Genomic DNA, 114,098 nt, shown 5'->3' on the forward strand with positions numbered 1-114,098 from the left:
GCAAACAGCAGATCTTCTGAGCCAACAGGACAAGCCAGCAGATGGATGTTTCCATGCCTTGCAGGAGGGAGTCACCTACTACCACCATCTATTGCTTCTTCTTAGCAGTAGTGGCCTCTCCTGGCACTGGAGTGGACTCTCTCATCTGATGCCAGGGCACTACATCACTACTATGATGAGTAGTGGATGAGATAAGTAACAGAGAGAGACATTTTGTTGTGAAAAGCAATTCTGTAAAACGGTCCTTACTTAGTTGCTACTTTTGTGGACAGAATCGCATCTATTGACTCTCATTGCTAACAAGCTTTTACTTTATGAAGTCAACACAGCTCTGAGTTTTTAATAAACTAAGTACATCATGAAAGGTAAAATTCTGCATTTGATGACACTTATAAAACTCCAGGGAGGGAAAGGCCGGGAGAGCACAGCAGAATCTGTCCTGCGGGATCTTCCTGACAAGCTAAAAGGAACAAAGAACTTTGAGACGTTAGGCCGAGTTTCCAGCATGGGGCAACTAGAAATAACAATGTACTTACAAACTGAGTCCATTAAATCTATGCTCAGGAACTAAAAATGAATAAACATCGAATCTTATTATGCCATTGTCTTAAAGCAGCATTGTACTGTCAGACTTCATCTCTTGGTTCTCAGCCTGTGCCTTTAAGCTCTGTATGCAAACTTACTGCACACCTCCCACTTTCCCCAACAAAACCTTTCACTTGGCTAGGGTAACTCAGCAGTCAGTGAGTGAAGGGAGCTTATGGGGAGGCACCGAAGCTGGATGAAAGGGCTTTTCTAGGGAAAAACACCTCAGTGGAAAGAGGAAAAGCAACACAGGTGAGTTACCATGGCTTCTTAAAAGTCATTCTCCTTTCCTTGAGGGTTATTAACTTCTCTGGCTTGGATAGCAACAGCCAAGCTGGAGATTGCTGTATAAATTCTCACTAACTCTGCCAGTTTCTTGCTGCACTATTTTCTGACTTGCAGAGTGCATATACGATGCAAAGGTACAGTATAGCAAATTCAGACTCCTTTCCAAGTGGCCCCAAGCAAAAACTGCTCTGATAGTAGGATGGATGATTGCAAAGGGTTTGCTTAGCCATTTCCTCGCCTTCACAAAGCTAGCTAATCTTTTACTCTCTGAGCAAAGATATTTCTAGATAAAGAATGGTTCTTTTTCATCAACTGGGCAGCTACAACTGCGCTTCCCAGCTGAATGAACCCACATACATAGATAAAACCTATCTGTTATATATAAAAGACATACATATAGGCCTGTGAAACCAGCTGAACTGTGATAAGGGAATTGCTTTCTATTTTAGTTCTGTGGTCTTAAACAGAATTTTTAACTAAATGCAAATTACAGGTGAAAATTCGGAGTGGCACTGTGTAGCAGAAACGAGAATCTGAAAACTCGGGGTTTGAAACAGTTTGACTGATGTGAGAACCTTTGTTACTGGTGATATGAGAGCCCAGCATAACTCTCAGGTCCCAGGCTGGCAGGGAGGAATAAAATCTTCTCACTTGTAAACTGATCAAAGTTTAAAGTCAGAGAAGGACAATAAACAAGGACCACATATTTTGAGAGTCATATTTCAGGGCAGATCCACATTTTAATGTTTTTTAAAAGGGGAAAGAACTACATTTTGTCAGAATATACCTGGAACAGTAGTTAATCCAGTCTAGTTGTGGAGTACTACTGAAAACATTTACTCTAAAGAACTAGTAATTATTAACTCCACACAACACTCTTTCCTTCTTTAAGTGAATTGTTTTGCTATGTTGCTATGCCATTAATGTTTTAGGGGTTTTTATTTTAAGTCCATATAGAAGATGCATACCCTGGGGTTTGGCTTTTGTTGTGTAATCACCCTTCCCTCTGCCTAGCAGTGAGTTACTACAGTTAGAAGTGAACTTCTTTGAAGTGTTGCACAATCCCATTAGTGTTAGCCTATGAACCCACTAAGGGACAAGCAGAACTAAAATCCAGGGGCAGAATCTGGTAACAGCAGAAAGATTAATAAATGTGGAGTCAGATGAATCTGATTTGTGGGCAGCCCACTGTACAATGCTGTAAGGTACTTCTAGTTCAAGACTGCTTGACTGTCAGCCTACTATATATAGGCTTGTCTTTCTTCCTGGGTTATAGTTTATATTACTTCTTGTGACTTTTGTTCAGTCATGTTCCATGTTTTTACTATTATACAGACTGACAGGGACTTCTGTATTCACATTGTGTAAAGGATTTATAATCTGATGAGATTATAAAAAGAAAAGAAAGGTGCATACAGGAGAGCAAGAGGTGGTGAGCAATGTGCCTAGTCCTACCTAACCTGCAGTGTCTCCATGTGTTTCAGTTCTTGGGTTTTCTTCAGCCCAACTTCGCTGATGCACCTTGGCCCTGATGGGCTAATTCACTGTGTCACTAGGCCACCTCTTCTCAAGGACTGACACTTTTGGTTATAAAGTACAATCTGTCTGCAAAGTGCTACAGTCTGTGCCTGTTCCACCGGCAGCTCCTATTACAGGTCACTGATGCCTTTTTATGCACAATGTCTTGACAGAAATTCCTGGCTGAGAGAAAATGAAAATACAAGTTTGGACACTGTTCTTAATTAAGACAATTGGCCTCAGCCATTGCCTGGTACATCTAGTGGCTCTTTCACTATTACTAATCCTCTCCATTTCTATCTAGATCTGCCTCTTCGGGCTGCCTCCCCAAGTAATTTTATTCCCCATTACAGTAGAATGCCAATACAGGCATATTTTATCCTTCTGGCTTCTGCAGTTTTGCATATTGTAATATAAGTAATTTACACTTTCTGTTTTTAATTCTGTTCCCCACCCCACCGCCCTTTACAGAATGCTATATCTGACCTTCAGGCAGGAAACCTTTGGCTCATCCTGTAGCTCACTCCATTATGGAGTGAAATTTTGTTTCGGCTGAATCATAAAGTTTAGGCTGTCATCTAAGTGTTTTGATCTGAAGTTTATGCCATCCTTTGAGAGATGCTGATTTGTAGAACAATAGAAATAAGTAGTAGGAATAATTTGGAAAGAGGGACTGTGCTGAATATGGGCTTTCATTAACGTCTGGCCCATGATTTTTGAAGTGATTGTGTCCTTCCACTTTATTCCTTCTTTCAGTCACAAAAACTCTCCTTCCAGGTCTGCAGAACTGGCAGAAGGCCCCACTCACTTCCCAGGGACCCCTGAGCCTGGAAGAGACTTCTTTTATCCAGTCACTGACTTCAATATTAACTCTATTACTTTTATTGGCCAACTGAACTTGATGCTTGCTAATACTTCCCTCAAATGAGGTACAAGTACTTTGATACCCATGATGAGATTCCACAAGGCCTTATCTAGATTAGGATTTACATGTATGGTTTTAAAATGCACATTCAAATGTATGTTTGAAAAGGTTAGTACAATACTACTGAAATGGTCAAATTGAAAACTAGGCTGGCCTCTAGACATTAGCTATGCCAGTTTAACAGAAATATGCATACTTTGTTATCTGTGCTATATCCTCCAAACAGTTACAACACGTTGGCTAACACATTTTTAATCCAAGTTTACTTGATGTCTGAATTTCATAAGTGGGTAATTCTAGTTGTTTTAAACACTCACCTCAACAGTATTGGGAGGGTGAATTTATTAATGGCTGTATGCTGCTCTGAGCATGTAAATAATCATATAAATACTGAGTATTTTTATTCCCATATAAGAAGTGTGGTGAAAGGGAGTTAAGGTTGAGATCATGAAGAAGTTAAAAAACAAAGGAAGCAAGATGGAATCTGAAGCAAAACAAATGAGTGTCTGGGGAATTTGGATACAAGGAGGGAAGGTTAAGGATTTTGTGGGATTGTGGGGTTTGAGGAGATTAAAGAGCATATGGAAATAAAGAAAATAGGAGGGAGGCTAAGGGGTACAGGGAAAAAGAGGACAGAAGAGGGAATATGTGATGGGAAACGACACTGGAAGAGATGGCAGAGAAACACCGGAAGAGATGGGAGGAGGCAGTGGGGAAGCCTAGAGTGGGATGGGAATGGTGGAATGTGGGCAACTGGATAGGAATGGAAATGAAACGACATGCAATGAAGAAAGATGACACAGCAGTTCTCCTACCTCTGAAGTTAGCTGAAGTTAAAGGGAGTCCCCTCAGCACCCACTTGCAAGTGTTCTACTATTAGGCTGCCTATAGACATGCTCATTGGCATTCGAATTAGAGCATGAGAGAGCAGACTTGATTAATCAAGACTGCTCCATGTTCTAAGTAGAATGCTCCAGCACTGATGCAGCATCATCTCACGTGACTCATGTATTTTAAGCCCCTGCATATTTTTAAATGACCATGGGATCCTTTATCTAAATCTTGTTGAATGAGGTCACTTTTAAACACACAAGGGCTTATTACACATAACAATGAGGCACTTTAATTAGAGTAGCTGTCTAGGAGTCACTCATATTAACACACACCCTCCCACCCCACCACTTCCTCCAAGCATGTGTATAGGCAGCCTTTTTAATGTGCACCTAAGTTTAAATTCAGAACCTGAATTTCTTTCACACACTTTGGAAGCAGCCAGTTTTCCCCTGAAGGCTGGAAAAACCCAAGCAAGTAAGAGAACCCTACAATTTTTCTGACACCATAAAAATTGTGGGGTGAGGGCTGTGTGAAATTTTGGCAGCCATTTCATTTTGGAGGTGTTGCCCTGTTTTGTCACCCAAAACACTGAATCCAAAATGAAATAGAAGGCTCTGAAGCATCTCTAAAACTAAACGAAACTATCTGAAAAGTTTTGGAAATGTTTCAGATGTTTTGGAGGCGCCCCGGCACAGCCCTACAGCCCTCCTTTTAGAGTGGTGGGAGGCTGGGGCCGGATGGGGGATGGGGCCAGGCAGGGCAGTGGCTCCCCCACCTACGGAGAGGCAGGCACAGCCAGAGGAGCTGCAGGAAAAGCCCCCATGGCTGCCCTGCCCAGCCCCATCCCCCACCCATCCCCAGCCTCCTAGCACTTGGGGGGGGGGGGGGGGGGGAAAAAGCCCCGCATTCACTAGCTGCAACATCAGTGATCAGGGCCTCTGAGGGCTCATTGCAGAGCCCCGCCATGCAGTGCAGGGCAGGTGGGCAGCAGGGATCACCCCTCCCCCCGCTTGGCATCTGTGCGGCAGCTCTCATATTGTGCAGGTGCAGCGCCGTTTGGCAGGGTCTCGCATGCTGTCTAGGAGCTGGGGCAGCTCCAGTAGTCAGCCGGAGCCTAGAACCACTCAGTCCCAGTGACCCCAGCTCCCAGACCATGTGAGGTGCAACAGCTGCTATACGGGTGCCAAGCAGGGGGGCAGGGGCGTGATTCCCACTGCCCTGCACTTCACGGGGGGGGGGGGGGGGGGGGTTCTGCCATGAGTGCCCAGAAATCCCAATTGCTGCTGCTTCAGCTGATGAATGCGGAGCTTTAAAAAAAAAAAAAAAAAAAAAGCCTCACACTCACTGGCTGCAGTAGCGGTGATTGGGGCCTCTGGGTACTCATGGCAGAGCCCTCCTGTGCAGAATGGGGCAGTGGGGGGCAGCAGGGATTGCCCCCTGCCTGGCACCCGCACAGCAGCTGCCCCATGGCGTGGGTGTAGCGCAGCTCGGCAGGGCAGTGTGGGGCTGAGCAGTGCTGGGCTCCAGCTGACTGCTGGAGCCACCTCAGCTCCCAGACAGCGTGTGGAGCCCTGCCAAGCTGCACTGCACCCACGCAACGTGACAGCTGCCATGTGGGTGCCAGGCAGGGGGGCGATCTCCGCTGCCCCACCACTGCTGCATCTGGTGATTCATTTTTTTTAAGTGCCAGGAGAGTGGGACTGGATGGGGGATGGGACCAGGCAGCACAGCCATAGCATCTTCTCCCATGGCTCAACCCGCCAGGGCAGAGGTAGGCACAGCCAGAGGAGCCACGGGAGAACCTGCAGCTGCCCAGCAGTGTCTGCCTCTCCCTGGCCAATCTGAATCTCTGAATCAGCACTGAAACAGCATCGAAACTCTGAAACAGATTCAGCTGAATTGAAATGGAACAGTGATCCGAAACACCAAAACAAATCACTGTCCTCCGAAATGGCTGAATCCAAAACTGAAATGAAATGAAACATAGTCATAGATTCATAGATGTTAGGGTTGGAAGGGAGTCCGACCCCCTGCATAGGCAGGAAAGAGTGCTGGGTCTAGATGACCCCAGCTAGATGCATATCTAACCTCCTCTTGAAGACCCCCAGGGTAGGCGAGAGCACCACCTCCCTTGGGAGCCCGTTCCAGACCTTGGCCACTCGAACTGTGAAGAAGTTCTTCCTAATGTCCAGTGTAAATCTGCTCTCTGCTAGCTTGTGGCCATTATTTCTTGTAACCCCCAGGGATGCCTTGGTGAGTAAAGCCTCACCAATTCCCTTCTTTGCCCCCGTGATGAACTTATAGGCAGCCACAAGGTCACCTCTCAACCTTCTCTTGCGGAGGCTGAAGAGGTCCAGGTGCCCCAGTCTCTCCTCATAGGGCTTGGTCTGCAGGCCCTTAACCATACGAGTGGCCCTTCTCTGGACCCTCTCCAGGTTATCCGCAACCCTCCTGAATTGCGGCGCCCAGAATTGCACGCAGTACTCCAACTGCGGTCTGACCAGCGCCCGATAGAGGGGAAGTATCACCTCTTTGGATCTATTCGTCATGCATCTGCTGATGCACGATAAGGTGCCATTGGCTTTTCTGATGGCTTCGTCACACTGCCGACTCATGTTCATTTTGGAGTCCACTAGGAATCCAAGATCCCTTTCCACTTCCATGCCACCCAGCAGGTCATTTCCTAGGCAGTAGGTGTGCTGGACATTTTTCCTCCCTAGGTGCAGCACTTTGCATTTCTCCTTGTTGAATTGCATTCTGTTGTTTTCTGCCCACTTGTCCAACCTGTCCAGGTCTGCTTGCAGCTGTTCCCTGCCCTCCGGTGTGTCCACATCTCCCCACAGTTTTGTGTCATCCGCAAACTTGGACAGAGTACACTTCACTCCCTCGTCCAAGTCGCTGATGAAGACATTAAAGAGTATCGGTCCAAGGACCGAGCCCTGAGGGACCCCACTGCCCACGCCCTTCCAGGTCGATACAGACCCATCCATCACAACTCTCTGGGTGCGACCCTCTAGCCAATTCGCCACCTACCGGACTGTGTAGTCATCCAAGTCACAGCCTCTTAACTTGTTCACCAATATGGGCTGGGATGATACCATATCGAAGGCCTTCCTGAAGTCTAAGTAAATGACATCCACCCCTACTCCTGCGTCCAGGTGTTTTGTAACCTGGTCGTAAAAAGAGACTAGATTAGTCGGGCACGATCTGCCTGCTACGAACCCGTGCTGGTTTCCCCTCAGCATAATTTGTCCTGCCGGGCTCTCGCATATGTGAGCCTTATAATTTTTTCAAAGACTGCCAAGGATGGAGGTGAGACTGACAGGTCTATAGTTGCCCGGGTCCTCCTTCCTCCCCTTCTTGAAAATGGGGACCACGTTGGCCCTTTTCCAGTCCTCTGGGACTTGGCCCGTGCGCCACGAGCATTCAAATATTCCCGCCAGTGGCTCTGCAATGATGTCAGCCAGTGCCTTCAGTACCCTCGGATGGAGCTCATCCGGGCCTGCCAACTTAAAGGCATCCAGTTCTTCCAAGAGACTCTGCACCATCTCAGGGTCTATGCATGGTAGTCTGGCGCCTTGCTACTGCCTCTCTACAACCCCAGTGAGAGCCTTGTCATGCCCCTCGCTTAGGAACACTGAGGCAAAGAACTCGTTGAGGAGTTCAGCCTTGTCCCCCCTGTCCATCACCAATTGCTTCTGCCCATTTAGTAGGGGTCCTATTCCTCCCTGGGCCTTCCTTTTACTCCCTATATATCTAAAGAACAATTTTTGTTGTCCTTCACTTGGGATGCCATCCTCAGCTCCATGGTAGCTTTGGCCCGTCTAACTGCCTCCCTACAAGCGCGAGCAGAGGAGGTATATTTGTCTTTGGTGATCTCTCCCTGTTTCCACTTTTTATGTGCTCCCCTTTTGGCCCTTAGGCTGCCCTGGATTTCTCTGGTCAGCCAAGGAAGCCTCCTGGCCCCTTTCCCTCTTTTTCCTTGCATCGGGATCGTCTCCCTCTGTGCCCGAAGGATCATTTCCTTAAGGCACAGCCACCCTTCTTGGGCTCCCATCACTTCAAAACTCCTGCTCTGCAGTGCGTCCTTGACTAATCACCTGAGTTCATTGAAATCAGCTTTTCTAAAGTCTAGCACTTTCACCCTACTAGTTACCTTACCCACTTGACATCTTATGAAGAATTCTAGTCATTGCGCACAGCCCTAGTAGCCGTTTTGAAAGGAAGTTCTTAAGTTTCTTTGTAGCATATTTATGTGTAGCTTCTGCTGGAGGAGAAGCTTAGCCTTAGAACAACAAGAAAAATCAGTAATATAGGACATAGGATCACTTGGGTCACTAGATCCAGGCTCCTGCTATCATAGGCAATGACATCCTCCTGTAATTTATTTAATAAATTTAAAGCACCATTTTAAAACCAGTTTGTTTTCTTGTTTCTACTGAAAGGTTGTTCCAGAACTTCATTCCTCTGGTGGTTAGAACCTTTCTCTTAATTTCCAGCCTAAATTTACTTGTGACACTATTAAATAGTTCTTTCCCTCCTTGCTGTTTATCCCTTCATATCCTGCAAAGTTGCAATTATAGCTCCTCTCAGCTAAGCTAAATCACTGAGGTACATCCTCCTCCCCCCCCTCACTCATGATCCATGCATGGGCAATGGAGCTGCTTTAGAATGACCCTGAGCACAGACCAAGATAGAAGATCTATGAGATTTTCTATGCTCAAGATAGAAAATCTGAGAATGTGTTTAGTGCTGTTCTGAAAGGGTTACAGTGTCTCATTTCCAGATATGGGTGCATGCTGAAGTGGGAGAAAGTGAGTGGAGGCCAAGCTTCTCACCAGCCTTCTATTATAATAAAGGGCTTCGTCCATCTGTCTATGTGCCTGTCTGTCCATAATGCTTTTGGCCAACTACGCATGCACTGCCAAGAGGGCGGGCAGTGATTGGCTGCACAAGCCCAGGCTGCATGGGTCCAACTTTGCACCACTGCCAAGGACGTTTTTGGTGGTGGCAGACAGGCCCTGGCCACCTGAGCAGCAGGGCTTCCCCCCACCTCCCTGCCTGAGAGAGAATGGAGGGGGGGGGTCATGGTGGTTGGTGTTGTTGGGGGAAGGAATGGAGGGAAGCACAGAGTGGAGGGGAGAGGGGGTTACTTTGGCAGTGTCCCCCTGCCGCCTGGCCCCAACAACAGCTGGCAGGGAGAGGGAGGTGGAGAGAGAGGGAGGGAAAGGAGCTGGGAGGGTAGTAGAGATGGGGGGAATCCTTGCTGCTCTGGGGGAGGAGGTGGAAGCAGGTAGGGGGGAGGGAGCCACCGTACCGGAGGCTGGAGGAGGAGGTGGTGGCAGTGGAGGGACTGTTTACATGGCCAGCCCCAAAGGGTGCGTGGGGGTGTGGAGGAGAGGGCACGTAAACACTCCCTGAAACCTTCTGTCATTCATGACAGGCAGTAAGCTAGTTCCAGGTATAATAAGCCTGCCCAGACCCCAGCCATAGGCCTACATGTCTGCAGTGGTAGAGCAGGCAGAAGAAGATGTCAAAATCTCAATAGCTGTGAAGGTGGATGAAGGCTGCAGTGGAACAAGATCCCAGTTGTCTTGGTTTCCTCGCCATTGGATCAGGTCCCGTTCTGTCAAGAGCCATGTGGACACCGATATGCAACAACTTCTCCACAATAGAAGAAGTCACACACGGGCATCTTCCATGACAACAGTTTTTCCAGCACATTCATTCCTCAAACCCTTTGGTAACCAGCTAATGGTGACAGGAGCAGGAGTGTAAGGTCTGGAAGCTCCTAGTCATGAACTGGCACGAAGGCAGCAATTACAAGAAAGTCATTTAGCACTTGAACAAGACAGGAGTCCAATTGAGCAGCTGTAATGGTGACTGAGCAGCCCTCTTCAGGATCCACTCTGCTCATCACACATGGGGAGGGGGCTAGAAAAGGTGCCTTAAACATGATATGTCTAATACAATATTCTATAGTTCTTCCTGACTGGATAACTGCGTCCAATGGGATCACCTTTACTGCACTTGAAAATACCAGTGATGATACATAATTTTCAGGATGTAGAACATCAGTATCCTCATGGACAACCCTAATAGTGAATGCCCAGAGCACCACACTGCAATCACGGCCCAAGAACTGAGGCACCACAACATCAGTGTAGCTGCACTAAGTGAGACCCAGCAAGCGGGAGATGGGTAGCTCAAAAAACATGGAGGTGGCTATATCTTCTTCTGGAAGAGTAAACAGGAAGGAGAATACTGACTTTATGGAGTTGGTTTTGCCATTAAGAATGAACTTATAAACCAACTCATTGATTTCCCTATTGGAATTAAAGAGTGCCTCGTGGCTCTTCGTCTTAAACTGGTGGAGAGCCAATATGCTACTGTCATCAGCATGTATGCCCTGACTCCTGATGTCGCCAATGAAACTAAGGAGGAATTCTATGCCAACCTGACCAAGTCCTTTCTGACATTCCAAAGGAAGACAGACATCGTTTTATCAGTGAGTTCAATGCCAGTTGGAAGGGAGTCTAACCTCTGGAACAGGGCCGTCAGCAAGGAAGGAGCAGGAAAGGTCAACTCCAATGGCATCCTACTTTTGACTAAATGTGCAGAACATGGACTCGCCATCATCAACACCCTGTTTCACCAGAAAAACAGCCACGTGACATTATGGCAACACCCACAATCTAAGCATTGGCACCTGGTTGATTATGTCATTATCCATGCCTGGGATCACAAAGATGTCCATAATCGCATCTGGACTTCATGGAAAATGTGGACGCCTACTCCATAAATGGAAAATCAAAGAGAGTTTGGGTTGTAATTATGGTGCAATTTTTCAGACGGTGCAACACATTGTGAATGATTGCCCAATTAGATCATTTAATGGTGATCTAAAATCAATCCATGCAGCTACCCCTGAAGCAGTTGAATGGTTATCAAATGTAGCTATTAATCTATGAATGTTGCAATCCTAAAATGTCATACAAAAGAGAGATCACCTGAGCTATGCAAGGAGCTGATGATTGCTGGACTGATCACTGACTCATCTTCTCAGTTATGTCACTCAAACTGGCTCCCAAATGACAACTGCAGCAGAAGCAATGCCAACAGAAGATCAATATTGCAGGACTCAAGGACCCAAGTAAACAAGACCTCTTCCACCAGTGCCTCAACAAAAAAATGGTGAATTCCAATCAACAAGAATGGGTGAATGTCAGCAGCATGTGAGGTTCCCTCAAGGCCACTATCATCTGCACCTGTGAAGAGACACTTGGATTCTCTACCAGGAAGCATCAAGACTGGTTTAATGAGAATAACCAGGAGATCCAAATGTTATTGATTGCAAGCGCAAGGCCTTTTATGTTTGGCAAAATGACACCAACTCCAAGCAGAAGAAATTGCATCTCCAACAAGCCAAGGCAGAGATCCAAAGGAGGATCCATGATATGAAGAACAAACGGTGAGAAGACAAGGCGAAGGAGATTCAACATCTCACTGATATCCACAATATGTGTGATGTCTTCAGTGCCACCAAAGTCATCTACAGTCTGAGTACTTAGGGACCAACCCCCATTTGAGACCTAAGGATGGAGAAGACCTGATCAAGGAAAGGAAAGCCATCAATGCCCATTGGAAGGTGCATTTTGAAGACCTTAGTGAAGACTCTGTTGCTGATGAGTGTGTTCTCAACTCCTTCTGTAAAACATTCAGTTATAAATTATCTCAGAATCCCTCCAACTCCTGATGAGGTGAAACTTGCTTTGGGAAGAATCAATGATGTAGATGAATCAATCAAGCAGATGAAGAATGACAAGGCATCTGGAGCAAATGGAATCCCCATGGAAATCTTCAAGCAGGGGTACAGGAACTCGCATCACATCTCCATGCCCTCATCTTAATGATTTGGAATGATGAGGAAATCCCAGATGGTCTCACGGACACCATGATTGTGCCAATCTTCAAGAAAGGAGACAAATTTAGCTCTGGAAACTACAGAGGGATTGCATTGCTGTCCACCACAAGAAAGATCACTGTGAGAACCCTCCTGAACTGTCGTCTTCTACTTGCTGCAGAGCTCCTTCCAGAATCTCACGATGGGTTTGCAGGATCTTTCTGAAGTATGGATACCCACTAAAATTTGTCACCATCCTCTGCCTGCTCAATGATGGTATGTAAGCAGTAGTTCTCAGTAATGGATCTATCACAGATCCCTTTGAGGCTAAGACAGGAGTTAAGCAAGTCTGCATCACCACACCAACATTCTTCTCAATATTCCTTGCGATGCTACATATGACCACCAACAAGGTTGCAGTCTGAGTGGTGGTAAACTGTATAATCTCAGCTGACTCCAAGCCAAAACCAAGATCACCCTGACCTCGGCTGTTGAGCTCCAATATGCTGATGATGCTGTAGTGTGTGCTCACTCAGAAGCAGATCTTCAGGCAATTGTCAATGTCTTTACTGAGGCATTCAAGAAAATAGGACTGACACTTAACATTCAGAAGACTAAGATCCTCGACCACCAAGCTCCTAATGAATAGTCCCCAGCTCCTGTAATCTAGATCCATGGTTAGACTCTGGAGAACACTGTATTTCATATACCTCAGAAGCCATCTCTCGCAGAAGACTGACATCGATGAAGAAATCCAACATTACCTCAAATGTGCAAGTGCAGCATTTGTACACCTAAAGAAAAGGGTTTTCAAAGATCAAGATATCAGATCTGAAACCAAGCTCATGGTTTATCAGTCATTATCCCTACCTTGCTGTATGGAGCTGACATGGACAACATACAGGAGACATCTAAAGTTATTTGAGAAGTACCATCAATGTTGCCTGAAGAATCCAGTGGGAAGACAGACACGCCCAATATTAGTGTCCTCCTACAAGTAAACACGGTGAGTATTGAGGCAATGATCATCTAACATAAACTTTGGGCTGGCTATGTTATCTGGATGTCTGACTCCAGACTCCCAAAGCAAGTTTTATTCTCCCAGCTCAGCAAAGACGTATGCTCAAGAGGAGGGCAGAGAAAGCACTTATGAGACAATCTCAAGGCCAAATTAAAAGAATGCAACATCCATGTCAACTCATGGGAGACTATTGCCCAGAATCACCACAAATGGAGGAAGAGTCTGCTGCAGTGATCTCAGTACTTTGAAATCTCCTGACCACAAGAGGAGTTGGAAAAGCTGGAGTGCATCTTGCAGACCAAATCAAGAATCCAGCACCACCCACCCCACATGGAAACACATGTCTAAGCTGAAGTAGAGTCTGTTGATCCCAGATAGGCCTCATCAGTTATCTTTCCACACACAGATAAAACAATCATGGAAGACAATCATCCTCAGCTGTAAGGGATTGCTGAAGAAGGAGTATTCTCAGTGCTAAGTGTAGACAAGCCCATTATCTCCTTTCATATAGATTCTCCATTTCCCTGTATATCCAGGTTGACCATTAAAAAATGCTCTTCCCTTAACACAGATGACCAGAGTAGTGTGCAGTATTCCAAATGAGAGCTCACCATGGTCTTGTTCAATCACATTAATAGTGCACATTTCTGATTATAAATCCATTTTTTACTCCAAACCCACCCCCCCAAAAAAATTGCACTTATACATGTAGTTAACCTATAATCGGGCCTCCTGCAATCTTGACTTTTGTATTTGTGGTATTTTTGTGCAAAATCAAAACCTTTTTTTTTCCTCCGCAGCTTTTATTTTATTATTTCTAGAGTGTTTTGCCTTTTCTTGGTGACTGAATTCTCCCCAAGGATTTTGTAAAGGCAGTAGCAATTCAGGGACTTCATCAAGCTATTGACTTATATGCATGGAAAGAGCAATTTTTTCCTAAAATTGAACAAGAAAATATGGGGTCTATTTATATCCAGGGTCGACTTATAATTGGAATAATATGGTACTTCCCCATCTCTGCTAGAAATACCATACCTAGCACATCCTCAGATCTCATTTGCCTTTGTCACAGACCCATCTCATTGGTGGCTCACATGCATCGTCTCATCAAATAATCACCACTCTTTCAATACTTTCTATTTAAAATCTATCTGATCTGTTCTGCCTTGCAAAAATTCATGAGTCAGAACCCAGACATTTGTAAGGTTCCCCAACTCCTAAGCTTTTATAAAAATAGTACTTTCTTGTGCAGAGGCAGCTGTCCTTACTTTCTGTGGTCCACTGGAATATGGGGACTTGTCATTCTATCTCTGTGTCCTGTGCATTGCCCTATATTTTTGGCAAAAAGAACCCTAAACATGGTTACCATTGCTTTTTTTTTTAAATGCTCTTCTCAAAGAAACTGTTGAGGTGGTGCAGGCCTGACCAGCATCATGAAGATCCTCATGTAAGAATGTAAAGGCACTGTGGCACCTTGCTATTATAAAAGGAAGGGGAAATAATGATGGGATGCCTTCTTTCCTTACAGCTGGTTGGCATGGTCAAAGCTCCTGGAGGAATAAATAGCTAGTTTGTTTTCATTGACATGTTTTGGTTTTCCAAGTACCATGCTAGCCCCACTTTCAGACAGGCGCACTACTGGACTACATGATAAATCTCCTAAAATCTTCTAAGAGGCATCCATACTTTATGCCAGAGAATGAATGTCGCTGCCATGTTATTCTTCACTTACTGACCATATCACACAAGAAGCTGCATATGAAAATAGTTATTAGCATTATTCACAATCAACAGTTAGTCATTTAAAACTGGAAAGCCCCCCAAACTCACAAAATAGAAATTCTAACATTCTACGGTCTGAAGTTTTTAATGTAAGGGGATACAATATTGAAAATATTAACTTTTTAAGGAAAAAGTGTAGATGTCTGGAAAATCCTCAATGAATTCAAGTTCTATTAAAAATTATTATCAGAAAATTTGGGGCAGATACACTTACCTGTTCCTACAAAAAACCCAAAAGTTTAATTTCCACTTTAAGTATACAACAGAATTTAAAACAGAACTGTTACATTGTTGCTATTTCTGTGCAATTACAATAAAGACCCAGCACATGGTAGGTAAGCTTCCCAGTACGTGGTACATAAGCAACAACAACAGTCTAAAAGTCAAGGATAATTCCTAAGAGTGGCCTAACTGGGACACCAAGGAAGATACCTTTTTTCTCCTACATATCTGTACTCTGACCCTTCTCTAAACAGGAGACGTTAAACAGACCTCTCCCTCATGCATTGGCTTCTTCAAACATTTGGTATGTGGCCAGTATTTTCCCGAGGAGACACAAATGAAAAGGATAAGCAATGTAGGTTATATAATGGCTAGGATATCTTCACTCCTGAAAATCCCACTGTTTCATCTCACAATCTATTTAGAAATTTTCAAGAACAGGTTGGATAGGCACTTGTCTGGGATGGTTTAGTCAGCGACAATCCTGCCTTGAGCAGGGACTGCACTATACGACCTTGTGAAGTCCCTTCCAGCCCTACTTTCCTGTGATCCTATGATCCTAAATTATTGAAGGGTGATATAAAGAGGATGGGGCTGGGCTTTTCTCTGTGGCCATAGGGGATAGGACTAGGAGCAATGCCCTCAAGCTGAAGCAGAGGCAATTTAGGTTGAAGATTAAAAGGAACTTTCTGGCTATGAGAGTGCTCAAGCACTGAAACAGGCTACCTAGAGAAACTGTGAAATCTTGATCACTGGAAATTTTAAGAGCAGGTTGGACAGACCTTTGGCTGGCATGGTTTACTTGGGGAAGGTCCTGCCTTGATTAGGGGTTGGACTAGGCCATGTGAGGTCCCTTCCAGCCCTACTTCCCTATGATCCTGTTCCTTTTTGCACCTCATAACAAGGAAACAGACACCATACAGCTCAGTGAAGCTTTTGTCCAGTCTCAACAAAGGTCAAAGAATTATTTTGTATTTAAGGAACAACAGCGGCCAGACATAAGATATACAGCAGGCTTACTAAGGATGGGAGCATTATAGGCTGCTTATACACATGTTCATTCGCGTTCTAATTAGAATGCTCCACTGTTGCCAGGGGCATTTTATCTAAACCTTGTCAAATGAGCTATAGATAAAGCAATCTGCAGCCATTTTAAAATACATGGGGCTTAATACTCATGGCGGTGAGCTATTTTAATTAGAACAGCCGTCCAGAAACAGCTCTAATTAAAACACATCCCTTCCACCCCCAAGCATGTGTACAGGCAGCTATAGAGACCATGGATGAAGTAGATCATATCCTGCAGGCAGGCAGTGATCAGTGATCACAACAGTGAACAGTGGAACGACAAGCTGGGTGTTTACTGTGAGCATGGAGTGGTACAATTGTGTGTGATGCAAACCTGGGATGACTAGCAGTGACTCCAGGACTTTTATGGTATTTATACATGTGCTCTGGGAGGGTGGAAACACTTTAATTAGTGCAGCTCTGAGAGCCATGCTAATTAAAGAACCCAGAGTGTCATGTGTATCAGCATCCCCACAGTGAAAAATGGTGGCAGGGGAGCTTTAACTAAAACTTGTCGAATGAGCTTTATTTAAAGTGCTCCTGCCGCCATTTTTCAGTGTAGGGATGCTGATACATGTGATGCTGGAACGCAGTAATTACCACACTCCAACAGACTCAATCAAGTTTGCTCTTATGTCCTGTAATTACAGCAGGTTGGAGCAGCCTTGCTGCATGTGTACAGGCGCCCTTAGTTACAAACCACACGTTGTGGCACATAAACACTGAAATGAAAGCTGCTTTGACAGTAGAAAACTAGCGAAGACTAGAAAACACTCCAGCTTACTGGGTTATGCACAGTTAGTGGACAATTATTCTAATGATAGAATATCTACAGATGTGCACAGTTGTCAGAGGAAAAGGATGTAAAGCACCTCATGAGGTCATCTACTCCAGCTCCATCATCAAGGCAGGATCATCCCTCACTCAGCCAACCCAGTCAAGTCTAAACTGCTCTTGAAAATTTCCAGGGATGGAGATTCTACCGTTTCTAGATAACTTGTTCCAACTTTTGATCACTCTCATAGTCATAATCTCTAACCTAAATTTTCTCTGCTGCTGTTTGAGATCATTGTTCCTAGTCCTGTCCCCTATAACCACAGCTATCTCCATTCTCTTTATAGTCTTCCTTCAGGTATTTGAAAACTATTATCAACATCTCCCCTCACTCCAGATTAATCCTAGTTTTTTCAGGCTTTCTTCATAAGTCATGCTCTCCAGGCCACTAGTGATTGCTGTTGCTCCCTGCTGGACTCTTCAATCCGTTCATATCTTTCTTGAAGTGAGAGGCCCAAAATTGGACTTAGTACACTACAAGTGAGACCTCATCAGTGTTCAAGAGAGTGGAAGCATAATTTCCCCTGATTTTCAAGTCATACTCCTGTTAATGAAATCCCATATGGTGTTGAGATTTTTGGGGGAAGGAGGAGGTCAAGTTGGGTTTGTTTGTTTTTTGTAAACAAAAGAATACTGCTGTCTCATATTCATCTTATGGTCCACTGTAACCCCCAGGTCCTTCTCTATAGTACTGGAAGCATATTTAATTTTATCTGATTGATTTCAGGTGATTTTTCCAGGTTATCCAGGTCATCCTGAATCCTATCCATTCTCCCCAGAGCATCTGCAAATTCACCCAACATAGTATCATCATCATATTTGCTAAGCGGGCATTCAACCTCATCATCCAATTCATTAATGAAGACGTTGAACAATACCCAACCCAGGACAGACCTCTGGGGAACCCCACTTCATATTTTCTCCCAGCTGGTCATCAAGCCATTGATGACTTCTCACTGACTATGATGATCCAACCAGTTATGTATCCATCTCACAGTACTTTAATCTCATCTGTATTTCCATAGCTTACTGTTGAGAATGCTGTGGGAGATGGTTGCAAAGGTCTTGCCAAAATCAAGGTATATCACATACCCTGCTCTTCCTCCATCCACAGTGACTGTCACCTTACCTTAAAAGGAAATCAAGTTGTTTAGGCATGATTTGCTCTTGGTGAATACGTGTTAGCTGTTCCTTATAACCTTGTTCTCCTCCAAGTTCTTTGAAATAGATTCTTTGACCTGCTCCTTGATTTTTTCCAGGTATCAAGGCCAGAATGACAGGTCTGTAATTCCCCAGATCCTCCTTCTGTCCCTTAATGACAGGCACAACTATATCTGCCCTTTCCAAACATCCAGGACCTCACCAGACCTTCATGAGCTCTCAGTAAAAGTTAATGGTCTGAAGTTGCCTCAGCCAATTCCTAAACTTTCTTTGGCCTTCCTCTTCTGAAATACTTGTAAAGTCCCCTTTTATTGCCTTTTATGTCACTTTCCAGTTGCATCTAAAATCATGCCTTGGCCTTTCTCATTTTCTCCTAGCATGCCCAAGTAATACCCTTACACTCTTCCTTCATAAATAACCAAGTTTCCACTTTTTGTAGGATTCCATTTTGAGTTTCACCTTATTGGAGAGACTGCTCTGCAGACAGACTGGTCTCCTGTTGTACTTCCCATTCTTCTTTCCTGTTGGAATAGCTTGCTCCTCTGCCCTTCAAAGGGCCTCCTTAAAATACAGTCAGCTCTCCTGGACTCCTTTTCCACTCAGACTGCCTCTCAGGGCATCCTGCCCACCAGTTCTCTAAGTATGCTTTTTGGAAGTCCAATATCCTTATTCTTCTGCTCTCCTTCCTTCTGTCAGAACCTTGAACTCTATCATTTCATGGTCACTCTCATCAAGAAGGATGCGGATAACCTCAAGAAGGATGCAGATAACCTCAAGAAGGATGCGGATAACCTGGAGAGGGTACAGCGAAGGGCAACTCGTATGGTCAAGGGCCTGCAGACCAAGCCCTACGAGGAGAGACTAGAGAAACTGGACCTTTTCAGCCTCCGCAAGAGAAGGTTGAGAGGCGACCTTGTGGCTGCCTATAAGTTCATCACGGGGGCACAGAAGGGAATTGGTGAGGATTTATTCACGAAGGCGCCCCCGGGGGTTACAAGAAACAATGGCCACAAGCTAGCAGAGAGCAGATTCAGACTGGACATTAGGAAGAACTTCTTCACAGTTCGAGTGGCCAAGGTCTGGAACGGGCTCCCAAGGGAGGTGGTGCTCTCCCCTACCCTGGGGGTCTTCAAGAGGAGGTTAGACGAGTATCTAGCTGGGGTCATTTAGACCCAGCACTCCTTCCTGCTTATGCAGGGGGTCGGACTTGATGATCTATTGAGGTCCCTTCCGACCCTAACATCTATGAATTTATGAAGTTACCTTCTACCTTCACATGCTCAACCAATTACTCCCTGTTTGTAAGCAGTAAGCCAAGAAGAGCTTTCCCCCCACTTGGACTCTCCACCATGTGTATCAAAAAGTTTTCTCCAATATGTTCCAAGAATTTTCTGGATTGCTTATGCACTTCTGTATTTCCCTCCAGGCAGATGTCCCAAAAATTAAAGTCCCCCTATGGCAACCAGGTCCTGTGATTTAGCTTGTGTCAATTGTTTATAGAAGGCCTTGCCTACCACAAGAACATAAGAATTGCCATTTACTGGATCAGACTATATGTCTGTTTTGCCCAGTAGCCTGCGTGTCTCTGGCAGAAAATGGAGGCTGAAAGGGAGAGTGAACACAGTATGACCGGGGTTTTTGTTTTCCACTGTTCCTCTCTCACTTGAAGCCTCCGGCATTTAAGGTCTAGGGCAGAAGTTCCAATTCAAAGGCTGTGCCCCAAACTCTCATGTTAAATAGTTACTGATGTCCCCTTCCTCCAAGGGTATGTCCAATCCCTTTTTGAATCTGGCTAAACTGTCATCTTCCACAATATCAGGTGGCAATAAGTTTGACACTTTCCTTACATACTGGGTGCATCTATGCATGCATTTGATCTGCGATCAGTATACTTGGGTGTACATGCACGGGGATTAGGGAGCAGATTTGCTGCTCTCAGGCCCAAACTTCCTGCAGCCCTGCAGTGGGGCCCTACCACCACCAGGGGGAACTCCAGATTGTGGCTGCAGCTGCCCGCACCTGCCAGCCATCTTTAAAAGCCAGTCCCAATCTGCTCCCCGGCCAGCCACTTCCCTGCCCAGGAGCAGCATGCCCCGTGCAAGGACAGCACTTGGCAGCTCTCTCCTTGCTTGCTCTGCCTCCCTGCTATGGCTGCTCCAGCCGCTGTCCCTGTCAGTGATGACCAGTGCCCTGGGCTCCTGCTGGCTGCTGCACTGGCCCTGCTGGCCCACCATGCTGACCGCCACCTGGCCCACAGCCATCTCACTCTACCCAGATCCCTCACATCCAGCAACTGCCTGCCCGCTCACCGCATGCTGTCCCAGGGCTGTTGCCACCACCATGCAGCTGCCACTGACAGGGACACTGATGAGGGGCTTCTGCACACCAACACTAGGGCTGCCGTTACCCCAAGCATGCCCCTGCTGCGTGTTGTAGCTGGTGCATGAGGCACTGTTTGCGTGGACCGAGGGGTGCCTGACCCACTACACCTTGCTGATGGTGATCCACATGGTGCCCCAGGCACACCTGCCCACCTCATATTGGACCATGAGCTATAACAGCAGGGGGAGGCAAGCTTAGGCTGCCCCACAACTTCCACTGCCACCTGGAGGGCTACCTGTATCTGTGTTACATGACCCTGCCCTTGCTGCTGAGGAGGACATCACTACACTCGAAGGGAGAGGGAGGCTGCAATTAGATTTAGACAGACCACAGAAGTGGGTGGATGGTAATAGGATGGGGTTCAATGTAGATAAGTGCAGGGTGCTACACTTTGGGAGAAGGAATTCACAGCACACATACAAGCTGGGGAGCTCCTCCCTTGTGAGCACAGAGGCAGAAAGGGATCTTGGAGTCATTATTGACTCCAAGATGAACATGACCCACCAATGCCAGACCACAGCCAGCAAGGCCAGCCATACCTTTTTGTGCATCCAAAGATGCATCTCAAGCCTGTCCAGAGAGGTGATACTCCCCCTCTATGCGACATTGGTCAGGTCACAATTGGAGTACTGCGTCCAGTACTGGGCACCACACTTTAAGAAGGATGTGGCCTGCCTTGAGAGGCTTCAGAGGAGGGCCACCTGCTTGGTTGGAGGGCAACAGGGCAGGCCCTATAAGGAGAGGCTGAGGGACCTGAACCTCTTCAGCCTCAGCAAGTGGAGGCTGAGAGGGGATTTGGTGGCTGCCTACAAACTCATTAGGGGAGATCAGCAGCAAATAGGAAGGGCCCTATTCCCCCCAGCACCACCTGGGGTGACAAGGAACAATGGCCAGAAGCTGCTGGAGAATAGACTCAGGTTAGAGATTAGGAGGCAATACTTCACTGTTAGGGTGGCTAGGATCTGGAACCAACTTCCTAGGGAAGTGGTCCTCGCTCCTACCTTGGGTAGATTCAAAAAGAAGTTGGACGACCACCTGCCTGGGGTCGTGTGATACCAGCGTGTGCTCCGGCCAGTGTGGGGGGAGGGGGGTCAGACTAGATGATCTGTTCAGGTCCCTTCTGACCCCAAACTACTATGAAACTACTGGCATCAACACATTCATGTGTTGAAAGGCCCATGCTCGCCTAGCTGCAGGGGCACAGACTACTCAATAAAGTTCTGCACTGTGTCCCACTTCTCTGCAAGCTGTGCTAGGGAACCCAGGGCTAGGGGAGTGCAGGCAGGGAGTGGGGGCAGAGCCAGGAGCTGGGGGCAGGGGCAGGGGCAAGGTGGAGAGGGCCCTCCTCCCAGCACAGTGTGTGGTCTGGGCTGACATGGCTGGCCGCTCCACACGATCCTGCCTGTTGGCGATGGCACGTGGCTCCAGCCAGTGTCCTCAGACGGTGGGGTGCAGCATGCAGGTACCAGGCCAGGGGAGGAGCTGGCACTGCTGAAGGCTGGTGGTGTCATGGCTGGCTGCACCTTGTGGCTGGCCCTGGGGTTGTGGAGCTGGTGAGGCAGGTGCTGGCCAGGGCTCCCTGAGCTGCTGGTAGAAATTACAGCCAGGGAGCTTGGGGGGACAAGACTACTGAATGTCTGAGGTGCCCTCTCCCAGCAACGTGTCACGAGAGGTGCCAGGCCAGGGCAGAGGCTCAGGCTGGCCACCTGGGCTGCTGTATACAGTACAGCTGCTACCTGGGTCTCTGGGTGCAAGGATAGCCGTCAGTTGCTGCATAAAGGGCATGGATTTCTGGGCACTGCCAGACCAACAATTGTGGTCAGTGATGGTGACCCACTGTGCATGCAAGACTTTGGCTTTCTGCAGCAGTGCTGTATTGACCAGTTGTGCCCACATTCCCGCATCCAGCCTGACAGGCCTTATACACGTACACATTGGAGTGGCCACCCCACTCCAACCGGTGCTGCACTTCTGCCTCACTACATAGTACCATGAGATCACCAGTCTTCTCCTTGGTCCAGCTGAGGTCCTGGGTGGTAGGCACGGCCATAGGCATGTCCACAGATGGGGAGGAGGCCCTCATGGATCCCTCGCCAGCTCTATGGGCCCTTGCATGGCTGTCCCTGAGCTCCTGGGCCTGGACAGCTGCCTGCTGTGCCCAGTGCAGGGGCACAGCAGGGACAGGCAGCCACGCAGCACAGGCAATGCTCTGCAGCACCCACAGGCTTTGGGTAGGTTGCTGGGGGTACTCTGTGGGCAGAAGCTGCCTGTAGCTGGCCCTGGGGGAATAACAGGCCTGGCTGGAGCAGCCTGCTGCACCCTGCAGCACCCTGAGGCCCTGGACAGAGAGGTCCTGCCAGCTGCACGGCACTGCAGAGGCAGACAGCAGTGCTGGGGGTAAAGGCAGGCTGACACACGTAAGCTGTGGCCTGCCCAGGGGGACACAGGGCTTGGAGTGCACTCAGGCTCCTTGTATGTGCGCCCCAGGGCTCAAAATGTCTGCAGGCTTTTTAAAGCCTAAGACAGGGGGTGCCATAGAGGCAGCCAACCCTGGGGCAGGAAAGGCTCCCAGCCTGGAGCCCTGGGGCTAGCCTCAGGCTGGTCCCGTAGTGGTTGGGGTGACCCAGGAGCAAACTTGCTCCCCGGTTACGTCTATATGTTCATTCCTGCGCAGTAACTAATCACGCTTAAATTTGCTACCTGCATTTGTAGGTAGCAAGTTTCAGCACGATTAAGGTTTTTTACTGCATAGTAAGCCCGTGTATGTGTAGACGCGCGCGCTTACTGCGCAGTAAACTAGGCTACTGCACGTTTAGGCACCTTGTGTAACAAAAACTTTTTTGTTGGGTTTTAACTTTGTACCTACTCATTTCATTTTGTGACCCCCCTTAGTTCTTGTATTGTGAGGGGAAAAAATAATAAATCCTTCTTTACTTCCTCTTTGTCATTCAGTATTTTGTAAACCCTTATCATGTCCCCCTCAACTGTCTCTTTTCTAAACCAGATAGGCCTAGCCTTTTTATTTTCTCCTCACATGGAAGCCGCTCCATACCACTAATCATCCTTGTTGCCCTTCTCTGAACCTTCTCTAGCTCTTGCATATCCTTTTTGAGGTGTGGAAATCAGAACAAGGCACAGTGTTCAGTGTGGACACGCCATGGATTCATAAAGGGTACAATGATACTTTCCATTTTGTTTACAGGTCCACTCACCATGACCTCCACCTGCGGTTCCCCCATCTGACCTTTACACTCAGGCTTTCCTTAAGCCACCTCCCATTTCATACTGTGCCTCAGAAAATGTGGACATCTCCTTAATATAGATAGAGCAACACTTCCGCCTTTGTTCCATTGCTTGTGCTTCCTAAGTTGTACCCATCTATGACTACTTTAGTCACATGAATGAGCCCTCCGTGTCTCAGTAAACCTAACTTCATCATAATTCTGTTATTGTACCAATTCTGTCCTCCTTTTCCCTATGTTTCTCACATTAGTGTATAAATATTTCAGGCTGTATCAAGGGCATTTATACACGTACCTTTGTCTCCTCTGACAAGCTGGAAATCCAGTGCGTTGAAGCAGCGTCGATTAATTAAGTCTGCGGAGTACATGAGCTGACGCACCTGGCACTGCATTGCACACATTTGTATAAATGGCAAAATGCGTGTCAGCAAGCAAAAAATGGTGGCAGTGTGGTTTTGAAGTAAAACACCTTTGGTGTGTTTTAGTTCAAAAGTGCACTGCCACCATTTTCTCAGCACTGATGCACATTTCACCATTTATACAAATGCATGCTCCGCAGTGCCAGCTGTGGTTCACGCATGTATACAAATGCCCTTTTTAAGCATGCCCTGCTGCCAGGGTTGTAATGCTAGGCAATGACCAAGACAGAATAGATCAATCTGATGCAATGGGATAGCCTAATTTTACTGGAGCAGTGGATGGGACTGACCTCCTGATCCTGCCACAACCTCCTTCTGTCTTGTCTCAGATTATGCAAATAGGAGGGGCTATTTCTTCATAATTATATAAATTACTGCCATTATTTTGGCCAGTCAGTGAAGGGCCATCTTTAGGGATATGGGGCTTTCTGTTAGCAGAGATGTTTTTTTTCCCAGACTGCCTTATTACAATGCATAGGGTTACAATTTCAGTTGTGATTCTTAGGGACCAAACCTAAACTTTTCTTCATTAACTCAAGATGCCATACTCCAAGCACCTAGCTAGAAGAAAAGAATCTTTGGATAATTGTAGCGTATCCTTTTGAAGAGCAGAGGAAGACATTTCATGACAAACCTAGATCTCCGGCAAAGTTTACTATTGTGATTGTCACACGACACATGATCATCCAGCCCAAAGTGAAACACTAGTGTCTGTTTCCACAGCTGTGGTGGATGGGCTGTTGACTTCAAGCAGCCTGAGAGAAGACCAGTTACTAGTTCCAGTACAGGCGCCATTTGATAGTAGGCAGTAGCCAGTGTGTTTCTTTGGGGCAGAACAATGGCAGTGCCATCATCTCCCCTACTTTTACTTGTGCCATGTTATAGGATGTACTTGATATTTAAATAATGTTCCCTGTAGTTGTGGTTGAGGATTTGCAGTGGTCATTTTGGTGATTCCTTCAATAAATCATTGCCAATGGACAGAGGCAACTGGCCTCAATGGCCCAGGAGGTCCCTTGAAGTCCTATGTTCCTAGCCCACAATATTTACCTTGGTTTATTAGTTGCTTTGATGAGAAGGAGGAATTTGTTGCAAGAGGCGTTTGTTGCAAGAAAAGTAAAAAAACCTTGGTATTAACAAATCAAACTTATTTAATTATTCTGTACCAAAAAATTCAGTACATAGGCTGACCACACTCAGCTGCATCACTGGTCGGCATATCACAATCACTGTGGAGTCCTGACTCTTTATGGTATAAAGCTCTTCTAATGTGACCAGAATCAGAGAGAGCACCAGAATGAAGGTTGTTTTAAACTTATCTCCTAGTCCTTGCAGGAGCATGAGAGTGAACTGGAACTATGCCTGCATGTGTACGCTCACAAAGGTAGTCTGGCAGGAAAAAAAGTCTTTTCCAAAACTCATGGGAGTCTAGCTTGAAGGGTGGGATTCTGGTTACTGTGATACCTGGGCAGCATATTCTAAACATTTGATGAGGGCAGATGATTGCTTGAATTAGTACAGGCACTTCCGCATCTATGCAGGCCTTATGCCAGTAAAACTGCACTGACTGAGGGCATATGTCATTCAAGAAACTCATTTAACTTTGCTGGCAAACGTTAAGAATTTGGTTGGCAAGACTCAAAACTGAGTGTGGATACATGTATCGTACTGCCAACAGAAGAAAAGTTTCGCCAGTAAAACTTTCTAGTGGAGATCAGGCCTGAGACTATAGCTACTTCAGCAGCAACACCGAAGCCTTCAAACCACAATATACCCCTAGGCCTTGTATGCACCAGGAAATGTTATCTGTTTGCATGTTGATGTAAATGATCAAGGTAGATGAAGTGATGCTGAACATGTTCAGATAACTTTTTCAGCAATGCTACATCATCTCCTATACCGAGGATGGGTTCTTCATTACAAGAACGTGGGCACGTCTACAAGAGATGCTACATTGCTGTAGCGATGCTCTACAGTGACATTGCTACGTTGCTGTAGCAACGTAGCATCGGCAGTACAAACTGTGATGCTGATACTATGTCACTGTGGTGACAAGATGCTTTGCTATAGCGTGTTGCTACGGAGATGTAGCTACTAAAAATAACTGTGTGCTGCCAGAACTGCGTTCTCATTTCGTTAGGGTTACCATATTTCCAGTTTCAAAAAAGAGGAGACCTGTGAGGGAGGAATGGGGCGAGGGGGGGAGTGGATATATCCCCTGCCTCCCCGTCCTGCTGCAGCCCCGCGCCAGCAGGCATGCGCCACACACACATTCTCTCTCTCTCTCTCTCTCACCTGCCTGCAGCTGCCGGGCCTGCGCCCAGAGCATATGATGACCGACCTCCAATCGCCTTCCCCTGCTGCCCCCAGCCCCAACCAGCTCCTTGCTGGGGAAAGTGGAGGCAGAGAAATCCTAAACGTTTGCTGTTATTTTAAAAGAGCACCTGGACAGAGATGGGAGGAATCAAAAAGAGGAGATATCCGGGAAAACCCAGACATTTAATTACTCTAATTGAGTACTTCCTAAAGCAACTACTAAATGATGAAACTGCACTGTGGGGCACATCTACATGTGCCCTGTAATTTGGATTTAAGTGTGTAGGCCTCCAGCATCCAGATTCAGGCTCCCAGACAACTTAATGTGCCAGACTCAAAGGCAGGTTGCTTCAGGAAAAGAAAGGCTGAATGGACTGTAAATTTCTTTTCATATTTATATTTTGCTGTTTTGCATATTTTGTATATTTTGCATATTTATATTTATACACATTCTGTTGCTCTCAATAAAAACTCGTGGTTGTGTTAAGTGAAGTTAGAGAGCACAGAGAATAAGCACCAATTCTTTTGGGAGGTAGGAAAGCATCTCTCGCTGAATACTTTATTTGTATACTAATCAAGGAAAGTGCAATCAACATGAATTTGCTGTTGCTCTTCCAATGGCTTATGCTAGGACTTCCTGAGCAGCAATGTTTAAATCCTTTTAAATGTAAATATTTTCAAGTGCAAATCCAGACCTTATCAGGTTCAACTTGTCTGTTCATCTCTTTGTGAGATATTATTGTCTTGCCTATGCAGTCAGACAATGCTAATGTCAGTAAATATTGCCAGGTAGTTTGATCAGTGTATCTGGATCAGTACCTGAGTCTCTTCTCTTGGCTTCTAAATCAACTGTGATAGAACTGATGGCTCTGAGATCCACTGACATAATGGAGAAGGGAGGGCTCATTCATATGCATTTAGGTCACAGGTAACTGGAAAAATGTTTCTTACCTGTCTCCTCTTAGCAGTAGTTGAATTGTCAAATTCAGGTATTGTTAACAAAATACACTACCTGCAGACAAAACACAGAGGCCCAAAGCGCCAGTGTCTGCCTTATCTCTGCAGAGGCTCATTTACAGTTGAAAAGTATATGCAGAAATCTATAAAAGAGGCAGCTTGGACAGCTGATCCCTCTTTCCCTCCTTCCCCTTTCTCTCAATCTCTCACCTCACAAAGAGGTGACCTTTTAAAGTCTCTTATCTGGAAGTTTCACTTTAAAGGGCCGCTGACGCCTCCTGGAAAATGCTAACCAAAAAGCCCTTCTCTTCAGAGACAGTCCTGCTGCTCTGTTATTTTCTGGTTCTCTTTCTTCCCTCTTTCCCTTTCACAGCTAGATTCATTTACATGAGAAAAAACACTCTCTTCCATGGTAGAACTTGTCTGCCTTCCTCTTCTTGCTCTCTGTCTGAAGTCACAGTTTCACTTTAAGCATCACAGTCATCTTCGCAGCAACTAGCTGATGTGATAACAATACAGATCTGATGGTTTAGACTGCCTCCAGCCAAATCACTGAGATGTCATAACAGGAAAGATAGTTGGTATAGAAGTGATGGGGGTGAGCTGTTACTTGAGCAAGCTGGAATCAGCATTCTACAGCGGTTGCAAACATACCGAGTGGAACAGAGAATTGAACTTTCTTTAAGCCACTGCCACCTGTGCTATGTCTAGATGGCATGTACAGGACCCGCTGACAAGGTAAAATTCTGATGAAAACCTAGAGGCAACATGAATAAATTCCTCCAAGATGAGAGGTCTAATTTTCCTGCAAGTTCCCTAACACAGGGTGCAGCTACAGGTGCAATTAGTGCACCTGAATAAACTCCAGTGTAGTTCATGCTGGAGTTTATTGCTCCCACATAGAGCATTTACACATGTGACCGGGACTGCAGTACACTGATTCAGGGTGGTGCAGCCATCAGGCAGCCCTATGCTGTAACACCCTATTAGTGCCCCAGCCAGCCCTGGTCACCGTCTACACGGGCTTTGTGGCACACTAAATAACTTCGCTGTCAAATAGTACTTGTGTCAAGCAGTACTATCCTATGGCAGTTAATTAGTTTACTCCAGCCTAATAGTGCCACATGTATAGATGGTGATGCTAATTAGTCAACTCCACAATAAAGCATCTCATGTAAATGCCCCCATGTAACTAAAGAGGGCCAGAGGGGCACCAGCCCCAAGCGCCAACTTAGAGAGAGCACAAAAATAGCCACCACTAATGCCACTGCCCTACATGCTGCCACCACCCAGGATGCAGTGCTGTCCAATACTTCTCTGCCTTAACATGTACTTATCTCAGAATAAGTCTGTGCTTAGAAATTCCTGTCCTTTACTGAGCAGACCAAATTTTGAGGGGAAAAAAGAGTTATGTAGCTGTGTCTTGTCTTGGAGTTAGGGATCATCAGTTAGTGTAATAGGTTTTGAGGCAAGGATAGACCAGTAAGATTGTGAAATCCATGGGCACTCAACCTCTGGCCCACAGGGATCCCCACGGGTCAGAAAATTTGGCAGTGGGGCAGAAGTGGAAACTCTGCACCACCAGATCCAACCCTGCCTGGGCTAGTGCTGCACAGCAGGATCAGGGCAGGCTTGCCCCCCATGTGTTCAGGTTAGGTTAAGCTGCTCCCCCTACACAGTGGTGTCTGGATCAGGGCCAGATTGCTCCCTGCCCCCTCCCCCACCCCCCAACATGTTTGTATGGGACTGGGCTACTCCTTGCCTTCTCCCTCCCCTTTGGGGGCAGGCAGATCAGGGTATGGCTGTGCATCCCCCCCACTCCTCTCCAGCTGGATCAAGCTCTGCTGTGCCAGCCCTGCGTGCCAGGTTGAGCCCACTGGCCAGATCTGGGCTGTCGACAGACCGGGCACTGCCCATCCAACCCACAAGGTAAAGAAGTTGGTCTAATCCAACTTCTTGTATAACATAGGCCAGAGAAGTTCACCCATTGATTCTGCGCTTAGTCCAAAATATGGCTGAATTGGAGCGTATCTTTATAAATGCACCCAGTTGCAATTTAAGAATGGAGTGATGAAGAATTGGCTCCTATTAATCTGTTCTTATGGTTTATGATATCTTGTTTAAAATGTGCACCTTCTTCTAGTCAGAATGTCATTCTCTTCATTTTCATCATTATCTAAATTAGAGATCCATAGTATCACATGCCTGAGAGATGTGTCTCAGTTTTGTTTTTCTCCTTGTGTAGGAACTAAATATCAAATTATAACCTTCTGTTAGATAAGCTGAATAAATTGAGCAAATTTAGTCTCTCATTATAAGACAAACCTGTTTTCCAGACCATAATCATTCCTGTGGCTCTGCTCTGAACTGTTTCCAATTTTTCAACATCCTATTTAAATATAATTAATTTTGTTCCAGGTTGTGCTGTAGCTACCCAGGTTAGCCCTTTTTAGATATTGGCAAAATAGCACTTATTTCTAGTCCACTGAAGCTTTTCTAGTGTGTTCAAGAATTATTAAAAAATAACTTTGTCAATCACCCTAGCCAATGTTTTTAAAAATGTTGGGTACAAATGATCCTGATCTACAGACTTTAAGGATTTTAACTTGTTTTGTACTGCTTAACATTTTTCTTGCCTACTGTTAGAAAAGCAAACTTTGTATCTCATACATGTGTTGCCAGTTAATGTCTGCTCATCTCTGACTCCAACATACAGGATCACAGGATCCACAAACACTGCAGGCTTGTTCACTGGTGAGGCTCAGAGAAGGTTTATTGTCTGCGAGACAGTTAGCCCGTGCTCGCTCCTGGCAAGGTATTAGCACAAACTACGTCCCCCAGGCCAGTATAAAGTTCCAAGTTTCCCAGTTCCTCTTTTATACAGATCAACCCATATTACTAAGCAAAAATATTTTGACTCAAATACACTGCAAATTACATTCCCTTGGTATCTTGGGCTGCCTTGTACCTGTTGTGTATCCTGATATATGTGTTCCTTACATAGGCACTGATTCTTATATCTGCCAGGGTGGAAAGTTTTATGCATTTCAGGTGACAGTCCTCTTCCCGAGAGGGGCCAGGGCCCTTGGACCCCTGCGTACTCAGCATCTCTAGTTCCTTACTGAATGAAGGAGGCAACCTAGTGACAGATGTTGTGGAAAAGGCTGAAATACTAAATGCCTTTTTTACCACAGCCTTCACAAGCAAGGTCAGCTCCTAGACAGTAGTCTAGCGTACCTGGCAGCATAGTACGGGGAGGAGGTGAGCAGCTGACAGTGGTAAAAGAGCAGGACTATGTAGAAAAGCTGGACATGTACCAGTCCATGGAGCTGAATGCGAACACCGGGGGGTGCTGAGGGATGTGATTACAGAGCCACTGGCCATTATCTGTGAAAACTCATGGCAATGAGAAGAGATCCTGGATGTGTGGAAAAGGTCAACTATAGCATCCATCTTTAAGAAAGGGAAGAAGAAAGATCCAGGGAACTACAGATTGGTCAGCTTCACCTCAGTCCCTGGAAAAATCATGGAGCAGGTCCTCAAGGAATTCATTTCCTAGCAATTGGAGGAGAAGAAGGTGATTAAGAACAGTCAGCATGGAGTCATCAAGAGCAAGTCATGCCTGACCAACTTAATTGACTTGTATGACTTGATGACTGGCTCTGTGAATGCAGAAAGAGCAGTGGAATACCTTGTCTTTAGTATGGCTTTTGATACAGTCTCCCACAACATTCTCGCAAGTAAGCTAAGAAGTATGGGTTGGATGTATGGACTGTAAGGTGGATAGAAAACTGGCTGGCTCATCATACTCAAAGAGTAGTAATCAATGTATTGATGTCTAGTTGGCAGCCAGTATCAAGTGGAATGCCTCAAGGCCTGGCGCTGGTTTTGTTCAATATCTTAATCAATGATCTGGAAGATTAGATGGAGTGCACCCTCAGCAAGTTTGCAGATGATTTAGACAAATTGGAGGATTGGACCAAAAGAAAGCTCATGAAGTTCAATAAGGACACGTGCAAAATCCTGGATTTAGGATGGAATAATCCCATACACCAGTACAGGCTGGGGACTAAGCTAAGTAACAACTCTGCAGAAAAGGACCTGGGGGTTACAGTGGACAATAAATTGAGTATGAGCCAACAGTGCACCCTCATTGAAAAGAAAACTAATGGCATATTGGGCTGCATTAGAAGAAGCATTGCCAGCAGATCAAGAGAAGTGATTCTTCTCCACTATTCAGCACTAGTGAGGCCACATCTGGAGTACTGTGTCCAGTTTGGGGCCCTCCACTACAGAAAGGATGTGGAGAGAGTCCAGCAGAGGGCAATGAAAATGGTTCGGGGGCTGGGACATATGATTTGTGAGGAGAGACTGAAGAACCTGGGCTTATTTAGTCTGAAGAAAAGAAGATTGACAAGGGATTTAATAGCACCCTTCAACCACCTGAAGGGTGGCTCCAAAGAGAATGGAGCTGGACTGTTCTCAGTCAGTGGTGAGGTGACAGATCACAGAGCAAGGAGCAACAATCTCAGGCTGCAGTAAGAAAAGTTTAGGTAAGATATTAGGAAAATCTCTCTCACCAGGAGAGTAGTAAAGCACTGGAACAGGCTACCCACAGAGGCTGTTTAATCTCCATCCATAGAGGTTTTTAAGGCCCCAGTAGACAAAGCTTTGGATGGGATGATATAGTTGGGACTGGTCCTGCTTCGAGCAGGGGATTGCACTATTTCACTTCCTGAAGTCCCTTCCAACCTTCTTTTTCTATGATTCTGTGAGTCCTAGTCTTCATTTTTTATACAAATATTATACTATTCTGTGCTTGATACACCTGACTCCCCTTCCTGGCAGTACTCTGAATCTTGCATCATTTTCTGTTATCATATACGATTTTCCATATGCATATTCCAGCTTAAGCATGTATAAGTAACTCATGTATCAGTCGCAGCTTCTAAGGTTTACTTTGGTTAAAACCTTAGCAAAAGCTTTTATGTGAGTAGCTTGTATGCTACATGCTCCTCATGACTGGGTCCACATGAGCAGGGGCACGCCTTTGCAGCAGCCCAAATAGTAGTAGCACAAATTTGTGAAGCTTCTTTGTGCCACAGTGCACACTCCTGCCCGTGTGCTTTGAAGCGGGACACATTGTCCCACTGCTCCATGTGTTGCAGTGGGGGGCTGGCTGGGGCACAGGGTGCCTCAGCAGGAGCTAACCATCCCCCAGGCTGAGGCACCCTGTGCCCTGGCCAGCCAGGGAGCAGCACGTGGAGGTGGGGGAGCAGGCAACCCAAAGCTGCCTGCTCCCCTGTCTGGAGGCACCCTGCACCCCAGCAAGCTGGGGAGTGGCTGGCTGAAGCACCAGGTGCCTCAGCGTGGAGGCTCCACAGCGTGCGGAGATGGGGGAGCAGGCAGCTTAGGGCTGTCTCCTCCCTGTCTATGCATTTGCCCCAGCACACACCACTTTGGTGTGGCTTCCACTGTTTTTTCAGGCTATCGGGAAATGCTGGTAGCAAATTTTGCAAATTAGCAGCACTGTGCACTTATTAACGTGCAACTTGTGTGGTTTGTGGCACGTAAAGAGGTTTTCAGTGCCACAAACCACACATGCCTGCATGTCTGGATCCAGCCCTTGTGTCTTTTTAAGGGAAGGATGTCATCATCCCAGAAAAGCTTTGTGTATGGACTAATAACCCAGTAAGCTAGACAATGTGTTACAACTATCTTGTTATGTGACTTGTTGACTCTTCTGTCCAGTTTTCTTTTAGTCTCATATACTGGGCCTGGGAATGTTAGGCCCAGGGCACTTAGTTGAGAGGTATAGCCTATTTGTGAATGCTAGGAACATCTCATTTGTATACTAATGATGAAGGGTAACTGATAATAGTACCAAAGACTTATAAAAATAACTAATCTAATTATTGCTGGGTACAATAACACATCAGTGGTATACCTGGTTAAATTATACTGATGGTTATAAAGAATATAAAGAAATTCATAAACTCCCAAGCAGAAACCCAGAATTCTCTGTTCTCTCAGCACACCTACATTCAGGTCCAGTCGCTGAAAATGTTCAGGTCAGTCTGTCCCTAATCACAGGCTCTCCGACCGAAGTTCTACGATGCAGATCCTCCAACATCAAACTAGATCCCTATCGCATCCCCCCACTGCTGCAATGCACAGTACTTATCTTAGCATTTTTCTTTATTTTCTGCAGTGATTGCCTTTCCTGCAATAACTCTGCCATTGTTTTTAAGGAGCAGAAAAAACATAAGTGAGTCTAACTGGGCACATCTACATGTGCAAATGCTCCAGGGTGGGTTTACTCTAGAGTAATTTACTCTAGAGTAAACCTACCCCAGGCAGGCATCTACATATGCGGGAAAGCAGGAGCAGATTTGCTGCTCATGGCAGTAGCCTGCTCCCACCCCCGTTGGCCCTGCAGCAGACAGGGGAAGCTCTAGGCCTCCCCCTGGATGCTAGCCCAGGGGCTGGCAGGGAGCAGGGGTGGGGGATGAAAGATTGCTCCCTGCCCCCAGGAGCTGCTTGCTGCTAGGGCAGGCTCTGCCACTGGAGCCCAGGCAGAGACAATGTCCCCCTGCCCCAGCAGCAGGGAGCTCCCAGCCTTCAACAATAATGGAGTGGGGGCTGGGAGAATCTTATCTCCCAGGCCTGGCTCCACAATCAGGGAGGAGGGGTTGAGAGATTATCCCTACCTGGCCTCTGGTGGCAGAGCCCACCCTGGCAGCAGGAGGCTCCCAGGGGCAGGGAGCAATCCCCCACACCCAGCTGCCCAGCTGACTGGGCACACATTTGCTCCTGGTCACCCATCTACATGTGTCATACTGCGCAGTAATCACTCCTGAGTAAATTTGCTACTTGTATTTACAGGCATAGGTGAATTAATGCGTTGGCCCTCAGGACCCAGGCCCAGGGGCCCCTGCCAAACAGAGGCCCCCAGATGCAGGGGTTCCCTCGGGAAATGGCAGGTTTCCCCTTGCAGGCAAGCAACATTCTAGCCTGCAAAGGGTCCTGCTTTGGACTGCTGGGAGTGGGATGCAGAGGGCTCCACGTGCATGTGTATGTCTGCACACATGCACATGGCCAAGAAAACAGCCAGGCAGTGCAGAGAGCAGTTCCCTCCAGGTAAATGAAAAAGGGGTGTGGGGGAGGAAAGGTGCATGGGAAAGGCAGATCAAGGCTCCCACAGTGAGGGAGGGAATGGGGTAGGGGCAGAGACAGGGGGTGGGGCTGGAGCTGGGGGTGCTGCCCAGCCAGGGCAGTGCATAGGATCCGAGGCCAGGGCAGGGAGCAGGATGGGGCCATGGGCAGCTTGTCCACAGGGGGAGGACGTCTGGCTCCCCGCCACGACACACAACCCTGAGTGGAGGCATGGGGGGGGCATGTACCCCCCAGATTTTTATGCGGGGTAAATGCCGGCTGCTTGTTACAGGCTCAGGGCTTTCTACTCTGCTGCTTTGCCCCAGGGGTCCCATGCCTGCCATGCTTCCCCTGCCTTCCTGGCAGCAGAAAAAGCAGCAAGTTGCGCCTCCTGCTGCCAGGTGAGCAGGGGGCATATGGCTGGCACAGGACCTCCGGGACAAAGGCAACAGGATGGAAAGCCCGGAGCCCACAGCAAGCAACCTGCATCTACCCTCACCTCCCTTGGCTCTGCTCCACTCCAGCCGTGGCTGTGGGGAGGGGTCTGGGAGTGGGGAGGAGAGGTGAGCATGTGCCACCCCACCCCCAGCCTGGCCAGATCCACTCAGCCTCCCCTATGCAGCATGGAGGCCTGCCCTGCCCTTGGCAGTGGCAGCACCAGGAGGGGAAGGGGCCTCTCCCCCCACTGGAGCCCAGGGCCCCAATAAATCTTAATCTGTTACTGTTTACAGGTAGCAAATTTACTCACAATTAGAACAAATTACAGTGCAGTGAGTGACTGCACATGTAGACGGTGATACTTACTCACGGTAATTTGCTCTAATCTTGAGTAAAGCATCTTGTGTAAATGAGCCCCACTGACCGGAAAGGGTTAGATAGTGGGTAATACAATCATTAGTTAACGCGTTATATGCACTTATAGAACAGGTAACATAAGCCAGCCTTAACACAGTAGTTATTAAACATTTTAACTCTCATCCATTGTTACAGCTCTCCTGATAGGCAGGGATAATCTATTCCCAATTTATCGTTGTAATTTGACCTTCTGATGTTAGCAATGCATGTTGCAGTAAATCCCAGTAAGAATGATCACTATTATTTCTTGTATCCTTATTAGCATTAGACTTCATGTTCTAACTGCTGGGTGTAAGGTAAATATCCTCTGGATTCGCCCACCAAACTGTTTGTCCTTTGACACATACTTTTTCTATTTCTCAAATGTATTGCTAGATGAGATCAGCTATGGCAACCAAGGCTTCCATGGGGCATGCCATTAAATCCTGTATTTCTATATTCAGTTTTGTGATGGGTGGGAACATGTTAACCAACAAACTCCTTATGTTGTCAGAAAGTGACACGCTCTGTAAGAGTGTATCCATTGTAAAATAATTTGGGTGGTCCCTGTTACATTTAGAAAGAACTCTTCCTAGTTCCTTGAGGAGGTTTCTTCCTGCAGTGTAAAGTGGGAATATCCTAAAGCAGACACTGGGTGCATCTACATGTGCAATTAATGCACATGAATAAACTCCAGAGTTTATCGCCCTGGAGTTTTTTGCTCCTGGGCATTCTGTTTGAATGTGCGTCTGGAAGCAAAAAACTCCAGAGTAAATTTCTCTGGAGTTTATTCATGAGAAGCTCATTGAGCCTGGTCAGAGCAGCCCCGGCTGGCAGCAGCCCAAGGCTGCTCCAGCTGGACTCAATGTGTGGCACAGGGGATGGCTGGGGCATGAGGGTGCTTCAGTGTGGGGCTAGCCAGCAAGCAGCCCCTACACTGAAGCACCCTCATGCTCCAGCCAGTCAGGCAGTGTCTACACATGCACTGCTGCACAAAAAAATACCTCTGGAGCACGATAGTACTTGTATTTACAAGTATTAGCCTGCCCCGGACTTTATTAGTTTTGTATGCCCTAATAGCACCACGTGTGTAAATGTGGCGATATTTACTGTGGAGCTAATTAGGCAGCTCCACAGTAAACATCTCATGTAGATGCACCCACTGGCTGTGTCTATACATGCATTTGATGCAGGACTGGTTTACTTGCAATTAAACTACTTGTGAGTAAACACTCCCAGGCAAGCATCTACATGTGCAGGGATGTGGGAGCTGATTTGCTGCTCATGGTGCAAAATGCTCCCACTTCCTGGGGCCCTCCAGTGGGCCCCTGCCAACACCAGGGAGAGCTCAAGGCTCCAACCGCAGCTGCCTGTGGCCAGAGGCCATCTTTGAAAAACAGCCCTACTCCCTGGCCAGCTGTGTTTCTGGCCAGAAGCAGTGTGCAGCGCATGGAGGCAGCACACAGCAGCTCTCATGCTGCAGCCTTAGCCTCCCCACACCATGGTTACTCCAGCCCTTGCCCCTAGCAATGATGCCCAGTGCCCTGGGCTCCTGCTTGCTGCCACACTGACCATGCTGGCCCACTGCACCAGCAACTGGCTGACCCATGGCCATCTGGACCCTGCCAGCTCCCCTACGCACAGTGACCACCTGCTTGGTCCCACGGTGCTGTCCCAGGGCTGCTGCAGCCATGCACTGCTGCCTGGATCCCATCCTGCTGGCTGGACCCTGGCAGAGATGCCAACAACAACCTCCAGGATGCCACCACCAGGGCCATCCTTACCTTCCTGGGCTTCCAGCCCTGCCACCTCTGGGCCCGCTGGGCCAGCCAGGACTGGTGGCTGCACATCATCCAGCACACCTGGGACAACAAGCAGTAGCTGGAGGCATTCTGCATGACTGAGGCCACCTTTCTGCACCTCCTGAAGCAGCTCCACCCACACCTGGAGCAGCAAGGCACCATCATGTGGCATCCTATCCCCACAAACACCCAGCTGGTCATTGCCCTGCTCAAGCTGGCCAGACTCTGCTACATCAGCCAGCTCTTCAGCATGGGCAAGGTGACTGCTGGGTAGCCCATCCTAGAGGTGTGCGGTACTCTCCAGAACATGCTGGGGCACATCATACTCCACGTGCATGACCCATGGAGGTGGTGGCAGGGTTCCATTACCTGGAATTCCCCCAGTGCACTGGGGCTCTGGATGGGACTCACATCCCCATCATATGCCTGCCCCACTGTGACTGCCCTCATTACAGCTGGCAGGGCTTCCACTCCATTGTGCTCCAGGCCATTGTTGACCACCATGGTGCCTTCACCAACATAAGTGCCCGTGACGCCCACCTGCTTCAGAACTCTGCCCTGCCAGCCCTGCTGCATAGTGGGCACTTCACACAAGGGGTGCTAGACCTCCAGCTAGGCACTGTGGTGGTCCCTCCTCACCTCATCTGGGACCCCGCCTACCTGCTTCTCCCTTAGCTCATGCAGCCCTACACCTTATTCTGGGTGGACCCTAACACTCAAACCAACCATGACCTCTCCATTTGAGCCTAGGCAAATTTTGTTGATATACAGTGATAGCAGATAAGAATAATGCAAACAATTCTATATCTACCAGTCCCAGGGTCCACAGAGTCAAGGTACATCTAGCAAGTATGTGCGCTTCACTCTGATGTTCTCTCTTGAATGTCAGATGTCAGCAGCCTAGAGGCTGGAGGCTGAGCCCCCCACCACAGCCCCCACAGTGGGGTGCATGAGATGGGCTGGTGGTGCACCTTCTGTCCATGGTGGCCTTGGATTCACCTCTTGGAGCCCCTTTGCTGATCTGAAATCCCTCCTTTTGTATCTTTTTACCTCTGTGATAACTCTTCATCTTTGGGCATTGCTGATTGGTCCCCCTGTGGTTGTCATACTGTCCATTTTCTGTCCTGTCAGCATATTCCTTTGTTTCACAAACCCATCGCATGTGCACATCCCAATTTGGTCCTTTCCAATTTCTCCTAATTTGGTCCATCTATCAAAGCCAGAAATCCCAATGGCTCTGCAATTGGGCACTGTGCCCTAATGCCACCTTATCTCATGTTATAGAACACTGTGGAACAGGTCTTCAATTTCCCAGGCTGTGTACCCACTTGCTGTGTCACACAGTGGACCTTGAAGGCACAAACAGGCTTTTAAAAATGAATTAACCCCTGCTGTTGCCCTGGGCCATTGTTCTAATGCATATCTACTTTACCTACAAGCCAGTTTCCAAAAGCAAACCTCTAAATTCCATTTTCTAGCCATCAGAGGTTACATGGTCAGCTGTGTCTCCTGGCTGGGGCTGAGTCTGTGGAGCTGTTGGGCCAGGCACTGGCCTGAGTTCCATGAGCTGCTGGAGGGGGCTGGAGGCAGGGAGCTCAGCGGGATGAGCTGCTGGCACCCTGAGGGACTCTCCCCCAGCAACAAGTCACTGTGGGTGCCAGGCTGGAGTCAGGGCTTGGGTAGGCTGCCTGTGCTGCTGTACACAGCACAGCTGTGGCCTGGGTCCTGGGGCAGAAAGTTGGCATCCAGTTGCCATATAATGGGCATGGACTTGTGGGCACTCCCTGACCAATGATTGTAGCTGGTGATGGTGACCCACTGTGCCTGCAAGGCCTTCACCTTTTTATGGCACTGCCATGCTGACTGGTCATGCCCATGCTCCTGCATCATCCCTGACAGTCCCTCACAGACATGGGCATTGGAGCACCTGCCCCATGCAAACTGCTGCTGCACCTCTGCCTTGCCCCGCAGCACCACAAGGTCACCAGTCTCCTCCTGCAATGAGCTGGGGACCTGGGAGGCAGCATATAGCATTGGCGATGATGCCATCAGGGCTCCCACACCGGCTCTCCAGGCCTCCATGTGACTTTCCCTGTACTGCCATGCTTGGGCAGCTGCCTGCAGCTCCCAGCACAGGGGAACAGCATGGGACAAGAAGCCATGCAGCAAGGCAATGCCCCACAGCACCTGCAGGCTCTGGGCAGGCTGCTGGGGTTTGGCTGCAGGCAGCTGGAGCAGGTCCTGGTGGCCAGGAGCTAGCTGCAGCTGGGTCCAGGTGCTGACAGGCCTGGCAGGAGCCTGCAGAAGCCTGTAGGGCTGAATAGCACAGGCCTGGTAGCCACACAGCACTGTGGTGCCAGGCAGCAGCACCAGAGGCAGGCAGGTTGGCACAGATAGCCCATGGCCTGTGCAGAAGCAGCAAAGACCAAAAGTCCCCCCAGGCTCCCTGCTATTGTGCTCCAGGGTTCAAAATATTTGCAGACTTTTAAAAGACCTGGGGCTGAGGCTGCCCTAGAGGCAGCCCCACCCTGCAGCAGGAGAGGCTCCCAGCCCCAGGGCCCTGGGGTTGTAATGAGGTTTCATAGTTTCATAGATGGTAGGGTCGGAAGAAACCTAATCAGATCATCAAGTCCGCCCCCCTGCCATGGGCAGGAAAGGATGCTGGGGTCAAACGACCCCAGCTAGGTGATTATCTAGCCTCCTTTTAAAGACCCCAGGGTAGGAGTGTGCACCACTTCCCTTGGAAGTTGGTTCCAGCTCCTAGCCGCCCTGACTGTGAAGTAGCACCTCCTGATATCTAGCCTGAATCTACTCTCGGTCAATTTATGGCCGTTATTCCTTGTTACTCCCTGTAGTGCTTGGGGGAACAGGGACTCTTCCATTGCCTGCTGGTCCCCCTTGGCAAGTTTATAGATGGCCACCAGATCCCCTCTCAGCCTTCTCCTGTGGAGGCTGAACAGGTTCAGGTCCCGCAGCCTCTCCTCGTAGGGCCTGCCCTGCTGCCCCCTGATCATGCGAGTGGCCCTCCTCTGGACCCTCTCCATGCTGTCCACATCCCTCCTGAAGTGCAGCGCCCAGAACTGGATGCAATACTCCAACTGTGGCCTGACCAGTACCGCATAGAGGGGGAGGATCACCTCCTTGGACCTGCTTGTGATGCATCTGTGGCTGCACAACAAGGTGCGGTTAGCCTTCCTGACCACGTCCCCACATTGGCGGCCCATGTTCATCTTGGAATCAATAATGACTCCAAGATCCTTTTCTGCCTCTGTGCTGACAAGAAGGGAGCTCCCCAGCCTGTAGGTATGCTGCTGGTTCTTCCTCCCTAGGTGCAATACCTTGCACTTGTCAGTATTGAATCCCATCCTATTCTCATCCACCCACCTCTGTAACCTGTCCAGATCTAGCTGTAGCCTGTCCCCCCAGTGGCAGGGTTGGCCCCCTAGTGGCAGGGCTGACTAGGAGCAAATGTGCTTCTGGTTGGTGTCTATACATGCATTACTGTGCAGTGAGTACTTGTGAATAAATTTGCTATTTGCATTTTCAGGTAGCAAATTTACTCATGAGTAGCAAATTTTACTGTGCAATAGGGCTGTGCGAGGCTTTGGACAAAGCTTCAGATCTGGAGAAGCTTTGGACACTTTGGGGTCCAAAGCAGTGCTTCTGGGTCGAAGCGCTGGCCTCGTTCGGCTTCCCAAAGTGGTTCGGAGCTGCCTCGGAGCCGACTTGGAGATCCAGCCATAGGGTATAATGGGGAAACAATAAAACAGCTATAATGCTGTTGTTTTTTGTCTGATTTGGATGAAATTTTCAGAGATGGTAGACTCTGCAGAGAGCATAAAGCCTGTCAAGTTTCAAGAAGATTGGTGGAGGGGTTTGGGGGGAACTTCACCCCAAATTCGTGAAAGCAAAACTCATGTAATGTCTATGTGTTACAACATAGCGGGGTGAAAACTGCAGGGGTGGTAGCTCTTACTGAGACCACAAAGCCTGCCAAGTTTCAAGAAGATCAGTGCAGGGGTTTGGGAGGAACTGCACCTCAAGCTGCAGACAAGCAAAACACGTCCCATGGGTGCTGTGGGACTGACTGTCTCTGTCTTAGGGAGGGGAGACACTGCTGCAGGCCTGGCTGCTACGCTGCTGTGTTCCCAGTTACCAACCAATCATGACTCACTCAGGGACCAGGGACTCGGAGACGAGCTCAATACACAGGACCTGGCTACGACATAACAACTTAATGAGCATCAATTAGCACCTACAAAACCAGGCTAAGGACAGGAAAGAATCAATACAGACAATCAACTGCCCCAAGACAGACACAGTCTTGGCACAAGTTTTGTCTGTCACCACCTAGGGGTGCAGGGCCCCAGAGCCCCCCCTGCATTGATCTCCTCCTCAGCTGGCAGGCGTCACAGCAGGGGACACCATCCCTGCAGCTGTCACCCCACTGTGCCTTAACACACGCAGGGTCACCCATGGCATGAGTTTTGCTTGTCCGCAGCGTGAGGGGCAGTTTCCCCCAAACCCCTGCACCGATCTTCTTGAAACTTGGCAGGCTTTGTGGCCTCAGTAAGAGCTACCAGCCCTGCAGTTTTGAGCCCTCCCCTCCCGCCTCCCCCCGTGTTGTAACACACAGCTGTGACATGAGTTTGGCTTTCAAGAATTTGGGGTACTGTTCCCCCCAAACCCCTGCACCAATCTTCTTGAAACTTGACAGGTTTCATGCTCTCAGCAGAGGCTACCACTGCTACAAGTTTCATCCAAATAGGACAAAAATCAACAAAGTTACAGGTATTTCATTGATTCTCCATTATACCCTATGGCTGGATCTCCAAGGTGGTTCCGAAGCTTCTGCCAGATCAAGGCAGAAACCCTGTCCGGAGCTCCGAATCGGATCGCAGCCATCCAAAGTGGCTGGATCCGAAGCCGGATTGGATCACTTCTGATTCGCACAGGCCTACTGTGCAGTAAGTGTGTGCACATGTAGATGTACACACTTACTGCACAGTAAACTAAGCTACTGAGCAGTAAAGCATCTTGTGTAGATGCACCCACTGTGTCTCTGAACAATACTTTATCATTTACTAATTATTTTTTAAACAATTGAGCCCAACCTTTCATGGTGTTATTGCCATACCTTTCTTGATGTTATTGGCATAGCACTCACAAAGCCACCATCCCCTGCTTTTTAAATTACTGTCGCTGTCACTGACACTGGCACATGTCCAGCTCATCAGTAGGTATTGTATTGGTTGGGGAATTACAAAAGCCCATTCACTTTCTGGTTTTCCCAATAATAATTTTTTTCTTCTACTTGATTGGCAGACTGTGCCGTTCCATGAGACTATTGGAACAGCTGTCAACAGAGACCACAAAACAGCTGCTTCTTTTGATAGATGGTCAGCTTGTTCATTTCCACATTGCAGTGGACTGTAGCAAGGTGGCATCCCTATGGATGGCCATAAGCACCTGGAAGCCCCAAAAATTATCTTTTTGCTCTGCTTGCTCTGGAAACAGTCTCCCCTTCACTCTCCTGCCACGCTTTAATGTCTTTTATGGTTATAAAACGGAGGCTGCCCCAGGGCTTCCCAGGCCTGGTCTTGTTCTAATGACCAGGAATCCAGGTTTTCTGTTTCCCACAGAAAAATTGAGAAAGCCATGAATGTCCTGGTTTTATCAGAGAAAACGTGGATTTTCTCTTTTAGCAGGGAAACCCTTGGATTTGCAAAGAGCTCTGCAGGCTGGTAGAGTTCCAGCCTGCAAGACATGTTTGCAAAAATGGCGGGAAAGCCCAAACCCTGCCCAGAGGGAGAGGGAGAGGGAGAGGGGGAAGGGTGGGCCCTGAGGCTTTTAGTCAGTTGCAAGGCTTAGGTCAGGCTCACTTTCCTCCTGGAGCCTGTTAACTGGTAAGTGGGGCTTGCAGGGGGATGGGGGATTGTGAGGCAGGGCTGGTTTGGAAGCTGGCTGGGGGCTGAGGGAGTGGGGAGGTGTTGGGGAAATACATGGAGTGCCTGCCCAGTGCCACCAAGTGCGGCTTCCCTTAAGGGCTACTAGATCTGCTTTGGTTTCACATGCCCCTGGCTGGGTACTCCAGCCATGAACAGGGAGGTGTTGGGGAAATACAAAGAGTGCCTAGCTGGCTCCACATCTCCCTGCTCGTGGCCGGAGTGCCCGGCCAGGGGCACATGAAACCAAAGAGGCTCTAGCAGCCCTTAAAGGGAGCTGCGTGTGAAGGTGCTGGCTGGGAGCAGGGAGATGTGGAGCTGGCTGGGCACTCCATGTTGTTCACTGTCAGGGGGCAGGGGGGAACCGTGCCCCCACATTTGTGCAGGGGGCAGACTGTGAGCTCAAGCTCCCACTCTGATTCCCTCCAACAGGGCCAATGTCGCCCCGCAGGCATGACCTAGCATGGCTAGGAACAGCGGGGCCACACCAGGATCTCCTTGGTCCCCTGCTGCCCTGGCAATGTGCCTCCTGTGCCTGCCACTGCTTTGAGTGGCAGAGACCTGTGCTGTTTCCCTCAGTGCAGCCCAGGGTGCAGGAGGTGCATCGCCAGGGCAGCACGGAGTGAGCAGCTGCTATGAGATCCCCATCCAGCTCCTCTGTCCCCACCCGCACCGGTCACGGGGAGGGGAGCAGGGCAGCAGATTGCCATTAAAGGCCCCCCACAGACCTGCTGGTGGCAGAAGTGAGGGGCACCGGCAGGGCTGTGGGGACCTTTAATTTTAATCATGCATTTGGGGGGGTTTTATCAGAGAGTTTGCAATTTTTTATCATGAAAAACCAGGATCCCTGCTAATGACCACCTGGTGCCTGCAGTCCTTTGCTTTATGGGCTAATTGCATGGCTCCATACCTCCCATATACCTTGCCCCATGCCTCACAGATGGCATTATCATGGATGTTTTTTTTGTCACGTGCCTACACTCACATAGCCCTCCTCCAGGCCCTCAGACCCTTGGTCTCTCCCACAGTCCCACTTGAGTCTCCAGGCCCTTCAGGCCCTCACTAAGCCACTCTCTGGGCTGCCAGACCCCTCGGTCCCTTGCTCGATGCCTCTTCAGGCTGGAGGATTTGTTGGTCCCTCATTTGTTCCCTTCCTGGGTTCTCAGACCTCGCAGCCTCTCAGTCAGCCCTCCTCTGGGCTGTCAGGCCCCCTGGTCCCACTCTTGACCCCTCTCTGGGGTGCCAGATCCGTTGGTCTCTCATGTGGCCCCTTTCTGGGCCTCTCTCTATTCCTGGCCCCTCGCTGGGCCAGTGGGCACTTCAGGTTTCACTCCACTATTCCCAGCCCCTCACTGGGCCACTGGACTTCCTCAGTCCTTGCCTGGGCCTCTGGGCCCTTCTGGTGCCACTCTCTCTTTAGGCCCCACTCTGAGCCTCTGAGCCCTCCTGGTCCTGGTCTTTTCTGGCCCCTAGCTGGACCTCTGAACCCTCTGGGGCTGCTCTTCCTTGGCCCCTTGCCTGGACCATTTGGTCCTGCCTTTGCTTCTTTTGGGGGCCTTTCCCCACCAAGGGGTATCCCACAAGACAGTGGAGGCTGTGGTTTTAGGGTGCCTCAAACTTGCCCTTCCCTGGGGTTTGGCCCTGGTCGCACTTTCTAGGGGCTGCTCTGCCACGAGCAGTCCCACCACCATGACCCCAAATCCAACTGCCTGCTAATTTCCTGCATTTTCATCACTCTGCTAAAACACACTCCAGCCACCCTTGAAACTCATTTTTCTCCCTGATAATATAAACTAGTATCCATAGACCAGATTGTCTTCCTGTTCAGTTGGAATAGTTTTGGAAATAGGGTGTGCCCTCACTTCTATCTGGGCTTCACAAACCTGTTCCTGACCACTTGAGGTAAGACCCCATATCGATATTTAGATTCCTTTAGTGCAACCCAGGACTGGCCAACTTCTTAATGGCAGGGCCTGCACCAACAGGAGCATGCTGCAGGGCCACACCATGCCCCCGGCTGCACCAGGCATGCAGGTGCTCTCTACCCAATCCTGCACTATGAGTGCTAGTGATTCTCCACCCCCCACCTCGCCAAAAAGGCATGTGGGCGCTTCCCCCCTTTCCTTCCTGAACAAGTTCTACCTGTCCATGACAATACTCCAGTCACATGAATAATCCCACCACATCTCCAGTATCTCAATTAAATCACAGTACCTCCAATTCTTCCTGCTTATTTCCCATGCTTCTCACATTGGAAACATTTCAGGTCACTGACTATTGTCTTAATTTCTCCCTACTTAGAAATCTTTCAATTTCCAATCATCAAATTTATCCATAGCTAATTTGTTACATTTTATATTATATAAATACATTACCCAGTTTCTTTAAAAAAAAAACCTGTATATTAATATTTATTGAAGTTTTCTGCCTTTTTGTATAATTATTGACAATTTTTCCATCTCCAGCTAATATGTACCTTTTCCAGTATATAATACCCCAGTTCTTTTTTATCTTTTGAACCTTTTCCTTATTATCCTTGGCTATATATATTACATACATGTATTACAGAGCTTTGTAACTAGTCTTAGCATTTAACTTTGTTTATTAACTTCCAATTTATATCCATTGCCCTTTTTCCATTTGTTCTGTAATGGAAGGGTGCTACTGCCATACCCTCTCTTTAATTAAGATATTTTAAAATCTTATTTACAATCATAATATTATGATACATTTAGGAAAAGATATACTCTCAAACAAAAAAAGTGCTATGCTATTTTCAGTTATGACTGAGACTACCAATAATTTAGGTTAAATTACTTTACAAATAGATTGTAATTATTCCAAAACCCCAGGAAATTCACAACTAAAGTTAAACTTAGCAGCAATTCAAATATGATATGAAACATTCAATTTAAACACAGTATGGAAACACAGCTAGGGTACTTCACCTCTCTATTGTAATACAATTATGTATGTTTGGTTTGATTAAAGCACTTCAGTGTTTGGAGCAGATCAGGAGGCATGGATTTTTTTTTTAAAGACATTACGGTAGATCCTTATCCAGTGTAAATTATCATCAGCCCATTTATTTTTGTGAAACTAAGACATCTTGCATCAGCTGAAGATCTGTCCAATGAGGTTTTCTCTTTTTTACGCCTCCTTTCATAATGCCATTGCTAGTCCTTGAGATGATGAACATGGGGTCTAGTTTATGCATTGCTGAGCATCCTCTGAAAACACTGACTGTTAAAGGCACTATATACTTGCTGAATGGGGCTCATAGCAAGGTTGTCATTAATGGACAGTCCTCAAACACTTATAATTGTTCTATGGCCTAAAGTGATTTGATTGAAGAGTTGTGAAACCCAGCAGCTTTCTGGGAAGGACTTCAGCCAGGCAGAACCTAGACAATAATGAACAGTTTTCATATTCTAGGTTAAACCAAATTCTCACATACAACCCTACCCACCCTCCTGCTTAATAGCTCTATCCAAACTATTTTAATGCAATTCAAAAAGACATTATTGGCAGGACAAGCTATACCAGTGTTACCTTACTACAGAAAAAAGAGAGATTGTTCTTTCCTCACAGCCCCTATTGTCACATAAAGTTCTTTCTTTCATCTCTTGAGTGTATCTCAAAACCATATGATTGTGCTATGTTGAGGGGATTGCTGATTTAGTTTTTTTAACAGGCTTGTTTGCAGGCTTGTTTGCACCTGCATGGCAATACTTAAAACTTTTGATTCATCTTCTCTAATACATATCCAATTTCTGTCACTGTCTTCAGAGGAATTCTGCTTTAAGGACTTAAATTTTAGCATACTGGAAGGATCAAGGAGAGCACATAGTTCAAGAAAAAGGCATTACCCCATTGGCATCACACCTTGCCAGCAAACAATTGTCTTTTCCAGTAATCCATGGGACTCCCCCACCCCTTCTTTTTACTTATTTTGAGAGGTGAGGGAGCAGCTATGGATGCCTGGAGTTTCTTCAGCTCTTCCCCACCCCCTGCATTCCCCAGTTCTGTATCTCCCCATGTGCCAACAGGGTTGCCTGACACCTTACAAGGCACAAAATAAAGGCAAAGAATTAAATTGATCTCTAAGGGTCTGAAAGCAGACATTGCTGTTGCTGGTATGCATGTTTAGCACTTGCAGCTGAGTTTGGATTCTCCTTCCCTGTCAGGTTTACCCAGATGACAGCAAGGGGACAAGAAGGTGAATGTCAGCTTCTTTGAGAGTGCACTGCAAGCTAGCTGTGAATGTTTTTCATCTGGCCATTCTCCCATGTAACAAGCATTTCTTCTGTTAACTCTGAGATGGAAGCTCTCTGCACTGAGTCTCACCCATTCCAGCAGCTGCACTATATTCTACTTTCTACCTAATGACTAGGAAATACCAAAATGACTCCTGGCTGATAAGTCATTCTCAGTTTTGTGGCTGAGTTGGGAGTGCACTGTCATTTCACATGAGCTTTAGTGTTCCACTGAGCCAGGGAAGTCTCTATTACAGCCACAGCTCAACATCCAGCTGCTGCTTTCAGGTAAGCACTTCAGCCCTTCAATAGAAGATGGCTCAGTTGTTCCTCAAATAAAGATGTGACAAGAAAAGATAAAGAGTGACCATGACAAATGGCACATTCCTAAGAAAGACACAGAGTTTGCAGCATCAAAAAAGTGTGCATGTTGGGGAGGAGGCATGTACAAGATAAGGTAAAAGATAAAGAAGAATAAAACTTTGTTTAAACAGCTGATTTTAGAAGCAAAGCAGACCATTACTCTGTCAGAAGGGATATTAAACCAACAATGATTCTGAAAGACATGAATCACTAAGTTTTGTCAAATATTTAATATCAGAAACTGGACAATCAAGATCATGTGAAGTGTTTGTTCTTGAAGCTGTTGACAAAAATAGTGAGAAACTCAGTACAGTTAACAGATCAGAGTAATAGGTCTGTAATAGGTTTGTAACAGAATTAGAGAATGATCTAACCTAATCACTGGAATTTTTTTTTCCCAAAAATCATGATGATCTGGGGAGGAGCACAAAGAATTGGAATAAAAAACTACCACTGCCCAGTGAATCTAAATTAAACAGGACAGATATTATCAACGGCCACCTTCAGGATAATTGAACTCTGAGCATTAGGCAGCAAAGCTTATAGTGAACAAATTATGTAAGGCAATTTTGCTAGCTATTTTTAATGGGGTTACAAAGCTAATGGACCACAGAAGTGTAATGGCTTACATCTTGCACTTTAGTAAATTTTATACAGTGTTTCTTGGCATTTTTTTTTGTGAAGTTGACTTAAAACCGGCATGGATTTGAGCAGTGAGCATGGATATTGCAGTAATGGACTGTAATCTGGAGAGTAATGGATTGGATGCCAACTGTACTGCATTCAGCTTGTAGAGGATTATATCAGTGGGTCTAGTTTTATTTAATATCTTAATGAATTATATGAATGAAGCCAGGCAGCATTTGAAGTAACTTCACAAAGATGGAGGAGGTTTGTACACTGCAGAAAATGTGTGCAGGGATCTCAAAACTATGAGTGAAAGTACAGGAAAGAACAAATTAAGATTTGAGATTGATGACTGCACCTGTAGGAAAATAGAAAAAATGTTGCCATGGGAATGAGATGTTTAAAATACAACAGCTCCAAAAGAGTTTGAGCAAAAGTGGGAAACAAATTAGAAATGATGTTGCAATGCATTTTGGCAGAAAACAAAAGCTTGTGTAATTTCAAGATGCACATGCAAGTACCATGCTAAAGTCAGAAAGTGGAGCAATAATAGTAGTGTTCTAGATAACACTGGTTAACCACCTAGAACACCAGGCATGGGGTTGGAAAACCTGGGATAGCATTGTATTTTTTCTGGATACTTCTGTGTTCAGGAAAGAATTACCCTGTAGATGACCAAACATGGCTATTCAGGGCATGGATGCATGTAACAGTTGAACCATTGCAAAATTTCACTGATTAGAAAGTAGTTCATAATTATGTGAGAAGTGCTGTAGCTTCAGCACCATGGGGTGGGACTCAGCACTCAGCCCAGCATGGCTCCCAGTGGGCAAGCAGTCAGTGGGGACTACTTGCACCCATGCCTGGGGGAGGGGGTAGAGTGCATGACTTTAGGCTGGGAGAGTTCAATACACTTCAGGTAGCATGCAATTAATGTCTACAGTGTGGTTCCCTGAGGAAAGAGAGGGGAGGGAAGTGTTTAGACCCATCTTGGTGGGGTATCATAAAGGAGTACAATCTAGTAAGGAGTGCGGACACTGCTGGTTGTTAGAAAGACTGATTTTATTGAACAAGCAATGTAAGGGAACTTATTGATTAAAAAGTGACAAAAAAGTTTTTAAAATGGGCAGTAGAGTTCTGGCTGTGTACCAGAGGAGGCAGCTGTAGCCCCTGGGGAGTGAGGCATGATCTAGTATGGGATGCCTGGAGGACTGACCAGACCTGTGTCATGGTACCCTTGGTGTCCACATGTAACATTAAACTGATTCACAGTGAAATGGTTCAAAATTACAAATTTTCTCCTATATAATATATACCTTTTCCCCATAAATCAGCGCCTAAGATTGGGGTGAGTGTTTTAAGCGAGAAAGCCATTTTCTTTGCTGCAAAAGCAGCAAGCCTTGAGACAGTGAATGCCTTGCAGTTATCAAGATAACAAAGTCCTGTTGGCTGAACACTAGTTTTTGCCTGTCAGCAAGAGAGGTATCTTGATGAGGTTACTGATGTGGAAATACTTTATTTACGGGAACTTATATAATGAACTACTTACAGTAATAAACTAGCAGTCTTCCTACTGCCCTTGGAAGGGTCTGGGCGCCTAACCTTGTGTGACGAAGAGTAGGTCCTTTTGGGAACGCAGACTGTCCAGGAAGCACAGAGGAAAACAGTCTGGATGAGACAGCTGGCAGCAGGAACGTCCTCGTGCCACACTTCTCGGACATGCTCCGTTATACTCAGTCACACAGGTGGCCATGACTCTGGAAAAAATCATTTTTTCTAAATTTTTTCCTTCTAAAAAGAAGGTGCACATTTTATTTGGCAAGGGGTGGGGGTGTTGTGTGTGAGAAAACATAGTAGTACTTGGATTTTTCCAGGCAGCTGTAAACTAGCTGAGTAGGGTTGTATGTATGGCTGCTTCATGTTTAAGTAACATTCAAACCAATCGGTGACACGTGTCCATACCCTTAGATGACCAGAATAAAATAAGCTGATAGATATAGATTGGCCAAGACAAAAGGGGAAGAGAGAGGTTGTCCTACAACCTGTGTGGCAGTCCCTCGCTTGTTCCTTTATCTTGTTCTAGAGGTAGTGGTAAATCATGTTGCTTTTGGGATTCCTCAGTTTTTGTGCAAATATCTGCTAGATGGTAATGTTTCTTCTCACTATACCTCCATCACTAGAGCTCTCCATATACAAACAGCTACTGTCTGGAAAGTTACCATATCCCTTTGTGCTGCTGTGTCTGTAGATCAGTTCCTCACTCTAATGGATTCCTGTCAGTCTGAAACACTAAACTTGCTACTCCGACTAGACCAGGGGCCAGCAAAATATGGCCCACAGGCCGGATCCAGCCCACCAACTGCTTGGATCCAGCTCATGGTAGGCACCTGCCAATTGATTCGATCTGGTCCACAGCTGCCCCCACAGCACTCTGCAGGGGGATGAGCCCCACTTGGGGCAGCCCACAATGTGCCCCAGTCCTGGCCCTGGCCAGCATGCACAGCTTCCTGGCAGGGCTGCTTCCTGCGTGACTGTAGCCACCCAAGTACTGCTTAAAACAGACCACAGGCCTTGCCCTGCTCTCATACATGCAATACTCCCCATTGAATTTACCTTTACAGCTTTCTCCACCAACCCAAAAAGTTGGGTATAGTGTTGAGAAGAATGAAAACCATAAAAATAGGTTAAAATGATAATACATGAAGGATGCTTAATTCAGTGTAATGTCCAATTCCTCTTACCTGTCTGAAGAACTTGTATCAGAGGTCCTATACTGTTGCCCCTCACCATACTACAAGGAAAGGGCCAAAAATGCAATCAAAGGGCTATGCATGTGCTCTGGGGCAGGGGGAGGGGGAGCTCTTTAACTAGAGAGGCTCCAAGAGCCACTCTAATTAAAGTGCCTGGAGAGTCTTCAAAATGGTGGCAGGGGCACTTTATTTAAAGCTTGTTCAATAAGCTTTAGAAAAAGTGTCCCCACCACCATTTTGAAGCTCAGGGATGCTGATACATGAAATAGGGAGGCTGGCTGGAATGTGGAGGCCGGCTGGAGCGATTAATCAAATCTGCTTTGACAAGCACATCAGAGCAGCCTCCACACTTGTGTATAGGCACCCAAAATGCTTTGAGGTATAGACAAGAAAGTTTCATCTATACTGATTCTGTGTTCATACAGTGTCCAACATAATGGGGCTCAGCCTGGTTGGGGCCTCCAGGCACAACTGCCATATAAACTATGTTGCTGCTAATAAATCTCGTTACATCACCATGCAAAGTTCTGGTACAGTGCAAGTATATATTAGCAATGAAAATAAGCTTGTTACTGTCTGCATATGGAGGACAATTAAGTTAAAACAAAAAGTCTAAATTAAGAGACTTGTATCTCCTTGTCTTAGACCTCATTTAGCTTCCCAAAATGATCTCTACCCCCTCCAGAGTGAAATGAGCTCTCCAGGAACACAAGTGTCTTTTTAAATATGAGCACAAAGGAGTGAGTGTTCCCTTTGCCTTTGTTTAAGTGCCATTCCCCAGTGCTTATCCTCTTGCTGCCTCGTAACCTTTTGATGCTGGAGAAGAATTCTCATCTGTGCCTGTACATCCCAGGTAACTGTTGGCAGGACACAAAGTTCTGGCTGGTTTCCAAGGCAGATCAGCCACTGTCATCCTCTGATCTCCACTGAATGGAGTCCAAGCTCAGAGCTAAATACCCCGGTACTAATATAGCCACTCATCTCTGTGCAGTGGACTCAGACATTGGAGGGAATTGTTTCTACTTTAGTTTCTGTTCACACTTCATAAGGAAGAAAACAAAAATGTCTTCTCATCACACAACTGTATAGAGACAAGGCCGCCAGGTCAACCCTGCAACTCAGAACAGGGATGAGGGAAACTCTATGATGTAATCTGCAACATCCTTGCGGCCACCCGGCATTGCATCTCGGGAGACCATATCAGGTTATTTAATTCAACAGCCCCTGCTTACTCCTTTCTACCTAATTTAAAGCTTTCCTTATAAACCCTTTCTATTTGGTGCCCCAAAGACTGGTACCAATTCCACTGAATACCACCAAAATCTAACAGACTTCTCTCATCACAGAGGGCACCAGTGCCCTTTCCTCAACCCAATGCCTTAGCTATGGAATCAGTCTTCTTTTTCTTGATTTACTGGACTCAGAAGGTCCCTAACGTATTGCAATATTCCAGTCTGTTACATGATCCATAATAGCATCATACTCTTCTTCACTGGAGTTTACATCCACAAAGAGTATATCCAGAGAGATTCCCCAATGATACACCATTTCCCATAATTTACCCTGTCAACTGGAAGTCTTCACATCTACCTGTTTTCTACATCTGGTTGGAGGCCTGAGAGCAGATTCCTTATTGTGCAGTCACCAGTCAGGGTTATAGTCTTGCCTTTCCTTCTGAGTGACTCCATTTCAGTGCTTGATTTCTGTCCCTGGTCGGGAAAGATATAGGAACTTGTCCATTTTTGTGGATTGAATTGTATGACACCATTTTTAATGCTTTCCTAGGGGTGGCAGGATCCAAAGAAAGACACAGAAGAGGCAGTCTACTGTGTCCTTTTGTCTATCCAAAGACATGCTTTTTCTCAGTATCTGCTAATACATCTTTTCTCCCACTGGGGCACAGTTTCAAATGCTGGTCTCAGCTCTGGTGGATTGTTCACCTCTAATGGCAACCAAAAGGGTGTACCAATCCTCACATGGTTTGGAAGTGGGTTTGAATGTACAATCCAGTAATTCCCCAAAAGGTGTACCGCAAGAGCACTACAAGTGTGCCATAAGATCCCCTGTGTGGGGAAGTAGATGCTCTCCCCCCATATTTGGCACCTTGTGCCTGCCCCAGCTACTCCAATGGCATCTGCAGCTGCTGCTTTGGGGACTGCCACTGCTGCTGCCTTCCCCACCCCCAGACAGCCCTTGTACCAGTCCCTCCCCCCAGCTCCCAGAAATGCACTCTGCACGAGTAGGCAGGCGGATGCACAAACAGAGCCATGCTTTGCAGCTCAGCTCACTCCTCCTCCCACATTCCCAGGGCTGGCATGAGGGGCCATAGGGATGATCTTCAGCATGTAAGAGACTGCAGAAGCATTCCCAGCAGCACGGGCTGCCCCTGTCCCCTGCGGGACAGACTAGGGGTCAGGGCAGTGGGAGCAGTCAGTGGCAAGAGCAGGACATGGCAGGATCAGTGATTCTCAACTTTTTTAACCTCAAGTCCTCCTCCCATCCCCATAGTTTTTCTGAATTTAGATCTGTCTCAATGATCTTTTTAACTGGGGTGCTGCAAAATTCAGAAAAGTTGCGGAGGGAAACCTTGAGGCTAAAAAGTTTGAGAACCACTGGTATTGAAGTAATCTGTTGTTCAAAGAAAGATGTATTAGGTGTCATTTTTAACAGTACATCTCATCACTGATATGATTTCCTCTGGCAGGAGAATGGAATATGTTATGTTTTGAAAAACTATATATACACATACGTTGTGGTTCATCATTTGAATCTGAAGATGAGCATGACGTCATTATTGGCTTGGTTTCTGTGAGCATGTGAGTGGCTGCTCAGGCCAATTTGTGCTATGAACTGTCTGTGACACACTGAGCAAGAGAAGCTACGTTGAGTTGCTTGATCAAGAGCAGACGTGCTGCTGTTACAAAATTTACAGTTTGCTTTTCTGCTCGGCCTCAGAAGTTCTCCTCTGTTCACAGACTGTAGTTCCAGCATGGGTGAAGCTTCACCAGGTGGAACGATCATGAGCAAGATCTTCCCAAGACTCCAGGTCAATGTTGAAATGTTTCAAGGATGACTTGAAGGAGTCCTTGAAATGTTTCTTCTGGCCTCCCTGATAGTGCTTTCCCTCCTTTAGCTCACAGTAGAAGATCTTCATTGGCAGTAACACATCTGCCATCCCGGTGACATGGCCTGCTCGTCTCATCTGTGATTTCATCAACAGCGCGTGGATGCTTGGAATGCCTGCCCGAGTGAGAACCTCAGTGTCTGGGACTTGTCTTGCCATCTTATTCTCATCAGTCTCCTCAGACACCCATGTAAAAGTGACTCAGCTTCACAGCATAGCATCCTTACATCGTTCAGGTTTTGCATGCATACATCAGGATTGGCAACACAGTAGCTTTGTAGGCTTTCAGGTTTTTTTGTCGACTGATGCCTCTGCATTCCCACACATTTGCACGCACTCTGCCAAAGGCCATGCTTGCGTTGGCAATTCTGGCATTTGTTTCATCATTGATGTGAACTGCACATAGCAGTGTACTGCCGAGACAGGTGAACTTGTGCACTGCCTGGAGGGTTTGGCCATTCACTGTGATGATAGCTCTACATAAGGTTTTCCTGGTGCAGGCTGGTGCATCACTTCTGTCTTCTTAATGTTGATCGTGAGACCAAAGTTGTCACAAACTGAAAAGAAATGGTTCCTACGCTGCTGCATGCCAGGCTCAGATTTGGCATTCAGGGAACAGTCATCAGCAAACAAAAGATCACAAACAATCACTTCCTGTAACTTCACCTTTCCCTGTAGTCTCCACAAATTGAAGATCTTGTCATCAGTTTGGTATCTGATGTCAACCCCAGTGTCACAGTCATGAAAGGCATCTGTAAGCATGGCAGAAAACATCATACTGAAGAGAACTGGGGCCAACACACAGCTCTGCTTGACTCCATTGGTGACTGGTAATGGTTCAGATGACTCACCATCATCCACGACACAAGCAAGCATGCCATGATGGAATTGCCAAATGATTGCAATGAATTTCTCTGAGCAACCAAATTTTGCCATGACCTTCCAAAGGCCCTCCCAACTGGCTGCATCAAAGGCTTTTGTCAGGTCAATGAAAGGCATGTACAGGTTGGAGTTCTGTTTCTGGCACTTCTCCTGAAGTTGACGAGCTGCAAACACCATGTCTGTGGTCCCGTATCCTTTCCTAAAGCCACACTGACTCACAGGCAGGAACCCTTGTCCAATAAGCTGCACAACCTGATTCACCAGAATTCTGACGAGGATTTCGCTGGTGATTTTGGAGAGCAAGGAGATACCCCAGTGGTTGTCTCAGGGTTGTCTATTGCCTTTCCACTTGTACAAGTGGGCGATGGATGTATCCTGGTACTCCTGGGGTATAGTTCCTTGAGTCCATATTGACTGGAGGAGTTCAGTAAGTTTCAGAGCCTCCAGCCTTGTAGGCCTCTGTTGGTATAGCATCTGCTCCATGTGCTTTACTGTTTGACAGCAGGTTAATTGCTTTCACTGTCTCAGTGTTGGAGGATCAACAAGAGATATGTTAATGTTTACCTGATGCAGTTGACCAGTTTCCTCCTCACTAAATGACGATTGTTGATTGAGGATGTTGTTGAAGTGTTCTGCCCATCTTTGCAGTATCTTTCCTTTGTCAGTGAACAGTGTGGTGCTACCAGTGCACAGTATTGGAGATATTCCTGATGACCGTGGCCTGTAGATTTTCCTCAGAGCATCATAGAAGTTCTTTGTAGCATTCCTGTCTTCATAGGACTGGATCTCGTCTACCTTGTTGCTCAGCCATGAGTTTGCACCTCTCTGAGTTTGTGTTGGACAATCCTCTTGATGTTGTTGAAGGTTGCCTTCTTAGATGTTGAAGTGCTGTCTTCTAACCAGGCTTTATGAAACTGATATGTCTTGTTCAGTAGTCTCCCTATGTCAGTATCCTTTTCATCAAACCAATCTTGATATTCACATGTGGTAAGACTGAGGGTGTTGGATGTGGCCAGGTACACAGAGTCTCTGAAAGATGCCCAGTTTTCCTCTTTGTTACTGGAGTTTACATAACTTTTTACTAATGCCTGTTTCAGGTTCTTCTGTTTCAGTTTGGAGACATTGAGCTTTTTGGGTGCTTTTTTGCCTTGTGATCATCTACTAGAATGTATCCAGATAGTCAACTGGGCAACTATGAGCCTGTGGTCAGTCCAGGATTCTGCACGTCTCCTGGCCTTTGTCACGCTGACATCCTGTCTGTCTCTTCTCCTGATGATGATCTAATCAATGAGATGCCACCACTTGGAGTGCGGGTGAATCTAAGACGTCTTGTTGCAGTTTGGCAAGTGGAAGTCTGTGCTAGTGATAAGCAGAGATCCTGGTTTTCTCTGATAAAAAAAATCCTAAATTTTCTGATTGAAAACCCCCTCCAAAATCCACATTTTTTTGTGATTAAAATGAAACACCACTAATACACACACACACACACACACACACACACATATATATATATATATATATATTTCATATATAAATGAAAATTGGTTTTGAATATATGAATTTTCATATATATATGAAAATTGGTTCAGCTTAAAATGGTTCAGATTAAAATGAACCACCACACACACACACACACACACACACACACACACACATCATATGGACATTAAATATATATATATATATATATATATATATATATATGTAGTGGTGGTTCATTTTAATCTGAACCATTTTTTTTCTGTGAATATATATACATAATTTTTATTTATATTTCTTTATTTATTAGTGGTGTCTCTATTTAGTCGCAGAAAAATGTGGATTTTGGTTATTTTTTTAAATCAGAAAATTTGGGATTTTTTTTATCAGAGAAAACCAGGATCCCTGGTGCTAAGGAGGTTGTGTGTGGTGCATTTCTCCAGCAGGAGGAGCCCATTGCTGTTGTATTCTAAAGGCCATTTTTTTCCAATGATGCCTGGCCATCTGCACCAACTCTAGCATTAAGATCACCAAGGATGATGAACTTGTCTGTCTTCAGCACTTCTGCAATAAGAGACTCCAGTTCTTCATAAGATTTGTCCTTAATCACATCTGTGTTGGTCATGGTGAGTGCATAGGCACTGATGATATTTGCACAACTTTACCCAGACAGTAGGAGTCTAATTTGCATGAGTTTGTCATTCATTCCCTTTGGGAGATTTGTAAGCTTGCTGACTAGCTGTGTTTTCATGGCAAACCCAACACCAGCTTCATGCTGCTCTTCTTAATTGTGGCCTCTCCAGAAGAAGGTGTAGCCAGCTCCTTTTTCAGTGAGTTGTCCTTCTTCAGCTAAATGCGTTTCACTCAGGGCTGCTATCTGAATGTTGAATCTGGCTAGTTCTCTACCAGCTAGAGCTGTTCTTCTTGCTGGTCTATCTTCTGTCGATTAGCAGATCCTCTGTCCATTAGCATGCACACATTTCCAAGTACCGATGATGAGTGATGTTCACATTGTCGTTTTTTGTCTTTTTGTCTAAATTTCAATTGCTATAGGGGATCCCTATTAACCATGGTATGCTGAGCAGGATTTAAATGAAGCAGACAATGTTTAGGGCACCTTTTCTAGCCCCTTCTAGCTCCTTCTAATGGGGGCTGGGGTCTTGGGGTGCCCCAGACTCACCCCTCCCTGGCAGCACTTTCTAGGGGCTGCTCCACCACAAGCAGTCCTACCACAGTGACCCCAAATCCCAGTAGGGTGCAGTTTTCAATCACACCCAGGACCCTACACACACACACACACACACATACACGTGCACACACACACACCCCGTTTTGGATGTAAGTGTGAAGTGTGCTGCTAATTTTAATCCAGGAAAAAAGTGTGCCCCAGGTATCAAAAATTTACACTGCTTTAATCAACCCCTAATGTGGAATATTGGCATGAGTAGCAAGGCATTATCTAATAAGGCATGATGTAAGGAAACATCAATATGAACTCCCTTTCAGACAGAAGTTCATCCACATTCCTTATCCTGAATCTCTGTTTCTCTCTCCAGGATATTTTTCTTGCTTCAGCAAAGGCACAGTAAATGAAAGTGAATGGCTCTTCAGTACCTAGTGTTCTGTTCTTGTACGTGGCCTCAGATGCAATTAAGCCTCAACTACTGGATTCATAAGTATCTATCTATTAAGTCATCTTTCCAGACTTTTAATCATAGACTTCTCCTCATTACTTTTTTCTGAGGACCTTCCAATTTATTAACATCCTTTCTGAAGAATGATTGTCCTCCTCCTTGCCTCATAATTCCTGAATTCATGGATGCCCAGTGACCCAGCTTCAACAAAAGAGGTGTTTTGAGCGGAAAAACAGCACTTTCACAGTCAGCAAATCTGGACAGTTTTCAAGGGATAATCTTGACAAAGTTGCACATAGAAGTACTATATTTACCTGAATCTGGGGAAACTTCAAATTTAAGATGACCCCCCAATAATTAGATTCTAGACATGGGAAAAAAAATTAATTTGTTATAAGTTTCTGAGTCTAGAACCTAATTTTTAGAGATCATCTTACATTCATCCCCCCACCACTGCAACAGGTTAAGTAGTGTCAGGGGAGCCGTTTGGCAGGGCCAGGTACCAGAGGAGCCAAGTGGCCTGCCCCCTGCCCCTTGCTTCCTGCTGCCCCATCACTTGCCTCCCTGCTGCCTACCTCCCCTGCACCTCCTGCACCCCCTGCACCTTGCCTCTGCCCCTTGCCCCTCTTCCATGTGCCCCACAATACCTCTATCCCCCAATGCCTGCCCCTTCCCACAGTGCCTGCATGCCCCAACACCTGCCCCACTACCATTTGCCTCACGTCCCACCTGCTCCGCCTGCTGCCTGCCCTCCGAGCTGCCTCCTCCTGCTGTCTATCCCTGCTCCTTAGCCCCCACTGCTGCCTGCCTTCCCCAATGCTTAGTTTCCTATTGCAGCTGCAGCTCCAGCTGAGACTCTGCTCTGGCCTGGGGCTGGGAGAAAAGAGCATGTCTTGCCTCCAGCCACAGTTCAGTCACACACCAGCTGTTGTAGCAGCTCTGGCCCCAGCTCTGACCCTGAAGCCAAGACCAGAGCTGCCTCCACCATGCATGGGCAGGCTGGAGCTGGAGTCAGCACATACTGTGTACTCCCTGCCCTGGGTCAGAGCTGCAACAAAAAGGTAAGTGGCATGGGAGCAGGGTGAAGCAGAGGTTGCAGGGAGCAGGTGGCACAGCGGAGGGAACAGCAGCTGCCTCCCCCCCACTCCCCCCTGCCCCAGCTTGTACTCAAATCTAAAACAAGGGACTTCTTTTCCCCCGTGTCAAATGGGGAAAAAAAATACTTGTCTTGGATTTGAGTAAAAACGGTTGTCTTCTAGTCAAAGTAGCTTAAAGTAGATTGACACCATTATAATTCAAATACTCCTCCTTTCAGTGCCACTGTGCAAGGTCTATATCAGAATAACAGTTTCATAAAGAATAATTCCCAAAAGCCACCCTGTCAGGATTACCAGCCTGAAATAAGATTCTCATCAAGGATGGTTCTAGAGCGGGGCTCAGCAACATGGTTTCACCCCCCTTGCACTGCTTTTACACAGCTCCAGAGCACAGGGGGGAACCACCATTTGTCTCCTTTCCTCTGCTGCTGAACTCAGCAGGGAGGGAGACAAAGGAGGGTGAACAGCAGTGTTCACACTCTGGGCTCTGGAGCCTCCTAAAAGCAGGGTCTCCCATCAGACCCTGCCCCAATCAGCTGGTGAGCTCAGAGTTCCCTGCTCATTTGGAGCCCCAGCAGGAGTCCATGATGGCCAAGCAGTGAGCCCAGAGCTCACTGTGCATGCGTGTCACAGCCAAAGTTGGAGGGTCTTTGGCCCCTTTGTTCCATTCCTAGGTCTGCTACTGATTCTTGATCATTTGTTCCATCTCAGACCAGGAAAGCAGGAGTTTTAAAATAAGCCTATGCTACTCTAAAAATAGCTGCATGAGACTGGTCCCTTCCTACTGAACAGGTGTGCTCTCTCTTGCTTATGAATTGTGCGTATTCTTTAGTTCTGAAGGGTCATCTCTGCTGAGAACGTGAGATGAATCAATGAACTGTCACCAATGTTGTCTGACTGAAGAATCTTTATTATGGGTGATGTGTGAGTCAGAAAGAGTACAGCTAGACTTGGAGCCCTGCCGATTGCAGCGATAATTACAGACAATAGCATCTGCCTGTGACTAGAGCAGATTCACACTGGCATCACTGGGAAGCAGAGCACCGAGTGTGAGTGCCCACAATGTCACTTCTGCAAAGTGGTTTTTAGAGCAGAACTGCCTATCAACTAATATAAGAAAAGAGGAGCTCAGAGAATGACCTGACTGAAACACAAATGTAACCATAAGAGAGAATTTGCAAGGCGGCAGAAGGAAACATGAGGTCTTTTGTGGCAAGGAGTAAACTTCAAAAGTTTCAGAAGATAGGTTCAGGAGAGTACCCTTCAGCCTACAGACCTATCTAAATACTTTGGGTCCACAAAAAGTGGACTCAGAGCCTCCCAGCATAGGCTGCCATATGTTTTCTAGACAGCATCAAAATACTGCCAGCTGAGAAAAGCCTAAGCCCCACCCTTGCAGACACTTAGTTTCCCAGTGGGGTTGGTACACTCAGTGGGGCATCACAAATACAATGAAACTGGGAACTGAAGTCTACTCCATAATAGGGTTAGGGTTACCATGCATCCAGGTTTTCCCGGACATGTCCTTTTTTGGCCCCTTGTCCTCCATCTAGGTGGGTTTTTTAAAATGCAAGCAAATGTCCGGGATTTTCCTTTGCCTTTGCTTTAGATTTGGGGCTGGGGGCACTGAGGAAGCATATTGGCTGTTAGGAGAGCACGTGTTCTGCACGTAGGTCCTGTGCTGGAAGGTGTGTGTGTGTGCGCTTGCGCACACGTACGCGCGCAAGCTGCTTGGGCAGCAGAGCTGGGAGGGAGCAGGAGCTGCGGGTCAGAAGTATGGGGCACCAGCAGGGCTGGGAGGGGGGCACGGGCTGCAGATCAGGAGTGAGGGGCACTGGCAGGGCTAGTGGGGCAGGGGCTGAGGGTCAGGAGTGAGGGGCACCAGCAGGGCTGGGGAGGGGAGCGGGGGGGCAGCAGGCTATCACTGCCCCACCCCACAATCATATACCCCTTCCCCCCCTCCCCACAGGTGTCCTCTTTTTTTAAATATGGTAACCTTAGATAGGGTAGACTGGGCTCTTTAACCCTGGCTAATAGTGGAGCCCCGATAGATGGACAAATGGATGATCTCCTTTGGTCCAGCATCTCCTGCAACCAAGCTGATTCCAAGCATACATGCACCTGCCTTTCCTTTTGGATTAAACGAGCAAGGCTGAGAGAGGCAACACATGTGTGGGCAGCTCAGTGTCTCCATATACACTCCCCAGGCTTCTGCATCCTGGAAAAGTCGCTCCAGTTTCACGTTATCTTTCAAGCAAGGATTACATTCAGCAAACTGATGACATCAACATAATTCTATTGTCTCTTGTCACAGAGAGATGCCAAGATGAACTGAAGCAAATTTCTCCAAACTATACATCAATTTATTTGGATATTAGCAAGAAGACAGCAACTACAGCTTGATCCAAAATCAATTTATTTGGATATTACCAAGAAGACAGCAACTACATACAAACCAATAACAACTACATACAGGGTGCATGTACATGTGCCCCCCACAGTGTAGTTGTTACTGAGCTGTCATTTAGTATTTGCTTTAGGAAGTGCTAAATGATGGTGTAGTAACAACCGTCATTGTTGTGTACCAAATTTGTGTTCACTAACAACCGTTACTGCACCATCCTAGCACCAGTTATTTTTAACAGCTATGTTGCCGTGATGATACACTACAGTGAGGTAGTGTCCCTATGGTGACGTAGCATCAGTATCATAGTTGGAGCCAGCCAATGCTACATCGCCATAGTGATGAGCTATGTCAATGTAGCACGTCACTATGGCAATGTAGCATCACGTGTAGACGTGCCCACAATGCAGAATACACAGCTATATGTACTTTCAGGTGGTGTGATCTCAAGTCCCACAACATCTGTCATCATAGATGAGGCAAATTCAAGATTCCACATACATACTTCTGAATCTTGGCATTTTATACACTTCCCAATTCAAAACTTTTCTATATCCCTGTCCATCTCTCTAACTTTCTTGTGACTAAGTCATGAGGGATCAGTGAAACCCTGAGTCATATGTGATAATGATCTGCATGGGTGTTTGTATGTACCATGGTTTTTTGCCCTTGTGCTGCAACAGCATGACTGTTTGCATGAACAGGATTTCCAGATGCTTTAAAAGTCTTTCTGGTGCATAAAACTAAAACTCCTCAAATGTAGTTTAGTTTGGCTTACCGGGAATTAAAGCATTGTGTCCATGGATTAGTTGTCTGCAAACATAGTGGCACTGAAAGACATGTAATGAACCTTTTTGTCCACCAGGTGGCACTGCGACTCTTTTGTAGTTCACCCCTTCGAATTGCTGCCACTTTTTTTTCTTGTGCCGTGTGCTGGATCCCTGCTCCCATAGCTGCATGGCAGGGCATGGGGGAGGGGGGCCAGCTGGGCGGGGGGGGGCAGCATGGGACCGTCCCACTTTCCTGCAGTGCTGGCCGGAGACTGGGCTTAATTCATTAAAAAACTTAGTACATGCAAACATTGATGCGACGCTCCAAAATAAACAAGTTTAAATTTTATAAACCTATTTAATGTAATGAAGATTAAACCCTGTGATGTGTACAGGCCCCTATGTGCTACATGGTGGGGGGTCCTTTTATCAGCATTGGTGTGGTATGGTCACTGGCCTGTACATCTCAACTAACCTGAAACTGTCCTTCACAGATCTGCCCTTTTACATAGTAGTTATTGTAATTCATGTGATTTAGACTGAATCACTTCTAGAAACAGCTTATATAGGGTGCATCTACACAAGACACTTTACTACACATTAGACTAATCTAACACACAGTAAAGCGTCACCATCTACATATGTGCAGCAATTACCGTGTAGTAGATTAGTCTAACATGCTATTTCTAGTACTTGTAGATACAGGTACTAGAAATCAGTGCATTAATGTGCCTAAACTCATGTGTAGATGCTGACCACTAGCAAATTGCTTCTGGTCAGCCTAAACAGTAGTGGGCCATAAAAATAGGGAGAGCTGTCCTGGCTCAGCAGGATGCTGCCTGCCAGCCACATGGAGTTTGGACCTCATCCCAGCCAAGATAGCTTTCCCCTTCCTGTAGAGATCTAAACTGGCTGTTATACCTGCTGCGAGCCCAGGGCTGGCACCCGAGGGAGCCTGGAGCTCCCCTTGGCTGCTGCGGGGAGGCAGATCAGAGCAGGAGCAGCCCTGGACTGAACTGCTCCTGTCAGGATCAAATTTGCTCCTGATGGGCACACGTTCAAATGCATGCAGGGGTGAACAGAAAATTCAGGTGCATTGCTTGCATGTATAGACGCACCCTGTGAAAAGGAATATGACAACACACCCAGCACCAAAGGGATCAGGGTAGAAATTCCTCCCCTCAGCAGTGTCATCTGTAAATTTGCAAAGTGTGCACTCAGTCTCATCATCCAAATCATTAATGATGTTAAATAATACTGGACCCAGCACAAACAACTGGGAAACCCCACTGGATTCCAGACCCCAGCTAGACATTGAGCCATTGATCACTACTCGTTGAGTATGATGATCCAACAAGTTGTGCAGCCACCATATAGTACTTTCATCTACCCTTTTTTTCCTTAGTTTGTTAATGAGAATGTCACAGGACAGTGTCAAAAGCCTTCCTAATGTAAAGGTATAGCACATCAACTGCTTTCCCCACATCCACAGAGCTTGTCACTTTATGATAGAGGGCGATCATTTAAGAAATTCCTGTTGGAAACCATCATGTCCTTAACAGGAAAGAGTGTATACCTGTGTTTGAAGGAGAGAAAATAAAAACCTCATGGCTTGTCAGTAGTGAATGTCTGACCATCCTTTCAAGAAAAGAAAGCCCACAGACATATATGCTTGAGCATGCTCCCATTCTCTGTCATTAAACACATCCACTCCAGTCTACTCTCTCCACTGTCAGTCTCCCAGAAATCACACATTTGTGCCACCATTTACCGTGCATCCACCATACACAGAAGGATAGACCAGGCATAGTACATGCTGATTAATTTGTTCTCATATCACCCTGTACACTGATGACCAGAATCCCCCTTCACTTGTGCTGATGCAACTCCACTGGGCCACATCTTCTCTACTACTAATGTGTAATCCAGAATGATGTCATTACTTACAATCATAAGAGCTGTGATGGTCCAGAAATTATGCAAGAGGCAAGGATGTCTTAGGATGATATCATTAAAAAAAATTACAGTTGAAAGGGACATGTATAAACAAGTTTAGGAGCAGAGACCAGGACCAAGGACTTGGTCCCTTGGCCAACTTCCTGATAGGTTCTCTTTTGCTTGGTCTCCATCTAACCCTGTGAATATTCCCCTTTGGCTTAAAGGAGAATGCTTCTCCTACCTTCGTGGTTAGGGCACTTTGCTGTGATACAAAAGATGTGAGTTCAAACCATCTGAGGCTAAAAGAGCCTAGAAGCCAAGTCTCCCGCATCCTGGACAAGAGCTCTAGCTGCTGCCTATTAGGTTTAAAGGGAAATTAATCTTGCTGTCTTAGTTTTCCAGGTGGATTTCTCCCCACTCAGGTCCTGTTAAGTGCTGACATTTTATGCTGTCAAAAGCAAGTAGAAATGTGGCTTGGTGAAGGAAAGATAGAACAGGTTATAACTCCTCCATTTAGAAAAGGGAGAGCTACATACCTTCTGGGTATAATAAGAACCAATTCTGGATACTAATAAATGCTGCCCATTTAAATGTATGGGGATGCCCTGCTATTCTGTAAGGATCAATAAGGTGCTTCTAGAGGTTTATTAGCCCCTCAGTGAAAGAACAGGAGAACTACATGTGTGAAGCAGAATCTTTCCAGTGCCTGGTTGTGCTAGCTTCAAAAAAGCGGCAGCTGTCAGAAACATCTTTATAGCAAAATAGAATTCAGTCCTACATGTCTAGTCCTCTTGCTTGTGCTGCTACTCCTGGTTGAAAACAGCTGAGTTGGAGCTATGGAGATGAACATTTCTTGCATTTATTCCAACCATGCATGCCCTTCTTCTCCCCTTGTTTTTAACTATCTAGGTCATCTATAGAGTGGCTTTGACAGCATGGAACAGATGGATGTAGCTCTAAAGCCAGTGCCAAGCACAGAGAGGGTGAAATTGGCAGCTTTCAGCATATGCTGTAAGGTAACGGTTGCTATCGTATTTGTGGGTGGCATTGCTGGCCTATCCTTCATGATCCTATTGGGTAAGTTTGCAACTGGTCACATTCTTTCTGTTTATAAGGAAAACCTGTCTGCATAACAGACTGGGAAAACCGTGCATATGTCACAAATAGCAGGTAGACTGCAACAACTTAAGGTCTGATTTCAGTCCAGATATTCAGCCAGAAGTTGGATGCTTATCCAGCCCTTCACTGAACCCCTCAGATCAGGATGGGAAAGGGGAGGGATCTTCCTGTTTCTCAACAGTCCCTATGACATGGGTAGACAATTATTTGTGCTGTAGGGCCACTTCAGGAGTTTCAGTGAGCTGTTGCAGGCCAGAGTGAGGGGGGTCAGGTTTGCTGACCTGGCCCAGTGCCATGGAGGAGGGATGGGGGAATTGATCCTATCTGACCCTGGGCCCATTTGCGGCACATCCACCACTAGGGGCACTGCATGGAGCAGGTGGGCAGGGTCTCCTTGGAGGGCAAATGGGATGGGGCCTCCCAGTGCTCAACTACGCAGATGGGATGGGGCTGTGGGTGGGCAGGGAGCCACATCCAGAAGAGTGATGGGGGGTGGGGCCAGGATTGCCGGGTGGTGACAGAATGGGGCCAGAACCCAGGGCAGAGCCATGATCTACTCTCTGCACATCCCTGTGATGCGTACCAGTTTCATGGGCAGGGACATGTGGAGAGTGGATCACAACTTTGCCCCAGGCTCAGGCCCTGGCCCTGCACTGTCACCACCCTGCGATCCCAGCCCTGCTCCCGGATGCACCCTATCCCACTCCCAGATGCTGCTCCCTACCCACCCACAGCCCCATCCCATCTGCCCAGCCAAACACTTCCTGCCTGCAGCAGTCCCAGGCCATCTCCTTAGAGACTCTGCCCACTCCATCCAGTGAGCCAGAGGTGGGTGCAGGGTGGATGGGCTGGGGTGCCCGGGGAGTGGGACTGGGTCCAGCAACAGCAGCAGAGACACAGGCAGCAGCAGCCAGGCAGAGTGAGCCACCTTCACAGGCACTACCAGGAAACCAAGTCCAGCTTGGCTTCCCTGCCTTGCTCTGACCTGGGGCGATGGGACTGGCTGCACATGCCACTTCCTGGGCTGGCACCTGCACCTGGGCTAAGCCGGGCCAAGGGACCTGCTGTGGGTGGAAAAGAAACCTTTGGCAGGCCAGATTCAGTTTATAGGCCTTATTTTGCTCACCCCTCCCGTATGAGCAACCCGTGAGGCACCAATGAGTTCCCATCCAGTCCTCTTTGGCCAAAAATCGTTGCTACCATATAAGGTAAAGGACAGGTAAAAGAAAGCTCAAGGAAATGGAGGAAGTCTTCTAAGAAGACAAAAACTGATGACCTCCTTGCCCCACCACCCTGTCAGGGGATGTGCCACCTCTCACTTCTCATACCATTTCAGTCCACTCCACTGCAATGGCAGAGTCTTACACAGCCCTAACCTTGACTCAGTCCCAGCACTCCTTCCTCCCTATTCCTTTTCTTATTGTTTGGGCCTCTCTCAAGCACTATCATTAAATATTTTGGTTGTTGTTGTTCCTTCTCCAGATACTTTTTACTCCCTTTCTTAATAGTTTCATAGTTGGTAAGGTCGGAAGGGACCTGAGCGGATCATCAAATCTGACCCCCTGCCATGGCAGGAAAGAGTACGGGGGTCAAACAACCCCGGCAAGGTGATTGTCTAGCTTCCTTTTGAAGACCCCCAGGGTAGGAGCCAGCACCACTTCCCTTGGAAGTTGGTTCCAGATTCTAGCTGCCCTGACTGTGAAGTAGTGCCTCCTGATGTCTAGCCTAAATCTACTCTCAGTCAACTTATGGCTGTTATTCCTTGTTACTCCCGGTAGTGCTCGGGGGAACTAGGACTCTCCCATTGCCTGCTGGTCCCCTTTGGCAAGTTTATAGATGGCCACCAGATCCCCCCTCAGCCTTCTCTTGTGGAGGCTGAACAGGTTCAGGTCCCTTAGCCTCTCCTCGTAGGGCCTGACCGTGCGAGTGGCCCTCCTCTGGACCCTCTCAATGCTGTCCACATCCCTCCTGAAGTGCGGCGCCCAGAACTCGACGCAGTACTCCAGCTGCGGCCTGACCAATGTCGCATAGAGGGGGAGGATCACCTCCTTGGACCTGCTCGTAATGCATCTGTGGATGCACGACAAGGTGCGGTTGGCCTTCCTGACTGCGTCCCCACATTGGTGGCCCATGTTCATTTTGGCATCAATAATGACTCCAAGATCCTTTTCTGCCTCTGCACCGATGAGAAGGAAGTTCCCCAGCCTGTAGGTATGCTGCTGGTTCTTCCTCCCTAGGTGCAATACCTTGCACTTGTCAGTATTGAAACCCATCCTATTCTCATCTGCCCACCCCTGTAACCTTCTAGATGCTATTCCCAGTCTGGAGATCTGGGAGAACTTGATGCAGCACACTCCTATTCTTAGGTGGGCTCAGTGTCCCAACAAATCTGTGTCTATCCTGCACAGGGAGCACATTCCCAGTCTCTAGCTGCAAGGATGGCTCATTAATATGGGACCAATTCGATAATTAAAAGAAAGTTTGAATAGCAGAACTGTAAAAGCAAGAGAGTTGCAAGGTTCCAGACTCCACTGATTAGTTCCTTTCTCAATGGGAAAAGAAAAGCAGGTCTTGGGAGTGAAAATAAAAACTGCTTCTAGGCTACTGCTTGATCTCTTTTTTATACACTTCTATTATAAACATGTTGCTGTTGGTATAACAGTTGTTACATTCAGTCTGATCAGTAGAGATCCTTTTGTGTGACAGAAGCTAGATCAATAATTGAAAAAATTTACTATATTCATTAATCCTTTTTTTTGTGAATTCAGCTGCACTCACACCCCTTTTGCAGAGAAGTATTTAGGCTTTTGGCCTCTTTGATGCCTTTAACCTCTTGGAGGTGTCCCAACATTGAAAAGAATCCATATTGTTGACATTCAAATTAACTACAAATGTAGAGCAAACTTCTCCTCTTGTGTCCACATGGGGCATCCCAACCCTGACCTTTGCTCTTCCTACATGCATAGACCTTCTGAGATATCAACAGAAGATCTGCAGAGATAAGTGCTGTAGAAGAGCAGAAAATGAGAAGGGCAACATGAGGATTTGTGAAGGAGGGTCTTGTTCTAAAAACAGGCCTTCTACAAGAGCTAGAAGCAGACCAGAGTGCTAAATGTTATCATCTTTCAAGTACCCTTTGCATGTCTCCCTTGCGGAAACCTTGCCCTCTCTATACAGCCTGTCACCCTAGACGAGAGCTCAGCTTTGAGCACACTGTGGAGCTAAGAGGAATTGTGTATGACAACAGCTTACAAAGGGAGACATCGGACTACTACCGAATGCTGACCCCCACTCTGGAAAGGCTGGTGAGTTGGAACCTGCCCAGTGTCACCAGAACCGCCAAGGGGCGAAACATTCAGCCTGAAATGCATGTTTCAGCTTGCCATCTCCAGTGCAGTGCCGTGGCACCAGTCACAGTGCCACAGAGAGCAGGGATGCTGTGGCCACACACACAGCCCTAGAAGGGGAAGGTGAGGAATCTCTCATCATTTAGCTCTGTCTCCTGCTGTAAATTAAGGAAAAAGTGTAGAGCTACAAAAATCCCACGTAGAATTCCTCAACCCGTTAAATGTAGTGACCCTGACACAAAGTACTGAGGATAATTATAGGCAAACATAGACTTGGAGGCAGGGTGGGTATTGGGACCATGGGGAGCCCTTTGCTACCAGCATTTGTCTGAACTGGCCCACAGAATGATGATGGCAAAGAAGAGATAGCCAAGGATGCCTGATCAAGACTTTTAGAGCCCAGTAGTGTCGTAATATGGGAAATACAATATGCTGGGAAGTTGTGAAAAAGCCAGCTAGACCTAAAAGGAAAGAGGATTAAATTACCATGGAGGCAAGAGGGCTCAAGAACTCTACTCATCTTCACAGACACAATAAGATGTTTTCAAAAACTCCATCTCCTAAGGTTTTCCCTTCTTCATCTCATCTCTATGTATGTTTTATTGGGGTTTTTTGTAACACCGTGATCCCTATTCTTTGCCTTGCAGTTTCTAACCAGTTTCCGGAGTTCTCAGCTGGAGGGGAGCTGTGCTAGCTGCACGATCCTGCAGTACAGGTGAGGGTGTAATGCTCTGTCTCCCATTACAGCCAGCATTGGGGTACTGCGGCCAGGTGAGTCTGGCCCAGGTGAACAATTGATCAAAATATTGGGAGGGAGTATGTAAAAAACTGACCTGTTATGGAAACTGGCAATTTGAATGTATTTAAAGTCTTCAGATTTTTTAACTGAAACTCTTATAGAAAATGGGATCAAAATAGCTGGTGGGGGATTTTTTGCGTAATGAAAACTAAATCTTTGGTCAAAGAAAAATATGGATAATCATGTTGATCACATTTTCAACATCTTTTGATAAATATGTTGATCAAAAAAATTGAATAAAAAATGTTTATAAAGCAAGACACCAGCTTGTTCTGAGCCCTCCAGACAAGAATCGTTGTGGAAGCTCTGATACTATGGCACAAGGGGCAAGGTTTGTGCTCTCAGCTGCTCCTTATACCATGCCCAGAGGGACATACACAGTGACTCATTCTTCTAGCAGGAATGGAAACTCCAGTGTGATTGTCCATTTCCGTCTCCGCTTCATCCACCAAGCTTCCCAACCTTTGAGCTCCAGCTTGGAGGAAGAGGCATTCACACGTGGGCTAACAGAAGCACTGAACAAACAGGGTATCCCTCTGGCTACCTATGGGACTATATCCTCAGCCTTTCTCACAAGTAAGTAACTCCCTTCCCCACCAAGAGACACAAAAGCAAGCTGACTTCCTGAGTGGGGCAATGTTGCCAAAGAAAATATTAACTAGAGCAAGGGCTGATATAAGACAAAGGTTACTGGTCATCTTCTCCAGCTTGATCAGTCTGCTCCTCCTTCCCTTATGTCAGTCACAGTCATGGCAAGAACTGCATATTACACAGGGGTACCCATTGGATAAACAGGACAAGAACCTGCCAAGCCCAGGCTTTCCTTATTCCCTGAGCTAGGAAGGAAAAATAGGACTCCTATGGGAGCTGCGTAAGCAGAGGAGCAGTAGACATGCAGAGCTTTAGCAGACTTTCCCCAACAGCAGAGCTTTTACTATGCAGCAAACAAGCCCTTGGTCAGAGTCAAGGCCCAGCCAGAGCCCAGCCAGTCTGCAGGAGAATGCTAAGTCTGTGATGCCACAGACTGCATCTCTCCACTTCTCTTCTCTCAATTTTGTTACAGGACCAAGCGAGGCATCACCATATGGAATTGAATTGAAATCAGGTATGTTAGAAGCCCCAAAGCCAGTCTACAGATTCATACAGCATTTGCCATAGAGTTTGCCTCTTCTTAGCTTATGTCCCTGTGCACAATGTTGTTGCCTCTTCTTTCCAGGCCCTGAGGCTCTTTTAGAGCTGAGGGAACTCAGGCCCCAGGGCCTGTGACAGAGACTGAGATGATTGCAGTCCTTCACCCTGATCAAGGTCTGGGTTCTGATCTTTCCAAGAGTCTAGGAAAGACCTATCCCTGGTACAGCACCTGAAGCTCTAACAGGGACCATAGGAGATGGTAGAGAGAAAGGTCAATTTATGCAATTATCATCAATGACAATGAAGAGTAAGTAGCTGGTTTGGAGTGTTATACCTGTGATGGACCACAAAATATGCAAGGAGAAAAGGGATTTTTTTATGGTACCTTTTGTTGGATCAACTGATCAGTTGGGGGAAATCTTATATGAGCTTTTGGCAGAGTGCCCTTCCTCAGGGCAGTAGAGAAGTCATTGTACACAGTGGGTGCATCTACACAAGACACTTTATTGAGCAGTACACCAATCTACGGCACAGTCAGGTATCACCAGGTACCTGTGAGTAGCAGCTACTGGGACAGTAAATTAATCTACTGCGCACTTAGCTAGTACATGTGTAGACATGCTCCCAAGAAAGGCTTACTGTGCAGTATTTTACTGCACAGTAAGCCTAATGCACATTAATAGCACATGTAGACATGCCCAGTGATGTTCTCTCCTTAGTTCTTGAAGCCCTAATCATAAGGTGCCCTAAGCATCCACTTCATGATTTTCTCCTAACAGTGGCATTGATTTCTTTGCAAAGATAGTCTCTGGCTGTTTTGTATCCCCTCTAGCCCTCCACATATACATGCACACCTTGGCTAGAAGGCTCTAGAAGGCTATTGAATGTTCACAGGTAAAGTTAACCATCTCTTTCCTGTTCCTCTAGGCAGTTGCCCTGGAAATACATTTGCTTGTAAGAACAGCCAGTGTGTATGGAAAGAGAACCCAGAGTGTGATGGCCACGCTGACTGCTTGGATGCCTCTGATGAGGCAGACTGTGGTAGGTCCTCCTACTGTATACATCAGGCAATGGTTGGTTTTCTGGGCCCATGGTAACTGCAGTCATTTGTGTGGTTATGTGAGGACCAAGTCAGGAATCCACAGAAAATCAGGGTGTCCAGTATATCCAGCATAGACAGTCTCTCTGGAAGATGTGGGTCCTGTTCAGTAGAGGCAACTAATCCTCTTTGTAAGAAATGACTTTGAAGAAGCTGAAGGATGAATAGTTCATATACCCCATAGCCCATTAAAGCAGTGAGCATTACTGTTGCCTCCACACACTAAAGCAGAGGCTTAGTGGGACATGTGCAGCATCAGGCAGAGCCATGCCCTGATACTGTCTTTCATTGACAATATAGATGTCTCGAGTCCTCTTGTCCCGAACACAGAAGCCACCCATCACACTGGCACTGTGGACCTTTGCTGACAGTGTCAAAAGGAAGGTCCAAGAGTGAACACTTCTCTCAACCCAGAGGAACCTGTCTAGCAAGGCTGAGGCCCAGGAGAGCGCAAAGTGAAGGGAAAGCTGGATCAGATTGGTTCTGTTCTATGGGTTGAAAAAGAAGTGCAACTCCATCTCTGTCCCTAGAGCTAACATTCACTATAACCATGACTCCACCCAACACACATGGCATCTGAAGCTAGGCAGCAAATCACAGCAAGTGAACTCACTGAAGTTAGTGTTAGAAACATACTGGGCCCATCTACATGCTCATTAATGCACTGTAATTACAGAGCATTTAGTTTAGTACTTCCTTAATGAAGTACTAACTGAATGCACAATAACTACATTTGCTGCCCAGCAGCACCAGCACATGGGGGGCTTTTCCTATGATAGTTACTGTGCAGTAGCTTATTAGCACAGGTTTTTACTGGCATGCTACTGTGCAGTGTTATTAGGTTACCGCACAGTAAATGTCTCATGTAGATGTGCCCACTGAGACACACCCACTAGTCAGTTTGAGAGGAGCTCATTTTCCAGCTGGTTACTTGGAGCAGCTTCGATGATGTTTAGCTTTTACAGGGTGCAGCTTCTATGACATCTTTCTATGCCCTGCCTGGACAAGAGTAACTTGTAGAATGGCTCCTAGTGAGAAAGCCTCTACTGATGAATCCCAAGCTGCAAGGCTAATCACTGCAACCCATTCTGTGGATGCTTCTTTAGCTAGCTGCCCCTTTCCATGAATACGCTCTGATTGTAGTCTGAAGCCTGCATCTTCCCATACAGTGTCAACAATGGCTTCACTCTCTGCGGCAGTCATGAGTATGCACCAAGCAAGGTAGACCTTTCCCCTGCTCCAGTGAACTCTGCTTGGGATATGTTTGAAGTGCTTGACCTGTTCTGGCCACACCGGAAGTAGCCTCCAGGGCTCACATGAGCTCTTTTCTACCTTTCAGACTGTGGGAGTCGACCCGCCATGCAGACAGCCAACAGGATTGTGGGAGGCTCCAAAGCCTCCAGAGGGGAGTTTCCATGGCAAGTCAGCCTGAGGGAAAACAACGAGCATTTCTGTGGTGCAGCCATCCTCACTGAGAAGTGGCTGGTGTCTGCTGCTCACTGCTTTAATGAGTAAGCCCCCACCACTAGCAAGTTAATTTGACCCCACTTCCAACTAGCAGAAAAACTGGTGTTGTATCTCAATATCCAGCCTCTCACCAAGCTAAAACAGACTGTGGGCCCATCTCAGTTGATCATCTGTTTACTGCCATTCCAGACTAGACCACTGGGAAGCTGGATCCATACCCCAAGCCCAGCTATTCCAAGCCCATATGTATGCTCTGGCCCATGCTGGCATGGTGGTGATCTGCAGTGTCATGAACACAGGGCACTGTAACACAGCAGTTACTGTATCATGAGGGGTTTCAAGGGTCATGTGCCAGTTCCAGTTCAAGGCACAACAGCTGCTGCTGTTTAAATGTCTTCCTTTTGACATGAGCAGGCCATCAAGGGGCAACATGGGAGGAGAGTTCATGCACAACCCTGCTGTATGCATTTCAGGTTTCAGGACCCAAAGGTCTGGGCTGCCTATGCGGGAACCACCTCTCTCAGTGGCATCGACCCCAGCACTGTGAAAGCTGGCATTGCACGGATAATCACACACCCTTCTTATAATGCGGATACTGCTGATTTTGACGTGGCTGTGCTGGAGCTTGCAAGTCCTATGGCCTTTAACAAGTACATCCAGCCCGTGTGCCTACCAGGAGCAGGGCACCACTTTCCTGCTGGCAAGAAGTGTCTCATCTCTGGCTGGGGCTACCTTAAGGAAGACTTTTGTAAGCAGTGCTCTCTCAGGATGGTGTGCATGGTGTAGCATGGGGCACCTCGGAAAGGCTAGTGGATGAAGTGGGAGGGTACCTGGAGAACTGTGAGAAGACAGGAAGTTGGGAAACATGGAGAAGGAAAGGAAGGTAGCACACCCATAGAAGTTGTGGAGGGGAGCAACCACAAAAGAGCAACTGAAGGGTTTGGGGTGGGGGGAGGCTGGGGGAAGGTGCATGCTATACTGAGCTGTAGGTCAAGTGCTGAAGTTGAGCTGACCTGCCAAGAGCAGCCAAGTAGTGCATGAGCCTTTGGCCTGAAGAGCGGGAACAGTTTATTTCCTTGTCTCTCTCCACTAGTGGTAAAACCAGAGACCTTGCAGAAGGCGACAGTGGAGCTGCTGGACCAGGTGTTGTGCTCTAGCCTGTATAGCTATGCCCTCACTGACAGGATGGTGTGCGCTGGCTACTTGGAGGGGAAAATTGATTCATGCCAGGTAAGAGAAGACCTCTCCTAGTACCAGTCGCATATTCATGTTTATAAAAAAATTAATCCACTTGCTGCTAAAACAGACACAGTACTGTGCCTGGGCAGCTAAAGACTCTGGTTTCCACGACACCATGGATACATCACCTCTTACTAGTGTGAGGTCCACAAAGCTGTCAGCTCCCTCCACAGCCACACAGGATGGATGACTGGTGAGAGCTTACATCTGTAAAAAAACAAAGAAGTGGAAGGAAGGGGTTTGTCATCTAGTGGTTTGAGAACAGCACTAGGAGCCAGGACTCCTGAATTATGTTCCTGGGTCTTCAGCTAATTAACTCTGTTTCCTAGAATAAAGTCCATTAACTTATTTTATTTTTGCTTAAGTTTGCCCACATGTAGAATTAAGGTACTGTTATAGACCTACGTTGGTGGCAGAGGGGCAGGTTGTCAAGTTTGTGAATGGTCTAGAGGCCTTCCGCAGGCAATGCTAGTTGAGGATGACATTATCTGTTCCAGTGGGGGTCAACCTTTTTGACAAGAATGCCAAAAGTTAAGTCCAAAGCATGAGATAATGCCACTCTAATAATCAACCACTCCCACCACTCAGTGCTGCTGAATCCCATTGCCACTGGGACATGACAATGCTGAATTTGGTGGCAACTACCCCCAACAGGGACAAACCCTTGAGCCAGCACTGACCCCCAGTTCCCACCCCCTCCTCTGATCCCCGCGTCCTTCCTGACTGCCACTCCAATCCCCTTCCCCTCCCGAATGTCGCTCTGATCTCTGCCCCTCCCCGATCTGCTGCATGCCAAATCCACTGGATGCCTGTGCCACTTGTGGACTGTATTCCACAGGTTGGCCACCACTGATTTATTCTATATACCTAATATAAAGAGAAGCTTCCAGGCTCTTTGGCTTCTACCCACCAGACTGGCAAAGTCCAGCTACTTGTAAATATTCATGTTTATAAAAAAACAATTCCACTGGCTGCTGAAGCACTGGAAAGCAGAACAAAGATGCTGTGTCCTGCAGCATCTGACACTGTTTTTTGCTCTTCCTTTCCCTGAAGCTGTGCTGGCATCTGAGGCACTCTTTGTACTTGAAGAAAGAAGAAGCCAGGAAATTCTAATTGCTAACACTGGTAGAACCTTTGGAAGGGAGGAAATATTATCATATACCAGGCGGAAAAGAAAAGAAAGAGAGAACCAGCTAGGAAACCAGCAGACTTAAAGCATGGAAAACTGTAAAAGAAAAAATACTCTTCTGTGGGTGCATCTACATGTGCCCCTATGGCACCGTTGTTACTGCACCATCATTTAGTACTTCCTCTGGCAGCGCATGGTTGTTTTTAGCTGCTACATCACTGTAAGGACACATTATAATGAGGGAGCATGTCACTACAGTGACCTAGCTGTGGCAGCATGGTTTGTACCTGCCAATGCTACGCTGCCATAGTGCATTGCTACGGTGACACAGGATCTCTTGTAGATGTGCCCAGTTATTTAGGAATCCCCTTGGGTTAAGCGGGGCCAGCTTCATGACGACTGCTGCATAGGTCCTCCTACAATACTATCCCACTAACAAACCACAGAGAGTCCAGCCCTGGCGGCTAGAGAAAATAAAAAGAGCTGTCCATTCTGTCAAGCACTTAGGATTTTAATACCCCCGCAGAATTTCACTGTGCTTGTATGTGCAGTGCAATAAAAAATGAACACCAAATAGCAGTCAAGTGAGCACCATGCCCAGTGTTGAACATCTAAGTGAATCTATGAGTGGAGGGTCAATTTAGTTGATCACAAGGTTGTTGGGAGTGGGAGCTCATTGTCCCAGATCACTGAAATGGTAACTTCACCGTTGGTGTGCAGCAAGGTCTTAGATTTGATAGCTCCTGTTTGATAACATGGTAGTTTGGCTACTCCTCAAGCAAGCACCTCCTCTACTTACACATCCAGACAGAACCCTGAAAATATCTTAGGTGATCCTTTGCCCACAACTGAAATGTTTCAGCCGTCTCTGAGATAGGACACATGAGCTCTATAACAGCATTCAGCAACACTGCACAGCAGTTTAGGACAGAGATTAAAATCTAGTAAGAGGGGGGAAATGATGGCTGCGTTCCTGAGTTCAGACATGGGACTTCTGTCACACCCGGGCTCATGGACGTGCTGTGGGTGCCTTAGTCTGGACTCTTTCTTGCAGGGTGACTCTGGTGGCCCCCTGGTTTGTGAAGAACCATCTGGCAAGTTTTTCCTAGCAGGCATCGTGAGCTGGGGAATCGGCTGTGCTGAAGCCAGGCGACCAGGAGTTTATGCCCGAGTGACCAAGCTCAGAGACTGGATCCTTGATGCTGTCTCTGCCTCCCCTGCCTTCACAGCACTCACCCTCCCAGAAACACCTTCTAGCACAAACAGCAGTTCTGCCACCACTGAAGGGATCAGCAACAGCATCACCAGCACTCCTAGAGCTATCTCTACTATCTCCTCAACCCCAGCCACCAGCAAGTCATCTACCACTGCCAGGCCTCAAGGTATTGTGCCCCTACAGTGGTCAATCTCTCTGACTAGTTTCAATGGTCAAGACAGGTATGATTTTTAGGGATCTGTTCCTCAATGAACTGAAATAGCCCTTTTCTATTTGGTGCAGTAGAAAATGTCAGGCTGGCTCATCTGACCCTCAGATATGCAATGCAGTCTTAGTTTGGTGGAAACCATGATCTCTGTAGTCTCTGAGCTGTATGCACAAAGCAGTCTGCTATAGCATCCTGGGGCTTTGGCCAGCCAGTTGCACATGCAGGGTCATTTGTGTCTGTATTTGGTCACTGCTTGACTTTAGAAACCACACTGGAAACCACAAATGTATTGAAATCTTGCCAGCACCACTGGCAGTCCTTAGCACTTGAGAAACAGCCTGCCTGCTCCATGAGTGCAGTAACATTGGGAGGGGCACTGTGCATCACTGTAGCTCTTCTGCATGTACCTGTCTGTCTTTATCACTGGAAGATCTGATGATTCAAAGCCAACTGCTGCACATGGGAGGGATTTGGTAGGCCTACAGAATCCAAGTGACTTCCACCTGGGCAAGAGAAGACAGATCTTTAAGATGGTTTTTCAGCTCATGTGGCATCTAGCTCCCAGAAGCCTTCCTGCTGCCTCTGATAAGGAAGGCAGACTCTGAGTGTTTCTCCAGGCGAGGGTGGTTAATGAAATAACTCCCAATACAAAATAATCAAGATGAGGGACCACTGGAACTGCAGGATCTTCTACCTCCATGACATATCCCAGCATGAAGCAGTAGCAAAAAAAATGACTTGCAGGATCTACTAAGGGCAGGCAGAGATGATGGGGATGGGGAGGAAGCCTGTTGATAGGATGAGGAAATTTGGCAGGCAGAAGCTTAGATAAATGCCCCTGAATTGGCCTTTAGCTGACCAGTACTGCTTTGCTGGGTCTCACTGGTGAGCAGGGCCCTAAACTAGCTGCTTGCTGACCCCAAAGCCAGACACATATGTTGACAAATTGTGCTTTTCTTCCTGTTCAGAATGTGGCGGACGACCTGGTCTCTCTAAACCCAACAAGATTGTGGGAGGATTCAATGCTTCCAGAGGAGAGATCCCCTGGCAAGTCAGCCTGAAGGAAGGGTCGAGACATTTCTGTGGAGCCACCGTCGTTGGAGAGCGCTGGCTGCTGTCAGCAGCTCACTGTTTCAATCAGTAAGAGCCTGTCTCATTTGGGGTTGACTGAGAAAATGACGTGTATGGTGCTTTTGTTCCTGTTTGCCCAGCTATTGTCACACAGTCTGCTGGAGCCTGAAGTAGTCTGCAGTCATGCAGCACCACTGATTCGTAGCAACTCACTTAGCTCTTGTTACTTGGTGGTAAAGGGGCAAAGTGATGTCATGGTTTGGAGACAAGAGCAGGAATTCATCACTAGCTTCATTGTGACACATGATTAACAGCAAGTGCTGCAAGGACCCATAATAGTTCCTTGAGTATTTTGTACATGTATTAATGATGTAAGAAAGGAGGGTTACCAGTGAGAGGGCTGGGTTTTCGGTTGTAGCCGTGTTGGTCTAAGGACATAGGCAGGCAAGGTTCTTTGGGTAGATGTGATATCTTTTATTAGACCAACTGAGTAGTTGGAAACAAGTTCTTATCAAGCTTTCAGGCGCAGTCACCCTTCTTAGGGCATAGGAAGCCTCTGCTGGTCTGAGACTCCAAGGAATGAGAGAAGCTAAAAGTGTGGCAGGATGTCAGTGAGAATGATGCCAGTGAGAGGGCAAAATTTACAAATGATGCAAAAATCATTTAGATTAGTAACAACCAGAGAGGACCTCAAGAGACTTCAGAGAACTGTACCCAAGCTAGGTGAATGGGTAATATAATGAAAGATGAAGTTCAATGTCAATAAATTAATGTACTTTGGAAAGGATTTTTTCTACACCTCCCAGGTTTTTTAATTAACTGTAGTTAAACTCTGGTGAGTTTAAACTGTGCTGCAGGTGGACCTGAGCTGGTAAGTATCACAGTTCAGTATGCAGCTGTGATGGAAAAAAAGGACAAGGACATTAGGATGCATAAGGAATGGGACAGAGCAGCAACACCCAATCTTTCTGGGCTGTAGGCCAGATGAGTTGCATAGGGTCGGCCTGTGGGCCTGATCCAGAGAGGAGTTGCTATGTGGGCTTAATCCAGCATGTGGATCCAGCCCTGCAGGCCACAGGACTTGGAAATTTGATGGCGAGGAGTGTTGGCAGAATTGCTTGCCACCACTCCCTCATTGCCAAATCCCTGGACCTGTGAAGAGCCCCATGGACCAGATGACTCAGCTCCACAGGCTAGATCTGGCCCATGGGCTGAAGGTTGAGAACTACTGGGATAAAAAATATTACAGAAAGATTCTAATGCCATTATATAGGCACTGTGTGCAGGGCTGGTCACCCCCGTTTAAAAAGGATACTGCACAATTAGAGGGAGTGCAGGGAAAGACAACAAAAAGAATTTGGAGCCCAGGAAAACTCTCCAGTTAACAGAGATTGAAGCAACCAAGACTGTTTTCCTTAAATAGGAGACAGTAAGAGACACAAAAGTATATAAAATGATGGCTAGCCTGGAAAAATCAGTTTGAGATCTTCAAGGGGAGAGTTGTGAAACTGTTAGATATGAATTAAAATAGGTACAGTGAAAAGAAATACCTTTTCCTGTTACACCCAGTTAGACTGTGGAACTCATTGCCACAGGTTGTCTTTGCAGGAAATTGTGTAAGACTCAATGACAGACTGGGCATTTTATACAGATACCAAGACTATACAGTTATAACAGTCAGTACAAACAAGGAGCCTCAGAAGGCAGATGAAGATTATACTTCAGAGTTTAAACTAAACTAATCTTCACTGGAGATACAAACAAAACCTTTTTTAGGGTCAAGCTACTGCCCAATTGCTGCTTCAGAGTTTATGCACCTTCCTTGGAAGGTGATGTTTGCTTATGTATTTGATTTACATGCCACCCTTCCCAACAAGGCTCAGGATGGCTCACAGTAAGAGACAAAATAAGTAAATGGAATAAAAACATGAACACAGCTCAGGAAAACACACAAAGGTATTACAACTGTTCTGGGAAATGTCCAGGCTCAGGCTCTGGTGGGCCTCAAAGGGGAGGGAGTCCCAAAGCTTAGGAACAACTACTGAGAATGAACTTGCATGTGTTTTCACCAAGTGAATGTGGTGCACTGACAGGACTATTAGGAGATTGCTTTCGGCTGCCCTCAGGGACTGCGATAGAGTGTAAGGGAGAAGCTGGTTTCTTAGGTATTCAGGGCCAGACAAGTTAGGGCGTTATAGATCAAAATGAGTACCTTGAATTATACCCAGAAAGCCACTGGGAGCCAGTGCGGACTCTAGAGAACTAGAGTTATGTGCTCCTGGAGACCCACCGCCATCAGAAAGCGAGCAACTGCATTCTTTACCAGATGTGGCTTCCAGGTGGTCATCAAGGGCAGTCCCATATACAGTACAGTGCAGTAGTCTAGCCTCAAGGTTACAAAAGCATAGGTGATTTTGGCAAGATCCAAGACTGAACAAAATTATGACCTACTGAGGTCCCTTCTGACCCTAACATCTATGAAAAACTGCAGCGTTCTCACCAGATGGAGTTGGTGAAAGGCACTCCTAGCCAATGCCACTCTCGAAGATCCAGGTGCAGCAGAGGAACCTGGAGTACTCGAAGTTGTGAAACTGTGTGACAAGGGGAAGGCTGAACCCCATCAATTATAGGTGTCCTAATCCTCTCCAGGTCAAGCAGTCTGTCCACCTCCATCAACACTGTCAACTTTTTGGATTCAACTTCAATTAGTTCACTCACATCCAGTTCTCGATTGCTGCCAGGCACTGGGAAGAGACCAAGATTATGAGGACTGGGCATCAACACACCTATAGCTTGGGAGGTACCGTTCTAAGTAGCACAACTGCGGAAAGGGATCTCGGAGTCGTAGTCGACTCCAAAATGAACATGAGTTGCCAATATGAAGAAGTAATAAGTAAAGCTAACCACACTCTTTCTTGCATAAGTAAGTGCATCACAAACAGGTCTAGGGAGGTGATACTTCCCCTCTATGCGGCATTGGTCAGGCTGCAGCTGGAGTACTGTGTCCAGTTTTTGGCACCACACTTCAGGAGGGATGTGGATAACCTGGAACGGGTTCAGAGAAGGGCCAACCATCTGGTTAAAGGCCTACAGGTAAAATCCTATGAGGACCGATTGAGGGACCTAAATCTCTTCAGCCTCCCCAAGAGAAGGCTGAGAGGTGATCTTGTAGTTGTCTACAAACTCACTGGGGAGGGGACAGCAAGAAATAAAGGATACAATGTTTACTAGGGCACCCCTCGGGGTAACTGGAAACAATGGCCACAAACTGACGGAGAGCAAATTTAGATTGGACATCAGGAAAAAAATTTTTACAGTGAGGGTTGCCAAAATATAGGATATGTTTCCAAGGGAGGTGGTGCTGTCCCCTTCCTTGGAGGTATTTAAGAGGAGATTGGACAAACACCTAGCTGGGGTCATCTGACCCCAGCACTCTTTCCTGCCTGGGGCAGGGAGTCGGACTATGAGTATATTGTAAGTATATAAGAGGTGTACATCATGATCTGGGAGAACGTCTGTTTGCCAGAGCGCCACAAGGAAAAACAAGGACCAATGGTCATAAACTCCTCCAAGACTGTTTTAGGCTGAACATAAGGAAAAATGTCTTTACTGTCCAAGCCCCCAAGACCTGGGCACCTACTCTGGACTCATTCAAGAAGCGTTTGGATGCTTATTTTGCTGGGATCCTTTGACCCTAGCCAACTTCCTGCCCCTGGGGCAGGTTCTGGATTTGATGAACTTCGAGGTCCCTTCCAGCCCTAACGTCTATGAAATCTATGAGATGAAAATAAGAAATAGAGCTGGAGATCTTCAGCATACTGATGGCATCTCACTCCAGATCTCTGTACAGTCTCAGCCAGTGGCCTCATATACACATGGAACAGGAGGCACAACAAGGTGGAGCCGCTGGGGGATCCCACAGGAAACATCCTAAGGAGATGATAAGCACTTGCCCATTACTAGCCTCAGGGACCTGGGGCCAATTTAGAGCAGTCCTGCAAATACCCACCAAGTCACATAAATTCTTTATCAACTTCAGTCTGATACAGTTTAAGCAATGTTATCAAAGGCTGCTGAAAGATCAAGCAAGGTTAACAGGGCACAGTTTATCCTGTCAATGTCCAAGGGAGCATCATCAACCCCAGCCAGGAGCAGTCTCTGGGCTATACCCGGGACAAAAGCCAGACTGGCAAAGGTTCAGGAATGCAAGTGTAGCCAGGTGCACCTGGAGCTGTTGGGTGACCTCCCATTCAATGACCTTCCTTAAACTGTCTGGGCAATCCTAAGTGTAGGCTGGATTTTACAAACCAGAAAGGTCATGGTTCCAGGTTACAACTGGTCACCCACATCCCCCTGAGCACATCCTCTAAATCAGTGGGCAACAATAATTGAAACCAATCCATATAAACTGGGCAAAACTGAGTTTCACCAACCCTGAATTCTGACTGCACAAAAGTGGCAGTCCCCAAACCATGCTGGATACAAGTGATTTTGTCTACAAAGAAGATGACAAATTCATTACAGTAGACTGCAGAAGACCTGGTTTCTGGGTGGAGGCAACCTGCATTAACCAGGATTCACCTCCTGGAACAGTTCCACCAGAAAGCACTTCGCAGATGCAATGGTGAGAAAAATCTCCTTTGACACCAGTGTTGCTACGCAATATTCCTTTAAGAAGAACCTATGCCACAGTTGGTTGGCAGAAGCATATATAACCAGTACTGCATCCTGAGTGGCAACAGGATATGGTGCAGGAGTAGTAGTGAGAGGTTTGCTGCTGCAGAGGAATGTAATCTCCTTTTTTGCTGCTGACGTGTTTGTCAAGCAGTTATCTAAATACTGATTTTTAGTAGCAAGAAAAGGCTATGGCAGCTCCCTCCGGCAGCAGCAAACCTCAAGCCACTGCTCCACCCTCCCTGCTGCCAGAGCCAGAGTCACAGCAAGAAATGTGCAGGGTCTGGGGGGCTGTGTGGGGGATGGAGGAAAGGAGGGTGGCATGCCCCTCTGGGGCTTATGTTAGGCCTGCGCAAAGCCGCTAATATTCGCTTTGGATTTGGCTGATTCGGGGGACAATGATTCGATTCAATGATTCGAATCACTGTCCCGAATCAATTTGGGTGAATCTCCGAATCAGCCAGGCCCATCTCCTACCCACTTTCCCAGCCCGGCAATGGTTGCCACGCTTGCCCCAGCTCCTGGCTCTTTGGAAAAAAAGCCCCGACTCACCATGTGCTGCCAGGCAGGGGGCAATCCTCACTGCCCCCCACTGTGTGTGGGACTCTTCATGAGCCCCCTGAACCCCCCCCCACTGCTCCCCCAGCCCCTCCCCATGGTTGCCCCGTCCACCCCAGCTCCAGTTCCCTAGGTCTGCTATAGTGGGGGTTGCAGAGGAGACAGGCAGAAGCAAGTGGAAGGAGGGATGGAATCAGTAGATATGGGCAGAGTTGTTGTGTGTGAACTCTGCCAGTGGTAGGACGAAGACACAGGTGTCCTGGTGGTGGTCCAACAAGCACCAGAGGTACTGTTCCAGTGCATTCAGTCTGACAATTAAGGGGAAAATAACCAAAACCCAGAACTCACTGCATTTTGCCTGGCGGGGGCAATCCCTGCTGCCCCCGAGAGGACTCTGCACAAGCCCCACTAGGCCGCTGGAGGAGCTTGGGGGGGAGGGGAGGGGGAAGGGTCTTAAAGGGAGGTGCCGGAGCTGGGGAGGGCGGGCAGGGCAGGGGTTGGGGGGGCGCTGAGGGAACAGGCAGGGGATGGGGCCTGGCAGGGGTCCCCCCCATGGTCCTCTCCCCCCTCCTCCAGCCCCCCCTACCCCCTACTTACCAGCTCTACCTTATGTCCCACTCACCCACCTGTTATGATGTTGTCAGTTGGCTCTGGCATGGGTTGAGAACCACCTGCTCTCTAACCACTGCCCCTCTCGCTCCATCTGCCTCAGCTTCCTCATATACAATGATGGGAGGGGGCAACTGGATGCCACTGGGTGCATGACCAAGGTAAATGTGGAGAGTACCCATCACAGTTGGTTACTGTTGGAGATAGGAAACTGGGCTAAAAGAACAGGTGAACATTGAACTCCAGGACCAGTGAGTCTGATCCTCTGCAATTATAAGCAGTCATTGACCCTACGGATCCCCCAAAACACTAATTCCAAACTCCAACCCACAGCTACAAGACCTGATATCCCAAACACTACCAACACCCTTTAACATGTAATATGTAAAAGCAGGGGAGACAAGGGCAGTATCAGTGCCCCATTACTGCAATGACAGGAAACAAGAGAATATAAGAAATGTCATTTACTGGGTCAGACCATAATCCCAATATGCTGTCTCTCAGTGGCAGCGTGCAGGTGCTCAGAGGGAGAGTGAACAGGGCACATCGAGACTCTTCCAACCCCTGCTCCTCTCCCATTGCAGCTTCCAGTAATCAGAGGTTTAGCAAGTTCAGATTTTGAGGCTGCACACACAGAATCAGAGGGAGCTGACAGATGTGGGGGGAGAAAAATGTGCTTTACCAGAAGAAATAGCACATTAGTTTGACCCGGCTCTGCAGCGTCTGTATAGATAGGGCACTTCAGCAGGGCTTTTTAGTGCTTTTGTCTAATAGCTGATTCAATCAGCTATTAGATAAAAGCACCACAAAGGCACCGCTGAAGCACCCCATCTGTATAGATGTTGGGCGAGCCGGGTCCAACTAAAGTAATGCTTCTTCTGGCCGGGTGCTGGGTTCAGCATGGGGGCACGCTGAGTTTAAAGTAAAGCACCGTTTTGCGGGGTTTTTACATCTGTAAGCAGCCATAGAGAAGTAGGCCTGGGAAGGACCTCCAGAGGTCATCTAGTCCAAACCCCTGTCTGAAGCAGGATCATCCCTATCCAAACCATCCTCAGCCCTGAGGCAAAAAAGACATAACATCCTAATCTGCCACAGGTAAAGCAAGGGGACCATGGTGGCCAATGTCCTGCTGCTGCAAAGGTTGTTAAAATACGCTCAGTACCTGCATTTCCTCCAAGGCTCTGTCTAATCTCTTCTGAGCTGGGGGAAACTGTCAGCCCCCGCAGTATCTTGTGGCAATGAGTTCCACGTGTTAATTGCATGCTGCGTAAAAAAGAACTTTATCGTGTTAGTTTTAAACCTACTACCTCATAGTCTCATTTTGTGTTCCCTACTACTATTTTGAGGGATGGTAGATAATAATTCCCTATTTCCTTTATCTGCATCATTTAATATTTTGTAGACCTCTATCAACTTTCCCCCGCCAAGCTTCTGTTTTTTAAGCTGAAAATTCCTAGCCTATTTAATCTTTCCTCATATAGAAGCCCCTGATCATCCTTGATGTCCTTCTATGTACCTTTAACGCTCTTCTTTTTTAGTTTAATATGTGCTCAAAAAATCCCAGAAAAGAAACTATCCCCTATACTACAGAGCCAAAAATCCCTGAGATTTTTAAGTACCCTCAAGAGCATATGCCGGCCGGCCACCTCCTCCCAGCCATAGCTGTGGCCAATGTTTCAGTCTCATAGGAATACAAAAAACAACAAAAACAAAAACAAAAAGCCCAGCAAAAAAGAGTAGCATTCATGAGAGAGAAAAGAATCCGTCCTGGCCCCGTTAGTGACCAGCAAGAGCCGTGAGACATGGACTTGCCAGGCACCTACTAGATTACCACAAAGTAACCTCTGTGCTCTGATACGGGGATTGCAAATACTTCATTTTACATATTACATCGGTCCCCTGTTAACCCAAGACTTTCCTATCATACCATCCCTTCTATAAACGTGTCAAGGACACTGTTAAAGCAATCCAGGGTTTTTTTGTTCCTAGCTAGGTGGCTCAGGCAACCACTCCAAAACTTCACCCCTCTGATAATTGGGAATCTTCCTCTAATTTCCCATTGACATTTGTTCATAGCCAGTTCCTCTGATCTTGTGCCAGTGTTGTTTTTTCAGCCCGAGAAGTTCTTCTCCCACAACATTCAACCAAAAATACATTTGTAAAAAGTAATCATATCCTCCCTCAATCTCTGTCTTCTGTGCTAAACAAGCCATGTTCCTTCAACCTTTTATCCTATCAATATGGTTTTCATTTTCTTAACCATCTTCATGGGCCTTCTTTGTCCCTATTCCAGTTTGTTAATCTTGTTTTGAACAATGGGCACCAGAGCTATGTGCAGTTTTCTAAAAAAGGGTCTTTCTAATGCCTTGTAAAATAGTAGGGGTTTTAAAATAGTAGGGGTTGTAAAATAGTAGGGGTCTTGTAAAATAGTACTAGTATTTCTTTGTCACTACTATATGTACCCCACCTCATTTACAAACTAAATTTGCTTTGGCCTTTTTCACAGCATCATCAAACTGACAGCTCCTGATCATTCTGTGCTCAACCAGTACCACCAGTTCTTCAGCTGCCTTTGTTCTGTGCATCCCCATTTAATAGCCAAAGTCCTTGTGTATGACTTTGCACTTCATGCTGTTAAATTTCATAGTACTTCTAGTGCTTCATTACACAAGATGTCCTAAATCTTCCTGTTTAATAATCTACCCCCCACACACACACACATACACACACACCATCTTTGCGTCATCAGCTATTTCATGAGGACGTTTCTAGTAATAAAATATTAAGCAGGATGAGTAACAAGCCAAGGCTTAGCTGAAAGTAATCAGGGAACCAGGCTAGGTCATGCCTCAGGAAGAGGTCCCCAACCACACTGGCTTATATAAACTCATATAACAGTATATAACAGCATGCTGTCTGGGCAGCAGCCCAAATTGCTGTGTCCCGGAGCTAGCTTTGACTTTGGCTTCTATTCCAGTAAACCCTTGACCTAATGCAATCTCCTCGGACTGACTATGTATGCTCTGGTCAATTCTTACAGTGTGCCCGCACAAGGAGTCATGGTCTTCTAGCCACAAGGATCCCTTCCAAGTGACTCTCTCCATGAGATATTTGGTGGCCAGTCTGCAGGGGCTGTGCACCCAGATGGACATCCTGCACGTACAGAATAGGGCCCTACAGACCTAGGTAGGGACCTTACAACAGGAGAATGCCACCTTGAGCCTTCAGCCAGACAAGCCAGCAGGAGCTGGCAGACACCCCATAGTTACTCCTCAGCACTCTCCTGGACCTAAGGTTTCATAGATTTCATAGACGTTAGGGCTGGAAGGGACCTCAGAAGATCATCAAGTCCAGCCCCCTGCCCCAGGGCCAGGAAGTCAGCAGGGTCATAGGATCCCAGCAAGATAAACACCCAAATGTCTCTTAAAGGCATTCAAAGTAAGTACTTGAACTGCCTCCGACAGCAGTCTATTCCAAACCAGTAAAGAAGTTCTTCCTTATGTCCAGCCTGAAACGGTCATGCAGGAGTTTATAACTATTCAATCTTGTCATCCCTTGGGGCACTCTGGTGAACAAACATTCCCCCAGATACTGGTGAGCACCCCTGATAAACTTATAGGTGGCTACCGGATCACCCCTGAACCTGCACTTTTCCAGGCTAAAGAGTCCCATGGCTCTCAGCCTCTCATCATAAGGTCTGTTTTTCTGACCTTTGATCATGCACGTGGCTCTCCTCTGGACTCTCTCAAGCTTCTCCACATCCTTTTTGAATTGTGGCGCCCGAAACTGGATGCAGTACTCCAGCTGCGGCCTCACCAAGGCCAAGTACAAGAGGAGAATGATGTCCTGGGATTTGCTTGAGAAGCATCTATGGATGCAAGCCAGCGTTTTGGTCGTTTCACTAGCTGCAGAATCACATTGAAGGCTTGTGTTCATCTTGTGGTCAGTGATGACCCCCAAGTCCCTTTCCTCCGTAGTGCTAGCCAGCGTAGCACTGCCGAGCCTATAAGGATGCTGCAGGTTTTTCTTCCCAAGGTGGAGAACCTTGCATTTTTTGGTGTTAAACACCATCAGGTTCTTGTCCGCCCATTTCCTGAGCCTGTCAAGGTCAGCCTGGATTACCCCCCTGTCCTCAGGTGTGGACGCTTTACCCCAAAGTTTGGTATCATCAGCGAACTTGGCCAGTCTGCTTCTGGCTTCAATGTCCACATCATTAATGAAGAGGTTGAACAAAATAGATCCAAGGACAGAGCCTTGAGGGACCCCACTGGTCACAGGGCACCATGACGATGACTTCCATCAACCTCCACCCTCTGGGTCTGACCACGGAGACAATTCCCCAGCCAGCGGATCATGGTGGACCCAAGGCCGCAGTTGGCCAGTTTTGCTAAGAGGTGATCATGGGATACCAGATCAAAGGCTTTTTTAAAGTGAAGATATATGACATCAATCTCTTCCCCCTTGTCCAGGTGATAGGTCACCTGGTCATAAAAGGAAATAAGATTGGTCAAGCAAAACCTACCCACAACAAACCCATGCTGGCTATCCCTCAGGATGTTGCCATTGGCCAGTCTGTTGAGAATAGCCTCTTTGATCAAGAAGGATGCGGATAAACTGGAGAGGGTCCAGAGAAGGGCCACTCGTATGGTTAAGGGCTTGCAGGCCAAGCCCTACGAGGAGAGACTAGAGAACCTGGACCTTTTCAGCCTCCGCAAGAGAAGGTTGAGAGGCGACCTTGTGGCTGCCTATAAGTTCATCACGGGGGCACAGAAGGGAATTGGTGAGTATTTATTCACCAAGGCGCCCCCGGGGGTTACAAGAAACAATGGCCACAAGCTAGCAGAGAGCAGATTTAGACTGGACATTAGGAAGAACTTCTTCACAGTTCGAGTGGCCAGGGTCTGGAACGGGCTCCCAAGGGAGGTGGTGCTCTCCCCTACCCTGGGGGTCTTCAAGAGGAGGTTAGATGAGTATCTGGCTGGGGTCATCTAGACCCAGCACTCTTTCCTGCTTATGCAGGGGGTCGGACTCGATGATCTATTGAGGTCCCTTCCGACCCTAACATCTATGAATCTATGAATCTATAAATCATCTTTTCTAAGACCTTCCCTGGGATAGAGGTCAGGCTGATGGGCCAGATCCACTTTCCTCCCTTTCTTGAAGAAAGGCACCACATTGGCCTTCTTCCAATCTTTGGGCACTTCAACAGAGCGCCAGGAGTTCTCGAAGATCCATGCCAGGGCCTGGGCTATGATGCTAGCCAGCTCCTTGAGTGGGGTATAAACTGTCAGGGCCAGCTGACTTGAAGGTGTCCAGCCTCTCAAGGTGTTCCTTCACAAGGTCAGCATTGATGGAGGGTAAGGAATCTCCCTCACCTGGGCCTCCCTGTCCCGTAATGGGCAGGGGCGTCCCATGGGACTGGTGAAAGACCGATGCAAAGTACAGGTCAGCAAGTTGGCTTTTTCCTGGGCATCGATTGTCAGTTGTCCCATCTGGGGTCCAACATTGCCCTTGCTTTTCCTCTGGCTCCCCACATAGCTAAAAAAGGACTTTTGTATCATCCTTGATACTTGTAGCCAGCTGGAGTTCCATCGCAGCCTTGGTTTTCCTGGTTTGCTCCCTGCAGGTCCAGACCAGTGCAGAGTATTCCTCCTTGGAGGTAGAGCCCGTCCTCCATCCTTTGTAGGTCTTTCTTCTTAGATGTAGGAGGTCCACTAATTCCTTGCTGAGCCAAGGGGGCTGCTGTGCCCTTTTGCTACCTTTCTTCCAAGATAGAATAGACTTTGCTTGTGCATCCAGGATCGCTCCTTTGAGGAGCAACCACTCTTCCTGAACTCCCCTCCCCTTTGGGCTGTGGCCCTTTAGGGCCTCACTGACAAGCCTCCTGAGCTTGTCAAAGTCAGCTTTCCTGAAGTCGAGGACTTCTGTATTGCTGACTGACTTGCCAGCTTTACAGTGGATGGTGAAGGTGATCAGCTCATGGTAGCTGTCACCCAGCTTCCCTTCTATCGTTAGGTCACTGATTAGGTCAACCCCTGTTGCCAGAACCGGGTTGAGTAGCGCTTTACCTCTCGTCGGCCTGTAGACTTCTTGTGTCAGATAGAGCTCATCCACGCACAAGAGCAAGCTTTGCGACCGCTCAGATTTGGCTGAGCGCTCTTCCCACGAGATGTCTGGGTAGTTGAAGTCTCCCATGACAACCATGCACCGGGAGCGTGCAGCCGCAGCCGATTCCCTGGCAAAGGTTCCATTGCCAGAGTGTTTTGGTGGCAATCCAAAAAGATTCTGTGGATTTGTGAACTGGCACTGGCTCTTATTTACTTTGTGCCTCCAGTCCTACTCAATGGACAGGGCCAAGGACTCTGCAGACTCTGAGGCATGCTCAGTGAAGAATGAGTCAATAGGAAGCTAAGTTCTGGCAGCTGCCAGGGATGCAGAGTAGAATGAGACAGTGCAGCTCTTTCACTTGTGCTGAGGTCTCCGTGAGAAGGTGGAAGATAAGCTGGCCTGGGTACAAACACTTGGAACCAGCCATCAACCTATGTATCTGGGTTGCCCACTGCCTCTCTGAATGGAGAACAGAGAAGACAAGAAACCCAGGTGGAGGTCTCTGGGTTGTGATTCCTGTTCCCCCACACCCCATGGGAGAATCACTAAAGAGCCAATGCAGGTTGATGGCAGGTGGCCCCAGATGTCCAAGTCAGAAAAGAGCAGGCAGCAGTCTGCAGTAGGCCTGTGCAAAGTGGCTAGTATTCGCTTCGGATTCGGCCGATTCAGGGGAGGGTGATTCAATTCAGTGATTCGAATCACTGTCCCGATTTGATTCAGACAAATCTGATTTGGAGATTTGCTGCTGCCAAATCTCCGAATCGGGCAGGCCCATCCCCCGCCCACTCTCCCAGCCCAGCAATGGCTGCCCCGCCCACCCCAATTCCCAGCACTTGTTAAACAAAAAGCCCCAACCCAGCGGGTGCTGCCAGGCAGGGGGCAATCCCCACTGCCCCACTCTGCATGGGGAGGATCTTGCCTCCCACCTCCCCCAGTCCCCCCTCCCCTGCCCCTAGTACTTATCATCTTGGAGTCGGCTGCAGCTCCCTGCTGCAGCCATTGGGGACTGCTCGAATCACCAAAGCTCTCCAAATCTTTTCTGAAGATTCAGAGAGCTTTGAATCAATTGGGACCTTTAAATTGGTCCCCTGATTCGATTCAGATTCAGAGATTTGGCCACCAAATCGGGCCAAATCTCCTCCAAATCAAATCACCACCCGAAGCTTCACACAGCCCTAGTCTGCAGGTCTCTGCCTATGCTGCAGTGAGCCTGACCACTTGGCAGACACTTGCCCTGTAAAACCCTACCATTAAGAAACAACAAGGCCCAGCCAGAGTAGAGAGGTCTGGACCAGGCAATGCACATGCTTCTCAATGTCATAGACATCCATCTGCCTTCCCCTCAGGAGTAAGGGGGAATAGGAGTATCCCAACCCTCTCCACTCTTGTTAATGTTGCACCCCCCCATCCAGCCATGGCTCAGGTGCAGCAAATTCTTTAATGGATTCAGGTGCCTCAAACAATGTTATGCTCCAGATTTCATCAGGATGCACTATACTCCCATACAATGTAGGACTAACTTTGTAACAACTGAGCTAACTGATACGTCACCCTTCACCATTGAAACTGTTCCCTTCTGACTCACCTTCCAAGATTACAGTGAGGTGCTTCAGTTTGACCTGCTTGGTGCTAGGAATCTCTGGCTCACCCTACACAACCCAAAGATCCACTGGCAATCCAGAACAGTCTGGTTCAAATGAGAGTCCTGCTAAGGAACCAGTTTACTACAGGCAAGGGTTACCAGCATCCAGCTCAGCAGAAACCTGGCACTCCCAAGAACTCTGGAGCAGCTGCAGCCCAGCAATCAGCCTACTAGAAGGTAACCCCTGAATTAAATAAGATGTACAACCTGGAACACTAGTTGGCTCCCCATCAAGTACCAGGATTTTGCAGGTGTATTTGACAAAAACACATACAGATACCCTGCTGCCCCTGTTGAGCACCAGCCAGGGGCAGGGGTATGAGAATAAGCCAGAGTTGGGGCCTTTGAAGGACCACTTTCAAGACGGTCTGACCAAGGTTTTTATTCAACCATCTGCTTCCTACGCTGGTGCCCCCATTTTCTCTATGAAAAAGAAAGATTGTTTACTACACCTGTACATAGATTATCAAGTCCAAAAGAAGCTCACTCTCCAAAACCAATGCTCCCTCATCTGAACAGTTTGAAAGTTTGAGGTACCTGCACATCTTCACCAAGTAGGATCTGAGGGGAGCATACATCTTGGTTCATATCCATGAGGAAGATTAATGGAAGACTGCTTCCCACACCTGGTATGGCCATTTTGAATACCTTGTTCTCCCTTTGGATTCTCCATTGCTTCTCCCACTTTCCAGCATTTCATCAGTGACATCATCCAGGACATCTTGGATCAGTCTGCGGTGGTCTTTCTGAACAATATCCTCATTTTCTCAGAGACCAGGCACAATGAGCACTTATACGCATGGAAGGAGGTTGCTCTAACGTGCTGTAATTACAGCACGTTAGAGCAGACACAATGAATCGAGTCTGCTGGAGCATGGTAATTACCGTGCTCCAGCAGACTCCAGTGTCATGTGTATCAGTGTTCCTGCACTGAAAAATGGCAAGGCACCGGGGGGGCGCTTTAACTAAAGCTTGTTCAATGAGCTTTAGTTAAAGTGCCCCTCCTGCCATTTTTCAGTGCGGGGACACTGATAAACATGATGCTACAGGTGCTTTAATTAGAGCAGCTCTCAGACCTGCTCTAATTAATGTGTCCTGTCCCACCCCCGCCTCCCAGAGTATAAATGCCCAATGTACCCAGAACGTTCACCTTGTTCTGGAAGGGCTCCATCAGAACTTCCTGTACACAAAATGAGAAAAGCATGAGTTTGAACCTACCACTGAAGAATTCGTGAATCCATTATCAGTCTGGTGGGATTGCAAATAGACCCTCCCAAGGTAATGACTGTGCTAGGCTGGGCCCCTCCAAGATATGCATGGGGAGTCCAATGGTTTCTGGACTTTGCAAACTTCTGTTTCAAGTTTATCCAGGGATTCTCCTAGCTGGTAGACCTCATAATAGCTCTCCTCAAGAAGAGACCCTGGTTCCAAAGAAAACCAAGCAGTATTTGACCATCTGAAGCAAGCCTTCACCTCAGTGCCAGATCTGGCACACCACAATCCGGTCTTCTCATTCATAGTGGAAGCAAATGCACCCAACTTTGTGATTGTGTTGGTACTGTTCCAGCAACAAGGGGGACCACCACATCCTCATGCCTTCTACTCTCAGGAGTTGACTTCCACTTAGGGTAACTATGATATCTGGGGCATGGAACTGTTGGCAGAATAGTGACACTACTTGGAAGGGGCCAGGCACTCAATACCTGACTGACCACAATAATTTGGTGCATCTCCATTCAACCCAAATTCTTAACCAGCAAAAAACCCATTGGTCCCTGTTCTCCTCCAGATTTAATTTTATAATCACCTGCAGAACCAGTATCTTCAATGGCAAGGCTGATACCCTCTCCAGAAAGGATCATAAAGCCCACCCACGATACCACCACCCACAGACTTCTTAAACAGTACAAATGAATCTACTTGAGCTCTTCTGATCCTCCATCAACCAAAACCTGCTACTGGCTAGAATTGAACCTACAATCGGGCCTGAACTTTAAACTTGAAGGGGACATCCTCTACCATCAAAGGCACATCTATGTTCCAGAATGTGTTCAACTTCAATCATGACACCCCACCGGCAGAACATTTTGACCAGACAGACTGGGAGACTCCTTGCCTGGAATTTTTGGTGAATCAAAATGTACTTGGACATCAAATCCTATGTCACCTTGTGTGAGATCTGCTCCTGCACCTAGCCCCACTGAGCCAAGCGCTTGTATACCCTCAGCCCCTACCTACTCCTCCCCAGCCCTGGGCAACTATATTCCTAGATTTTACCACAGACCTTCCTCACTCTCAAGACTACACCTAGCTATTGTTAGTGGCCCTGGTAGTAGACTTACTAACCAAAATGGCCAACTTCATTCCCTGTCATGGCATGTCTGTTGCCCACCTGTTTCTGGAGAACATCTTTAGGCTCCACTCTGTGCTATCCAGGGTCATCTTTGACTGAGGTTTTCAATGGTATCCCATTTTAGGTGGGTGTTTTTCTGATTCCTACAAGTGCAGTTTACATGCTTCCTTAGCCTATCACCCATGGTCCGATTGTCAGACAATGCACTGGAACAGTACCTCTGGTGCTTGTTGGACTACCACCAGAACAACTGCGTCTTCGTCCTACTACTGGCAGAGTTCACATATAACAACTCTGCCCATATCTCTACCCAGCAAACTACTGATTCCATCCCTCCTTCCACTTGCTTCTGCCTAGCTCCTCTCCAACCCCCACTACAGCAGACCTAGTAAACCAGCTGCAAAATATCCAGGAGGATTTGAAGGGCCACTTAAATAGTTCAAGGAGTCCTACAAGCACTTTGTAGACCAGCAGTATTGCAGAGCCCTCTCACTTAAAGTAAGGAATAATGTATGGCTGTCAGTTTACCATTTCAAATCCAGCTATTCACCCTCAAAACTAGAACCATCCCCCCACCCCAAGCCCACGTCAAATTACTGCATAGATCAACCTGGTGGCATCTCAGCTACAGCTTCCCAACTCTATAGATGTCTATTTTAGCTTCCACATTTTCTTATTGATATCTTATCTAGAAAACTCCTTTCCAGGCTTCTTGACTTCCTCCTTACCGCATCCTAGTCCAAGGACAAGAGCAATACATGGTTAGAGAAATCCTTGACAACAGGAAAGTGCAAAGCCAACTTCTAGAGCTGGTCAATAGCTAGGCTATAGACCAGCAGATTTCTCGTGGGAGCCAGCTGAAGATGTACATGCCCCTGAATTAGTCCAAGAATTCTACTGTGCCCACCCATAAAAACCTGGCCCAAAGGATACCAAAGGACACCCTAGAAAGGGGGGAGGGGTGGGGGTCGTGTAATGAGTCAAGGACCAGCTGCAGCAGATCCAGTCTCAGGCCCTAGCAGAAAGAGGGTATCACATAGCAATGAAGACATGGTTATGGAAGCCACAACTTGTTTGAAGTAGAAGCAAAACATAAGATTGCTTACTCTCACAGGTTCAGGGGAGCTCTTTCTTTCAATATGCTTTGCAATGTCACCTTCAACTAAGCCTTTGTCCATTCCCACTTTATTCCTGATTTCTTTAACCACAGGGAAAATATTCCTCTTTCCTAATTAATCCCGCTAGTTTGCCCACTTCCTCTTCACACACGATAGTTTGTCATCATTGTCATTACCTTATAATCCACCACTTTATTGCTGCACAACACTACCCTACCATTTTTATTCTTTTCTCCAACCTTCCTAAAGAGTTTGCAGCCTTTAGTGTCTTTATTCCAGTCACACACAATATTCCACTACATTTCTGTAATTCCTATAAATTCCAATGTATTTATTTAGTGTATGCAGTCTCAGGATATTGTTTCAGTCATCTTAAGGTGATGTCATCCTCAGTGTGAAGAGCTTGAAGGCCACCAGGTAGCATAGTAAATAGACATGAGTCAACAATGTGGGACATGGTTTGAACTTGTCCACAAAGGCATTTATTGTCATTGCAAAGGCCTCATTGGAATAGGCTTGAGGCAGTGACCCTGTCTAGTCTGAAAACAGTTGAGAAGTGCCCAATAACAGTTAAATCCTGGTCGACTGACTGACTGTAGGGTGAGACACGATGTGGTGATTGATTGCTGCTTGTGCTGATCATTCTTTATGCCATTAAGTAAGGAAAAGTCCAAGGGTGTTGAAAGGGTGGACTATACTGGATGTCTTGAGGGGAGCCGAGCTACCAATGGGTAGAATATGTCCGAATGCACTGGCAGCATAGGGTTATCATGGAGTCTGGCTAGCAGAAATAAGGGGAAACAATGTTATTGAGGACTAGCAACCATGGGAGTGGAGTAGAATGCAGTGTGCCTGACACAAGACACATTGTCACACATAAATTCCTGTAATGTCCAGTTTTGTGTCACAAATAAGGAATTCCAGCTCAATGGAAGGAGACTGTGAAATAAAGCGGATGGTGTAAAATATTTATTTTCATATAACTGTATCCAAGTTTCCAATTACAATGTATATGACCATCTTATTTCTAGTTCCAACTATGTTGATGCCTTCCTTTAACCTTCCTGTTTCTTGGTATCCTTTCTTCTTGGGCCATCTTGGTTACGATCCAGTTATGTTTATTCCAAATATGGAGATTTTGTGGATTCTCTCCATTCTTTCTTCCCATCTACCTCCCCCCTCCTCTTCCCCATTCTTAATTTAGAGCTCTTATCATTTGGGCCAAACTTGATCCCAGAAAGCTATTTCCTCACTCAAGTGGAGCCCATACCTGGATAAAAGTCTCCTATCCATAAATACCTGCCAGTGGTCAAAGATCTCAAAGCATTCACAATAGAACCACTCCCTAAGCTATCCATTAATCTTCATCATCTTGCCCCACCTTCTTCTTCCCTTTCCTGTGGCAGAAAGAAGCAGAATGAGGATCACTTGAACTTCTACTTTTTTTAAACAACTAGCCCATCGAAGCATAACTGTTCATTATCCTTGTCAGTGACTAAAAGGCTGTATCCTTTGTTACTAGATGAAGAATAATTAATAGATTTAATGGATTCTTACCTGCTCCCATCAAAATCCTCTTCAACCTTACATTGATATCTCATACTATTGCTCCTTACAGACAGTACAGTTTTCTGGTCCAGATCATTCCTTGTGACTGGACTGTCTATTCTTATGTGTAAATACCCAATTACATAAACCTGTGTTTTTCAGGGGTTCACACCTATCTTTTATCTTTTCCTTTCAGTGGAGCAAATATCATAAAACAGACAAAACATAAAACACCATTACACTGACCCTGGGTGAACAGACTGCTTCTTTCTCAAAGCACTCTGTATCGAACACCCCTGTTATCCGACTCCCATTTTGGCCATCCTTCTGGTCCTGTGCATCAGTGAAGTCAAGAAAGGGGTGTATCTACACATGTGCTCCAACGTGCATTAGCTTGTTTTAATGTGCATTAAAGCGTCACTAAAAAAGTGCTATTTAGTTAATGCGTATTAAAATAAGCTAAGTGCATTGTGTCACTTAAAAACCATGTCCTTTAGTTAATGCACATTAAGACAGACTTATGTGCATTTTCCTAGTACCTCACAATGGAGGGTATCTATATATGTGCACCAGGGGGGTGCGGGTGGTGCTTTAGAGTGGCTGTGAGAGCCGCTTTAATTAAAGCACCAGGTGTCACATATATTCAGCATCCTGCACTTCAAAATGGTGGTGAGGGCGCTTTAACTAAAGCTTGTTCGACGTACTTAAAGTGCCCCCGCTGCCATTTTGAAACGCGGGGATGCTGAATACACATGATGCAGAGGTGGCTGAAGAGTGATAATTAGCACACTCCAACAACTCAATTAATCAAGCCTGCTCTGATGCGTGGTAATTAGCATGCATCAGAGCAGAGGTCTGTCATGTGTATAGGTACCTGGAGGTACTAAATTTAATGAGCATTAACTAACACACGTTAATGCACATGTAGATGCACCCAGGAGGATTTTATCCAGTCAGATCTTGTGTTTTCTCCTGTTGACACATCTTTTCTTGAACAACATAGCATCTGATAGCATCATACTTATAGGCTTGGCAGTGCTACACTCCCTAGCACCATGACCGAAAGAGACTTGGGGGTCATGACTGACCACAAGATGAACATGAGCCACCAATGTGATGCTGCAGCTGGCAAAGCAAATAAAACTCTGGCTTGCATCTACCGATGCATCTCAAGCAAGACCCAAGAAGTCCTCCTGCTTTACTCGGCCTTGGCGAGGCCATGGCTGAGGAATAGGACTTTTCAGCCTGTAAAAGCAAAGGCTCAGGGGTGACTTGGTGGCAGCCTATAAGTCCATAAGGAGTGTGCATCAGGAACTGGGAGAGTGTCCGTTCACTAGGGCAATCCAAGAGAAGACAAGGTCTAACAATCACAAACTGCTGGAAGACCGTTTTAGACTGGACATAAGGAAAAACTTCTTTACCGTCTAAATCTCCAGAGTCTGGAATAGACTCCCCCCAGAAGGGGTGCAAACACCTACTCTGGATACCTTTAAGAAATGCTTGGATGCTTATCTTGCTGGGGTAATCTGACCCCAGATGACTTCCTGCCCTTTGGGCCGGGGGCTGGACTTGATGAGCTTGCGAGGTCCCTTCCAGCCCTAATGTCTAGGAAATCTGTGATAAAGCAGGCTGTCATCCAGGACAGTGTTTCCCAACCTTTTCCAACCCAAGGCACACTTATATAAATAAACGTTTTCTGTGGCACAACTGTTAATAAGGCATTCCCCATCCATATACTTATAAGTTTATTATAGCTCGTTGCCATGGCAAAATTCTGCAGCACATCTGTTCATTTCTGACGGCACACCATTGTGCCATGGCACACTGGTTGGAAAACACCAGTCTAGGAAAGCTTATGCCTCTCTGAATTAGTCTCTAAGATGCCAACCTGCCCTGCCTTTTGCCTGACTTCAGACTAACATAGCTAACTGCATCTCTCAGCTCTATAAGTCTCTCAATTCTCTATGATGTTGTGGCTCTAGCTTCATGTGAGAGGGGCAGTTGAACCCTTTATGACAGGCTCAGAAATCATACTGATGGGTGTGTGAATGTGTGTGTTCGTGTGCATGTGCATATACACACACACACAATTGGAATTATATACTTATAGGACAAAGCTGGAATATATCAAAGCCTACATAGGAACCACATCATTAAATGGAGCAGATGGCAACACAGTGAAAGTCAGTATAAAGAAAGTGGTGCAGCACCCTTCCTACAATCCTATCATCTTGGACTTTGATGTTGCTGTATTAGAACTGGCAAGTCCCCTGCTCTTCAACAAATACATCCAGCCTGTGTGTCTCCCTCTAGCTGTGCAGAAGTTCCCTGTTGGCAAGAAGTGCATGATTTCTGGATGGGGAAATATCCAAGAAGGCAACAGTAAGCAATGTGCTTTATTTATTTACTCTGAAATTGTGAGTGATTAGACAGAAAGGGCTGCATCAGTGCAAGCCAAACAGTCCCAAGGCTATGCCAGAACTGGTAAAAGCCATACATGAACAGGATCTTAAGAGCCATGGAAGTTAAAAAAAAAAAAAAGCGAGAGAAAAGGGAACTCTCTCAAAATAGAAAAACCAACCCTTTGTCTAGGATCCATGAATACTGCTGACAGCCTGGGGGGAGCCAAGGCCAGATAGGTTTGTAGCCCTCTCCATTATAAGCTCTGCCATAGCCACTGTAACTTTACTGTGCTGTGCCCTAGATGACCCTATGCCTTACACAAAAACCAAGGGAAGGTTCTATCCCAGAGACATTACGAATTGAGATTGGACCTGATACAACTAGAAAGGGGGACAGACCTTATATAGGGGACACGGACCAAGTTTAGGCACATGCACTATCAAAGGGAGCCTATTGTCTAGTTTAACTGCTATCACAAAGCTGCCGTGAATATGGAATGAACTTCCAAAACACTGGACAAAATTAAACATGTTTATGCCTACCAAGACCATGGTGGCAATGTCAGGATGTAAAGTGACATGGACTGTAGCTTACACAGAACAGTGCTCCCATCTTCTGTCTGGGAGTGCAGTGCTTAGAGATGATCCCAGAAAGGACTTCCTAACCTCTGTTAGGAAACAGTTCACTGGGGCCTGGAGCTGTCGCTCTGTAACAAAGCTGAAGGCAGCTATAGGTTACATAGCAGTTGTATGGTCTGCATTTGGACTGCGCTGGTCTAATGACCATTAACTCCCCTTTTTTTCCCCATACCTGCACTTGTTAATCCCTCTGATTTCATGCAGTCACCAAGCCTGAAAGCCTGCAGAAAGCCTCTGTTGGCATCATTGATCAGAAGACCTGCAACGTCCTCTACAACTTTTCCCTTACTGACAGGATGATCTGTGCTGGCTTCCTAGAAGGGAAGGTCGACTCATGCCAGGTAAGAGTCTGAAAGTTCGCTCCACCTGTCTTGGGGAGAATTGGCACTGACTTGAAGATCAGGCAGTCTTCCAAGAACTGAGAGAGGCAGTTTAACCCTCACTGTCATAAGGAATGTAAAAACAAAGGTTCTTGTTCTTTAGCATGTGACCTTCAAACTCAAGATCCTGTAGTTGTGTGGACAATCGATATTCCAGGGGGAAAATGGCCCCTCCCCAGTGTGGCCAGGCACAGGGTTATCTGGCTGACTGTTAAACACCTCTGTAGGAAGATGTAATCAAGAGATGGAGTTTTTCATGCCAGGGTGATGTGCTCAGCTGTGCACTGAGCCCTCTATAAGTGCAGGCAGGCTGAAAGCCAGAGGAGAGGAGAGAGCTATGCTCTGTTCCCCTACCGCCTGCCACCAAAGCTCTCCAAGCCTTTCATGCTTCTCACCCAGGAGCGGATATCAATTCCATTCACAGCTGAGAAAAACTGAATGGTGATGAGGGTCTCAGGGAAACTCTGACGCAAGAGGCGCAGCGACACTGCTACTGACACTCCTTCCTGCCCCTCCACCACAAATCTCCCTGCACAAGCATCAGCCAGTGTGCCTACTGCCCACAGTGGACGGTGCTAATAATGATTAGAGGCCTGGAGGGTAGGACTGCTATGTGGAAAGGTGTAGAAATAAAAGATGAGTGACAGAGCCGTTATGTGAAAGATTCCTCATGAACCCTCCAGACAGGAGAGGCATTCAGTGAGAGCAAGCACGTGGAAACCGTATCAAAGAAAATGCCACTTTACCACATTTCCTTATGGCACTCAAGATCATTGAGGCCAAAGGGATCTCAGGACACTGAATGGCTAAGGAAAGCATGCATACTGGTTGCTGTAAGGGCATAATCAGGTAAATGCATGCACTCTAGGGCATCAGCAGCCACAATCTGGAAAGACAGGAGTTTCTTGTCTTTTCCTCTGCAGTAGCTGGCACTGGTCACTGTCAGAGAGAGGAAATGGGGCTGAGGACCCCTTGGCTGTCCCAGCCTGACAGTTCTCCCAGCTGAGGAGCACCATAGGGGAGTCTCCTGGAGAGAGTGCATTTAGAGGTCACTGCCTTGCTTCTCCATCAGGGGGACTCAGGGGGACCACTGGCCTGCGAGGAGACCCCAGGCGTGTTTTATCTGGCTGGCATTGTGAGCTGGGGAATTGGTTGTGCCCAAGCCAAGAAGCCAGGGGTGTACTCCAGGATAACCAAGCTTAAAGACTGGATCCTCGACATCATCTCACCCTTGCCTGCCCCTGAAGCAGGCACTTCACCCAGCTCAGCCACTACAAGAGCTTGCACCACAACCAGCTCCACAGCCTGGACCAGCACCAGCACCAGCAAAGCAGCTACAAGCCCAGCTGACAGGACAACCAGCAAAGCAGCAGCCACCACTAGCACCACCACCAGGAAAGCAACTGCTGCTGTTCCAAAGACAAGTGGTCCTGCCAAACCTACCCAGCTGCCAGGTAATGACTTGCAGGAGATGGGTGCAGGGAGACATGCAAGTGTCAGTCACTTCTCCCACCCACACAGATAGAGTCCCGTGGCTCTCGGCCTTTCAGTCACAGCCCCTCATTGCCCCATTCTCAGGGAGCGTACCAGTCCCACAGCCGGCACAGGCACCATGTTGCACATATTGAGCAGGCTATGGGTTATTGCCTTCCAGTGGTGCCTTGTACCAGCTTCACCTTCAAATGTTCCAGCAAGGTCTGTATTGGGAAAGCAAATCCGGAGTGCGATGGCATCACCGACTGCAGCAATGGCTCCGACGAGCACAACTGCACTAAGTACTGCCCAGCTCTGCCTTGCTCCCAAAGCCTGAGCCCACAAAGTTCCTCTTGCCCTGGCCTCAGCCTTGGGGCCCCTGGCTCCATCCCCTGAAATTGAGACAATCCCTACTCCTCAGGGGAGCTGGAAGTTGGATCCAATCCAAAATGTGCCATCTATGATAAAAAAGCCCATCCCAGGCTACTCCTCACTGCTAAAGCCTGCTATGTGGCTCATCTGTCAATATGACCTGGCACAGCAATTCACAAAACATGATGGCCCAGAACATACCTCCTGTCTGCCACCAGGAGCTTATTCCGAATGGCACAGCGTGCCATGGAAAGAATCCTCTGCAATGACAGCTGATTCAACAAACCCAAGCCTGTTCATCTGTCATAGTGTCCTTTGAATCCAGGTCCTCAGAGAACTGTTTCCTCCATGTGACAGAAAGAAGCAGCAGCTGCCCCATCTCGGCCCCTTCCTGCATCCCCTGTAGGCACACTCGCTGGCGCCCGGCCGCCCCACCAATGTCTAGCATAACTATGTCGGACCTCACTGTGCTTCTGTCCATAATTCTCTCTAGAGAGCGCTGCACAGCTGGGCAGGAAGGGAGCAGAGGCCTGTAACTGCTTAACTCACTGCTGCCTTTTCATCTCTCTCAGATTGTGGCATGACTCCTGCCGTAGCCTTCAATAAGATTGTCGGCGGAAGTGCTGCAGCTCGGGGTGAGTGGCCCTGGCAGGTCAGTCTCTGGCTTCGGCGAAAGGAGCACAAGTGTGGAGCCGTCCTCATCGCTGAAAAGTGGCTACTTTCAGCAGCTCATTGCTTTGATGTGTAAGTCAGACAAGCTGCTCCTACATCTCTACCCAGGATGCAGCAAAACTGGCTCCTCTCTGCAACTCAGCCTGTCCTCAGTCCACCAGTGCAAGGCCACTAGAATAATCTATATGCCCTGCCCTCTCTCATGCCAGCTCCTGTCTCTAATTACATTTCCCCTTCATTTGTCTGCCTGTCAGTGATAGCTCTGGGCTGCTAGCCCCACCAGAACCGCTTGGGAGTATCAGTGACCCTTGGCCCACAGCTAATTCCGAAGAAACAGGGGCCTCAGTGCTAGGCCTTTCCTATTAGGCCTAGGGGATCTGCACCAGCAAACACCAAGCACACAGCCATGAGTCAGGTGCCTGCTGCTGGACAGGGCAACAGTTCCTTTGTGTAGATCAGCGAGTGCTGCTACGGTGCACTACAACCCAGGTGGTCTCAGAGTTGGCATATGTGACATCTGCTGTTGGCTTCACTGGACCTAACCCCCATGCTCCTTTCTCCCTTGTAGCTACAGTGACCCCAAGATGTGGGTGGCCTTTCTGGGGACACCTTTCCTGACCGACATTGATGGGAGGGTGGAGAAAATCTACCGCATCTACAAGCACCCATTCTACAATGTTTACACCCTGGACTACGATGTGGCACTGTTGGAGCTAACTACGCCTATGAAATACACCAGCACCATCAAACCCATCTGTCTCCCAGACAACTCTCATACGTTCCGGGAAGGCTCAAGATGCTTCATCACAGGCTGGGGCTCCACCAAGGAAGGAGGTACTGGCTAGAGGCATCAAAAAGTACTTTGCTGCAGAACAAGGACCACCTTATATGTGTAGTTATTGCCCTCAGTGTCCAACCACGTCTGCTCACTAAGCCGTACCTTTCCAGCTACAACCCATGCTATCTCACCAGATCCATTTATTGTCCATATTGTACTTCTGCAATCATTGCTCGTACCTTTCTATTCCATCATGCCATGCACCCATTATGCACCTCTTCTGAAATGTCTGCTCTGCACCCACCCTTCAATAAGTTTCCCCAATAGCCAAACAAAGAGACCACATCACCATCTGGCTAGCACTTGCATCACTCTGCTTCTTTCCTATGGAACTCACTTGACCAATATTCAAACCATCCCCATCCAGTGACAGTGCATCCATTTTCCTAGTCTACCACCTATACCAACCCCATCCAGCCAGCACTTGTAGCATCTGACAATTCTACCTCTGCACTTTTCAGTTCACATGACTACCTGTAACTAAGTCATAATGTGACTGGCAGCTCCAATGCTTATCAGCTCTGCAAGAAAGCCCAGGACCCTTGCTCCCCCACCACAGGCCCTTGCTTGAGGTAACAAAGCCAGCTGTACCTTACAGCCAACTGCAGAGCCCCAAGTCACATACCTCATTCCTGCCAAAGCTAAATCCCAGGGTAGGTACCTAAACTAACTGTGACCTCTGCCCTTAACAGGCTTTATGTCCAAACAACTGCAAAAAGCAGCCGTAAATGTAATTGGTGATCAGGCCTGCAAGAAGTTTTACCCCATCCAGATCAGCAGCAGGATGGTGTGTGCTGGCTTTCCACAGGGCGCTGTCGACAGCTGTTCGGTAAGTTCAATAACTGTACGGGGCTCCCTGGAGCAGAACAGGGAAGGCAAGACTCCTAACAAAGATCCCTCAGCCCATTCTCCTTCATTAGGCACCTATCTTGTTTCCTCACTGACTAGCTGGTTGGACTTCCATCCCTGCTTCTTGCCAGATATTCCCTAGGTCAGCCTATACTTGGCATCCCCTAGGATCTGTCCATCCCCCCTTTCGCAGGTTGGTAGGATTTTACCATGGCGTCTGTCCCACCAAGTAAAACTCCCATCTAAAGACACGGGCACAATAGCTGAGCCGCATTACCAACAATGAGATAGAGAAGTGGCCCCCACTACCACCGGGGAGGTGGCTTTCACAGCCAGTAGACAGAAGGAATGACAACAGTGTAGCCAGGGTGCTGGGTGGGAAGGACCGGGTGGCTCCCTTTGCCCTGATGCCAGCAGACTTGCTTCTTTCTCTGCAGGGCGATGCAGGTGGCCCCTTGGCATGCAAGGAACCTTCAGGAAGATGGTTTCTCGCTGGAATCACAAGCTGGGGCTATGGCTGTGCAAGGCCATACTTCCCTGGTGTTTACACCAAAGTAACAGCTGTCCGGGGCTGGATTGCACAGAACCTCAAGCTGTAAAGTTGCAGTCTCCACTCAGGGAAGGAGAAGTGGAAGGTGGAGTGTTCTCCAGGGACCTGGTGCATTAACCTCTTAGCCCACACACATTTTATTGATGCTGCCAAGGGATGAAGACAGCACAAAGCCACGGGAGGACAATCCTGATGCTGCGCAACCTGCCGCAGTCTCAACACCAGGGCATTCAATAATCAGAGCTTGCTTTGCATATAATGGTGCGATTCTAGAGAATGTTTTCTATAAATAAAGAGGCCTGTTTATTCAAGGCCTGACGGGAGCATTATCTACAAGGGCCAGGCCCATCAAGAACCCAGGCTACATGGAACAGGCACTGATCACTGTCACCACTACAGCCAGGAGATGCATGCTTCTGGCAGGCAATTTGCTAATGCAACACAGTACAGTCAGATGTGTTCGTTATTACTGCATGTGCCCATACACATGCCAGTAGGTGTCTGTGTAGACCCCATCACTCCAAAGGCATCTGCCAGGTATAAGGCAAATAAGTGAAACAAAATTCACATGTCCAGAGTTGTGACCCAGTACATGTCTCAAGCACTGCAATACAATCAGTGACCAGCTACTGAGCAAGGTGTCCCTTCACCCCAGAAGCAGCCAAAACACAACCCCACAAATGCCAAAGATCCTTAGTGGAGCCCCCAGGTATGAAGCATGATTATCTTCCATCTAGACATCATGCTGCAGCACTGAAGTGTGGACCATTCCCAAGTACAGTGCTTGAGCTATCACAGCATGAAGTTGTGCAGGACTCATGTGCAGTTTCTTGGATAGGCCAGTTGCATACAACTTGTAGCTCTCTTTGGAAGGTTGTGCTAGTAAAGCTGGTTGGGTTCCAATATATATTGAATATATATTATATTGAATATTCAGATGGCAAACTTCACCCCTAACTTGTCTTATACAAACACAATTTGTGCCAACCCTGCAGACGCAGAGATTGGCACAAGAAACAAGGGGGAGTTCCCACTGTTATATAGAAAATCACAGGGGTAAGGGTCACAAGCCAACAGGCCAAAGGAGGGAACAGGTAAAAGATAAGCACCATGATAACATATACCCAGCACCTTAATTTCCCCCACACCTCCAGAGGCATCCCCGAACAAGCCTTTAGTCCTGAAGCTCTCAAACAGCAGGCTACAGCTGCCCCCAAGTCTGAGTCCAGCTCCTTCCATCCACAGTCCTGGCTGACCAAGCCAGCTGGATCTCTAGCTCCACCGTGTGCTCGTTTTATGTAGGGCTAACCAGGATCCATATTCCCCACTGCTCTCTCTTCCCCTTAGGAACACGGGATTGAGTTGTCACTGCACTTGACTTTTTCCATACTTTGCCACCTAACTCAGTCATCAGCCTAAATTCAGGCATCTGGACTCCAGATTCTATGTCTGGGGAAGAGTTAGGAACCTCAGACTGGTATCCACACCAGCAGCACAATGGTGGAGGGCCATCCAAGTACAATGCAGCATGCTGAAAAGAGGCCCAGGGCCTAAGCCCCAACTCTAAAAAGTACCATGCTTTCTCACATTTGACACACCTGACATACCTGAACATAATACACACTTTGTTTTTGAAAGGCAGAATGAAGAAAAAATGTTTTTTCTAGATTTATAGTTGCATGGAGCAGGGACACAGTCTAATCTTCAGCTTACTCGCTCTCCCTTTCCTGCTTAACCAAAATTGAAACCTTAGCTGCTCCTGAAGACTGGTTTCCATGAGTGGATCTATGATTTTGAAAAGAGCTATTGAGTCTCCAAGGCTGTGAAATAGAAACAGAGAGATCAGAGCAACCAGTAGACAGCAAAATTGCTCTAAGGAAGGTAGGAGAGACAACTGTTAACATCTCTGGAACAAACAAGGGAACTTTAAGTCCACTGATTCCCTCAGCTGCCTGAATAGCAATGCAACAGCTGCTCCACTGTGAAGCCAGAATCAAAGCCGGATGCCTCTACCCCAAGCAGAAAATCAGATTCCCTACTTCATACATGCACCCCAATTTGAGGTTAAAAGGAAAGAAAAATAGGACTGGAAGGGACTTTGTAAGGTCATCTAGTCCAGCCCCCTGCTTAACACAGGAGCATCCCTGACTAAACTATTCCAGCCAAGTCTCTGTCTAACCTGCTTTTGAAAGTTTCCAAGGATGGAGATTCTACAACTTGGCTTGAGGCCATTACTCCTAGCCCTGTCCCCTACACCCACAGGGAAAAGTCCATCTCTATCCTTTCTATAATTGCCCTTCAGGTATTCAAAAAATGTTATCAAATCCCCTCTTAGTCTTACTCTTCTTCAAGATAAACAACACTAGCTTTTTCAGCCTTTCCTCAGTGATCTGATCTCGCAGGCCCCTGATCATTTTTGTAGCCTTGCACTGGACTCCTTTCAAACTATCCATGTCCTTCCTGAAGTGTGAAGCCCAAAACTGAACACAGTACTCCAGGTGAGGCCTCACCAGTGCCAGACAGTGCAGAATCACTGCCCTTAATATGCAAGTGGCACTCATGTTACAACCCAAGATCCTGTTGGCTTTTTTGCAACAAGAACACGCTGTTGGCTCACATTCAGTTTATGGTCCACTGTAAGCCTCAGGTCCTTCTCTGCAGTACCGCAGCCTAGCCAGTCATTCCCCAGTCTGCATACAATTATTCTGTCTGAAAAGCAGGACTTTGCACTTACCCTTGTTGGATCTCATCTTACTGATCACAGACCATTTCTCCAGTCCATCCAGATCATTCTGGATCTTAGCCCTACCCTCCTGAGTGTCCATAATTCCACCCAACTTAGTGTCATCTGCACATTTGCTAAGCCTGCACTCAATCCCATCATCCAAATCATGAATGAAGACACTGACCAATATTAGACTCAGGACAGACCCCAGGGAAATCCCACTTGATACCTCTCCCAACTAGACACTGAGCTATTGAGGACTACTGACCAAGTACAATGATTCAACCAGTTATGTATCTACCTTACAGTACTTTTTTCTAGTCTGTACTTATTTAGCTTGTTAATATAATGTTGTATGTGAGGACATACAGTATTTAAATACCTAACTCTAGCCTGCGGGAAGCCACTGTTTCTGCTTGGGACACTCAGCCATGAAGCTTCTCCAGGGCCTTGTCATGCCATACCCTTATACTGCATTGTATACAGTGGCTAAGGCACTTACCTGGAAGTGGGGGGAACTTGTTTTCAAATCTCCACTCTACATAGTTTGAAGAGTGCCCTAAAAAATCAGGCTACAGGCTATATTAGGGCACTACCCTCTTTTGTAAAAGAGGTTGACCTATGCATGTGCAGGGCCATCCTGGGGGCGGGGCGGGCAAATTGAGGTGACTGCCCCAGGTCCCGCACTTCAGAGGGCCCAACGGAGCTGAGCCGGCTTTGCATCCGGCCACTCACCACCCCTTTATCCAGGCCCTGCACCCTGCTGCAGTCATCTCTGTGCACATGCAACTAATCAGAGATGAAACTCAAACCTCATCATCTTACATTGCCTGTAAGATCTCCTAGTCAAGTGCTCTAACAACTGGGTTTCTTAATATTCTGTAGTAGTGGTAACACATCTTGTTGTTTTTCAAGATCAAGGCATCCAGGAGAGGGTGTGTGTGGCTACAGATCCAAGAAGAATTAGGCATTAACCTCCTCTCAGGAACAGACCTCACTTCTCATTAGCATTTCCAACCAGGTGGCATAGACAGTTCATCAGGCTGGCTGCTGCGAGTCCCACTGCTACAACCATGCCTTTCTTCCAACATTGTATAAGGAAGCTTGATGCCTAACTCACAGCAGTGAATTTCACTGGGTGGCAGGTGATTAACATTACAACACTTTGCGTGTTTGCAGACCCCCCCCAAAAAATAAATTTAAAAACCCCAATCCTGCTTTAAACTCAGTGCATTCCTACACCAAGTCCAGCTCAGGCTCAGAAGAGGCAGCATGTTACTTCAACCCAGCTCACCCAATGCATGTAAAGATCAGCCATTTTAGCAGGGCTTTTTTAGCACTTTTATCTAATAATCAACTGTATCAGCTTTAGCGAAAAGTGCCAGAAAGTCCTGCTGAAGCACCTGATCTTCACCGACACTGCAGAGCTGGGTCAAAGACTGCTTCTTCCAGTCAAGTGTTTGTTTTTTTCTGCAAGCAGCCCCCATGCTCTTTAAGATCCATTACTCACCAAGTCTAAAGAACAACCAGTCTGAGAGAAGCCGGTGGTTAAGAGCAAGGGAGCACTTTAGGAATTGCAATTGCCAGTGAAGTTCTTCTGGGGATTATGGCCTGGAGCATACGGCCCTCATGTAACCAGCCTGCTCTTGGTCGGTTCCCCAAGGGGCCCAGTGGAATTGGTGCGAGTGGTACTGCCAGCTGCTAAGTGGTCACAGATATTTAATCATATACCTAGATAAGGGATTTGTCCCTTCTTGAGTGGCAGGGGAAGAACTCAGCTCAGAGATGGGAAAGAAAGAGAGAAGAAACAAGAGGGAACACACAAAGGCCCAATTAGTTAGGTAGCTGAATTCAGCTCCTTTAATCTTTACTACACATAATTCCATGCAGGTTTGTGCTCCCTGTTCATATTCTTTATGGATTTTCTACCAGTCTCCTCAATATCAGAAAGAAACCAGCAGGTCACATGGAAACAGAGTGACAGTCTCATAAAACAAATGACAATACTGATGTGGGTCTGGGACAGGATGGCGGGAGCCAGAATTTGAACTCCTTATAGGGGCAAATTGGGACACAAAGTCCAAAACATTCATCTTCCAGCTGATGAGGAGGGTACAGCAAGGATAGCACAATCTCACTGTATATGTAGCATTACCAGCATCCTGCACCACAGGCCAGTTTGCAGCACTTAACAGTATAATGGCCAGATGGGCCTCCCACCCTCACTTACAGAAACTCAGAACCTCTTTTAATCCACTAAAACTATGTCCCTAGGACTGCGACTGACCTTCCGTACCAGATGCACCAAACCCACAGCTAAAACCAGCAGGATAAAGCTGTTATACAGACTCACACATGCTTCCTGGGGAAAGGCACATAAGGGGGTTGCTCAATGCCCTATCTTTCCCAAAGGATTCCATGCACCTTGTAGCTCTTTCCTTAACCAGTGCCAGAGAGGTCCTGGGGGTCCATCCAGGCTCTTAAAGCAAACCCCTGGCAGTCTCACAAGCATTGGGAGAGAGTATGGCAATAACTGGCAGTCCAGCCAGATTTCTCCCAGGCTTTGTGAGCTCAAGTAGATTAATATGGGGTAAAAATATAAACAGTTCAATGGGGATTTATGCTCTGGCAGGATGAGAGCTGGAATTGCCAAATCACAAATATTTCAGTCCCACAATCCAAACTGGTCATTCCTTTCATTTTTAAGAAGGTCCATTTCTATTTATTCAGAATTCAGGTCTCTTCTCGCAGAGAAGAGGGTACAGAAGGGTGTTACCAGGCCTGCTGGAAGCCTATTACATGTTGGCTCTCTCCCTCTGCAACCGGGAGTTGTAGGCTCGTGAGACTGTGTTCCAGGCATCCATGTACCGGTCCATGCACATGGCGATGCATTTCTGAAATATAACAATAATACTTAGCTCTTGCACAGCACTTTTCACCCACAAATGCAAAGACACTTTAAAGAGAGAGAAACAGACAGATACAAATCCAAATCAAGCAAGCAACTTCCCCTGATCACCAGAGATCTGGGTTTTCCATTTCCCATGGAAAAATGGAGTAAACCACGGATTTTGCTTTCTACCAGAGGCAAATGCAGATTTGTCGTTTTACCCAAGAAACCCACAGATTATGCCATTTTGCAAGGAGCTGGGAGGGAGTGGGAGGAAGGTGGAAGGACAGGGGGCGTCATGTGCACAGACATGCATGTGGTCCCAGGCAGCCTGAGAGTAGCTCCCGCTGGTAAGATGGGAGAGGAAAGGGGGATAGAAACCCCTGTAGGGAGGGAGCTAGGCAGGGCTGGGGCTGCTGCCCAGTTGGGTGGGGCTTGAGAAGCGGAGAGGTTTTCTGCATGGCTACTCTGCTCCCTGCTGCGCAGTCGCAAGGGGGGAGCAGGACAGCAGGGAATAGCAGACCCCCTACTCGCCACTGTTTCCTGCCACCCTGCTTCCCCCGCTGATCGAGCAGGGCAGCGAGCCAAGAAACCACGCAGAAAACTTGCTCGCTGCTTCTCGCTTCCCCGCCGCCTACACGTGGGGATGCAGCGAGGGCAGCGGTGCAGGGCTGCACCCCCCAAAGCTGCAGCTGGCACTGGAGGCAGTTGTTTGGGGGCGGAGGGGGGCAGCCCTGTCCTGCTCCTGGGTGGGGCCCTGCAGCCGCACACTGCAGCCCTGGACCCCAAGCCCTATCCAGATGGGCAGCAGCTTCAGCCCATGCCTGCCCCAGGTACAGATCTGGGGGAGCGCAGGTCCCTCCTGCCCCCTGGAAGTGCATGCAGCAGTGGGGAGCCGCCCCACCTGAGCCCACGGCGGGGGGGAGCAGGGGCAGGGGGCTGTAGACCCCGGTCTGTAGCCCTGGCAGCTGGGGCCCCCTCCGGCAGGGCTGGGGGAGCAGGGGCACCAGCAGGGTATGGGAAGGGCTGTAGGAGGGGTGGGGGCCTTTAATTTTAATCATGGATTTGAGAAGTTTTAGCAGAGCATTTGTGATTTTTTTTTATCATCAGGAAAAAGCAGGATCCCTGTTGATCACCCAGCAGATGGGAAGGACAAGGAGTAGCAGCAGATCCATCCCACCCTGCAACAGCCAACCCGAGGCGTCTGCAACAGAGCTGTGTGCGCTGGGACAGCGCAGGCAGGCGAGGTGCGTGGGGCACGAGGCGAGGGGCTAGACCCTCCCCGACCCTCCCAGGGACCTCAGGCAAGTAGTACTTGGCCTGGCCTGGCCTGGCCTGCATCTCCCCACCTCTGCGACGGAAACAGTTCCCTTTGGGACAGCGCCACAGCGCGCTCAGGGAGGAGCTGCGCGGCAGATAACGCCCCGACCCCTGCACACAATCCTGCGAGGCCCCGTCCCCCCAGGAGAGCGAGCCCGGCCCCGGCATCCCTGCGGCTAGGAGCGACCCCAGGCTGCCGGGGGCCGGAGCCCTGGTGCCGGGCACGTCCTGGCGGCTGCACAGGCCTCTCCCGGCTCGGGCCGCGCGGGCGGCACCAGCTCACCTGCTCCGAGTTGTCCAGAGAGCTGCCCGGCTTCCCGATGCACTTGCGGAAACACTTGTCCGTCATCCGCTGCGGAGAGCACAGGTCAGCACGAGCACGCGCGCGCGGCGCGGCCCACGTGCCCCGGGCCGGCCCGGCCCGACCCCACCCCGCCGCCCCGGCCCCGGCCCCGGCCCCGGCCCGCCCGCCTCTCCTGACCTGCAGCAGCTCCTGCGCGTTGGCCACGGCGATCTGCACCTTCACCTGCTCCATGACGAGCCCCGGGTCCAGCTTCTCGTTCCCGCCGCCGGCCATGAAGTCCAAGCCGAACTTGCCGGCCATGGCGCAGTCCCCGCCGCTCCCGGCCTGCTCCGCGCCGCCGCCCGGCACTTCCAGCCGGGCCCCGCCCGCAGCGCCGCCCCCGGGGCGTGGAGCCCGCCCCGCCCCCCGGGAGCCGGCGCGCCCTGCGGGGCCCCGCGGCCCTGGCGGCAGGAAGGCGGAGCTCTCGGGCAGGGATGCGGAGTGCTCCAAGGCAGTCCCACGCGCCCCGGACAGCTCCGTTATTGCTCCGCGGTCCATACATAAATCACGATAAGCCACAAGCGCGGCGCTGGTCTTGCGCGAGGGGCTGGAGTCCCACCAGGCCGGGCGCCGCCCCTGCCGCACGCCGCGCACACGGGAGGCCGGGGCAGGAGCGGCCCCGCGGCCGTGCCGGGGAGTTGCGGGCGCGCTAGCAAGAGATGCGCAAGCACGGGAGGTCTGCCACGGCTCCCACACACCTACCCAGCTCCTTTTAATGTTGTTCATCATTGTGCCCTAAACGCAAGGCCCACCAGCACTACCGCGGCAAACGGCCTGAAGATTGAAGTGGCTAGAGCTGGCCCTCCACAAGGGCTACTTCCTACTGCTGCTGGCAGAGCTATTTTGGAGGGCCCGGCTCACGCTTTTTCTTTCATTTAGCGAATACAATAAAATGAAATGTTCTTAGCTGTGGTACAGCTTTGTTATTACGGCAATATCTCAGTCTCCTTCTTTGCAGGCACCATGAATCTCTTTCTAGGATGATAGTTATTTTATTTTACCAGCTGAGCAGTAAAAAAAATAGGCTTTAGGTGAACTTTGGCTAGTTCTTCCCCGCTCTGGGATATTAAACCAACAGACAAAGATTATTGTGGCAAGCTTAACCCAACCCTTCAATTTCCAAACCCTTAAAATTTGTCCTTGTCTACAACTAATTTGAGTTATAAATCAAGTGATCAGCTGCCCCTCAAAAAGCTACAAATTAACCATTCATTTTTGTTTTGCTCTGTTCTTGTAAAAGGATCAGCCACAGCTGGTTTCTGTATGAAACAGAACTTTTAAATACACAATTGCTTCAACTATGCAAATACAATGTAAAATAGACATGAGATTTGCTGGGCCACATTTAGTATTTGAATGGTAGATCTACAAGAAAAATCCAGGTGCTGCAGGAACTGGTATAAACAGATGGGATCAGGAGAAACTCAAGGTTACAATACATCAGACTTTCAAACAGAACTCAGGCCGAGTCCCGGTCCAGCGCTCTTGTCGCTGGCAGTCCCGATACGAGAATAACAGCCTTCCAATAAGCAGAGATATCATCGGTGAGGCCACAGATGACTCAGAAGGCCAAACCATGATCCATGTGTTCAGTAGTCCTAGCCCAGGGCTTTACCCTCTAGGTCACAATGCTTTCAAAAAAACCTAAAGTAATTCAAGTGTGTTCCTTTCGTTCAGTTTGCCCACTTAGAAA

The 114,098-nt window shown here is 47.4% G+C and overlaps 2 protein-coding genes across 5 annotated transcripts; one reads left to right on the forward strand and one right to left on the reverse strand.

The window, feature by feature from the left end:
- Positions 1-722: 722 nt before the first annotated feature.
- On the forward strand, positions 723-105,438 carry TMPRSS9 (transmembrane serine protease 9). Of its 4 annotated transcripts, XM_019491241.2 has the most exons (20): positions 723-837; positions 47,381-47,737; positions 65,427-65,594; positions 68,814-68,941; positions 69,631-69,698; positions 70,180-70,358; positions 70,846-70,887; positions 71,841-71,954; positions 73,352-73,523; positions 73,953-74,227; positions 74,573-74,709; positions 76,902-77,229; positions 78,240-78,411; positions 99,063-99,334; positions 100,198-100,334; positions 101,446-101,827; positions 102,791-102,962; positions 103,459-103,724; positions 104,421-104,557; positions 105,015-105,438. In XM_019491241.2, exons 3-20 carry the CDS (start codon positions 65,453-65,455, stop codon positions 105,174-105,176), a joined length of 3,285 nt encoding a protein of 1,094 aa, XP_019346786.2. In that variant the 5' UTR covers positions 723-837; positions 47,381-47,737; positions 65,427-65,452; the 3' UTR covers positions 105,177-105,438. The 4 variants fall into 4 exon arrangements, with proteins under 4 accessions (XP_019346786.2, XP_019346785.2, XP_019346787.2 ...); XM_019491240.2 differs by lacking the exon at positions 47,381-47,737; XM_019491242.2 differs by lacking the exon at positions 47,381-47,737 and having other exon boundaries at positions 724-837; positions 70,183-70,358.
- A 4,247-nt stretch (positions 105,439-109,685) lies between these two features.
- On the reverse strand, positions 109,686-112,706 carry TIMM13 (translocase of inner mitochondrial membrane 13). The gene is made up of 3 exons (XM_059719964.1): positions 112,544-112,706; positions 112,346-112,414; positions 109,686-110,746 (listed from the first exon to the last, which is right to left on the reverse strand). Exons 1-3 carry the CDS (start codon positions 112,664-112,666, stop codon positions 110,648-110,650), a joined length of 291 nt encoding a protein of 96 aa, XP_059575947.1. The 5' UTR covers positions 112,667-112,706; the 3' UTR covers positions 109,686-110,647.
- Positions 112,707-114,098: the final 1,392 nt, after the last annotated feature.

The sequence above is a fragment of the Alligator mississippiensis genome, chromosome 16 (genome assembly GCF_030867095.1).
Source record: "Alligator mississippiensis isolate rAllMis1 chromosome 16, rAllMis1, whole genome shotgun sequence".
Classification (NCBI taxonomy): Eukaryota; Metazoa; Chordata; order Crocodylia; family Alligatoridae; genus Alligator; species Alligator mississippiensis.

Bases quoted from the DNA above. Each gene is read 5' to 3' on its own strand.
- TMPRSS9 (XM_019491241.2), top strand. From the start codon at position 65,453: ATGGAACAGATGGATGTAGCTCTAAAGCCAGTGCCAAGCACAGAGAGG. The intron at 71,955-73,351 runs GTAGGTCCTCCT...TCTACCTTTCAG, and splicing joins CTCTGATGAGGCAGACTGTG to ACTGTGGGAGTCGACCCGCC. The intron at 104,558-105,014 runs GTAAGTTCAATA...CTTTCTCTGCAG, and splicing joins GCGCTGTCGACAGCTGTTCG to GGCGATGCAGGTGGCCCCTT.
- TIMM13 (XM_059719964.1), bottom strand. From the start codon at position 112,666: ATGGCCGGCAAGTTCGGCTTGGACTTCATGGCCGGCGGCGGGAACGAG. The intron at 112,415-112,543 runs GTCAGGAGAGGC...TGCTCTCCGCAG, and splicing joins ACGCGCAGGAGCTGCTGCAG to CGGATGACGGACAAGTGTTT. The intron at 110,747-112,345 runs GTGAGCTGGTGC...GTTATATTTCAG, and splicing joins CTCTGGACAACTCGGAGCAG to AAATGCATCGCCATGTGCAT.